At 53.3% G+C, this 140,236-nt stretch overlaps 3 protein-coding genes across 7 annotated transcripts; 1 reads left to right on the forward strand and 2 right to left on the reverse strand.

The window, feature by feature from the left end:
• Positions 1-11,086: 11,086 nt before the first annotated feature.
• On the forward strand, positions 11,087-22,817 carry GSS (glutathione synthetase). 2 transcript variants are annotated; one of them, XM_068419729.1, is made up of 13 exons: positions 11,087-11,105; positions 11,573-11,709; positions 13,019-13,164; positions 14,612-14,687; positions 15,243-15,382; positions 15,538-15,654; positions 15,987-16,067; positions 17,267-17,344; positions 18,678-18,744; positions 19,391-19,585; positions 19,781-19,862; positions 20,192-20,381; positions 21,094-22,817. In XM_068419729.1, exons 2-13 carry the CDS (start codon positions 11,581-11,583, stop codon positions 21,215-21,217), a joined length of 1,425 nt encoding a protein of 474 aa, XP_068275830.1. In that variant the 5' UTR covers positions 11,087-11,105; positions 11,573-11,580; the 3' UTR covers positions 21,218-22,817. The 2 variants fall into 2 exon arrangements, with proteins under 2 accessions (XP_068275830.1, XP_068275829.1); XM_068419728.1 differs by lacking the exon at positions 11,087-11,105 and adding an exon at positions 11,253-11,419.
• A 759-nt stretch (positions 22,818-23,576) lies between these two features.
• On the reverse strand, positions 23,577-57,248 carry ACSS2 (acyl-CoA synthetase short chain family member 2). Of its 2 annotated transcripts, none has more exons than XM_068419622.1 (19): positions 57,085-57,248; positions 56,574-56,769; positions 38,705-38,796; positions 38,057-38,157; positions 37,686-37,758; positions 36,800-36,875; positions 35,275-35,389; positions 33,653-33,691; positions 31,662-31,799; positions 31,237-31,407; positions 30,236-30,369; positions 29,571-29,703; positions 29,054-29,110; positions 28,674-28,754; positions 28,125-28,233; positions 27,913-27,981; positions 26,497-26,673; positions 25,627-25,701; positions 23,577-25,417 (listed from the first exon to the last, which is right to left on the reverse strand). In XM_068419622.1, the coding sequence occupies exons 1-19, from the start codon at positions 57,206-57,208 to the stop codon at positions 25,290-25,292; spliced, it is 2,088 nt and encodes a 695-aa protein (XP_068275723.1). In that variant the 5' UTR covers positions 57,209-57,248; the 3' UTR covers positions 23,577-25,289. The 2 variants fall into 2 exon arrangements, with proteins under 2 accessions (XP_068275723.1, XP_068275722.1); XM_068419621.1 differs by having other exon boundaries at positions 38,054-38,157.
• A 9,560-nt stretch (positions 57,249-66,808) lies between these two features.
• On the reverse strand, positions 66,809-93,454 carry MTCL2 (microtubule crosslinking factor 2). 3 transcript variants are annotated; one of them, XM_068419649.1, is made up of 15 exons: positions 93,122-93,454; positions 84,457-84,681; positions 82,693-82,851; positions 79,636-79,698; positions 75,912-77,144; positions 74,781-74,900; positions 74,470-74,595; positions 73,893-74,123; positions 73,608-73,715; positions 73,149-73,316; positions 71,873-72,124; positions 71,649-71,720; positions 71,191-71,261; positions 69,499-70,948; positions 66,809-69,403 (listed from the first exon to the last, which is right to left on the reverse strand). In XM_068419649.1, exons 1-15 carry the CDS (start codon positions 93,251-93,253, stop codon positions 69,254-69,256), a joined length of 4,560 nt encoding a protein of 1,519 aa, XP_068275750.1. In that variant the 5' UTR covers positions 93,254-93,454; the 3' UTR covers positions 66,809-69,253. The 3 variants fall into 3 exon arrangements, with proteins under 3 accessions (XP_068275750.1, XP_068275751.1, XP_068275752.1); XM_068419650.1 differs by having other exon boundaries at positions 74,781-74,897; positions 93,122-93,332; XM_068419651.1 differs by having other exon boundaries at positions 71,649-71,714; positions 93,122-93,332.
• Between the last annotated feature and the right edge of the window lie 46,782 nt (positions 93,455-140,236).

Raw genomic sequence — 140,236 nt, forward strand, 5'->3', positions numbered from 1 at the left:
AGAGCAATATTGCAGGAAGATAAAAGCAAGACTGGAGGTATTATCCCTGAGAAGACCCCTTCTAGAAGGCCGCCGTGACAGCTGCTCGGAAAAGCGCTTTTACGATGGTGCTGTCTAATATCCATCTAACGCGGTACCGCACAGCAGGGCTCTGGAACGCCGCAGCCATCACGAACGTTGCCGCTGCTGGTAGCCAGCAACTCGGCAAAGCGCGTGGACCTTCGCAAAAATGCTCTCGATCCAGGTCTGTCCCCCCTCCCCTGTCCCGCCAGAGTCAGCCCCCGTCCTCCGGGAACACCCACCCTGCAGAGGTGAAGCGGGTTAGTAGCAGAGGAGAAGCGTGCACACAGACATGCTCTTTCTTACTAACCTCGGTGATAGGGCTGAGTGGCTGTGTGCGTGCAGCAAAGCCCCTTTTTATTGTGTCTGTCAAGGTCAGAGTGGGAAAAGATATGTCAGAAATTCCCATGTGTCATGTCCACACAGCTCCATTGGTGCTGCTGTCCCACTGCCCGGAGAGACACAAAAGGCAAACTTCGCTTTTATCTCTCTGCAAATGCAGCCTGGTTATTTTTACTCCTGTATTGTCAGGCGAGTACAAAGGCAGAGCAAGAGCCTCCAGCTCCGGGAGCAGCGCAGCTCTCCGAGCCTGCCCGTGCTGCCTGCTCCAGGGGGAGCGGAGGAACGAGAGCTCCGCCGGTTCCTCCTGCACCTGAGCAATCAGCCTCCTGCTTCTTCCCCGCACCCCACCGGCAGAGCCGCTGCCTGGCAGGAGGTGTGTGGCCGCTGGCGTTCCGAGCTGGAGCATCCCAACCTCTCGCTCAGCTCTGCTTCAACCTCTTCCCAGCTGGACTGCCCGGGAGCAGGGGACCAGGGAAGGACCTCAGGACTTGGTCTCTGATACCCCCTTGTCTTCTCAAAGGGCTCGGCTTGTTTCTCAGGGCACACCAGCCGCTGCCCATTTAACACCAACCACCACAAACACCAGAATTTGCTTTTCTGGTTATATGCAAGTGAAACTCGATGGTTTTGTCCGAGGGGTCTGATGCTCCCTGGAGCCGTAGCAGCCCATGGGCAGTCCCCCAAGAGAGGCACGCTGCTGGGCAGGGGGGCTGAAGCCTCCTGCTCTGCCTGACTGCTGTGGATGGGCTCTGCCCATGGCAATCTCTGCCCAGCAGTAAAGGTCCTGCTCCCAGACCTTGCTCACCTTGGCTTGGGAGCTTGGTTCATGGCTAGACCAGATTAAAGGTCTCTCTACAGAGTGGCTATTGGGTTTCCTCCACACCGTTTTACCTGGGCAACAAAGACACCGTGTACAATGTGATGATCACAGCCCAGAGCACACCTCTGTCCCAGCAGCACCACCACGGGCTGCCTGAGGTGGGAACAGGACCCAGCGAGGGCCAGCCAGCCCCACACCCGTGCCACGGGGATTTCTGTGCCAGGCTCAAGGAAAAGCCATTTGAGTTGCTGGCATCTGAAGTGCAGTGAGGTTTCTGCCCTCTGAGCTGGCCATGTTGCTGCCTCCCCAAAAGACCCCCATGCCTGCTCACCAAGCACTCCGCTCCTCTCTTTGCCTTTGCTTTGGTGCATTTAAAAGGCAAAGCGGGGCTGGATCCTTTTTTTTTTACATCCCCTCTCCCTCCTGCCCACGCCAGGCCAGGATGTGCCGCTGTCAAGGGCAGGACCAGCACACACCTTCCCAGGGCAAAGGGCTCGTCAGAGCAGCCCAGCCGTCGCAGCCGGGACGCGCACGCCTCGCCAGGGCGGGCTGCCACCGCTCAGCCCCCGGGGAACGTGGACAGTCCTCTCTGGGTGCTGCTCTGCCCCTTCCCGGACACAAAGCCGCTCCGTGCCCGCCATGGAGCAGGGGCACTCGTGGGCTGCTTGGATTCAATGCAGGCTCGTGTGAAGCGAGCTGCAGCCGCCTCCAGAGCTGGAAATCAGCCTAACTAGAGCTGGCTGATTTGGGACCCACATGCACGTGCAGGGAGGGCCAGCATCTGCCCCCCCAAGATGGTCAAGATGGCTGCATCCCCCATCCTCGGCCGGGGAGTGCCTCAGTGCCTCTTGGCTCCCCAGTTGTGTGGTCATGTCCTGGGGACAGAGAAATTAGAAATAACCCCACCGAGGTGATGCTGGAGAACCGGGACCCACGGCTGCAGGGTTTGGCTATTCCCCATTCAGTGCCTATCACACCCCAAAGGGACTTGGGGTTGTTGTATCCTCCTGAGAGTAGGGGAAACTGAGTCACGGGGTGATTAAGGATCAGCTGCACAATGCTGTGCCCAGGCTGGATGTGGTGTGGCCTCCACCCCAGCCAGAATAGCAGCACCGGGAGCTGCTCAGGGCACCCGGCTTCAGCCTGGGCACACAGCCCAGCTTGCAGAGAGATTTTTGCAGCCCCAGGACCTGCCCTGAATCTAAGCCAGGCACTGGAGGGGATTTCTGCTGAAGCCCCGGGGATGGCCAGTCCTTCCATCCAGCACAAGGCGTGGTTTGCTGCTACACCCCACGAGTCTGGGTTCCCAGTGCCATCTCCCTCACAATCCCCTGACAGGTGAGTCCTCTGCCCTCCCACCCTGCTTTGGAGTGAAGTCTGGAAGATTTGTGGGATGGAGCAGGACTCCAAACCTGTCCCCTGTGATGTGAGCCTCAGCAGAGAGGACGGCTGGGCTCAGGGATAAGTTGAAGTTGCCTTCATTGGCTGTGCGGTATAATGTAAGGGCTTTGCATGCTGCCAGTCTTCCCCATGACCTAAAATGCTCCCACGGAGGGGAGCCTGTAGCATGAACAAGGTGACTTTGAGCACATCAGGATAAAATGGGGTGCAAGCCCCCATCTCCACATCCCATGTGGGCACCCTCGCACCAGGCTGGTGGTCAGAAGCTCAGGGATTTGGCAGCAGCTGCTGTGGAGCTGGACTCCATGGATGTGTCTACTACAGCTCCCCTGGGGAGGCCGTCGGGGGACAGCAGTGCTGAGACCCCTCTTCACCATGGTGTGACAGAAGTGCTCAACCTTGCCGAGATGGCAGAGCTTCTGTGTCCTGAAGAGCCACAGGCGCTGGTGGACCACAGGTCCCTCTGAGGTTACCCTGGGGTCTTCTGCCTCCCCGTCCGGGGCTCAGAGTCAGGTTTCCACCCACACCCTGGAGGGACCCGAGGACTTTGGTGGGTCCAGTGCCAAGTACCTTTGCCACGAGTGCCCCAGCAGTGGGACGAGCTCTATGCCCAGACCTACCAGCTGGTCCAGCCTCACACATTCTTCTCAGGGCACGTACCCACCCCGCACTTTGCTCACCCCCTCCCCTGCCTTATCTTTAAAGTGATTTTATTTTCGGCGATTCCTTCTGCAGTTCCTTCTGTTCACCCTAGTTTCTCTCCTCTTTGAAGAGGTTCCAGCAGGGTCCATCAAAGGCCAAGCAGATCTGTAGAAGGGGACATGTGGAATGGTCGCTCCAGCAGCTGCTGCAGTGCCTTCCGCTGGTTCGGGTGTTTTTGGCACTGGCATTTGTGATGTGGTTTTCAGGGTGGTAGGAAGCTCATCCTCATATTGCTGGCAAGGCCCGAGCTGTGCCCTGCTCAGGCAGGTGTGATGGGGCACCCTCAGTGGGGCAGTGGCCACAGGGGGCTCCAATGGGCTCCCACAAAACCCCACGGGCACAACAAGGAGCCCATGGCTTTAGCCTGAGCAGAGGGGAGTTTGCTTTAGGTGGCTATTGCCCAAAGCAAACAGTCTGCCCGAATGTCCCACCAGCCCTGCATGACCACCCTCAGCAGTGGGACCCTCTCCCCTGACCATTGAGGCACCCCTGTTCATCCCCCCATAGCTCTTGTGCTTGATGTCGGTGTCCTATGGTATGATGGAAGAGGATGGGGCTCCTCATCCATGCCCCCAAGGGCTGGACAAGCCTCTGCCCATGGGACAGGACACCACCAGCACCAGACTGCAGAGCTGCCCCTTCGATGAGCATTTTGTGGTCAGATCAGCTCCTACCCGGCCCCAGAGAGCCAGGAGGGTGCCAGGGCCTCAGCCATCCTCTCCAGAGAAATCCCCCGCTTCTCCCGGACCCGCAGGAGGAATGTTTCCCATTAGCAGGCTCTGATAAGTGGCAGGAAGGAGAATTACTCTACGTGTCGGGTAGTTTGCTAGAGGTTTCCACACTCAACATATCACTGCTATCAGCTCCCTGAAATGCACTGGAGGGGAGTGCGAAGGCGGCTGATTAGATAAAGACAATCTGCCGGGGGGCTATTTCAGGCATATTTCCATCAAGCAAGAATGTCTGCTTACAGCGAGACAGGCGGGGGTGACAGGCCAGCGCTGCCAGGCCGACAGCGTCCCTCTGGCTCAGCCTGGCCACGCAAGGCTCCCTCCAAAGCAAAGCCCTAACAGCCCTGTCCCACCAGGGTGAGAGAGACAGCAGCTACCATCCCAGCACAGCTTTCCACGCTCCCCTCGACATCAGCAGGAGATGGGTGCAGCAGCGATGCCACTGACCCCAAAGGGCAGATGCTCCTGTGGGGCGTGGGATGGGGTTAGCACCAGATCCTCTCGTCTCACAGCTCCCTGGGCACTTCCCAGCACGAGTACCCTACTGCCTGGATGTCCCACCCAGGGCACACTGCTGGTCCCCCCATCCTGGGCTGGCTGTCCTTCGGCCAGGGGGTGAGGTGCTGCCTCTAAAACCCTTCATGAACACGCAGGAAGCTGCTGCTGCCACGAGCGCCTCGGTGCAGTGGTACACACCTCGCCATGGCACGAGGCGCGGGCAGCGTAGGCACGCTGGTGGCTGAGCCTCCAGGCACCGTGCTTACACCGCACGCTGGAAGTCTCCAAAATGACTATCAGGATTGAGAATGTACCTGGAAGAGACGTGACATGAGAAATTAGCATCCAGAGTTAGCAAGCAAGGTGTGGGAAGGTCACACACAGGCATGGAGACAGTGAGGATCACCTGGAGACTGGGAAAACTGGAGAGGTTTTGTTTGTTCACTTTGAATTTACCAGCTTTGAGGCTCAAGGGGTTTTTTTCTGGGGATTGCCACCGTAAAGCAACGGTTTAGGAACAAAGGTTGTCCTGAACTCTGCAAAAATTACAGGAACGTGTGAGCCTTCAATGAAGATGCTTGAGGTTTTGGCAAGGCACTTCAAAACAATGAGAGAAAAAAGAATCTTGCCCTGTTCATTTGAATACTTAATAGCACCTTAATTGCAGCTGGCCTGCCAGGACAGACCCTGGCACAGAGCAGCTGTTGGAAATCACGGCCAAGAGCTGCCTTGGATGCTGCGAGGGAGGTGCAGAGCCAGAGCAGAACCAGAGCCGGGATGTGGTTCTGCCAGTCCCTGTGCAGGACCTGCCCCTGCAGTGTCCTGGCTGTCCTGGTTCTGCATCAGTTTTCACCTGCTTTGAGATCTGGAAGAATGAGGTTGGGTAGGGTCCTGCACACGCACCGAGCCCACACAACCAGCCACTCGCAGAGCATCGGTCCCCGGGACGATCCGACCATAGCCCCCTGCCTTCTCCACTCCTCATACACCTTTGCTCCATGGGAAACTAGACTAGGGCCGTGTTGAGGAGATGGAAGTGCTGATGGTAGTGGACATGCTGGGCTGGGACCTGCTGCTCGGCTTTAGCAGTTGTTTCCTTGGCCTGGTGAAGGCCATGGCTCTGCTCTCCTGGCCCATCAACCTAGCCCTCTGCTCACTGCAGGTTCAGACACTGCTTGGTTTGTCCTCACCCCTGCACTTGGTCATCAAGCCTCACACTAGATCGAGCTCAGTCTATCTCATGACCAGGGACAATTGTTCAAGATGGAGTGGCAACAGATGTGGGAGTTCTCCATGGGATCTGGACCTTTCTTAAGACAGGCTGTCACCTAGGAGGAAGCAATATTCCTGCATGTCCTCACATCACAACAGGAGATCTTCTCGCCTCACTATGGCCCATCAAACAAGATGGGCTTTTCTTTCTCCAAACTGCAGCAAACGTCTGATCCCAGGTTTCCAGTCTCTAGTCTGGATATGGCCTGGTGGGATGCCATTTTGCAGACAGCTGCTTTCCCCTACAAGGTGTCCCCTGTCCCTAAGCAAGGATCTGTCCCATGGCTTTGGGCTCAAGGGTTACCTTGAACATCCCAGCACAGCAGCTGAGCTGGACACACACACGCAGCCTGTGCTACCGCCTGTTTGTTGGCCAGTGGGTGAAATAAGCCCCCCTAAAAGCTTCCCCAGGAAGCAAGTCCTCATGTGGTGGGACTCTGGCCCTGAGGGACCAGCTGCTGGGTCTGTGCACAACCAGCGTGGTGGCTGCTGGGGCTGCAGGGACCTGTTGCCCCACGGCAGAAGGGGATCAGCATCCATGGCTGGTCCTCACCTGGGTGCTGCAGAAGCTTGGGCAGAGCTTGGGGGAGCGAAGGTGGAGCCAAAGGCAGGTTCAGCACAGCAGCTTCATTTTCCACCAGCCGGTCCCACTGCCTGTCTCGCAGCCTGGCTCGGTGTTATTTATACCTCGCTCCACGGCCACTTCACGGCGCAGAAAGGCCTGGTGGAAAAGCTAAGGAAGTGAAATGACTTTGGGGAAGAAATGACACTACCCGTTTATAAATAACCCGCGTTTCATTGATCTTTTAGATGCTCTCTTGGCAGAGAATCCAATGTCACCGCTCCAGCAATGCAGACAATACTTGGGCATTGTTTTATTCTCAGTTACAGGGAAAAGGACAGCACCAGCTGCCTCTCTATCTTTAGCCCATGAGAGCACCCTTCAATTGTTCTGCACTTCAAACAATAGGCACATGTGTGGGGGTTAAGTTTGCTGGCCTCACCAGAGGATTTCGCATCGAAACGCGGCCTTAGAGACAATAGATTTCTTTCATGCCCTGGCTGAAGCTGGTATTTATACGACAAGAGAAGCCAGGGTGCAAGAGCTCTGTCTTGTTTTTCGTGTGCATGCTGGGCCACTGAGAGGTTTGGCTCCCCGGGGAGCCCTCTGAACTCTCTTCCACGAAAATAGCCCTATTGTTCCGTCTTTATTTGGCTGGTGCCAAACATCACATCATCTCCTCCGCTCGCGGGGTCAAGTTAATGGCTCTGGTACTACTCTACTGCAAAAACGAGCTTCTGCGTTAACGCACAAATATCCCGAGATACAACAGAGTCAGCCAAAACCTCGGACTTGGCTAAGTTGGTTTCTCTGCAGCTGGAAGAGCAAAGGAGAATTGGGGGGGGTTATTTTTTTTACCCCCATTATAAGGTACCAGGGAAGAAAGATGTGCCCATGAGCGGCTGATGAGTTGAAGGCACGGACGGGCAGCCAGGCACCCAGCTCTGCGACCAGCCCGTCAGCTGCAGTGTATCAAATGCCCGTGCATAGCTCAGCAGCGTCGTGGGCAAACAATCTGCTCGTTTTCTGGTGGCTCTGCCAGTGCCCTCGGTGCCGGGGTGCCTCTGCCCCGCGTGGCCGGGGGGCCTGGGCTGTGCCATGGGTATCCCGGGTGCGGGTTGTGGCTGCGTGGGGACGTACCTGCCGCAAAGCTCCCAGTCACGTGGTAGGTTCTGATGGGTTAGAAAAGCAAGGTCTTGTCAGAACTATTTATTCCCCCCTCGTCTTGGCTGATGTTGAGTTTCAATTGTCTGAGCCTTGGGCAGCCTTTGAAACAGGACGCAACATCCCAAAGCCACAAAGCCCATCTTCGAAGGCTCTTTAACGGCCAGAGGAGAGGTTTACAAGTATAAAGTGCTTTTCTTTAAACTTTGCAGGACTCTATTTTTAGCAAATAAAGATAATGCCCCAGTTGCTGTTGTTCATCTTTTGTTGCACGTAACATGCCAAATACTTACCGTGTCTGCCATATTTTTTTATCATTTAACCTTCTCTGAGCTGCATTGCAGCCCTCTTATGCTGTAGCAGAGATTATGGGCTATCTGCACGTACAAATCCTTCCCGGGCTACTGGATCACTTTGAAAAGATCTCATTCTCCAGACTGAATTTGGAAAAGAGAAAAAAAAGGCAAGCCAGAGCTCTCTATAAAAAGAGTTTTCCCAGCCAGAGCAAGGCGCATTCGTTCTGGGAGCTCCGAGGACAGGGCAGCACCTTTTTCCAACTTACTTGCAATGAAACTGGACCATTTTTTGCAATGTTTTGCTTAGAAATTCAAGCTTTTTATGCCCTTTCTCAGACTCTCAGAGCAAATGGAGAGGAGAAGGGACTCAGGACCCTGCCAGGACCGAGGACTGAGAGGGGAAATGCTTCTGTTTGAGTAAACTCTGGCCTTCTGCATAGTCATTAAAACTCTTGGACTTTGTTCCTCGACCAACACGTGGGCAAAAAGCCCTTGCCCCATGGCGGGGGGTCTAAGCAGGCTCCCAGCACAGGGCAGTTTTCCAGCGAGACAAGACTCGATCTACCAGTTCACTTCCAAATTCACAGCCTGGATCTGTATTAATTAACGTGAATCCAGAGTTACCAATCAGAAGGACGGCAGAGAGGAAAGAGTAGGACTCCCGAGTCCAAAAAAGAGACAAGGTGGGTGCATTGGAGAGCTATAATCACAGAGCTTTATTTCAGAGAGAGATCTCTAAAAGCAGAGCTAAGAGGCTTGCAATGACCTGGACAACTCCTGGCGCTGGTAACAGGATTAAGAGCCGGTTGTCTCTCGGCTTGGCCTGGAGATGGGTGATGATCTGTCTATGGAGTGCGACCAAGTGTAACGACAGGCATTGCCCAGTGCTTGCTGGAATCCCTCCCCCATGGGCAGGCACGTCCTGGGGTGGGAGGCTGCCTTTGCACCCTCCTCTTAATGTGTCCCACGGTGGGGTCCCCCTGCCTGGGGCTTTCCCTTGCTGTCCCGGGGTGTAGGCTTGGGTGAGGGCATGAGCAGCACACGTGTGAGCACAGCACGCGTGTGTGAGCCTGGCTCCGGGGTGAAGGGCTTGCTGCAGGGCTTGGCACATGGCGCAGTTCCAGACTTGGTGCTGCTTTTGCTGCTGGATAACAGCAGCTCTTAGGGCAGATGGGAAACTGAGGCAAAGTCACTTGCAAAAAGTCCTCAAGTCAGTGGCCAAGCGAGGAAAGGATCTGTTCTTCCTCCCAGGCAGTCCATCTTACAGCCTGGGGACAGGTGTCCAGGGAGATGGGGAGGTCTCCAACCTGGGAGGTTTTCAAGGCTTGACTCAGTAAAGCCACAGCCACTCTGATCTCGTGCTAGGGACAGTCCCACTGTGAGCAGCAGGATGGGTTAGAGACTAGCCCCTTCCCTCTCCCATTCCCTGATGTGAGGAAATTTCCGAGCTAATCCCCAGTGGTAGAGCAGATAGAAAAAATCAATGTCCATGGGCAGTACACTGGAGTCAATGAAATAATTCACAATTCCACGGTTTTGTGATTGCAGGATCTGAGCATCATACGTGGATTTACTCGTTCTGCTCCCAAAGCTGCACTAGTGAAACACTAAATTCAAACAAAGATGCACATCTGAGGCTGGTGGTCAGCCGTTGTGCTGCTGGTTACGCACAAGCATCGCACAACCCTCTCTTCACCAGCAATCAACGATTTCAAACGTTCACAACACAGGTTGCAAACCACATCCAGCCCCACTGCTTTTATTGGAGCCTCACAGTTATATCATAAATGTGCTGTGAAAATGCTTAAGTAATTATATTGCACCAGTAGGTACACGACTGATTGCCTTGTGATGACAATAAATCTTTCTTCCAGTTACGCTGTTGTGTTGATGGTACCTCACCAACAAACATATAAGGGTTGTTTCATTTTATTACACGTATTGTAAGGGCAGAGTGAGTTAGGGCTGACAGTTCCTTTGTATATTTAAACAAAAAAAGTAGGAGGGATCTGGTTTGGATTTATTTACACATAAACACATTTTATCTGATCCTAATACAGACATGTTCCTGCAGAAATAACCCTCTTGATTTGTCACACTGCCATTTCAAGCCCTGTTGCTGGGAAATGAATGTCCTGCTACTATAGGAAACTGTTCTGAAAGCTGAGATTTACCAGATGTACTCGAGCGAGGAGGCACAGGACAGCTCCAGCCGTGGATCTGTCCGAAACCAGAGCAGAGAGCAACCCTATCGCCTGAGGAACCCAGAGCGAGTGAGTGTACACACACATCTAAAGTGCGAGAAAAATATCAGCTTGCAGCATGCTGCAGAGCATCCCAGAGACCGCCGAGGACTCGGGAGTGCCTCCCCACCACGGCACGGCCCACGGCCGGGGATGTCCCCCCGGGCGCGCTCAACAGCCTGTCTGGGAACAACGGGGGGACATCTGCGATGGGGGCTGGGCTGCAGCGAGGCACCCCCGGCCATCCCCTTTCCAGGTCCTGTGGGTGCAGTGCAGCGAAGGAACGTGGGCAATAAAGGTGTTGAAGAAACGGAAACCACGAAGATGTTCCCAGTATCGGCTCAGTTGGGTTCTTCGATTCCCAAAGCCAGGCCTGCAGCTCCTCTGTCCTCCCCATACACAGACCAGACACCATCTTGGCAAGCGCGGGCAATGGATCCATCCTGGAGAACACCCCCGGCGAGGCCCTGCCTGCTCCTCGGGCCGCGCGCACAGGCGAGGTTGGAGCCCGGCGCCCACCTCACCCCCTTGCTGGCCCTTCCCCAGGGGTCCCGGTGCCCACCACACACCGGGGCACCCTGGGCAGCCCCCCGAGCCTGTGCAGGGCCCTGGTGTTGTGTCCCCTCTGCGGGCGATGGCATCGTGACAGCTCTAACGACGCGGAGGGGCCAGCACGGAGCAGCACTGCCCCGGAAGCAGAGCGGGGTTTCACCAGCTGGAGCCGCCCCGCTGCGGGCCGGCGCCCCCCGCGCCCTCCAGCGTTGCTCCCGCCGGCCTGACGTCACGGCATGACGTCACTCCTCCCCGTGACGCACCACGCCCCCTCGCTCCAGGCACGCATGCGCGCTCCCAACCCCTCCCACCGCCGGTCAGCCGCTGGGGGCACGCGGCGGTGTCGCCCCCCCCACGCTGATAGGTCGGTTGCGCTGCCAATCCGTGTCTGGGGCGGGGAGAGGGGGAGAGCTGTCCAATGGCCTGGTGGTGGGCGGGGCGTGCCGGAACGGCGGGGAGCAGGTAGGGCCGGGGGCGGCGGGGGCTGGCGGGGCCGCTCCCCGCCGGGCAGGCCCGGGGCTGGGCCGGGCCCCGGCTGCCCCCGGGCGGCACTGCACAGACCCGTGCCCTGCGGCGCCGGGAGGGTCCCGCACGGGCCTTCCTGGGGCGAGCCGCGGCCTGGGGCCGTGGCAGCCCGCGGTGCCGGCTCCTGCGGCAGGGCTGGGCTCGGGTGCGCGGCCCTGCCCGGCCGGGGCAGGCCCCAGGCTCGGCGCGGGGTGTGGAGGTGCCTTTGCCCGGCGCGGGGCTCGTGTGCGGCCGCCACCGCGGGGCCTGAGGTGGGCAGCGAGGGCGGTGCTGAGCTCCGCGCGGCCCCGGCCCTCCCGGGCTGCCCGCCGCCATCCGCACCGGGCGGGCTGGGCCAGGCTGCCTGTGGGGAATGACGGTGGGGCTCTGGGGGGCAGGGGGTGACTTCTGCTGTGCCCCCGCAGCGCTGGCCATGGCTGCGCCGTGGGAAGACGTGCTGCGTGACGAGCCGGCCATCCGGGAGGCAGCCGCGGTGGCCGTGGACGCGGCGCTTCTGGAAGGTGTGCTGATGCGGACCGAAGGGCAGCCCAACGCCTCGGATGTAAGTGCCAGAGCGGAGTCATGGGACGTGTTCGATCCTGGCCAGGGTGTGAGTCAGCAGAGCGAGGGGAGCGTGGGGAGGAGCCCGCTGCCGTCCCTGCGTTTGCTGAGCCCTCGTCTATGCGTTGCTTTGCAGCGAGCACCCAGCTGCCTGGCTAAAGCACGACTGACCTGGGGGCTATAGCTCACACCCCACCCTGCTACTGAGTGCTTCTCCCTGTGAGACAGCCCTGCGGTACAGTGCCCCTTTTCCAAGGACAGGGATAGATCTGGAAAGGTTTGGAAAATTGCCGGGAGCCCTGCGTGTGTGTGGTGGTGGGAGTTCATCCATCTCCCACCCTCTCACCACCCCTATGATCCTTTGAACCAGGGGAGTGTCTCTCAGAGGGGCCCCTGTTTTTGATGTGCTCCCAGCTACAAGTCAGCCTTCGCCCCATGCCTGGGACGAGGCGGCGGGGACAGGGGTGGCTGATGTGTGGGATTACCTCTGGTGACTCTCTGACAGCTGGCTGGGGCAAGGGTGCTGATGAGGGGCACGGCCTGTTGGAGGGGGATGCCATGAGGGGCCTCAGAGGAGGAAGTACCCCTGTGCAAGAGGGGTGGGACATGGATGGGGACAGGTCCCCGAGGAGCGTGGGGGCAAGCAGGCAGCTGCACTGGGAGCTGGCAGAGGTACGAGGAGGGAGGTCTCCACCATGGGGCTGCTCCCTGATGTCAACCCTGTGGTCAGGTCAGGGCCCTGCGGGAACCTAGAAGGGTGAGAGGAAGAGGGAGCCTGGGAGGAGAAGCCAAACACACTGCCAGTGTCCCTTGTCTCGTGTAAAAATCAAGGTGAATGGGGAACTTCTCTTTGGTGTAATATTTTGGCTTTGAGAGTGGCCCTCTGCCTGAGCTGTGGGGTGAGCCGGGGGTCTGGTGTCACCCCCGGGACTCAGTGAGCACGGATCAAAGGAAGTGGCTCTGATGGCCAAAACCCAGGACTGGCAAATTCACCTTTTCTCTGAAACTGAGGTGTTTCAGAGACAGTGCTCTGCAGTTAAGGTGGAAACAGAGCATCCTTCAGAGGGAAGCACTCAGCCCAGCCTGAGCTCGGGAGCAGCTGCTCCTGCCTCCGCAGCGCCCCACAGACAGCTTGTAGAGCAAAGCCCGGCTCTCAGAAGTCAGGGGTCAGCAGGGTGGAGGCCATGTGTCTGTCCAGGGTGCACTGAGGAGGGCTGGGGGTAGCTTCAGCCTTCAGACAAGCAGAGGAGGCCCCTCTTTAGCCCCACTGCACAGACCTGACTGCTCTGCTGCTGCATCCTTGTTTGCAGGTGGTGAATTACGCTCCCTTCACGCTGCTCCCCTCCGCAGTACCAAGTGACCTTTTCGAGCAAGCGTATGCTGTTCAGCAAGATTTTAACCTGCTGGTGGATGCTATTAGTCAGAACAAAGAGTTCCTGGAGAGTACTCTGGCCAGGTAACTTTCTTGCATGTTGCATTTTAATGAAGTATTTTAAGTGCAAAGCATTTATCACCTTTCAGGCATTACTACTGTCCATCCATTCATGTCCTTCAAGCTGAGGTGGGCACTCCTGTCCTCTGCAGAAACTGTTTCCTTTGCTGCATTATTTGTCCTAAGATTCATTTCCATCAAGTCTCTGTTTGAGGCCTCCTTGGGCCTCAGAAGATGGGACATCTGGCCAGGAATTGACTCTCTGCAATGATCTTCAATTTTGCCAGTGATTCAAGCTTGTGAGTTCTTACTTGTGAGCTTGTTGGCCCTTGGGCCTTAAATTCAAATTGCTGGAGTCTTCTTTGAGCCCTGGATTTAGTTAGTCTTGTTTTGCATCTGCCTGTGGCTTTCCGATAACCACCAGCTCTGCTGCCTGCCCGCAGTTACGAAGAGAAGGTGTTTGTTCCTTCCTCCACACCTACCTCTGGTCAGTCACCCTGTGTCCCTTGGTTTCCCAGCCATGCTGGGAAGGTGACCCGCAAGCTCTGGGTGCTGGAGGACTGCTCAGCTCTGGCTCTTGAGCTCTGCTGGGTTTATCTGTGGCTGTTGCCCTGTGCTGGAGCGACTATCCCTGACTGTGGCCCCCCTAATCTGTAGGGCTGATGCTTCCACAAAACCCATTTCCCTTCCTGCTGCCCGTTCTGTGCTGCCTGTCTGCACAGGTGCTCGTGGCTCTCTGGCACCAGGACAGAGCAAAGACGACTCTTTTCCAGCATCCTTCTTGTTTTGCTAAAGCCTGACCCCTCAGAGCTGTTGTAATGCTTGCTCCTGTTCCAGAGCTGGCTGCAACCAGAGCTTGTGGGGGCATGCTTATACCTGTGGTTAAGGCACGCAGCGCCTGGGGCTTGTGTGCACTCGGTGCCTGCCCTGTGCTGCCTCCTGCACAGTGTCTCAGGGCAGCTCCTTAAAGGTGCTGCTCACAGTTGGCTCAGGGATTTGGGAGCCTGAAGAAAAGCCAGACCTGCTCTAGCAGGGCCATTGGAGCACTTGGCACCAAACTGCACGGGATTTGGGTGGGTTTGATGAAGCTTGTGAAGCTTCTTCTATGAACTGCATGTGCAGGCACAGAGGGACTTCGGATTTCTTTCCTGTAGCTGCAGAATTCTGCTGCATTTCTTTGCTTTTGCTTATCCCATCTCTCCACCCTGCAAATCAAAGTCTCCTCTGCACAGCGGTGCTTTTTGTAGAGCGGCTGTGCTGAGCGAACTGGATTTGTGTTACGCATTGTGGCCCTTGATGAAGAGTGCAGTCAGGGTGAGATGCTTAACGGTGCTGTAGGACTTGACTAGCCACAGCCCTGCTGTTTGTGCTGGAGAATGTCCCTGGTAAGGTTTTTTCCTGGAGAAGAATTAATTTTGTTGTTCCTCTGTGATGGTGTAAGGGGGCTGATCTGGTCTTTCTTTCTCTCTAGCACTATCAAGGCAGATGACTTCACAGCTCGACTGTTCAGAATCCACATGCAAGTTCTGGAGGAAGGCTTGGCTCAGGTACCTTGGCAGGAGACCCCAGCTGTCGAGAGGGTCTCCTCCTTTCGTGTTGTGGTGGGATTGCCTGGGCTCTGGCTGCAAGCTTGCTGCTGTGGGCTTTGAACTGTCCCATAGTCAGGCTGGTCTCTCCCTACTCTGCCATGTCTTGGTTACAGCCTGTGAGCTCAGGACCTTGCCCTGTTTGACAGTCACGCCCTTTGGTTAGCGCTGCTGGAAACAGTCAGGCCTTGACTGGGAGGGTTTAATGTGGTTTGTCTGTGTCCTCTGGGAGCCTTGGGAGAGTGCAAGGATGCGTGCTGTGTTGGGACCTGCGCCAAACAGGCTGTCCCCACAGAAGCTCCTTTACTCTCACAAGTGGTGCTGACTCCTCTGGAGTACTGAGGGTGCCTGTGGGCCCTGTGCAAGGGCCAAAGCACCCACGGACACGTCTTGCAGAGGTTTGTATCAAAGTGAAGGTGGCTGGATCTGCCCAAGGAGGATTTTGAAGCGAGGTCATCAAAGGGATTTGCAGTTAAAGGCAACAGGAGAACCCACTTCACCTCCCCTCTGTTTCAGTCTGTGTTTTTAGGCATAAACCGCTCTGATTACATGTTTGACTGTGGGGTGGATGGGACACCGGCTCTGAAGCAGATAGAAATAAACACCATTGCTGCCAGCTTCGGAGGCCTCACCTCCCGCACTGCGGCTGTCCACGGGTAAGGGAGCATCTCTGGCCCGTGCCGCCAGGCGCTGCAGCAGCTGTACTGCATGGCCTGCTGCGCTCTGTGTCTGCTGCGTGCCAGACTCCTGCTCCCTAGGTCCGCTTGGGGGCTGTTGTGGCATTTACAGCTTTTTTTTTGTTGTTCCACAGGCAGGTGTTGAAAGTGCTGGGAAAGTCTAAGGAGGCATCGCGCCTGCTGCCCAACAACCCGTCGAAAGGGCTTGCCTTGGGTATTGCCAAAGCCTGGGAGCTCTACGGCTCTCAAAGGTAAGGAGAGAGAAGGTGCTGGAGGCTGGGTTATCTTGTTGTCCCTGGGGATGCACGTGTTTGGTTTTGGAATTGGGGGAGGGACCCTAGAGGGGTTGTGTGGTTCAACACCCTGCACAGAGCTTGCTTTTCCTCCTGCCCTTGTGCTTATGCCCCACGCTGGTTTGGCGGTTACGCAGGATCAATACTGCTCTCTGTCTGCGTGCTGAGCCTTGGAAACCCTGGAGAAAACGAGCAGGAGCAGTGCAGGAAGCCTGAATCACAGAGATCGGTGATCCTGGGTGCATGTGGAGTGTTTCTGGGTTTAATGATGTCCTTGGTATCTCTTCCAGTGCTGTGGTGATGTTTCTGGTGGAGGAAGTCCAGAGGAACATTTTTGATCAGCGATGTGTAGAAAATGAGCTTTGGAACAGGTAAAGGTTGAATTTCCCTTGGATGGGAGAGGAAGGAGATGATAAAGTTTTGGAAAAGGGAAGCAGAGCAAACTGCTGCCAGATCATGGTGTTCCCCTCAAGGCAGCTTGTGGGGCGTCTCCATGCTCCAGCCCGCGTGGCGTGGCAGCGGGAGCATAGGAGCAGGCCAGGGAAAGATGGAGGTGTGCAGAGGCCATTTGCTTTTTCACTTTGTCACCTACTCGAGGATAAATTCAAAACACTTTGCAGTTTCTGGGACTGTGAGAGGACATGTCTTGGCATGTAACAGGGCAGCCTTCATCTTGGACTTAATCTCTGTGGCCTGTTAGGCAGTTCTCTTCAGCGTTCCTTCGGTGGCCTCCTGCCGAGCCTCAGCACCCACCTTTGTCTTCTCACTAACCTCCCAAAGCCTCTCACCACCTCTTTGCTGGAAACACCAGCAGCCATCAAAGCCTCTGGTTTCCAGGGCTGATTCCTTGCTGATTTTGTGGAGCTCAGAGCTGCACCAGTGGTAGCTTCGCTGCAGGCCAAGTCTCTTAGATGAGACAATAAGGAGCAGAGTGGGGTTAATGAGGGTCCTGCTTGATTGGGCACGGGGTATTTCATAAAAGCTTAATTAACAAAGCTTCAAACCTATTGTGAAAGATCTGGGCAAAGTAAGCAACAAGGCAGTGGAGCAAAGAACTGGGGAGGAGGAGGAGGTGTTTTGAGCAAGTCCAGCCCTGAGCCTGTGCTGGAGCAGCGAGAGGTGGAGCCGCTGTCTTCAGATCAGCAAGTGCACAGTGCCGCTGTGTGGAGGCCAGAGTGTGGGGTGTGGAGGAGGTAAAACATACAGGAAGCCACTCCTCTGGCTGCAGCCCTTGGCTTTGAAGCCAACAGTGAGTGAATCTGTCGTGTATGAATAAAAACCCCACAATATTCACTTCTCTTAGTAACACTTCAGGAGGTAAAAGGTGAGTATGGAGAAATCCAGGGTGTTTAGGCACGTGTTCTGCTTCCTACAGTATTTGGGCTGGAAACACAGGACAGGTGCTAAAAACAGGGACTGTCTGTGCCTGTAGGATTCCTCTGGCTCCCCAGTACAAAGGCTGAGGTTGTTTGTGAAGGAGCCTACAGATCCTCCTTGCTGGAGCCACCTGTGATGTCCAGCTCAAGTAACTGTGCCCAGCCTGGTGACTCTCCCACTCCTCTCTTAACAGGAACATCCGAGTCATCAGGAAGCGATTCAGAGATGTGTTTGAAAAAGGGTCTCTGGATGATGCCAAGAGGCTGTATGTGTGAGTATGAGCCAAGGTGCGCGTTCCTGGCTGTGCGTTGGGCACACAGGGCCGTAAAGGGGAATTTTCAGCCAAAGCTGGTGGTATGTTTTGAGTGTAAATAGTGACTTTCTGAGGAAGCAGTTCTCTTCCATGCTCCAAGCTGCTGCTGCTGCCCCTTAGAGATGAAATGATTTTGTTTTCACAGTGGTGAGGTTTTTGCATACACACATCAGTCCCTTACAGCTGGAAACATAATTTCCCTCCTTCAAGCTGCAACTTTCAGAGCTCTGCAGAGTCTTTACTTCCTCTACGTACATCTGCTATGAAAAGTCCTGGCTGTTTCAGAGGCTCCCACAAAGACATTTCCTGTTTACTGCTCCCGTGATGCTCTGCCAGTGGGAGCTGGGCTGGGTTCTTAGCACTAGTGGAGGAAGTGTTACAAGTCTTTATGCTATCTGTGGGGTTTGGATGCGCTCAGCATCTTGCCCGCTCCCTATGGAGGCCAGGACACGCGGGTCACGGGCTGCCAAGTGCTGGCAGTTGGTCCCAAGTGTGATGTTTGCCCTGTTTCCAGGGTAGTGTGCTTGGAGCTGTACAAGCCTAAAGGAAGATATGGCTTCGTGCCAAGGTTTTTTCTGTAGTTAGGCTAATTTTTCCATGGTTTGACCTTTGGTGCCTCTTCTGTGTTTAATTAACGAATGCATTTGTCATCACCAGACAGTTAAGGGGAAGGTGTATCCACTGTACTTCCTCCAGAGCATCCTCTCCTCTCACTGATGAATTTACAGTTACACTGCCTGGCTGCCAGCAGTCTCTCTGCTGCTTTCCCTGACCACGCACACCATTTGTGTGGCCAAAGCTTGGGTGTGTGGTGCTACAGGTATGACGGCCCTGCCCTGGCAGGATGTTTTGGTGCCTGGGCAGGTTGTTGAGTTGATGTCCTGCCTTGAATTGCTGCTGGAGAAGGACCCTGTTCCCTCCCAGCTTCAAGAATCTCCCAGACCTGGCTCCAGGTGGCAAAAGCTATTAAAAAATTAGGTTCTTAGCTCCCTGCTGGGCTGGGTGCCGGAGTTACTGAGACTTTGGTTAGTCAGGGTGCAGGCCGGGTGTCAGCTCCCTGTGTCTTGGGACAGGGCAAGTCAGCTGGGGCTCAGTGGGGAGGAGCCAGGGCTTGCAGCCCTCAGCTTTCTCCGGCAGAGCCAGCCAGGAGCAGAGCAGCCCGGGAGAGGGGGCAAAGGCTGTACCGGGCTGCCTGCCTGACCTCGTTACAGCCCCCTTGGTGCAGGGGGGTTCGGGCAGAGGCAGGCAGGCACTGGCCTGGTTCTGTGAATGCTTCTGGTTTCTGTTCCAGGGATGGCCAGGAGGTAGCAGTGGTGTACTACAGAGAGGGCTACGTGCCAAAGAACTACGACCAGCAGGTTGGTACTGACCGCTCTGCTCCAAGAAGCCACCCATGCCGTGGCCTTGCCCAGCGAGTTTGAAACACCCCGTGATCCCAGGGGCATCTGTCCTGTCCTGGGTGGGGCTAGTCCAGTCTGCTGTGGCTGGTAGCATTGGGAAGCTGTGAGTCCGCAGTGCACGTGGGTGTCCCTGGCACTCACACCGTAAGAAAAAAGAGGCTTCTCCAGTGACCACTCATGGTGACCTCATACCACAGCACTGCACTGCTTCTGTACAACATGGGTTAACACGGGTATTAGCACCTGCTTAAAGGGTTTAGACTCGATCTACAGATCACGCTCTGTCCTCTACTGGGACTATGAGGCTGCAGGTAATAATAATACAGAGCAGATCTTGCTGTTGTCTGGAGGTGGCAGCACTGGACAAGCTGGCGAGGGGGTGCAGGCAAAGGCAGTGGACTAACCTGGCTGTGCTGTTTCCAGAGGTGGGGAATCCACGTACGCATGTCTGCTTGTCTTCAGGCTGCTATTCTCACCCCTCATCCCTGCCAGGCAGGGAGGGAGGAGGCAAATCATATGTCAATAATGGAACAAAAAGGAGTGGAGAAAACTTTTTTTTTTTTTTCTTCCCCCCAACGGGATGGCTGCTCTCTTTCTGTCTCAGAACTGGGAGGCACGGCTGCTGCTGGAGAGATCGAGGGCAGTGAAGTGCCCCGACATTGCTACCCAACTCGCCGGCACCAAGAAGGTGCAGCAGGAGCTGAGCCGGCCAGGGACGCTGGAGAGGTTACTGCCCGGCCGCGCCGAGGCCGTCGCTCGAATAAGAGCAACGTTTGCTGGACTCTATTCCCTGGACATGGTGAGTGTGAGCGGGCTGGAGCAGGAGCAAACATGCAGGCACGTGCTTGGCCTGCGTGAGGTTTCTCTGTGGTTAAGAAGATGAGAGGGCTTTGTTGTGGTCCCTGGGGGACCCTGTTGATCCTGCTCGGAGGGGGTCTGTCGAGGAGCCCCTGCTCTTCCCTAACGCTTTGCTGTTGCCATCCTTTCCTGCCAGGGCGAAGAGGGTGACAAGATAGCTGCTACGGCCATCGCTGACCCCGACCGGTTTGTGCTGAAGCCGCAGCGAGAAGGTGGAGGTATGAGCTGGGCTGGGCCCGTGTGGGTTTTCGTTGGAGTTCATGCTGTATCAAGGAGAGGCAGTAGCTCTGTGACGGCTCCTGGTCGTGTGCTGAGGGATAAAAGGTGGGGTGGCTTGTAGCTTCCTGTAGCCATGGGGACTAGTCATGGCAGTAAGGTAGTGCTGCTCCTGGAGGAGCTCCCTAGCCCCCAGAGCTGGGGTATGGGGAGCTCAGGCAGCACGTGGGGAGACAAAGGCTGGGTCTGTTTGGGCTGCCGGGGCTGTGTAGCTGGGGCCAATGGCTTCTGCTGTGCTGGGAAGCGCTTGACTTGCTGGTTTTGTTGTCAGGGAACAACCTGTATGGAGAAGAGCTCAGGCAGGTTCTGGAGAAGATCAGAGACAGCCCTGAGAGAACCTCCTACATCTTGATGGATAAGATCAAACCACAGCCAGCAATGAATTACTTGCTGAGGGCTCACAGTCCCCTACAAGCATCCGAGTGCATCTCAGAGCTCGGTATTTTTGGTGTCTATGTCAGGTGAGAAATGCACTTGCGTTACGGGGTGGTTTCCTGCTCCAGGCAGCACTTGGGTTTGGAGCACTTGCCCCTGTGCTGTCGGAGCACAGCAGCAGGGCAGATGTCTCCGTGGAGGTGGAGGTACGTTCAGTCTCTGCCCCTGCCAGCAGCTCTTTGAGCACTGTGGTCACACTCTGGTACCTGCTGCCAAACGAGTAGTTGAGAAACTGCAGAGCTGGTGTAACAGCCATGTGGAACTGGTGTGTCTCATCCCCCATTTCTGGGAGCACTTCTCAGGTTCTGGATGCAGCCACGTGCTTTTCTGAAGCCCTGGCCATCCCAGAAGTATCCGAAGGCTTAATGTGGTGGTATTCAACCTGAAATAGCTGCTGCTTTTGTTTAAAACCCTCATAGGCCCACAGAAATGTTTCCACAGCTTATAAATTAAAGTCCTTAGACAATTTTAGAAACAACTGTCCTCTGGCAGGGTTCAGAACCTGACCCTGCCTGTGGGCAGAGCAATCAGACCCAAATGGCCCAGCTGAGAAAGGGCCCTGGCAGGCACAAAACGGGTGCAGTAGTGTTGTCTGGAGACACCTCTGCACTAGCCCCAGGGCTTTTACGTGCCAGTTACCTGCCCTGCACTGGGGCAGGGAACGTGGGTCAGATTGTCCAAGGTGAAATGCCGTAAGCTTTCTGCTCTGCAGGTGCTTAGTTGCCCTTTTGTTTGCAGACAGGGCAAGGAGATGGTGATGAACAAGGCCGCCGGCCACCTCCTGCGGACGAAGGCGATTGAGCACGCAGACGGCGGGGTGGCGGCTGGGGTGGCAGTGCTGGACACCCCTTACTTGGTGTGAGGAGGCGACAGCCCGTCCCTCCCACCTCGCTCTGCTGCCTGAAGAGCTGATCTGCCACAGCAGTGTTCTCCTGAGGGTGTGCTTACCGAGGTGGGACGTGTTGGGGACTGTGAGGAGGAACTGTGTGGACACAACTGCTCAGGCGTCCGTGTGCCAGCCCCAGCTTCCCTGTAATTCCCCTGCAGGAAGAAAGGACTCCCTTGCTCTGCCTGCTGAGGGGGCCCTGCCCTGGGCACATCCCAGCTACGCCCTCCCAGGACTGCCTTGGTCTGGGTGTTCCCTGGGGGGGTCTGGCCTGCGGGCAGGGGTAGGTACAGCAAAACTGAAGGGTGAACGTGCCACACCAGGCACGCGCTGTGTTCAGTTCGCGCTGTTCCCAGTTTCGTGCTCCTCAATGCTGCATTATTGCTGGAGACACAGAAACCCAAAGCCTGGGGAATGGGAGGAGAAAGGTGGATGTGCAAGGAACAGCCTCCAGCTGTGGGATTTGCAGCCTAGTGCCTTAGTGCTTTCCAGGTTAAAGAGGGGAGCCCAGCTCCATGTGCCCATGGCCCCTCCAACCCTCCTTCAGGTGCTGCTGCTGCCCTGATTTCTGCTTTGCCCTGGGCCTGAGGATCCTCAGACTTCCTGCACAAGGGACAGCTGCCCTGGTGTAATTTGCCCAAGGGCCTCTTGCTTTGCCTGTTTCCTGCTTTGCTGGTGTGGTTACTTAGCCCAGATAGTGCCTCTGTGCTACCCAAGGCAGGCAGCAGTGCAGAAGGCATCTGGTGTGCCAGGTGCTCCCCCTCGGAGGGCTGTACCTGCTCCTCTTGGCTCCTGCAGCCTTGTCCAACAGCTCCCCAGGGGCTGGCGTAAGAATCACTAATGATGAGGGCAGATCCCCGTGTGATGGTTAATTGGAGCCTTGTGGCACAGCCAGTGTGTCGCTAAACCCTTAATCCCCAAGGGCTTGTGCCAGTGCATCATCCTGCAAGTCATGCACCATCTCCCGTGGCACATACAGCCCAAGAATGGGGTCGGGGACCCCCCACCTCGGTAATGGTCCTGGGGAGTGGTGGGCTGAGACTGGGAGCTTTGTGGCGAGGAAGCAAAAGAAGTGCAGGAGAGGCTGAGTGGGCACAGCCCCAGCTGCCAAGGGCTCCACTCTGGGACCAGCACCAGCGGATGGTGAGACGTGTCTCCCTCCAAGTCATGAATTGGGGAACAGGGCAGCAGCAGAGGGGTGCAGGCTCTCCTTCCCCAGGTCTTTTGCCTCTTCCTCCTCAGCCAAGCAGTTGGGGAGACGAGACAATGCACGTTTCTGGCGGTGCCCTGGTAAAGCAGCCAGGCAGCCTCAGCTCTACCCTTAGTGACAGCAGAGAGATGCAGGGTAAGGCCAGGTTTCCTGAGGGATGACCATGCTGCTGGACAGCCCTGCACCCTGCCGGGCGCACCGCTGCTGGTGCTGTGCCGTGGTGCTGCGTGCTTCAATCACCTTTCACCTTGGGAAGGGTTCAGTTCTGTAAGTGTGACTGGTTCTGTGATTCCTGGGTGGTTGGTTTGTTGAGGGGGGTGTTGATTACCCCCAGTCAGAGATTAAAAAACCTATGTGCAATCTGAACGCTGTCCTTGTGCCAGTTTGTGCCACACAGCTTCTGCTCTGGTTGCTGTGAGGCTGTCCAGTGCCGTGTTGATGTGTCCTGGAGCGCGGCTCCACAGCACTGTCCCAGCACAGCCAGTGGATGGAGAGCTGCTGGGCTGAGGGGGGCCAGGGAAGATGGTCTCCAGGAGAAAACACCCTCAGCCTGGAGCTGTGGCTGTGCTTCTGCTGGAGCAGCGAGAGCGCAAGGTTCACTGCAGCAGGGAGGAGCAGGAGAGCACTGTAGCACAGCCCAGGAGTTGCTGGAGGGCAGATGCTGATCAGTTACGAGCTGAAGGTGACACTGGGGACCAGAGAGGGGAGAGGCAGAGGCTGCTGGTCCCCACCGCTGTGCCTGGGTGAGGACCAGGCCTGGTGGGGTGGTGAGGCAGCTGTCGACAGTCCCCAGCTTCCTTGGCTGCTCGCAGTGGATGCTTGACTCTCCCTGGTGCTGCTCCTGCATGCTGGGCTTGATGAGCTTCAGTGGACCAAGGGTGGCTGGAGACCAAGGAGAAACTGAGGCACAGGCTCCAGCCCTGCAATCAGCGCTTCTGCCCTTGCCCCACCACAGACTGAGGCACAGCCATTAACTCCCAGTCCATGAGAAAAGTATCGCACTGGCAGTAACCTCCCCCTCCCCAAAAGCCCACGCTGGTTAGAGCAATGTCTGGGCACCCCTACTCTCCCCCCGCCTCAACAGCAGACAAGCACCTGCAGCCCCTGCACACACGTTTAAGCCTGTTTCCATTTTTTTTCCTTGAATTTTATTCCATTTTGCATAAAATTCCAGCTGTTTCCAGCCAAAATTACATAGCAGATGAAGAGTAACAGAGGAGGGGAGATGAGGTGGGAATCCTTGGCAAGGAGGTGGCACATCCCGTGGTACGGAGCTGTGGCGGGGGCATGCGTGGGACAGTGGCACGCACGGAGGTTACAGATCACAGACAAGGGCTGTGCCGGTGAGAGCAGCAGGTAAGAAGTGAGACTTGGCCAACAGCCCCCCCAAGTCCCCACGACACTCACCCTGAGCAACCAGCCTCGGAGGCAGCTGCCTGGTCCTTTTCAGCCCAGCCTGCAGGGGAAGCCTGTACCGCGGCACTCACCGGAACAGCTGTCGCAGCAAGTTTTAAAGCCCATTTTTTCCTTTGGTTTAAGTGCAAAATCAAACAGCTCACATGCAAGTTCCACACAGACATTAGGAAGGAGGCATCTCGCCCAGCTCAACCCAGGGCTGGAGTTAAACTAACTCATTTGAAGAAGAATGGCTTTGGCAGTACCCTTGTGATGTTCAGGCTCTTGGGCTGGAGGTTTGGGGCTTTTTTCCTCTCATCATCATAAAGCCCTGTCAGATTTAAGCACAAGCTAACTTTAAACATCTCCCACTGCTTTTTTTCCTGATGAGAAAACATCACCTAGGACTAACGCAGCCCTGCCTGCCTCGGTTTCTTGCTGTAGCGATGGGTGTGTGGTGCACTCTAACCCCGCGCCGGGTTTGCCTGCAGTGGGAAAGGTGCCCCTGCACGGCTGTTTCCCCTCCACCCTTTGGTATCGGCAGCACCCACTCCTACCCCAGGCCTCGAAAGGAGCATCCAGCTGCGCAGCCTGAGTTCAGCCGTGAGCTGGTGGCAGCAGAGCGGGTGGAAGCGGTGCTCTGTGGAGCACGTCACACCAAGACCTTTCCTCCTGCACCAGACATGGGTCCTTATCGTGCCTAGGGCCAGTGAAGGACCCTGGATTGGGAAAAACGCGCCAGCTGACACTGTGCAGCGAGGAAGCAGCAGATCTTGGTACCAAATTGCTCTAAAAACCCCCTGTTTAAAGCACAGAGCTCCCTTGAGCCTTGCCCCCCCCTCCCTTTCAGGCTAGGGGACCTCTGCTAGCAACAGGCTTGGACAGCGGATGCAAGACTAAAGCTCAGCTCTACAGTTATGAGTGTTTTTAAGTTCTCCCCCAACCTGCAGCACTCCGAGTAGCAAAGGAAGCTTAGCTGGCGTGTGGGCAGTGGCAGATGCCCCTCCCTCCCCTGCCTGCATTGAGTAACTCCAGCACCACTTCCCCTCCAACCCCCAAAGTTCCTTCCCACTGTGCGTAAGGTGCCAGGGCCCCTCAATTACATAAAGTTAATTAACATCCCCCCCCATCAAAAAAAAAAAAAATTAAAAATGACGAACGAGGTGCTGAAAAGCGAGGAGAACAAGTCCCTCTGTGCACGAGGCTGAACCTCAGATGTACGATACCCAACTGGAACACGACGCACACAGTCCTCCGAGGCACGGACACACCAGCGAGACGCGGCCTCTCCAGAGCCAGCCGTGCCCCCGTCCGTAACGTTTGTACATTCAATTCAAGAGGTGAAGGTTTCCTTCCCAGGGCGGACAGCGGTTGTTCAAGGGACCTGGCTCATCAGGACACCGCTGCCGCTACAGTTCTGCTCAGCAGGGACAGGTCACGCTGCTACTGTTTAGTGTCACATCTGCTGTTGAAAAGGTGTTTTATGATGCCCGGGTTTGCCAAGGTGGAGATATCCCCCAGATCGTGGTCGTTTTTGGCAATCTTCCTTAATATCCGCCTGGTAATCTTCCCTGTAAGGACAGCCACGAAAGGAAAGCAGGAGTCAGGATCTCTTCAGCAGCCTTAGCAGGAGTGGGGAGTGCCCAGACCTGCAGCATCCTGCTTGCCCTGAGGTTGCTCCCCCCATGAATTTCAGTGGCCTTGGACAAGCAATTTAGGGCTGATTTCCTTCCACTGGCAGGAACCACTCAGTCCTCCCCAGCACGACCGGGCCCCTTACCTGAGCGGGTTTTGGGCAGGCTCGGGGCGTACTGGATGTAATCAGGCGTTGCGATCGGTCCAATTTTTTCTCTGACTAAAAAAAAAAAAAAAAAAAAAGATATTTTCATTGTAGGTACTGGGAGATACTACACCCACCCTTCAGGCAGGCTGACCACGTTAAGATGTGCAAAGCCCAGCTCCTGGGGAAGCTGGTAGGGCAGCGCCCAGCACTGCACCCAAGCCTCCAGGCTGTGGGAGGGGGCAGCAAGACCTGCAACGCCAATGGGGCTATCGGCACATCTTCCAAAGGCAAGAGCGCTCAGTTTTTCACTCTCTCCGTCTTCAAGAGACCTCTATAATGGCTACACCAATCACTGTTACCATTTTCATAGAGCAAGGACTGATTTGCTGTTGGGTTCCTACAGAGAAGAAACCGCCATGGGTCCATCTCATGCGTTAAATGCTGCAGTCCGTTGTGGCAATGAAAGAGCTCCCTTGAGACCACAGCACAAGCACCCACAGCACTACCCCAAAGCAGCCAAACGACCCTCACAGCAAGTCACAATCTGCCGTGGGAGCCGTGCCCACGCAGGAGAGTGCTGCTGCCAACGAAAGCCTGCGGGTACCCCAGTCCTTCACGGGGCTGCCAGCTCCCAAGAGGCAGAGGTGGCATCACATGAGCAGCCAAAGGCTGGGAGAACTAATTTTAGGTTTCACCAGCCGTGCTCTCTAATCCAAGGGGGCACCTTGTCGAAGTTGTCCACGCTGCATTCCCCACACTACACACCCCCTTGTTCAAGCACCCAAGCCCTTAACCCTTCCATCGCCTGCCCAGCACTGTCCTCCCTCTCCCTGCCACGTAACCTCTGAAATATTCGGTTGTTGCTACCTTGTTTTTTCAGCTCATCCATCAGGTTCTTGGTGAACTCGTGGCCATCTCTCAGGGTCACGAAGCAGTAGAGGCATTCGCCTTTCAGGGGGTGTGGGTGGCTGACCACCGCGGCCTCCGAGACAGCAGCGTGCTCGAGCAAGGCTGACTCCACCTCTGCGGTGCTCAGCAAGTGGCCTGGAAGCAAGGAGAGACGGTGCTTTACAGACCCACATGGGGGTCCTGCAGCCTCCCAGAAGCCAGGGGGAAGAGGTCTTGGGGTGTAAAAGGCCCTAAACTACAGGTTTGAGAGCATCGATTTCATTTGCTTGAGAAAAGACAACAGTTGGGGAGAGAAACTCGTTTCAGCAGTGCAGGGGCTGGGCTGCCTGCTCACCTGCAGAGCAAAGCCACCTCCCCTGGCTGTTCTCCCTCCCCCCTTTAGGCTTCTTTCTTTCTTTAACAGATCATGAACTGTTCACAGCCACGGGATTAACCAAAGCACAGGATGAGGAGGAGCTGGATTTGGGAAGTGCTGCCCCCACGGTCAGCTGGAAGGTGCAGAGGAGGAAGAGGCTGGATCTGCAGAGCCCAGGAACTGGCCCTGCCACGCACTGCTCCAGCTCATCGCCGTGGGGAGACGAAACAACGCTCCACATCTCAGGGCAGGGGCACAACTCGCTCCTGTACCTGCACCCTGACATCCCACCCTGGCACTGCTGTCACAGAAAGCCACGGGAAGGTGCTCAACTCCCAGAATGATCAGTTGGTGGTGGATCAAACACTGCTGGTCAGATGAAAGGATCTAGTTTGACCCAGGGACAAGTACAGCAGCATCTCCCAGCCAGCGGTAAGTACCTGTAGGCTACAGCCTCCAGGAAAGGAAGGAGGGAGCTGTTAAATGCAGTACATGGAAAATGATGGGCTGAATCTCAAAGCAGCCGAATCTCAAAGACTCAGTCAAGAGAGGTGGGAAGATCTCCCCTTCTGTAGATACAGCTCCAAGCAGCCTGATCCAGCTTCAAGAACAGCCCTACATGGAGCAGAAGGTTGGATGAAGGACCATATGGTCCTGCCCACCCTCTGTGATTCCCTAAATCCTTCAGCACAGAGGCACCTTGGCTGGTCAAGGACCTCCTCTAAGAGGTTACAGAAGGTTCCTTCCCTCCAGTGCATTATCTCCAGAGGAAACGATGCAGAAAGTCACCAAGTCACAGACTCACCTGTCTCAGAAATAACCCTGACCCAGCAATTAGATCCACTTTGAGGACAGGTTGCTGGGCAGAGTCACGGATGCAGAACCATCCCCCATAAAGCAAGGTGGCTTTTTTAACTGGTGTCAGAAACAGAGGCAGAAGTGTCCCCCATAAAGCAAGGTGTCTCAACTAGCATCAGAAAGCACATTGGGTCATGGCTGAAGACAAAACTCATTCTTACCAGAAACATTCAACATGTCATCAATTCGCCCTGTGATCCAGTAATATCCATCCTTATCTCTCCTGCAACCTAAAAATAGCCAGAAATGACAGCGTGAGGAAGCAGTGCCAGCCCTCAGAGCCACTGATAAGGGATTCTGAGGCCAGGACATGGCAAGACTTAAATTGCTGTCCCCAGGCCTCTGCAGCCACGCACTCCCCGGCCAACCTTACCGTCGCCTGTCACATAGTACCCAGGGAACTTCTTGAAGTACGTGGTTTCAAAATGCTGGTGGTTTCCATACAGCGTGCGCATTATTCCTGGCCAGGGCTGCTTAAATACCTGATGGTGAAAGAGGCAGACCTGAGTCAGTGAGAGCAAAGCTGATAACCCAGGCTTGGCACCGCGGCGAGGGAGGTGCAGGCAGTGACAGAGATGCCAGAGACACAGCCATGAGCGATGACGCTCAGACACCTGCTGCCCAGTGCTGATCTACTGGGAAAGTCTCACCAGGCTCGGCGGGGGGAAGGAGCTTGGCTGAAAAGTTGTTCCTGTCCTCCTGCCTTGCCTGGGTGTACAAGTGCATTTACTGATCAGTTGGAACAGTTTGTTTACAGCACAAAGCTCCTGGTGAGTTATGGCAGTGAAGGGAGTTCCTACCACCCAAGGGGGTCCCTTGTGTGGACCCTGAGTAAGCAGAGATGTGTGTATGCTACCAGGAAGGTCCCAGAGCTCACGGGGAACAGACAAAGGGAGGGTGGGGAAGATCAGCCCTTCCTTACCAGGTAGCCTTCAGCTTCTCCTTCCAGCTCTTCCCCCGACTCGTTCAAGATGGCAGGGACCACACCGAAGAAGGGGAACGTCTGCCATGGGGACCAGAGAGCAAGGAGACATGGAGATGAGCCCAAGCATTAAAACCCCATGAAGCAGGGGTGTGGGAGGCAGGGCAAGGGCAGCTTTGGGAGAGGCTGTGGCACATAGGGCCTGTCAGCACAGCTGCACAGGGCCAGGCCTGGGATTTTGGGTGGTGGCCACCTTCTTGCATGCACCACCATCTCACAACCACCCTGGCAGGCTGGTAACCACCAGGCCATGGTACAGACAGTGCCAGCTGCTGCTGCTGCAGTGCCTTGCCCCTGGGGAGGAGAACAGAAGTACTCACAGCAGAGCCTGGCTTCATGGGGGTGGCGGCAGGGAGGGGTGTCAGCATGTGGCCACCCTGCAAAGAGAGGCAAAAACGAGTGAGTTTGGGCCATGCCTGCCCATCCTACAGCTGTTTGCGTCAGCTCTGGTCACATCATGTCCCAGTCAGACACAGGCTGCTCGGGGCAGTTGTAGCAATGGGGCCTTGGGAAGGATACGGCTGGGGACAGGGAGCCTGTGTTGGGGCACAAAGCTTTGGAGCTGCTGGGGGAGAGAAAGAGAAGGAGGAGAGCAGTGCCCAGAGCAGACCTTAGCAGGGACCCTTTGGAGAGGGGGGTCTCCCCTTGGAGCCTGTTTGAGGTCCAGGAAAGAAAGAAGAGAAGGGGAACCAACACTTGCAGCCACATCGGAGTCTCCTGTGCAAGCAAAACAACTGGTCCACATAGAACCAAAGAAACTACAGCAAACCTGCAGAGACACCCTGCAGGGAGCACAAGGGAAAGAGAGGTCCCATGAACACCCAGGCGAGGACTCACTGTCTCTGTCTGCCAGAACGTGTCCACAATGGGACATCTTTCTTCTCCCACCACGCGGTAGTACCACAGCCAGGCTTCAGGGTTGATGGGCTCGCCGACAGTCCCCAGCACCTTCAGAGACTTCCTGCTGTGCCTGCAGAGAGGAGAGGGCTGGCAGGGGCTCAGCACGCCATGGAGAGCAGCAGCTGCTGCCCAGCAGGGCCTGCAGGAACCCCTGGGCTACCCAAAGTGTACTTGGGGCTCCTGGGTGTTGTTCAGACCCGTCTCAGCCCTGTTCCATGGGGGAGGAAAGGAGATCTCCATAATTTTGGTGTCTCCCACTGCAAGCTCCCACTTGGCTCTGCTCCATCCCTTCCTTGGGCCAAGGAGCAGCACACGTTGGGGAGCTCTGCCCAGCACTCCTCTGCGAGCTTTGGGTCAGGAGCAGGGAGAACCTGCAATCTCTGAGCTTAGCTGCAGCTTACAGTGAAAGAGACCTGCTCGGAAGTGCCATAATGAAGGTAGTGCTGGGAGTGCAGAAACAGGGCCTGCATATTGCTGTGTAGAAAGCAGATCCTGGTCTGTTCAGAAAATACGCTGGGGAAGCTGCTGCTCAGAGAGGAAGCTGGGGCCCCTGGTCCCCACCAGAGCCAGGGATCCCCATGCCACTGGGGACTGTCACTCACTTTTTCACTGGCTCCTCCCCGTGCTTCATGAGCAGCCGGACAGCTGTGGGTGCTGTGTAGAACTTGGTCACCTTGTACTTGTCAACGATGCTCCACATTCGCCCGACATCTGGGTAGGTGGGGACACCTTCAAACTGAGCAGGAGACAGGGCAGTGACACAGCTGTTCCTCACTGCTACCAACCTGCAGCACCTTCCCAAGCAGGAGGAGCTGAGAGCAACAGGGAGCAGCAGCTGGACCCTAGCACGTCCCTACGGGAATGCCAGGGGCACCATGCAGTGAAACCAGCCCAGTCCAGAGACCTCTCTTACTGCTTCCTTGGGATGGATTTGGCATCACCCCATCCCAGATGTCCTAGCAAATGTCTCCTAAAACACCCTAGCAGCACGGGCACTTGGGTGGCTACCACACTGACACAGTGCCAGCAGCCCAGATGACCCTGCCCACATGGTAAAGGGCAAGAGGTCCAAACACAGTGACAAAACCACAACCCAAAGTGCCAAGAACCCCAAAAAGCACTCCCTCAACATGACAGTGATTTTCCTGCTTGCATGTCCCCAGGGACTCGGGCACAGGCCTCTGGCTCCCTGATCTGTCTACACGTTACAGCCATACGCTGCCAAGGGAGATACAGGCGTTAAATGCAGGTTGTCAGATCAGCATCAGCAGCAAGAACATCACTCCCTGCTCCTGACCCAGCTCTCACATTACCCCACAGCAGCCCTAGCTCCCCTGGCACACAAGGCTTGTACTTCTCAGGGAAAGAAACAGGGGAGCATTTGAAAAAGCAACCACCCAAAAGCCACTCACAGACCAGCCCCGCCGTCTGCCACCGAGCAGTCACCCATGCCCTCCTTGGGGACCACCACCCTTCCTCGCAGAGCCCAGGGCACCGCACGCAGGTGAGAAGCACACATCACAGAGTGATGCAGGGATGCAGCTCAGCACCATGATCTCCACTTTCTTGGAGTAAAAGCACCCAGCCGCCATCCAGCACTTACTAACACACTAGTTGCCCCATTTGCCAAAGGTCCGTAGGTGAGGTAGGAATGGCCCGTTATCCATCCGATGTCGGCTGTGCACCAGTAGACATCCTCAGGTTGGTAATCAAACACGTATTTAAATGAGGTGGCAGCGTAAAGCATGTATCCACCCACCGTATGCAGGACACCCTGCAAGGAGAAGGCAGGCAGCTGTCAGGGCGAGCTCCCACCACGGCCCTCACCCTCCCAGGCCAAGCTGAGCATCACCGCTCTGCTGAGCTCCAACAGAAGCTGAGCACGAACGACCAGCACAGCCCCTTTCCCAAGACCTCTGTGGCTCCTCTTCTTACTGGGGCCTCCTAACGTGACCCTCACCAGTTCCCGGAGCTGAGGTGTCACTGTGGTTCAGCCCGGCCCCGTGGGCGGCGAGCTGGGACGCATACCTTGGGTTTCCCAGTTGAGCCGCTTGTGTAGAGGATGAAGAGCTCGTCCTCCGCGTCACACCACTCCGGCTCACACTCCGTGCTGGCACTGCTCATCAGCTCGTGCCACCACATGTCCATGGCTGGGTTCCAGGGGGTCTGAGGAAAGCAGATGATTAAAAACAAGCCTGCCCAAAAGCGAGGGGTGGGGGGACGAGGGGTGCAGCCCCAGCCTCGCCCCCCTCATGGACCATGCAGGCTGATGTTCACAGCACAGCTTCTGCCCCAGACCGCTTTCCTGCAAACCATGCACCAGAGCTGCAGCTCCCACTCCAGCAGCTCCTTCTCTCAGCCCACAGCCACGAGGAAAACCTTTAAACACGGTCTGGCTGCAAGACCTGAAGCTGGTTGTCCAAACCACTGGTAACGCTGGTGGATCACTCTCAGCAGCAGCAGCAGCCAGGAGAGGGCCTGCAGCAGCAGCAGCTGCTCTGCGCTCTCACAGCAAACAGGCTCCTCCTGGGCTGCCCGAGCTGCAGGGGAGCAGCGAAGCAGCAAGCCTCACGTAGCATGGCCACACACCCACCGGTCCCGCACACCTTGCAGGGAGCCCTGCGGCAGCACGGCCCCAGACAGGAACACGTTGGGCTCACACTGCTTGGCCCTGCAGCCCCGAAAAAATCTGTTATCAGGATTTTAAGGTAATTACCCTGATAAGAAGTGACTGCTCCAACATGGAACCACCCAGCACTGGCTGCCTGAAGGAGCTGCTTGAGGATGCCAGAGCTGTAACAGAGTCACCAGCACTCGTGGCTGACGGGCAGAGGTCACGCCGGGAGTTGTGCCGGCTGGCTGCCTCTCCAGGGTGGCACAGCTCAGGGCAAGACCTAACTCCACATGACCTTCTCGCCTTTCCTCAGAGGAGCTTGGGGGCAGCTGAGCAGCCAACACTCCCCAGCCTCAGCACAGACCTCCACTCCCCAAATCTCTGCGAGGGCAGGCACGCTGACCCAGAGCCTTGCAGCTCCCAGCTGGGCCACATCTCTCCTGGCAGAGCTAGCGCCCATTGCGCAGGCACAGCCCACGCAGAGTCCCCACAGCTCCCTCAGCTGGGGTGCTCCAAGGCACGGGGAGCAGCCACGGGGTCACAGGGGACCCTCTGCAGCCCTAAAGATGTTCATGTGCTGTTTGGAGGCACTGGGACCCCACAGCCCAGCATGCAGCTCCTGCACACGTGGTGCAGGAGACACTAGCTGGACAGCTCGGCATACTTGAGCCCCCTTGGAAAGCCCTCACAGACCCCCAGGGCTCCTGGCTTTACATGGGGAAGTGGTTTCCACAAGTCTGTCCCACCAGCGAGCTCCCAGCAAGGCACCACGTCAAACAAGCCCACAGTAGACTCACACAAGCCCATCCAATAGATGCTTTCTTGCATCCCTCCTTCAAGGATCCCTCCATTTTAGCACCCAAATTCCACTGCCCCACAGAGATCAGACCCACGGCATGGCACGCAGCCCCTGAGGCCAGGCCTGCCTCTGCCTGCCTGCTCGCGGGGTCCTGGGGCCACGGCTCCTTGGATGGGGCAGGCAGAATCCACATGTTGGGTCTGGAGCTCCAGGTTTGCTGCCTGTGGCGGATGATCCCTGCCAGCCTCCCCGCAAAGGGAAGCACGTTGCGAGAGCTGCTTCTAGAAGGCAGCGAGACGAACCATCACCCGGCCGCTGGCAGCGCATCCCAGTGCTCTGCACGTCCCCGCTCAGCACGCTGACGCGCACTCAGGGGGGTTTACGGATGCAGATTTGTTTCCAGCAGCACAGCTGGTGTCACCGCATTCACCCCGACACCGTGGGGAGCTCTGGCCAAGCGGCGAGTGGCATCTACCGCTAACATGCACCTGCTGGTGACCCGGTTAGGAGCACGTGTGGCCGTGCAGAGTCAGCGGTTAGGTGGAGTGCTGGAGGGGAAGCGGAGGGGAGGTGCCATGGGAGGAAGGCAGTGCTGTGTGTAAATACCTTCGGATGGAGTCTCTGTGAGCTCTCAGTCTTTTTTTCCTGTTAAAAATCCACAAAGAGGGTGTGAAAGACGAGAAGCGGAGGATCCACAGCGGGCTTTGCAGGCAGGGAGCTGGAAGCCCACAGGCCCGGATGCTGGGAAACCATCTGGGCAGGCTGGAGAGCGCTCGGGTCCGGGGCCAGGCCAGGAGATGCCCTCTGAGCAAAAGCCCACCCGTTTCCATCACCTCCCCTGGGTACCCGCTGCCCCCTGCACGCAGCCAGCTGGGTGCAGAAGCACAGAGCCAGCATCCAGCCCACGGACCGTCCCAGAGCGTCACACAAGCCAACGGCACGGTAAAAACGTGCTCACAAGGGAAAGCCATCTTTAATAAAGTGTCTGAAAACACGTAAAGCAGCAAAAGCCAAAGGGTAAGAAACCCCCTCCAGCCTCCTCTCTCCTCCTGGGACACCCTGCACAATAACCTCACCTCACCAACAGCGACCAGCGCAGGGACAGGCTTCTCTGCAACCACCCGACCAGGGAAACCTCCCCCAGAAAGGCTGCTCTGCTCCACTTGTCCCACCCCTTGGCAGCTACCCTGCCCTCGCAGGAGAAGGGGCAGAAGAGGCCAACGTAACACAGCCAGGCTGGCAAACACCGAGCAACACTCCAATAAAATTAACACGGCTGAATGAGGAAAATTAATGCAAAGGTCCAGAATCTGCCAGCCTCCTTGCTCCAGGGGTGCGCACAGACCATCCCTTCTGAGAGCAGGGCCCAAAGCTCAAGTGCGCTTCCCAAATACAACCCACTTCTGAGCAAGCAGCAGCCTGGGGATAACCCAATGCAAATAGTCACCAAACACACAGGGACAGAAGGCACCACTGCAGGACACGGAGCTGTCAGGTGGCTGAAAGCAGCCTGCCTTTGAAGCGGACGCAGGCAGCAGGTAGCCGCCGGGCCCAGCAGGACTGCGCACCAGCCTCAGGAGCTCAGCGGGCAGCCACGGCTCCACGACACCTTCTCCTCCTTCCACCCCCCTCTCGCCACATGCCTCTGGCCCACCACATCCTTTCATCTGGTTTCAGTTGCCAGGGAAAGCCCCAGCCCCGACAGCTGACACGGGGACTGTGCCAGCACACAGAGACTGCGCTATTCCCAGCGTACGATTGTTGTCGTGTCGGGGGCTGCGTTGAACCCACGCCACGAGCACAAATCTCCTCTGTTTGTCCTCTCCTGCTTCCACTGTCACAGCTACAGTGCAGGGCGGCATTGGTCTTTGCACAAAGGGGAGAAGATAGAGGGTTAGGAAGGACAAGTCCTTCACTAGGCAGAGGAAAACGGGCACCTTGTCCTAGTGGCTCTGGAAGATGTAACCCCAGTGTGCTCTCAGGGGTCCTGGGGGCTGATAGTGAGCCATGGTGTTAAGGGAAGCAGCGGGGAGAGGATCTTGGTAAGGCAAAGGAACCATTTTTCAGACTGCTCACAATGCAACAACAGCAAGGAGGGGAGAAAACAGGAGTGGGAGTCAGGGAACAGGAGCATCCAGGGAAGCACTGCAGTGGTTTTGCACTGATTGATTTGCTGGGCTCGGGCCCATAGCAATAAAATCCCCGCTCTCGTCCCCCCAGGAGCATACCTGTACATCCTGGCACAGCCTTTTGAGAGGGGGAGACTTGCTGCACGTCCCGTCCACCGCTATCTCTTCCCTCCCCAGGTGCTTCACCACGACGCACTTTTTCAAAGGGGAGCCCCTGTGAAAGGCAGGAGCTGTCAGACCAGGCTGCTCAGGCCAGGGCTAAGCCTGCCCTTCGTGGGCTTTAGAGGCGGCACTGGAGGCAGAGCAGGGGCCCTGAGCTCCTTTTGCTGAGCTAGAGCATGTGCTGCCACGCAAACTCCAGGCACACCATGCACTGCCAAGGGACACCAGCCATGGACACAGAGCTCGGAGAACAGGAGAGGTCTGTCCACAGCTTACTGGGGATTTATCGGGTGCAGGGATCCCACAAGCATCTCTCACAGGTCACTGCTGGGGAGATTGCTTACAAATCCCAAATTTGCCCATCTGTGACCACGAACAAGACCTCCCACCGCACCCAGGAGATAGTAGGTGGCTGCTCCCATCCCTCGGCGTGACTGACTGACTGATTCAGGAGGAGGAAAGGCTTCCAAAGCCAGATTATACATCGAGCAAATGAGTGGGCGTTTGTCCCCTCATGAGGGCCAACGCAGCCTACCTATAATGCAAACAAAATGATCTTATCTCCCTTCAGCCCTGTCAGGGTACCAACACACTGTCTCCATCAGTTAATTCCCAACTTCAGGATCACTTCTGTCCTCCCAGGCACCTACTTTTACAAACATATAAGCTTATGTTTTCAAGTTTTAGAGTGTTAAGTTCTTTTAAAGAGTTTGAGTTCGTAACATGCATACTGTCTGCCCCAAATTTTCATATTTGATCTAACTTACAGGACCACATTCAGTCTCATACAAGCTCTGCAGACACTGTGTCTGTAAGCTTGGCAAAGCCATTTCACCATGATTATTTCCTTTTCTGTGAAATCTGATGACAGATCTGTCTGTCTCTTTAGGGGTTACAGTGTCTCAGTGAAGATGCTTAAAAAAATAAAGCAGCTTCAACATACGCTTGTGTGCGGTCAGGCCCTGATCCTATGCACGTGTTGGTGCATGTCAGCTGGAGTGCCTGTTCCTGTTCACACAGCCATTTCCCAAACTTGAATCATTTCCGGTTTATTTCATTATTGTTCAATTAGTGGCTTCGGAGCAAGGCTTAAGCCTCCTCTTGATGTGCCCCATGGCACTGTGTCCAACTGTTCACAACTGCAGTATTTCCTCCCACTCCAAGAGCTGCTGCTGCAGAGCTGGGAGACCTGCCATGGGCCATAACGGTGGTGGATCAGTGTCTCCTGCAAATCCTCCCATCCAATATGCAGGCCTTCAGGTCAGAACGGACAAGAGGAAAGCTAAAATATTTTTAAGGCGAGGGAGTCGAAGCACATATTACTTCTGAAAGGCTCAGGAATGTAGCGCAGCTCGTGTCTGACCTGCTGCAGAGTCTGCCCACCTCTGAAAACTCCCATTTCCATTTGTGCAGGAATAGGTAGTGGCAGCAACACCCTTCTTACAAGGGAATCCAAACTTACTTGTCTTTACATTTCTGGACGGCTTCATCTGCAATCTGCTTCAAGTTGATCAGCTTATCCCCTCGATAAAAGGCGTCTGCAAAATGGTAAGGAAAACATTAGAGGGGCTTCACAGCCAAGGCAGCCTGGGACAGCTGGAAGCAACAAGCAGTTTCAGGAGGGCAGAGTAGAGCTCATGCACTGGAGTGAGGGAAAGCAGACAGGCAGCTGATGGGAAAGGTTTCCTAATACGCCCTTTTAGCCTAGAGAAACAGATGCCAAGAGAAATGGTGAAATTCCTTCCCTGGGAGAGGTTCCAATCTGACCCGACAAGTCTCTTGGGAATATGCTGTGGGAAACAATCCAACACAGCCAGAACACAGACTGCAGTTTAGTGGGTCCTTTCCATGCCATGGACCTATTAATAAAAACACTATTTTTTGCACTATTGCAAAAAAAACAGCTGGAGAAATGCAGTGGGCTTACATGCAAACGCCACCGCTTTATTGATCCCTTGCTTTAAAGGCTGAGAGCTGCAGCAGCAACGTCCTTGAAATTAGGAAGGGAGGGAATTCTCATTTTAGGACTGCCTCATAAACGATACATCTTGCAAACATCTGGCTGGTTTTGAAGAGGCACACGGACGAGAAGTGTTTGCAAACATGTTATTAGCAGTTGGTGACATCATGCTTTACAGGACAAAGTGGGCGGGCTGCTTAGATGCTTCACTGTACGTTCAAAGTGGAAAACACTACTCAAGCACAGCTACAAGCAGCGCATCCGCCTCGTGGCAGCTCAGCTGAAGCACTTGCCCCTTCCTCTTCCATTTCCAAGTGCATCTGGCTTTAAAAGAAAGACCTTCCAGACAGGCAACAGTACTGGCTCAGAACACAGATGCATGTTTTACCTGCCGTGATGAGGAGAGAACAACCGCAGTCAAGAATCCGCTCGCAAAGAGAGTCCGCTGAGAAACCTGCAAACTGACAGAGATCACACGACCATGTCAGCAATAACACATAAAACCCCCAACCCAAAAACCCAGCAGCAGCTGTGCAGTTCATCCATGGTGAATGACACCACCAGGCACTGATGGAGAGAGCTAAAGGAGCTCGTTCCACAGTTAACGCAGAAAAGGGCTAGTAAACAGTAGCACCTTAATTTAGTTTCCATCCATCTCATGGTCAGCACAGAACCTTCCAGCTCCTCTCCCAAAAACAAAAGCTGCTCCCCCCAAAGAGCTCAGCACAGAGAGCAACGCAAAGGGCTTGTTCCTACCACGATGCAGTGCAGAGCTCCAATCCTGGCGCAGGCGAGCATGGCTACAACCAGCTCCAGGATCATGGGCATGTAGATGGAAATGCGGTCTCCTTTTTTCACCCCTGTGGAGGGAAAATGAACGTGGCGTTTGTCAAAATGAACATGTCACATGTCAACAGAACAGGATACAGAAATAAACTGATGATTTTAAATCAACATTTGTATGCACACAATAAAGCTGCAGCTGGAGTTAGAGCTGAAGCAGCCTTGGGTTTTCAAGCCCTATGGCTCTTGTAAGATGACTGCAATGAACACTCCACATTCTCACTGGACACAGCCCTTGAAGGAGGCAGAAATGTAACCAGTGCCCACTGCTCGTTGGAAAACCCCAGAGCAGGAAGTTTTGAGCAGATTTCTTCCTTGTACAGCTGACATGACCAGCAGTGATTACTCTTCACAGACAGAGCCAGAGATCAATCTCCAAAACGGTGTTGCAGAGCAAATCTGTATCCACCCTGCTTTACAACTGGGGAAGCAGAGAGAGAAGTGAAGCATTTTGCACAGAATTACTCAATAGACTGGCAACCACACAACAAATGAATGCAATCTCCAAAACCCCGGCCCAATGCCTTCCCAGTATCCAACGCTCCTATTGCTTCAGCCGCCTACCTTGGCTGCGGAGGACATTGGCAAATTGACAGACTTTGTGCAGCAGCTCGCTGTATGTGATCTTCGCAGAATCCCCAGGTTCGTTCCCTTCCCTGGAAAAGAAAGGCAATATGGGTTACTGTACAAGCATTACAAGGTAGGAGTGACGCCGCAAATTCAGAGGCACTCACTGATTTGGACAACACGTATGTCCTCACGTGCCCTTCCGAGCACAGAGTAACCAAACCCCAGAAATCCAATCCTGGCCTAAAGTTCTCCAACAGTAGGAAAATTTAATCCAAACTCCCCATCCCTGTGTAGATCACTACACCTGAAAGCAACTGAATGCATGCAGTGAAAATACATGGTACTTTCAGAGAGGCAAGAAGGGTCCAAGAGAACCAAAGCTAAGAGCATACACGCTCAAGAGCAAGCCAGGATTTACGGCACAGAACCCTTGCTCACATGCACTTACATCTGCAGATATGTCTGCATGAAACATTGGCCAGTGTTGTCATGCAGCAACACTCAGCCCTTACATACCATCTGAAGGACCGGGATGGGATGCCAAGGGCTGTCTTATTTTCCAAGGTCATATATAAATATACCCGTGTATATTTTTTCAGTGCCGTGCCTGCTCTGCATTATTCTCTCTGTGGTCCTCCATGAACCAGCTCCGGGCTCCTGCAGCCCAGGTGCCAGTTCAGTGGGACCTTGCCATTAGACACACCGATGGGAAGAAGAGCCAAGAGCTGCACCCAGAGATGGAATAGGAGTGTCACATGCCCATGGAAATGGTTTACTACCAAAGTAAAAACCAGCTAATTTTAATGTGACACAACGCTTCAGCCATGCAAATGAGGTGGCACTCCCAACGGATCAGGAGATTAACGAGGAATTTGAAATGACTTCATGCTCGGCAGAGCAGCGGTCTCCCACACCCGGGAAGGAGGGAGATACTTTCCCAGGTCTCTCCCCAAGGCAGCCAGCACAGAAACATTAGTGATCCGTGAAAGAATAGGGGTATCACACTCAGCTGATAGTCCCCTTGGAAAAGTGTCCCCTCGAGTACGCGCAGCCAAATGAAAAACAACACCGGTGCTGGGGAGAAGCCAGGCAGCACCTCTGTGCCGTGTCCTCCCTTCGGACTGCAGCCAGGCTCCGTCTAACTTGGGAACAGAAACCTCACTTCTTTAACATCTCAAACAGTCCAGAGCATACAAAAAATATGTACTGAATTCTAGCTAAAGCTAACCACTGCCCCCCGTTCCGCTGGCAACACAAACAGGAGGAGGGCTGCTGTGATGCAGAAATGCATAAAGAAACACCCTCATTTCTCAGTAATTCTGTGCCATTACACGTCAGCACAACAGTGACCGTGTGCTCTGACAGCGGCCGCAGTCCTGGTGGAAACCGCTTAAGAGCTGGGAGAGCCCCACTGATACAAGCTCTGTGCCTCCTGCCCCGTGCAGGACAGGGGGTTCAGAACTGGTGGCTACACGTGGATCATCCCACTCCAAAGCTGCTCGTGGATCTGCTGCTTACAAACATGACACGTCCCTCTTGGTACCTAGTTATACTCCTGGCTTCCAAGGCACTCTGCAGCAATCGGGTCCGTCAATACCTGCCCCGACGTGCACAGGGCGGTGTATCTGCCCTCCAGTGGCTCCTGAAAGGGGATTCCCTGCTTCATCCTTTATGCAAGTTTGGCCCCTTGTAAGTACAAAGAGGAGAGAAACAAGGATGCCAAGAGAAAGAAAAGTGTGGGAATGAGAACCAGTGCCAGGGCAGGCGGCTCAGCCCTGGCGCCTGAGCAGCTTCCTCTCCTTTCCTCATAACCAAGAGCATCACTTTGAGCTAAATGCCACGTGAAACCACGAGATGGGGTCTCAGCTAGTAAAGAGAAACGAGGAAATCAGAGCGTTTCCTTTTTGATTCTATTACTTGAGGGTCAAAGATCCAAGAGCTGATTCCAGTGCTGGACTGCACAGCTGTAACTGATCTGGCTCCAAGAGCGAGCACCTGCTCCTGTCGCATCTGGCTGCACATTAAGTGCCTTCCCTCACTGAGCAGAGGTTTTCCTTGGTGCACCCACACCGCAGGTGTGGCAACATCTAGGCTAGCACTGTGCAAACCTGCTTGGGTCCAGATGTGCAGTATTGCTGTGTGTGCAGCTCTGCTCCTCAGCCATGAGCCTTGCTATGAAATAGCTCTTAAAGACAATCACAATGCTTCCAAATGCAAGCTGGAGCATCCCAGCCCACTAATCCCTCACCTGAAGATCTCTGCACTGGGGTCTGCTGGGCGCTGCAGGCAGGCCCTGAGCAACCCAGCCCAGCATAAATCTGCAGAACAGGGCAGGGAGGAGGGACCCCCCCTTTGCCTGTGCTCTGCTGCAGCGTAGGATCTAACTACAACCTTTACTAAGAGAGAAACACGCCAGGAGGAAAGGCTAGCACAGGCTGTCACGTCTGGAAGACTTCCCACGTAAGGCAGGCAGGCAGCCCGCGGCCATGTCTGCTATCGGGGGCTCGGCTGGGTGCTGTAGGACCTGCCCTGCCCCGAGCCACCGAGGCGCAAGGCACCGCTCAGACATCCCTGCTCTCCCTACACACAAGAAGCGCATCTCAGATACGCCAGGTCCTCCTCCTCGCTGGGCTTCGGGAGGGAAATTCAGACCAGGGAACACACCCAGGCTTGTCCTCGAAGCCAGCACGCACAGGGCACGGTGGGAGAAGCGCAGAGCAAAGTCAAAGAGAAGTTAAAACTTTTGCAAGGATTTTCAGAGGGCTTTCAAAGTCCTTTCCATTCATCCGCGTGACTGCAAAAGAGCTCCACTAGCATCAGCGGGGGAAACCTCAGGCTTCAGATTTTAAGACCATCTTGTGTTTAATGGGAAATGAGTCACAGCCACGTTTCTGCAGGACAAGACGCCTCCTTTTCCCCCATCTCCGGCAAAGGCCTCCAAGCAGTCTCTCAAGAGCAGGCAATTACTTTAAGTCTCCCCGCGTCTGAAAATAGTCTGGAGTGCCCACAGCTACGCTCAGCGGGCTACAGCAGCACTCGGAGATTGCTCTGTCCTCTTCTCTGGCACAAAAGCCCCGAGGATTATGCATTTTAGACAGGGCATTTAAAGGAATGCCCACTCGCATGCTACCATGTCCTCTGTGCGTCAAAAGTGAGCCTTTGAAATCCTGGCAGCAAAGTTCTGCGAGCAGCATCTTCCCTTCGGTGCCCATCGGATAAAAGCAAGAGCTGTCAGTCCTGAGGCTCCCACATGGACTCGCTTGTCCAAATCAAATTGAAAAAGGAATAAAAATAAAAATAAAATAAAAAACCTCACACTTACGAAAACATTACCGCAGTGCTCGCCTCCATGCCTACAGCGTGCAGCCCAAGCCGTGCAGAATCCAACATCCCCCAAATATAACCTCTTCTAAGAACTGGTGATGGAAATAGTTGGCAGCGGCACTGTTGCGATTGCTGGCGTGCCATCTTTGATCTAACAGCAAGCCCTCTCCTCAAAGGGAAGACCAATTTTCAGCTCCCCAAACTTCCCAGATACATCATTAGATGAAATACGTGATGAAACACAGTTTGAGCCTGATGTTTTTCTCATCTCCCTCAAACCGAGTCCTGCATTTAGCAACGACTAATCCAAAATTTCACAGTCTCATCTGGGTCACAGCAGGAACGCGTTTGAGTTTTTTTAGCACTTGAGAAGCCCGTGTTTTACATACTGCATCTTGCGTGTACGCTCGGCTGGAAAAATGCATTTTTTGGCCATATGGTCTCAGCTGAACCACCCATCGACTAAGTAAATGCAAGTCCTTTAAACTAAACACACAGATGCACAAGCAGGGACCTTCCGAGGCAGGCTTTCTCCTAGAAGTCGGTGCTTTGTTGAAAAAGTCAGGTTTCATGCAAAGGTGCTAGCTTTCTAGCTGCCTGCAGCCATCCACTGCCAGGACCACACAGCCCAAGGGCAGCAGGGACCATCCCCACAGCGGTGCGCAGGACAGCGGTGCCAAGGTCTGCACAAAATAGGTCCCTGTCAACGTACGAGAGGAAGCACAGGCTCCGCAGAGCACTTATCAAACTGCTCCCGTCTGCCAGCAGCTAAAATAATGGGCTCTCCGCTTCTGAACAGGCACCGTGATGCACACAAGCCCCGTGGCACATGGGTCTGGTGGCCTTACCAGCATCTCAGCAAGAAACGATCACATGGAGAGGTCACCCTGGGTTGGGGAGGAAGAAAACTTCAGGTGGCAAACTTGAACGCTTATCACCTCCGTGGCAAAACCAAGCTTAGAGAAGGATCACGGACTGCCTGCTCAGCTGGGGGTTTGATCTTGGAGATGTAGAGCTGCACACCCATTTGATCTGGTGCCCATGAAGGTTGAGCTTACCTGTACAACCGACCACATCGGCTAAGCAAAAGATTTAGTGTTGCACATAAAGTGTGCAGTAGGGAAAATGGTTTGTCGAAGCAGGCAAGGATTTCTCGAGAGCCACGTTCACTCGAGCGTTGACCCTGTGGAGCCATCAGGGATGTGGAGCAGCAGCGTGGCAGAGGGAAGCTGTGGCCAGATGCGCTTGTGGGTGTTTGCAGTAAAGCAGGTTAAGAAGTTCTTGTGCTCTGCCAAGCATCAGGGCTGACTACAGGGCTTTTCAAAGCACTGGCCTGCTTCAACCACCCATCACGTAAGCAAGCGTTACACTGCCCAGCCAGGCAAGCTGAGCGCGTCTCAGCTGTAGGATAACAAGCAGTAGGGAGGGGTGGTAACTTCTTAATCTGCTACAGCTCAGTGGCCAAGAGGATGTGCATTTCCCAGAGCACCCAAATGGACCAAGCAAAGCTGACCCGACAACAAATCAGCAATGCGGTTTGGTTTTCTCTTCCACCAGATTTCTAAGTAACAATTATTTGCATAATTTGTTCGAGTAACGGATGAAAACAGCTTCCCCGGGCAACGCTGCCTCAGCACTTGCACCGAGCAGCAGGAAGCACAGGTTGCATCAGTGGGAATTATAGTTTTCAAGGTAATTGCCGATGATAATTGTGGTTTGCAAGGGTTATAAACACCACTAAGAGAAGCTGGTGTACAGGAGAAAATGATGAAATGAAGCCGAGCAAGTGAAATGTTATGGGTTTTCAAGATCTGCCAGACCATCTGCAGAGCCACAGGCAGTCACAAACAGAAAAATCACAGACCAAAGCACCCTATGGCACAGCCAAAGCCTGTCCGACCCCTGTGAACACTCCCACTGAGGACCAAAGGGGCTGAAGGTCATTTAAGTTTCTCCTCTAAGCTCCTGTGACCATATCACCCTTAAATAAAAGCACTGACCCAAAGTTACCAAGCACAGCTGGGGTGTGGGGCACCTTAAGTTTTCAAAGCAAAGCAAACCACCTCAAAGCCACCAGGTTTCATTCCCTGAGCAGTAGAGAGGCAACGGCAGCCCACAGAGCAGTTTTGGCCAATGCAGGAAAGAGGCTCTGTGTTTTAGCTCATGGATAGCACCCTTAAGGAAACAGGGACTCCCAGTTTGAAAACAGTGGTGGGAGAGGGAAAGGACCCTTTCTCAGATGATGCAACGTCAGGGGGAGAACTTGCACAGTGGGGAACTGCAGAAAGCCTCCAGCAGAGCAGAGACGGGGACTGTGGGAATGTCCACCCTAAAACATCTCTGGTGCCATCTAAACAAAAACAGGCTCAAAGCCCAAAACCCCTCCTAAGCATGGGACCGAGCTGGTGCATGAGAGGCATGGGATGGAGACAGCAAGTTCTCCAGCTCCTGCTCCACCACCAACCTGCCCCCAGAGCATGGTACGAGGCGAAGGAAGGAGCTTTCCTCTACCGCAGGCTCCTTCATGGTGGCATGTCCTCATGTGCAAGGTCACCGGGGGCAGCCAGACAGGCTCACGGCTCCTGATCCGCCCCGCGTCCAGAATTAGAGCAGCCGAAATGCCAGGCAGCGCTTGGCAGGGATGAGCTCCTGTCATCTGGGGAACAGGCTCACGTGCACGCCGCATGGGCAGCGAGAGCTCCAGGCCTCCCCGACCACGCACGGGCTGCGTGCTCAGCTACGGCGGCCAGCAGCTGCTCACAAACCTCCTGCTGACATTTGGCCTTGGCTGTTCTCAGGAGACCCGGGAAACCTGCGGCCTGAAGAAGGGTCTGTCTGGAGCCAGCTTGGTGGTTTGGGAACAACAGCCGCCAAGACTGAAAAAATACGATTTCTCCCTCCACCCCCAGCCTTGCTTTTCCCATCTGACAAAGGAACGGTACTCAAGGAGAGAAAGCCCTTTAAACTCTGTCCTTGAGAAAACAGATTACACTGAAATGTGAAGTTTGGAGAGACCAGCTGTGCAAGATAATCAGAAAAAGACACCGTTTCATCGGAAAAAAATGCTTGTATTTGCATGGATTGTTGTCCTGGTTTCACTCACTGGGATTTGGTTTCAGTTTGTGGCCAACCATGGTGACCAAGGCCCTCAGCAGTTACATCCAGGGCAGCTGACCCAGGCTGGCCACAGGTGTGTTCTATGTCATTGACATCAAGTTCACCATAAAAGAGAGGGTTTGCTGGGAAGAGGGGGGGCTCTTCCTGCTCTCCTCACCTCTCCTCCCTTCTCCCTCTCCCTCATTTCCAACAATTGCGATCCCTGGAGCAACTTGCCGGTGCTCTATAGATAAGTATAATTTTGTTTCTTTTGCATTGTCATTTATATTGATTTCTTTATTTCATTAAATCTCTTTAACTTCAACCCACGAGTCTCCCTCCTTTTCCCAATTCCCTTCCTCACTTGGGGAAGGGACATTGGGTGATAGAAAAACTGTTTATTGTTTAGCCCTGGGTGCGGGCTAAACGAGGACAATTGTTCAATATGAAAACGCTCCTAGAGATACTGCCCAAAGCAGAAGGGTCTCCAGCAGGATCTGCACCACCAACTCCAGGAGGGAGCCAGGGGTGAGGGGTTGAAATGGGTTTGCAAAAAACCTTCATGAGACTATTTCATAATAGCCCTGCCCACACTTACCGTCACCTGTCTCCCACCACACTAATGCATGGCAGCAAATACCCAAAGGAGTTCAGGGAAGGCTGAGAGGCTTTCCTGGTAAAAGGTTTACCACAAAGCTCAGCCTCTACAGTCCCTGCAGTCATGCTCGAATCCTGTTGCATCATGACAAGGATCAAGAAAGAAGTTGTGTAACGACAGAGCATAGCCTGGGAGGGGCTGGTGAAAGGTTTTCCCAGTATGTTCATAAATATTTGGCAGCACTTCGAGAGAAGACTGTTGAGTAAGCCTGGCAACAGAAATCCCAGGGAAGAGAAAAAATTATCAATTTAACAGCATCACCTTCTAAAACCATACAGTCCACTCAGAGACCTGCATTAAAACCACCCTATGATTTTCCCCCCCGGTGCCCCTATACACGTAGGTTAAGGCCTCACAAAGCTCCACTGTCAAATCCATCTCTGAGCCAAACCACCTCAACTAAAAGTTGATCGTGATACGATGAAGGGGTTCCTATTGCTGTAGAGAAACCCAAAGCAGGCTGGCAAACGGTACCCGAGCGCTGTGCCGTGCCAAAACAGGAGCCCCACGCTCTGTGTCCAGCCCCTAACACCCATCCTCTCCAGCTCAACTGGCTCCACAACAGGCATTACTGTGCCTGTATTTTACAACCCAGCCTCAATAGAGTGTATTTCTAAAGGGACAGTGGGCCATCATCTGCTCTGGCATCAGGGAATCGGTCTGCTAATCACCTTTAAAAATAGCTGTATGGAAATGCAGCCTCCAATGAAAACACCCAACACCCTGCATGGTTGCTAGTGTCCCGTAGGAAAAACCACATCAGTCTTTGTGTCCTTCCTTCTGATTAAGTACATTCTCAGCTACTCTTTCTATTTGCAGCCTTTCAGAACCTGAACAACTACCAGAGGCATCTAAAGAAATAATATTTATCTTGTGCAGCCCAAACACTGTTCACTTCACCATACCCTGAGCGATCCCTACAGCGCAGAGCCCCGCCGGAGGTGGACGCCGCTCCAAAATCACTCATTTATTTATTGACCCTCCAGAATTCCCTCCAATTTTCCCACCCAGCTGCCAGGCTACACCCTTAAATCTGCCTCAAGCCCCTTCCTCTAGACTGTGGGATGCTCAGACATCTCTAAAGGAACTGACACCTCCTGGCTTACGCTGCTGGTGGTTCATCAGCCAACACAAACCAGTGAAGTTGTCGCGATGGCGTTTGTACAGCCTGCGCTCGCACCTGAGAGCCAGGACACTCACGGGTAACGTTCTCAGAGGAGGTAGGACTGACAGCAGTCATCAAGCCCCTCTTCATGGGAAAACTACTCTTTTGCCACAGTTGATAAAATAAGGCAGTTTACCAGCAATACAGACCACAGTAAATACCCCGGTGACGGCGTCAGCAGCCGTTCTGCGCTCGTGGGCATCTGCTCAGCAGCAAGGGGAATTCTGCTCCTCTGTGGCTTCGCATTTTTCCTCCTCACTTGATACTGAGTAACCATCAAGAGAGGACAGGCATTAACTCTAACTATGTTCTTACTTTCTTAAGTATTTTACAACACAGGAATACAGCCAGTGAAGAAAAACAATAGCTTTTTACCTATTTTATTTAGAGGAGCGTTAAAAAAATTTTTGTTTAAAAATCTTATTTTTTTTAAACAAAATGATTACGTAGCGTTGCAACAGAGCTCATACACGAGACTATGCAGTAGGTCACTGAGTTTGGCTGACCTCAACCAGCACTTCTTAACCCTGCGAGCCAAATCCACAGAACGCTGCGCAGGAAGAGTGAGAGAATCTGACACGAGAGGAAACATTTTAGATGTTTACCATAAGTAATATTTTCAGAGCAGCACGGACTATTTTTACCAGTCCAACGGGAGGAGAGCTTATTTCCAGCACAACACAGCTGATTCCTTGTTTAAACCATTTGCAGTTGGGCCACGAAACATGTCCTGGACAAAGCTTCTACAAGTAAAATAGTCAACAAGCTGCCTGCAGCTGGGAAACGTCCCATTTTGGGAAATACTGCATCTCTGGATGGAAAACATACTGCCAAATTTTCAAGACCTTCTAGAAACACTGAAAGCCAGGCAAGATGATTTCAATAGAGGCTCAAACAATATCCATCAAGGCCATGATAGAAAATTAAACTTTTAATCAGATTTTCAGAGGACATTTCAACTTCATACCTCAGAAACCTCTACAGGTGTTGGCCAGGTGTCACCTGCTGGACTGTCATCTTGTTCTACACAAGAAACATCTCTTAGAAGATGGTCAGTGGCAACAGAAATGCAGAACATGCTTCATTATCAGGTAGCCAGGTGCAAAAAAAAGTAACCAGGAAGGTCATCAATTGCCTTGAAGAATTCCCCTAAAGAAGGGAGGTGACGCCTGCTAAAATGACGGGCTTTGTATTTACGGAGAACTGCCAGGGCTCGCCATTTCACACCACGCCACATTTCAACATTTACGACACCAGATGCACAGAAATGCAAACAGAGAACTGAAACCCTGCTCCAGCCGTGCGCAAGAGCTCTGACGCAGGGCTGGGCGCAGGGGGAAAGGCAGGCTCCTCGCGCTGCTGGGAGCCAAGGGGTCTTGTCAAAGCACTGGCAATCAGTGCTACAGCCTAACAGCTCCGGGCACAGAAAGCCCACCAGGCATAACAAATGTAACTGCCCGTGAGAAAAATGCCATGCTTGGCACAAGCACCCACTCGCTTTTGGCAAAGCCTGATCACTTCATCCCCTGTAAACACCACAACTCGGGGCGAGTCTCACCCACGTCGAGCCTGAGTCCTTGTCCACTTCTACTCCATTCATACCAGGGTGCCAGGGGAGAACACACCAGCCATTCACACAGCTAAAATAAAATAATCAGGTTTTCTAGTCCGATGAGCAAACTGAAGGCTCTGATCTTCCATGTCCTGAACCCATACAGGAGTTCACCACCCTCTCTGTCCATGAACTCCATTTATCCACCCCAAGTTTCAGCTCTTCTGCCAATATTCACAACATGCCACCATTGCACAACCACGGTGCCCCTCCCGACAGCAAGCAAGCTATTCTTAAAACCTATCAAGGTCCCTGCAGTATCTGCCAGCGTTACAAGATACGAGTTTCATAGATCCGGGAGCTATTGTCTGTGCACATCCCCCCCTCTCTACTCCCCCAGTTCGTTATTGTGCAACCACACACGCAGAACCACACACAAAGGTGGCTTTGGACAGAGTATAAGCCAACATTTTAAGATAGGGGTGCATGAAGCAATTAATGAAAAATTATTAAATCCCTTGTGCTGGATCAACAGAACCAGACACTCTGTCAGAGCAATGAACAGCATAAGGAAAAATACTAAATAAGAGCACAAAAGCCACCACAGGTCTCATTTACATGGCAGCATGGCACTTCAGCACTGGGATGTTCACAGCAGCTCAGCAAAAAGCCTCTTAGACTAAACCAAAATACCACGCTGGGTCAGAACCAGGGTCTGGTGTTTTGTCTCCAGGAGCAGCAGCAGGAGATGCTGTTTATGGAGGGCACACGAGCCTGGCCACCATCAGCAGTCCAGTTTCAACACTGATCCCTGCTGCTGGTCCTGAAAAGTGACCATTAGAAACGAGGAAGCAAAGGGTAAAGCTAAACCAGCTCCACAGAACGACCTTTCTTCCACTCACAGTTAAATTCTTTCTAGAACAACCCTTTGTGGGAAACCTCACTAAGGTGGTCTGAAAACAGCCGTACCCGTGCGCCCAGTGCCTCGCACTTCGGCAGGACTTGACTTCACAGCAGCTCCATCACCTCTCCCAACAGACTGCACTGGTCCGTGCTCACAAGTGACCTGATTCCACTGTCCCACCAGGGATGTAAGTTGGATTTACCAGTTCCCAGGACCCCCTCTATTGCCCTCTCTAGATGGAGTGGGGCTGGCAACCTCCCAGCCCTTGGCAAGGCAGCCCTTTGCAATAGCACACAGCATACCCTGGCCAGCAGCTCTGCAATTTCATATTCAAGTTCCTGCAGTCCTCTCTGGGGCACATGCCATTTAAGCCTGGGCACTTATTGACATCCAACTTGTTTATCTGGTCAAATACTTCCCAGATACTCCCTTGTATTTATATAGACGGATGCTGTATCCCTGCCAGTAGCAGTTACCAAGGGTTTCAGAGCAAAAGGCTGGGAGGAAACAGCTCCAACACAACCCAAATGAAAGCCGCTCCCCTGATTCAAGGCTGCTGCCAGTGTGTGTTCCCAAGCATTACACAACCCCTTTCCTTACTGCTCAGCCACGGAGCAACCATACAAGTGCTGCCCGAGTGCTGCCTTTCTTCACAGGCTCAACTTAACAGAGGAGGAAAGTCCCATTTTGCCTACAGGAGCAGGATTACAGGTTACTTGAGCTCAGTAAAAGCTACTTCCAGTGAAAGTCTTCAACGCCCTCCCACAGAGGCCCAAGTCCAGGGGTGCTTCTGAATGGGCAAAACCACAGACACTGTGTAATCGAGTGGTCACCAGCCTTTAATACCTGTCCCCTTCCTTTGCTGCACTGCAGAGCAGAAAAACATGAGGCTAAGAGCAGTTGTCAGCTCCCTGCTCCTGCCCTGCACCCTATGATGGAAAAGGCTCTGCAGAGCAAGAACAGGGCTTGAAGTCTCTGAAACATCAAACCAACCATCCTTCCCGGCATCTCCCTGCAAACCAGCACATGTACCCAATGGGGATGAGTCAAGCTCTGCTTCCGAGCCAGCCCTCGGAAGGGAAAAACAATTTCAAGTGACTCTGTGCCTGCCAGCTGCCTGAGCAACGTGACGCTCAAAACCCATCCAGCAAAGCACACCCCACACACTGGAAGCCCCCAGCACAGCACCTGCCTGAAGAAGGTATTTTGCTGCTCTCACATATTTAGTTCATTTCTTTGGCACAACCGCTCACCTGGTAACTATCTCAGAGATTTCACTAGTAATAAAGAGGACATAGGATGCAGCACACAAGTGCAAGCCATTAACAGGAACACTTGGGAGAGAAGAACCTCGAGACATGACAGGAGAAAACTGGCAAATGCCAGGTCTCAGCACACACACATATAGCCTTTGGAAATAAGCTTCAGACCATGATCCCTGTGCTTTTCAGCCCCTCAGGCCAAACCAAGAATCCCCAAACCCTTAAGCAGGCATTACCATGATGCCCTGGGTCAGCACCGTCTTCATATCTCATCTGCAACCAAACCCACAGTAGGACAATCAGAGCGACCACATGAAATCGGTTAATTTTGAGTCCAGTCCAGCCTTGCTCTAAACAGCCCACAGCTGAAGATGGAGACTCCATCCACTGGTGGAGAAAAGCCAGGGAGCTACACCTGACGACAAGCTACAGGTCCCTCCTGTCCCAGTTTGCACTTATAGGTACAAGCATCCAAACACAGCGGCCATTTGCACTACTGCCAGAGCACTAACTGTACTGGCTGGTGACCGTCCCAGAACTGGGAGGAGAATTCCACCAAAGAAATCAGGAAAGCACATGACCTGGATGTGTCTGAGAAACAATAGCTACTCCCTTTACTCCTTGTTTTAATACCAGGTTTCTACTGATGCTCCCACCATTCCCACTCTTGCACTACCCACGCAGCTCAGGGTCAGAGAGGGCCCCACAAAGCAGAGATGTTCTTGTTTGGAGGTATAAGAAACACTGCTATAAGCATTCAGGCAGATGCAGCCAGTCTTGTAAACTCCCTCCCAGCCTGGAAGATTTCACAAAACCCACCAGAAGACAGCTACACTTTCTGTGATGGAAAGCTATGACTATCATTGCCCTTGAAGGAGGGTACAAGATCTATAGCTTAATAAAATATAAGTACATCAATGTACTTATTATTACTTCTTACAGGTTCAGGTTGGACATGAGGAAGCATTTCTTCTCAGAAAGGGTCATTAGCCATTGGAAGGGGCTGCCCAGGGAGGTGGTGGAGTCACCATCTCTGGATGTGTTTAAGAAAAGACTGGACATGGCACTTAGTGCCATGGTCTAGTTGACATGGTGGTGTCAGGGCAATGGTTGGACTCGATGATCCCAGAGGGCTCTTCCAGCCTGACTGATTCTTGTGATTACCTACTTCAGGTGCACCTCATCTGCCTGATTTCCAGAAGCAGAGCATTGGACTGTCCACCAATGCTTCCAAAATAATTAATATCTGGCAAGACCATTCTATCACTCTCAGCACACGCAATGGGGAGATGATATGGGTTGCTGAGGATGCACCCCAGAAAACCTCTCTCATTTTCAGGGCTGAGTGGGGCCACCCTCTTTCCCATGGAGAATCCCCATCAGGGAAAGGAGCTGTGCTGAGCCTGGTAGTGCTTTTCCATAATGCTTCTCACTGCTGTAGAGCTTACTCGGATTCCCCTACGGAAGCAATCCCTCCCCAGTAGTAACAGGGGAACACCAGCATCGGGTATGGCTGTTTGGTAGCACCTGCAATATATCTTTGACTGCTCTCAGCAGCCTGCAGGCACGGGCCTGCAAACGTGCACCAGTAAATGGAACCTTCCCAGCAGTGAATTTTTGTTCTTTAAACAAACTGTGTTATTCAGGGATATGCTTTCACTACCAGAACAGTGTTGAAAGAGGCTGCTTCACTGGAAGTATGACAAGTCATCCAGGAAGTTACCAAAGAAATTAAGAGTCAGTTTGGCACAGGATACTCCAAAGTCCTGAAGCCAGTGGGAGCAGCAGAGCTGAGTGCATCGTGGAGAAGCTGGCTACAATTAATCACTTCTGAAAGTCTTGATGTTAACAGCCAGCATCCTCAGTCACAGCATCTGTGCAGGTGACAGTAATGGAAGACTGACACCCACAAAGGCAAAGAGAAAAACAAAACACAGTGCTCCTCTGGATTATGGAGACCAAGCACTTTGTTCTCAGCAGTTTAAGGCAAGATTATTTCTGCAAACAGAAGAGGTTCAGACTTTTGCAGCAGAAGAACAACTGAAACAGCTTCATCCTGCTTCATTCTCGACTCTGGGGTGGCACAGATCGAGGTGCACCAGCAGCTCGCCAGGCCCCAGGAACCTGCAGGTGTGGTCTTGTCCCACTTGGCCCCAGCAGCACATTTAGACCAAACCAGTGTTTGACAATCAGCACCCTCTCTGGAAGGCTGCTGTCCAAAGAGTACTTCCAGTTCCCTAATAAAAACTTTCAGAAGTGCTCCGGAGTAGTGCTCTGCCTTTTTTTTTTTTTTTTTTAAAAAAAAAAAAAACAAACCACGCTCTATAGTTGTTCTTTTTTTCCTTACAGAAAGATTTATTGGAAGAAATCTCACAGCTACAAGCCCCTAAATCCTTTATTACATTTTTTTAAAAACAAACAAACACCTTCTCCATTTTATCTTTGCATGTCATGTTTGTTGTAGGCCCAGAATGGGAATGACAGGCACTTATTCCTTTGTTTAAATAAAGCTCCAGTAAGCTCTGGCAGCTTTTACTATCTTTGTTTCTCCTTTCTAGAAGTGTTATCTCCCATGCAAGCGTAAGAAAGCAGAAAATTGATAGGCTCTTCCACAAACAGCAGAAGCCAGCAGCACCCTGCTAAGCCCGTGCACCTAGGCTACAGGGAGGCTAAAAATCGCGTGCCCAGCTCTACCTCCTGCCCTGTGGTTCCACCAGGCACCACCAGTACTGCAGCTGGGCTCACTGGTTGGAGAAACAAAGTCAAGAATTTAGTGCTTCAGCTATGCACAGGTTACAATAGAGAAGAGGATTCATGCAAGTACCTTCACACCTCAGGGTCTAATTACAGGGAGTTTTGTAATAAGTGTTTTGCTTTTCGAATTCCCACCTGGTTATATTTTTACTTCCACAAGCTGCCCAGGCTGATGTTTACATGAGATTGTTAACAGGCACTTCAGCACAGAACTAAGGGTTTGTCCATATGACACAAGTACACCTACAGCACGGTGAAGGCATACTGTCTTCCTGCTCTAATTAACACCACCCACCCTAGACGAAGTCCTCAGCACTGCTCCAAGTCCCCTGCAAGTGCCCTCAGTGTCTCAGCTAGTTTGCCCAGTGCATTTTGCCTGCAAGGCCCACGAAAGCCAGTGTAGGTATCTACCTGCACAGTAACCACAGCGTCACTGACTTCAGCCTTTCCACGCAATTATGAAAGAGATTTCACTTTTGAGAGCAGCACTTCATCAGAAACATTTCCTGGAGCTTCTGTTCCTTTTTAGGCCACATCAGCACTACCAAACAGAGAAAGAGGAATCAAAAGCAACCGGGACAGAACTACTTGTAACGTTCACAAGCAGCAGAAGATACCATAGTGAAACAGGCAACAGGGCAAATTCAAGTGGTTCCTACCGACTCAGGATGGTCATTTTGAACTACATAGTCCTAACAGCACCCAGAGGACGATACTGCAACAGTAAATGTCACCCATGTACAAGTTCTGCAGCATGAAGCAATCCCATGTATTGCCCTTTGTGCTGAAAGAGCAATCCCACGTGGCTTGGCATTAGACCCTCTGCGCAGAGCAGATTTGGGCAGTCCTGGACCAGCAGCGATGCAGGAACCTTCAGAGCAGCTTGGCCGTAACAGGTCCGGATGAACCGCTTCAGTTCCTGCCGGCCCATGCAAAACTCAAGACAGCCACAGCCAGCAGCAGCTCTTGAGTTTTGTCAGGACCCATCTCTCCTCCGAGATACTCAGTAACACCTGGAAACATTATTCACATTTTCCCCAATTTCTCCCCTCTGAAAGCAAAGACCACAATCTTGTATCTTTTCAAAGCTCTCGGAGCCACGCAGTCACTTTGGTGCAATCTCAGCACCTTTTGCCATCTAGCAAACTATAGACATTCTTAGAAGCAAGCAACTGGCCAAGGTACATCCAAGTTCTTCCTAGGAATCCTCTTTGGCTTTCACAGGCACTCATTTCTTTTTTGACCTTTCACAGTGTGATGAGTCTCACACGTTTTAGGAAAGCAGGCTTGTTCAAGAGGATGTTAAACGCAAAATGTGAAAGGAGAAGACAACAATTAACATCTAGGTACTAAAAAAAAGCATGCATCCGGAGAGGCATGTGTATGCTCCTAGAACAGTGGCTTTATGAGTCACAACCCTTAGCCCCACTTCCTCGAGCCCTCGGTGCCACAAGCTCGCAGGTCAGTGCCACACACATCACGTTCAGCATGCCTCTTCCAGCCCTCCCACCCACATTCCCAGCTGACAGCTCCAGGTCACCTGTGACAGAACCACGCTGGAGAGTTTATCCCAAAATAGTCAGGGAAAACTGTCTGCTAAGGAGGAAGAGACACCTTCATTTTCAGCACTGTGAACACCACAACCGACAGACACCCACCATTTTAATATCCACCACGAGTTTTGATCAGCATCACAAATATCCCCACAAAGGCTGCTGGAATAACTAACAAGAAAAAAATCTTTATCAAGACTAAACTTAAGCTGCAGGCTGCTGCCTCTCACCTAAAGATTTACATGCAAAAAAATGACAGACCCACTCCCTCCCTAAATCCCAGCACAGCTGCCAGCCCTGGCCTGCCAAATGGCTTTGTTTGCTGGCACACCTTCACCTGAATGAGTTTAGAAAGGAGTTTTCATTCAGAAGCTGCAGTCATTTTACATCTGACAGAGTCAGAGAATGTACTTAACTAGCAGGGAAGTAAATACTTTCCACCATTTCACCTCTGTCTTATCAATACGATTATTTACTATGCAGTAAATGTGATTCTTTTACTGAAGCAGTAGATGTATAGATAGAAACTCCAGTATGAGCCCAATTTTACAGTTGCAGCCAGAACCACACTGGTGTTAATATGTTCCTTTCTGCAGCAAGGCAGCTCCTAGTCACCTTTACACCAGCCACACATGGAGGGGGAACTCTTCAGCTGCATAAAATCACTTAGAGCAGCACAGTTCATCGTTGGAGCACCTGGTATTTTTATTGCAATGACAGCAAGACTTCTCCAGCTGCTCCGCTGAAGGGACTCCCCATAACCCAACAAGTTATTGCATCCTAACAAGTGGTACATTTAATTTTGCTTCTGTACTGCCACATACAGTCACACCCATGCAACATAAATGCATGCTAGCTCAAGGGAACCAGCAAAAGGCACTGCTCTGTTTGGGGACACAGCTGAGGTGCCAGCTGAGCAAGTTCTGCAGGGGATCATTAGTTCTGCATCTCTGACATCACTGGTGAAACCTGTTTTGCATCAATATGAAAACTTCAAGTTTCACGTGGCTTTTAACATCAGTAACTCCTCCAGTTAAAAACCACAAACATACTCCAGATAGGGCTGGAAGTTAACTTTTCTTCCCAACAGTAGCACTGAGAAGCCAGCCTTTGAGAATGCCACTGCATTATCCACATTCGAGGGCAAGGAATCAATACTTAAGCTCAGGTTTTAGAAGAACCTTCCTGCCGTAAGAATAGAAACTTGCCAGACCCACAAAACACGAAAACAGGAGATCTGGTTCCCTGCCTACTTCACAAGGGAACCGTGGCACCTGCCTCAATATTGTCTGACTGCTCTTAGCTTTTAGCAAGTACAAGTGCAAAGGCAGAGCTCGAAGTCAAAAGCTCCTCACTGCTGCGCTGGGCCCCTTCCGTGCATCCCAGGACAGGCAGAGAAGCTCCACTGCACAGCTCAAACACATGGAAACAGATCTCAAACACATGGAAAGCAAACACCTGCTGTACCTACCTAAAGGTTAAAGCTTCTCAGGTTTTACCATGTTTTAATTCACCTCAGCAGAAATCAACACCATTTGTACATTTTGGCATGACATTTACACACCTTCTACACTATAATAAAACCAGAAATTTACCAGTAAAAAGCAATTTTGTCCCCAAGCTTCTTCTCATTGACATTTCTGTCCAGGAGGTTGTAGCAGATGTTGGTGGTCGCCCCTTTCATCCACTCAATGAAGATCTTCCCCTTCGTCACATCGAAGTTGTACTTCAGAAAGGGCCCCGCGTGCTGACTCTTCCAGTAAAACTCTTTAGCAATGTCACCCCAAAACTCTGCAAAGGCAACGGACACAGCTCGTGACCCCGCAACAGGCACGGAGAGGGAAGCCAGCGCTTGAAGGAACAAGAGGGGCAGCCCCACACCCTGCACCCCACATGTGGGGGCCTCACCGCAGCCCCCAGCGCCCCGCAGCCCCGCCATCCCCTCCCGCCCGCCCCGCACCCCCAGCCCCGCTCCCCCAGCCCCGCTCCCAGCCCCGGAGCAACCGGCGGCGCTTTGCGGGAACCGCCCGCCGCCCCCCCCCGCCCCGCCGCGGCCCTGCCCCGGGGGCAGCGGGCAGGGAGCGGGCCCTCGCCGGCGGTGCTCACCGTGCGGCTCCTCCACGGAGCGCTGGTAGAGGCGCTCGTAGTGGGGCAGCGAGGGGACGTGCGCCGCCGGCAGCAGCTCGGGCCGCGGCCGGTACAGCCGGGCCTGCTCCTCGGGCAGCACCATGGCGGGGCGCCGGCGGCTCTGGGCGGGCGGGCGGCCGCCGAGCCCGCTTCAAAGCGGCGCGGAGCCGGGGGCGGGGACGGCGGAGGCGGCGGAGGCGGCGGCCCGCCCTCACGGCGGCGGGAGCCGGGGGGGGCAGCGCCAGAGCCCGCCCGCCGCGGCGGGGCCCGCGCAGCCCCGCAGGCAGCCCCGGGCCGGAGCGGGCCCGGCCGGGCGGGGCTCGGCAGCACCCGGCTGCGGGGCGGCGGGCGGTGCGGGCCTGCCGGCGGTGCGGCCCTGTCAGCGGTGCGGGCCTGTCAGCCACGGCACCCTGTCAGCCGTGCTTCTCCCCACCCGCCATGTCCCCCTGTCAGCCGTGTCCCCTCAGTCAGTGGTGTCCCCCTGACAGCCATGTCACACCCATCACCCCTGTTAGTGGTGTCTCCCCCTGTCAGCCATGACCTCCTTGTCAGCCCTGTCCCCTCTGTCATTGCTGTCTCCTCCTGTCAGCCATGCCACCTCCATCAGTGGTGTCTCCCCCTGTCAGCCATGTCCCCCTGTCAGTCATGTGCCCCAATCAGCGGTGTCCCCCCTTGTCAGCCATGTCCCTCCATCAGTGGTGTCCCCCCCTGTCAGCCATGTCCCCCTGTCAGCCATGTCCCTCCATCAGTGGTGTCTCCCCCTGTCAGCCATGTCCCCCTGTCAGGCTGTGTCCCCCTGTCAGTGGTGTCCCTCCATCAGTGGTGTCTCCCCCTGTCAGGCCATGTTCCTCTGCCAGCCATGTCCCCTCATCATCAGCCACATTCCCCCATGCCAGCAGTGTTCCCCCATTAACAGTGCTGCCCCATCAGCCACATCTCCCTCATCAGCGGTGTCCCCCATGAGCCATGTCCCCTCAGGGCCAGTCCCTGCCACTTTGCCAGAGGAACAGCCCAGGGTGCCATTGATGAGATCCTCCTTCAGCAGCCCCAAAGCAGGCCCAGAGGCCATGGCCACACTTGGTGCCTGGCCTCCTGCAGAAAACAACCTTCATTTTGATTCAAGACACTCCACTTCCCCCCACTGACTGGCTGGGTGAGTACAGGGAACCACGTTAGTTCACAGAGCACCTTTCCCCCTGCAAAAAATTTCACAGATCTTGTGTAGTTAGTGAGACACATTTTTTTCACCAAGAAGGCAGTCAAATGCTGGAACAGGGGCCCCAAGTGGCGGTAGGGTCTCAGCCCTTGGAGACAGCCAAAACTCAATCAGACAAGCCCTGGAGAAACCACCCCTGTCAGAGCAGGAGGTTGGACCTAGGGTGTCCCAAGGGACCAACGTGATTCCATGACCCTCTGGTCCTAGATACAGGAGCTGCCCATGGTGGTACCTCCTCCAGCAGACCCTTTCTCAGCTCAAACTTTAACATTCCCCGTGTTGAGCTGGGCTGCCCTGACGGCATTGCCTAGGCAGGCTGCTGAAACCTTGAACGTCTCTTCTGCACTGGGGAATATCACCCCTCTGAGTGAAAGCTCCACTGTGCCCAGGGCGCCACTTGCTCTGGAGCTGTAGGCAATTTTTATGGTGGTTTGGGCTGGGGCCAAGGAGCACTTAAAAGATAAAAGTCCATGACCTTGAACTTGGCACAGTATTCCTCAGGCTGGAGAGCAGTAGCCTGGTGTGAGCGAGCAGGTACAGCCGATTCCAGGATCCTTGGTGTTTTCCACGGTTCAGCACACTCCCTGGGAGCACGGCCTTACTGCACGCTGCAGGAGCTGCAAACCTATGGATTGGTGAGCATCGTCTGCCACTCCAGACAATGTTCGCATCAGCAAAGACGCCCGAAACAGTTCTTCTATGGACAAAAGTGTCTGGCACTGGTGTGTATTTTGTGTTAAGCATACTCCCTAGTTTTGAAGGGCATGCCTATGCTGCAGCTCTGTGCTCTGGTGTTACGCTGCTGGCTGCCCACACTGCTTGAGGGCAAAGTCTCTTCTGTGACTCCATTTCGGAGGACATAGCTGGTTTCCTCCAAGATGAAACCCAGGAGTAGTTCAGATGATACCTCCCTTCATGGTCTGTATTCTGCGGGCAGCATCACTCCAGAGATGCTCTCTACACCTCTCCAACATGACTTCAGCAGGCTTTACACCCCAAATCAGTCAGCTGCCCTCACACCACACTGTGGCATGTGTAACAAAGCTTCCTTAGCCATATGCTATGAAATCACTGTCCTGGGAAGCTGCAGTGTGGCCTCATATTATTCGTTATTAACCAAAAAAAACACAGGAAGGAATAGTTAGAACTTAGGGTGCAGGGACTCAGTCTCTACTAGTAAATCACAGGGATGTAGGCGAAGTCTCCAACAGAAGTCCACATCCATTCAGATGCCCAATTATAGCACGTTCCCTGTTGGGAGTTTCAGCCTATGATCACCAGGCTCCGAGCCCAGGCTCGCTCCGTGGGCAGGTGCTGTCTGGATACAGCCAAACCCTGCAAGGTGTTTTCCCCCTCCAATTTCCCTATTACAAAAAGGTGTTTTTGAAGAAAAAGGCAATTTGACCCTGCAGCCTGGGCTCCCTGAAATGGGTAGTTTTTCAGGTCCCCAGGAGCTACGGGAGTTGCACTCCTCCAACACTTCCCTTGGGGTCATGGTCCAGGCACAGCCTCGTGATTTTTGGGGTACAGGTGGCACATGGTTTAACAACCCCAACTGGAAAGCACATTGCTCCTTTTCTGTGAAGGGAGACAAACCCAACACTTCTGAAGTCCTTCAGAAGCCACCTCACACTGAACATTTTCTATTCCGAGTTGCCGGCCTTTAGTTTTAGCAGTCTCCATCTCAAGGTTTTTGCATTTACAGGCAGGGCTTGGCAGCTCCCTAACAAACCTTCTGTCTCTCCACATGCTGGGCAAGGGCCTGTAGTGCACCCCACTGCTGGGAAAGGGCTTTGTCACTCTCCCTGTCACAGGACGGGTGCCCCTGAGCCAACAAAGAGGTGGTTTGCAGATCTGGGAGGCACCTTCTGATTTCCTTCTCATTGGCCTTTTGCTTTCAGTGATTTGTCCAGCTGAAATTCTCCACCAGGCTCAGTGACAGCATGATTTCTCTCCAGCAACTGTTGCCTGCTGTGGGCAGGACATACTGAGCTACGAGGCCAGGGCAGCACCATGTCCCACCAACCCGTCAGCTGTCGTCCATCCAGCACTGCCCAGTATGGGCTGCTGCACCCAGGGGACTTTGTTGTTGGGCTTCAGCTGCCCACAGCTGTGGCCCAGGAAGCTGCCTGATGGGGAGCCGTTGCACCATCTCTCACAATGCACCTGCAAAGAGGAAAACTCAGAATAGCCTCCTGGACATGTTTTCCCATGCTCTCTCCTCTTGCAGGAGTCCAATAACCCTCCAAGCACCTGTGTATAGGGCTGCAAACCGCGTAGTTGGTACCATCAGTCAGACCCCCTCATGGCACAAACACAGCCCTTCTCAAACACTCCTTTCAGGGGTCCACCACTGAAATATGGACATCTCCAGGCTTCCAGTCAGTGATTTTATAGGCTCTAGGGAAAGGGCTCCTGCTGTGTGACGGCCAGCAGAGAGCTTGAGGCTGGCGTGGGTGGTGCTGCAGGCTCAAACGTGCCTTCCAGGGACAGAAGGGTAGGCACCGTGCAGCACCACAACCACTCTTGGGCTATGCCGCTGGCATCCCCCTTCTCCCATGCGTGATGGTACCATGTGGACTCGAGCAGTGTAGATCCCCTGAGCAGCATCTTGGGCACAGCAAGGCCACAGTGAGCCAGAGGAGATGGGGTGGGAGGATGTGACCGGGCTGTGGATCTTCCTGTTGGGGTTTTCTGTGCTGATTTTCAGCACACGGCCAGGCTGGGCAGCCCTTCGCTTGTGCTGAATGAATCAGCACACAGTGGCAACGGGGTTAAACACCAGATCGAGGGTGTCTTCCTGCTGATGACACTCCTCCTCTGCCTTGGCTGCAGAGGAAATGTTAATCAGCACCATGATAAGAGCCTTTCAGTCCTGCTGGGAGTTATCAGCTCCTTTGTTTGTAAATGTAACTGCTCCATACCAATACGGCCCTGGGTTCCCCCACGTGCTGGCACAGCCCTGTGGCTCAGGCAGCCTCCTCCCCTCCAGCCCCCTGCTCCCAGCTATCAGGGTATCGGGGTGTTAAAACACAAGGATCAAGCACGAGCTGTTTTCTTCCTGCCTCTGCTGTCACTGGGAGAGATATCTCTGAATTTCAGGCTGTTTTTAAGCTTCAAAGAGTAGCTGATGAATATCAGAGCCTGGTAATTTAGCCCTCTGCAGAGTACAGACAATATATTCATAATCATTTTACATGTAGATGAGCTAGTAACGCAATCAGGGTTATAAATCAAACCCAGGAGACATATTAGTGATGTTTGCCTGAGCTTTTTGAGCGATCTAGCCACACGAAAATGTCTGTCTGTCTCCTAGGTGGGGCCAATTAACCTTATAAAGATGCACTCTCCTCTCACAGTGGCTCAGTTGTTTACTTGGGCTCTGCTGGCTGCTGGTATTTTCATTCTGGAAGAAGGGGCCAGGTCCATAAGAGGTTCGGTGGAGGCCTGGGCTGCAGAGGAAGGGAAACGGGGCTCGGGAGAGATGGTGCCTTCATCAGCGGCACGTTAGAGGAGGTTGGGGTTTAATAGCTGGCTTCCCCGCGTGGCTTCAGAGCTGTCCCCAGGCTTCAGAGAGTGTCCTTGCACACCCATTAACGTAGCTGCCTTCTTTTGTCGCGGTTTTATTGAGCAGTAAGAGCAAGCTGGAGCTCTGGGGCGCCCGGTGACCGTGGCCCGTGGAGCAGCCAGGTGCTGCCAGCTCTGCCAGCACAGCCTGGGCGGCTGCGGGCTGCCCTCTGCTGATGTGCTGGCAGTGGGCAGGGCTGCTGTGCCAGGGCCGCAGTGCCAGCCCTGCGGCATCCCCAGCGCCAGACATGCAGGGTCGCCAGTGCCAGCCATGCATGGTCCCCAGCACCAGCGATGCAGAGTTCTCAGTGCCAGCCATGCAGGGTCTGCAGTGGCAGCCACGAGGGTCTGCGATGCTGGCAATGAAGGACCCACAATGCCAGCAATGTAGGGCACACAGTGCCAGTGATGTGGGGTCTGAGGTGGCAGCAATGCAGGGTCTGTGGTGGCCGTGGTGCAGTGTGTGTGGTGGCAGCAATGCAGGCTGCAAAGTGCCAGTGATGCAGGATCCAGGCATGGATTCACTGCAGCCAGGTCTCATGGTGCAGCACATGGGCTGGCCATGCTGGGGCTCATCCCATCCATGCGGTGTGGGCACACGCGTCCCCACACTGTCCCCTGGCACCATCTGCATCTGCCCGGCCCAGAGCCTGGAGCAGACGGGGCTGAGCAGCACCGGGACGCTTCTCCAGTACCCAACAGCAAGAAAGCCACTCCCTACCTGCACAGGGGGGCCTGAAGCTGTTGCCCAGCCCCGCACCCTGCTACCTCGCTCAGACATGAAGCCCAGGCAAGGGTGAGGCCTTGTATGTGGGCACAGGAGCACATCCCAGTCAGGCAACTTGAGGGGTAGCAGGACTGCACCAGTGCTTGGTGGGACTGTGGGGTCTGATGACAGCACCCACAAAGTGGGTCTGCTTTGCTCTTGCTTTGCTTCCTTCTGGCTTGGCCACGTTGTGCCCCACAGCACGTGGGGATGTCTGTATGCTGGGGGCAGGATGGGGCCTGCTTCGAGTGAGCGGGATTTGGGGTGGTGCGAGGATGCGCTGGTGGCCAGGCAGACCTGGGAGCAAAGGGCCACGGCTGGAGCCGGGCCAGCACAGAGCTGAGGTCGGTGCTGACACCAGAGGGTGGTGTGGTCTCTGCATCCCCAGCACCAAACCCTCTGAGATGCTCAGGCCTTGGGGCCACTGTTTGGCCCAGGGATGGGCCATTTGCTGCGAAAACCTGTTGGACCTTGTAGCACCACAGGCCAGGGTGAACAGCAGTGGGTGACTTGTCTGGGAGGTGCCTCCAGATTTAGTGGGGACAGGCAGCAGCTTGTCCCACCCCAGCCGTATCTTCAGTATTCAGGACCCCAAAACTGGGCTCCACGCATTGCTCACCCGTGGCCTCAACTGTGCCCTGCGGTGGGGACACAACTTTTGGGGACAAAGCCCCATGCCGCCTCGCACTGGGGCTCAGGCTCTCCGCAGCCAGGCAGATGCTGCGAGATGGGGGCTTCATCATCCAGGGCATTGCAAAACCACAGGAGCTGCCTCTTCACCATAGCTGGTGTCCCCAGGGGCTGTGGCAGGCAGGAGACAGGCAGGGCTGGGAACAGGAAAGCCACCGCTGGAGACACATCACTGCTCTGACGCGTTGGTAAGAAGAGGACTTGGAGGCAGCTTTTATTTGGTTTTTTTTTCATAGAGATTTTTAATGTTCATTTTTTAACAGACTTGGTTTAAATTTTTGTTTTCTACAATAATTCAATGTAAAAATCCCAGTACAATATACAACAGTTTGACCATTTGGAATAAGAAATCCAGCTTCGGGGGACACGTAAGTTCAGCTAGTTTCTAACACAGGTAGCAAATTCCCTCCACCCTCGCCCAGATTTACCAGCCAGGAAGGCATGTGGACAGAAATGCTTTACAAATGTCATCCCCACTCCGTCAAGACACTGGCTGCCCTGTCCCTGCCCGTACTGCAGTGGGACGGTCCCTCAGACACATCAACTTGGAAAGGGCAGGGTCCCCTCCATGGGATGGCTGGGAGCCTCCAACATCGCAAGGCAAAGCCTGCAGTCACGCGAGGCTGGCTGGCCCTTGTGCGTGAGCGATGGGGGATGCTCTGAATAGGCCCTGCATGCTGGTCCCGCAGGGTATGGGGCTCCCTCGGGATGGAGAGGAGACCTGTCCTCCCCTTGGCAGCAGTGCCAGCAGCCTTGTGCCCTCGTGCAGCCTTAAGGTCATTGGAAAGGGATGGCCATGTCCCCGCATGGCCCAGACCGAGGGAAGGAAAACAAAGATGATGCAACGGTACCTGGCTCTATGGTCTGAGGGGTCATCTCAGGGATAGCTCACTGGCCTGGGATCTGGCAGTCTTTCAGGAAGCCACTTTGGATTGGCCCATGGCATTCAAGCAGCCTGGGATGGTCCTGCTTGAACAGCCTGGAGTGGTCCTGCTCAAGCTACATGGGGTAGTCCTGCTTGAGCAACATGGGAAGCTTCTGCTCAAGCTACATTGGATGATCCTGCTCAAGCAGCCTGTAGAAGTGTTGCTCGAGCAGCATGGGGTGTTGCTGCTCAAGCAGTGCGGGATAGTCCTGCTCAAGCAGCACAGGAAGGTTCTGCTGGAGCGGCCTGGAGTGGTCCTGCTTAAGCAACATGGTGTGGTCCTGCTTGAACAACATGGGAAGGTTCTGCTCAAGCTACATTGGATGATCCTGCTCAAGCAGCCTGGAGAGGTCCTGCTCGAGCAGCATGGGATGGTTCTGCTGGAGGAGCATTAGGGTGGTCCTGCTTAAGCAACATGGAATGGTTTTGCTTGAGTAGCATGGAATGGTCCTCCTTGAGCAGCATGGAGTGGTCCTGCTCAAACAGTGTGTGTGATGGTCCTGCTCAAGCAGGCTGATGTGATCCTGCTCAAGATGCATAGGGTGGCCTGCTTGAGCCGTGTGGGGTGGTCCTGCTCAGGCAGCATGGGATGGATATGCTTGAGCAGCATGGAGTGGTCTTGGTTGAGCACCATGCAGCAGCTGCAAGTGGCAGGGATAGTTCCTCATGTCCTGCAGCATCCCAAGCACTTAATTCAAAGCCATGTCTGGCCTTTCTTGCCCCTCTTGGAAATCCTCCACTGCTTGGAGAAGTCTCCCAAAGATGTGTGTGTTTGAAAGGATCCCAGGGGGCTCTGCTCAAGCTCCATGTTCCAAAATAGTTATTGCTAATGCTAAATCAGGGCATTGGTGACTTTATCTAGCTGAGTTGTGAAACCTTCCAAGGGCAGAGATCCTCCCACTTTCCCAGTGACCAGTTCCAGCTGCACCAGCCCTAGGGAGAAGTGTTTCTTGATGACCTACCTGCAAGCTGTGGCTGTTACCTCTACTGTGAAAGTACCTTGAGTAGTGGGGATGGGGTGGGAGGCTGGTTCTCCATCTAACCTAGCCCCACATCCCATCCCCAACAGTAAGGGCCCCTTCCTGCTTGCATCAGGGATGGCTGGGCTGGTGGTGGCTTTCCTGGGTTGGTAAGGGATGGGATACAAAGCAGGGGAAGGAGGAAGAGGAGAAAATAACAGCAGGAGTCAGATGTGCTGGGAGTAAAAGAGTGCAGGGAGGATGGAGGAGAGGATGAATGGGAGAGGTCAGAATGGAGTTGGGAGGTGAAGGAGAATGAAAGGACTGTGAGAGAGGGAAGTGTGAGGTAAGGGAGGATGGTTGGAGGTCAGGAAGGGAAATCTGTGAGGTAGGTGGGACACTTGGAGGATAACAAGGGATGGGGAAATGGGGAGAAGTATGAGGAGAAACAGGGAGACTGAGGGAGGCAAATGACAAGGGATGGTGAGATAGCCAGAGGTCAAGTATGAGGAGGGACAAGAAGGGACAGGACATGATGGAGGATGCAGGAGCACAGGAAGGAGGGAGAGGACATGGTGGCTGATGGAGAAGCACAGAAAGGAAGGATGGGACCAGGTAGGTGATGGAGGAGGATGGCAGGGAGGGATGGGACACAGTGGGTGACAGGAGCAGAGGAAGGAGGGATGGGATGGTTGGACAACAAAGCAGCAGTGGGAAGAGGGGTGGGACATGAAAGATGAAGGTACACAGGAAAAGGGATGAGATATGGTGGGTGATGGAGCTTGGGAAGGAGGAACGGGATGGATGGGTGATGGAGGGGCAAAGGAAGGAGGGCTGGGTTGGGTGAGGTGGGTGATGAAAGAGCAGAATAAAGAGGGATGGGACATGGTGGGCAATGGAAGAGCACATGAAGGAAGAAAGGGATGTGACTGATGATGGAGGATAACAAGAAGGAAGGATGGGACCTGGCGGATCAAAGAGCAGGGACGAAAGGGATGGGACATGGAGGATGATGGAAGAGCAAAAGAAGGATGGGTGGGTCATGGTGGATCATGGAGGACCTCAGAGGGACAGTTTAACTCAGTGAGCCTGGAGGAGGCTGGGACCTGCAGGTGATGACGGGCACAAGGGCAAGAAGCCACGGGCAGTGGTGGGAAAGGGGATGTGGGGTCCACATGCATGCTGGGGTGAGCCACTGGGCAGGACGGGACGGAACAGGGGAAGCATCACAAGAACAATGCAGAGCCGAGAGGAGCCTGGTGTGAGATGACGGCCCTGGCAGTGAGCCCATGGAGGGCCCTTGGGCGATGACAAGGAGCCCTGGTGGCGTGGCACAGTTGGGGTCAGCACATGGGGAGGGTGTCGGGGAGACGGGTGGGTGAGGAGAGAATAGGACACCATGTGTGGGCTGGGCATCTGGCAGGATGGCGGGGACAGAGGGACAAGATCTAGATGCATCTCCCCACCCACGGGTGCCCTAGCCACCCCACCGTCCCCTCCGCAGCAGCACCCACTCCCCAGACAGGACAGGCGTCACGGCCCCCCACCACAGCACGGGAAGGCAGCACCGAGGGTGTGGGTGAGGGGTTGCAGGGCCTTTATTCATCACACGACAAGCAGGTATGGGACAGGGGCGCAGGACGGGGCGGGCGGGGGGCCCGTCATCAGGGCAGGAGGTGCCCTTCATGCAACCTTGGCATGGGCTGGCGAGAGGCAGCGGGAGGACAGGGCAGGGGCAAGCGTGGCTTTGCCCAAAGCCCCTCGGGCTTTGCCCCGGGCCGGGCACTGGCGGGTGGGGAGGACAAGGGGCAGGGGCTGCGCGGTGGCCGGGGCTGACCAGCCACCTCCACGCTGGCCCCGGCTCAGCCCCCGGCCCCGCGGGAAATGCCCAGCACCGCTATTTACAGAGTAAGACACAACTGACCAATATTACAAATAATTAAAAGGCAGTTGTAAAAATGAGAAACCACATTCCAAAAGTAGAGAGTCTTTAAAAAAAAAAAAACCCAAACCAAAACCCCCGTTATCAATGAAAATGCTAAAAACCACCCCGAAAGGATCTATATACAACAGGAGGTTGCCTGCGGCAGCGCGGCGCCCGCCGGGCGCAGGGACCCGGCTCCTCCGTGGCAGGCAGAGATGGTGCCTGGCCCAGCTGCTGGTGAGGGTGGGCAGCGCCTGCCCCACGCGTCCCGCACCGGGTGACAAGGGTCCCCGTGGGGCCGGACAGGCACCGCAGGAGCAAAAGGCCATCGGTGCTGGGCCTGCTGGGCCCTGGCTGATGGTGGCGTGTCCGCAGACACAGGCAGTGAGCGGCCGTCGCAGAGATGCTGACGGAGGCTGCGACGTGGCAGTGCTGCAGCCTGGCTGCTGCGGGCAGCGGGACGGGAGGGGGCAGCAGCCTCGGCAGCGGGAGCGGATTTGGAGCGAAGCTGCAAGATGACGGCAACGCGCAGGGCCCCGGGAGGAGCAATGCACGGCCCCCGAGCAACGCACAGAGCCCTGGAGCAGCGTGCACAGCCCCTGGAGCAATGTACGGAGCCCCTGGAGCAATGTACGGAGCCCCAGAGCAATGCACAGAACCCCCGGAGCAATGTATAGAGCCCCTGGAGCAATGTATAGAGCCCCTAGAGCAGCGTAGAGAGCCCCAGAGCAATGTATAGAGCCCCTGGAGCAATGCACGGAGCCCCTGGAGCAGTGTACAGAGCTCCAGAGCAAGGTACAGAGCCCCTGAGCCATGCCCAGAGCCCCAGGAGGTGCAGGCACCCGCAGGCAGCTCCATCTGGGTGAATCCCTGCCCGCAGGCAGCTCGAAAACAGCTCAGGCAGCTGCCTCCAGAATGGCTGTTCTCTGCTGGGGCTTCACAGAGGCACCGACCCGGCTCTGCGTGGGGCTGGGACGCAGCCCCCCAGCCCTGGGAGCTCTGCACCGCCGCGGGGGCTGTGGCCGCTGCCCTCCTCCCTCCCCTGATAAGGCTTTTTCTGGTGGTGACCGAGGGACGCAGCCCGCGGGCCACGCTGCAGCCTCCCAACCCACAATCTCTTAATCCAATTGGCGCATCTCCAATGTAGCTCGTTTTGGTATTTTTAAAATGCACTTGGTGGTACATTGCAGGCTGTCCGGGCTGGGCAGAGCCAGAAGTGGAGGTGGGGGGGGAAGAAAAAAAAAGAAATATGTATATTCAGCACTTGGAGGAGCAAATAACAAGTGGCCCCAGGCAGGGAGGTGGATGCGATGCGGGGGGGGCCCCACGCTGCGCACCCAGTCACCCTGTCGCTGCAGCTGGAGGAGCCAGCGGGACCACCCGGACCCTTCCCAGCACTGACGGACCCCAGCAGCCCCCCCAGAGCAGAAGGGTGGCCAGGGAGGGCCCCCACACCCAGCCCAGCCTGGGTGACCGCAGGGACCCTCCCCGCCTCCTTCCCGCCCGGGGCAGCACTCGTGGCCCCGTGGCTGATGCAACCGCGCCGCAATGGGGGCTGGCACGGATGGGACCAGGCTGGCAGGGCCGCGCTGGGGCCAGGCAGGGTGGGCAGCGCTGGCGGCGGCTGCGGGGGCCGGAGCCAGCACCCTCCACCCGCAGGGACCAACATGGCATCGCGCCTCCATCCATCCCATCCATCAGGGCGTCCCTGCCACGCTCTGCCCCAGCCCTGCCCTACCTACCCGAGCAGCCTCCCCCGGCTGCTGTCCCCTTCTCGGGGCCCCGGCGAGCCCTTGGCACGGCGGGGTCTCAGCTGACATTCCCGGGGCGGTGGGCGCTGGCGAGGACCCCCCGGTGCCGGCAGCGGCTCCGAGGGAGCGGGTCTCCGCGCAGGCGGGAGGTGTAGCAGCCACCCCGGGCGGGACGTCCCCGCGCACCCCGGGGTTACCGGCAGCCTCCGGCTCCACATCTGCTTCGTAAGCGTCCCCGGGGGCGAGGGGACGGTTAGGAGACAGATGCGCCCACGCCACCTCCGAGAGGGACCCCCGCAGGGCGTCAGGAGAGTGGTAGCAGGCACGCTGCATCCCCCGGCCCCCCGGCCTCACTCACTCGAGACCCCCGGCTTCTCCTCGGCCCTGGGGGGGTCCGCGGGGTGCAGTTTGCACTTGGAGGGGGAATGGCGGACGGCGGAGCGGGACGGCCGGGCGAAGCAGGAGGTGAGGGACTGGGAGCTGCAGTCACACGCCATGTCCTGCAAAGATAGACAAGGCACAGGGGGGTTAGAGGGGTCGAGCGCTCCGTCCCCTGCCACGGCGGGACACCCCGGGGGCCACCCTGCCTCGTTACCTCGCTGGCTATGGCCGAGATGAGGTCGGGGTCCCGCAGGGCTGCGTCCTTACTCCCCTGGCCGGGGGACGAGGGCTTGGGGTCCTCGCAGCTGCTCTGCTTGAGGACTTTCTTGTTCAAGACGCGGGAGAAGTTTTCAGCTGGGTGGTGGGTGGCTGGGCTGGGGTGCTCAGCTCTCTTGCTGCCCTCCTCCCCGGTGGCCTCCTTCTTCTCTGGGGGGGCGGTGGGGCTCTGCGCTCGCCCGCAGACGTTCCTGAAGAACTCCTGCACGAGGCCGTACTTGGGGGCTTCGGGCTTGGCCCGGCTGCTCTCGGGGCAACCCGGCTTCCAGATGGACTCGGTGCTGCCCGCGTGCTCCACCACGCTGAACAAGCTGGACAAGCCGTCGTTGATGTTGCTGAGGACGGGGCTGTCGCGGGTGGTGGTGGAGCGGGCCCAGGCAGAGCCATTCTGCTTGCTCTGGTGCAGGTTCCAGAGGCTCCTGTCCTTGGAAGCATCCAGCTTGGAGGAAGACCTCCTCTGGAGCTTTGGAGAGCCATATTTTGGGGAGCAGCACGGCCGCTCGATCCTGGAGTGGACCTTATCCAGGGAGGAGGAGATCTGCTTGCTGCGCACGGACATGAGGGAGGAGCTGCGCGGGGACCAGCTCTTGCCGTGGACACCGGCGCCGCGCAGCAGGTCGGTCTGCAGGCCGACGCTCACCGTCTGGATGGTCTGCGTGCCCACGTGGGCCAGCCCCACCGTCTGGCTGGAGGTGCTTTTCACCTTCCTCTCCAGCGAGCTGGAGCGGATGGCCTGCCGCACGCAGTTGGTGATCTCCTTCATGTCGTCGCTCATGTTGCCCGAGATCTCCAGGTCGTGCAGCGATGGGGGGAAGCGGGGCACCGCCGGCACCGCGCTCTCCACCGCGCCGCCGTCCAGCAGCTCCCGCTGCTGCTTGGAGAAGTTGCACAGCCACTGGCTGTAGGTGCTCTCGGTGCTGGTCGACTCCTCTGGCTCCTTCGGCTTGGCCATGGTGAACAAGAAACCGGGTTCGATCATGATCTTCCCCTCCTTGTTGTGCACCAGAGGCGCCTCCAGCCGCCGCACCACCGGCGGGCTGTAGTAGATGCGGATCCCCGTCTTGTCGGGCGCCGTGTAGCTCCTCTGCATTTGCTTCTGGGCTGGATCGTGCCCGGAGAGGCTGCTTGCCCGTGAGTAGTCCCAGGAGCAGATGCCCAGCTTCTCCTTGGCCAGGCTGTCAGGGGCAGGTTGCTCAATATTCACATATGTACAGTTTGAGGGAGGAACGCTGGCGCTGTCCCGCATCCCGTTGGGCAGCAGCTGGGCGGCTGCAGATGCCTTTTTGCCTCGGGAATGGTCGCCCAGCCCCGGCGTGGGCTTCCCAGGGAGGTAGGGAGAACAGTCGAGCAAGCTTTCAAACTCTGACATGGAGGAAACAGACTTGGTCCTGTGGGAGAAGAGAGGATGGGGCTCACAAGGGGACAGGGCAGTGGGCTGGGGGGCAGCTGGAGGCACCCCAGTCCCACCCCAACGGGACTCTCCTGGGCACCCAGTCCTGCCCTTGGCCTCCAGGACAACCCTGGACCATGGCTGCACCTCTACCCCGGCTGCCAAGGCTGCCAAGTCCAGGGACAGCCCCGCGCAGCCTCCTCCATGCCCCAGGGACCATGCAGGCACCAGCATACTCACCTTTTGAGGTTGGTTCCCTTGGCTTCTGCTTCAGAGCTTGTCTCTTTGTCTGTGATTTTCTCATTGAGAGCCTAGGAGGACACAGAAGCAAGCTCTGCTGTCAGCAAGCACAGGTCCAAATTAGACAGACGGGCTAGAGCAGGGGCTGCACCCTGCTCCTCTCCAGCACTACCACCTTCCCCCATGCACCCAGGCCCCGCATCCCCTTCCCAGGGCTACGTGGGGCTCACGGTGCCCACATCTATTTTAACTCAACTTTTTATAAACCCACTGAAGCCCTTGGGGTTCAGCCACGCTCTCCACTCTCTCTTTCTCCCCAGTCCCTGGTGCTCCCCCTTGCAGCCTCACTTGCTGTTCAAGGGGGTGTTATTTGGGGTTCACACAACCTCCCACCTAACCCGTAGTATAGACCTGAGCCCAACGAGCACCCCGAGAGCCCTCCGCCTTCTCTTGCCCACCTCTTTCCAGTTGCTGCCATGCTTCTCCATTTCAGAGTGCTTCAATGCCCAAGGGCTGGCTCCTTTCTGCAACTGGAGAACATGCCGGTCACTCAACGTGTACAACACGTGCACCTCTGGGCAAGCAAAAGCATTTGCCGCTTGCCCCCCGAGAGCTTGGGGCACGCACCGGGGGACAAGCGTCAGAGGCTGGAGGATACATTCATGATGGGGGGACACCATACCTGGTTGATTTTGTTCTGCAGGTCCTTCGCTTGCTGCTCTGCCTGCTGCTGCTCCTCCTTGAAGCGGGCCAGCAGCTCCACTTTCTCCTGGTTCCAGTTCTTCTCGCTGATCTGCAGCTGCTTGGTGAGGTCCATGACGGCGCTGTAGGACTCGGCTAGGAGATGCTGGTGCTCCTCACGCTCCCTCTTCAAAGCCACCTTCCAGTCTGGCAGCACACGCTCCGTGATCCCTTTGCCTGCCTTCGACTCCAGCTGCGGGGGGGACACGGTGGTGGCTGTGGGGGACCCACGGTGCTGGACATCCCCAGCGATGGGGCAAGGCTGTGGGCACCCTGGTTCCCAGTGCAGGTCCCATGCTGCCCAGGGCAGGCAATAAGTGTGTCCCCAAGGCTGTGTTGCAGGGCCACGTGTCCCCAAGGCCGTGGGCACAGCGGAGCCGCAGCCGGCCCCGGCTTGCAGCCACGTCATGCCAGATGGCCCAGCAGATGGTCACCCAGTGGGATGTGGCCTGAATGTCCTGCCTGCTCGGCTGGGCTCTGCCTGCAGTCCTGCCTGCAGTCCTGCCTGCTGGACCCGGCTCCTGGAGAGGGGCGGCACCGCCCGCGGGGCTGGCAGAGCGGACCCCGAGGGTGCTGCGGCCGCTGGCGGCCAGGAAGGCACCTGAAACTGGGGTGCTGCCACTGCGGCAGCTCTGCTCTCCTTTGGGGAGCCAGAGAGGGGACTCGGGGACCACCGCTGAGCTCTGCCTGGAGAAATCCTACCTGGGAGGTGCTGGACCCGCTCTGGGGAGCGGAGCTGATGGACGGCCACGGGCCGCTGCCAGCAGAGCGCGAGGGAGCAGAAAACCCTTGTCGCTGCGCAGGCAGAGCTGGGGGACCGAGGGGACTGCGTCTCCCCTCTCCACCCCCTGCCCTCGCCACAGCCCCCACCCCTCCTGCAGCATCCGCGGAGTGGGCAGAGCCCCCACCTGTGCCCTGACCCGGGGGAGAGGAGGGCTCTGATGCTGCTCCCCGATGCCGGTCCTGGGGAGGGGTGCTGGGCAACAGGACCATCGCGCCCGCCCCAGACAAATCCAGCAGAGGAATAAAGAGCATCCTCTGCGGCTCCACCGTCACATTTTCGTGCCAGCCCCGTTGCCATAGAAACTCGCCTGCGGAGCGGCGGCTCGTGGAGGTTCCCCCAGTGCCACCCTGCCAGGCAGCCCCCCAGCCCCACATCCCCACCAGGCAAAGGGGGAGTCCCCCCCCAGCCCCCGTGGGGTGCCCGGGGCTCCCACCTGGGCGATGTGGCACTTGAGCTCGGCGCGCTCCATCTCCCAGGCAGCCTTGGCCTTGGTGAACTGCTGCTGCAGCTCCCCGGCGCCGCGCCGCTCCTCCCGCAGCTCCGTGCACAGCTCCTTCAGGGTCACCTTCATGTCCGCCAGCGTCTTGATGCACTCGTTGGGCTGCCGGGGCATCGGGGGTGAGCAGAGGGAGCCGGGGCCCCACGCCAGAGGGGACCCAAGGGGGTGGGACCCCTTGGGAGCTGTCCTCTCTGCACCCCATCACTGCAGGTTGCCCACCCCCGGGGTGAGGGATAGGGGGTGCCACCAGCACAGGGGATCATGGGGGTGACATGCCAGCGGAGAGGATCCCCTCCCAGCCACACACCCCAGGAGGAGCAGCCAGCCCATACCACACAGCTGCAGTGGGGGCTGATCCTGCCCACCCCTTGGACTCGTGGGGACCCCCCTCACCGTGTTGGGGGTCCAGGCGTCCCCAGCGCACATCTTGTTGTCTGCCTGCTGCTGCGGGGCGAGCTCCTCCTCCTCCAGCAGCAGGTACAGCTCCTTCATGCTGTTCACCTGCAGAAGACAGCATGGCCAGGGTGACAAGGGGACCCACAGCCCATGGCCAGGGATGGGGGACACCCAAGCAGCCCTGGGAGGGACACGTAGGCAGGAGGGACAATGCCAGGGATGCCCAAAAGCATGGTCCCCCCTCCACAGCAGCCAAGGTGGGAGCCCCTCAGCCCCTAGTACCTCCAAAAAGTCCTCGCCCTCTCTGTGCACCATCTTGCCCTGGCGCCAGCGCTTGAGGAACCACTTGAGCTTCATGAAGAGCAGGAGGAAGCTCTGCCTGAACTGCTGCGACTCCTGCACCAGCAGGTTCTTCTCCTGGCTCCAGAACTTCTGCTCCAGCCGCCTCTGCAGGTTCAGGCTCTGCAGCTCGAACTCCCGCCGCAGCAGTGCTTTCTGGTGGTCCTCCTTCAGCTGCAGAGAGACGCGCGGGCTGAGACACCCCGCGGGCTGCCCCCACCCCAGGGTCTGGTGTCAGACCCATATTTAACACCCGTGGGGAGCTGCAATGCCATGGCAGCATGCTGGGGACAGCGGGGCCATTGAGGCATCGCCATGGGTGGAAGCCCTGCATGGCTGCACGCCCATGTGCAAGGAGAAGCGTGCTCAGCCCCTGTGCCCCTTGAAGATGGGACATGCTGTGTGTGGTCCCAGGTGACACCTGGGTCCCCAAGTGGGTCATCAGCCTGGGGCTGGAAGTGGCCTGGCCATGGGCGCAGGGACACCCATCTCGCAGGGATTGGGGCTGCTGCCTACTCACCTGGCAGATCTTCTGCGAGAAGTTGTCCACCTCGTCCTTCCTCAGTTGCCTCTCCTGCGAGAGCTGCTCCTGCAGTCCCCGCAGGCTCTCGTTGGCCTCCGACAGCACCAGCTGCAGCTCCTTCATCTGCAACAGCCCAGGGAAGGGGATGGGGATGGCGGGCTGCGCCGGGCCGTGGCTCCCCGTGCCCCTCCCCGATGGGGCTCTGCAGCTTCCCTTGTCCCCAGCTCTCAAGAGGGACCACCCCGTCCCCGCCACCCTGTCCCCAACCCCGTGGGCTGAGGGGACACGGCTCCCTGCCTGCGTTGTACCTCGGTGGCGTAGGAGTCGTTCTCCTCAGGCCGGCAGGTTTTGTAGCTCCGGGGATGCGCGGGGTCCGTGTCCTTGGCGTGGGGGATGCGGTAAGGGTCGGCGTCCCTAAAATCAGGCTGCTGCATGCGTGGGCAAGTTAATGAGAACAAACCAAAAGAGTGGGAAGAAAAAAAAAAAGCCAGAAAACAAAACAATGGGTTTCCGAAACAGTAAAGAACTACAAGACAACAAAAAGGATGAGGAGGAGAAGGAGCTTCATCACCATGGCGGGAGACAATGTGGAAACCAAAAGGAAACACAGGATGAGGAGACACGTGGCCTGGATTGTTTGGGGAAAGGGGAAAAAAAAGAGAGAAAGAGGGAAAAAATGTGCAAACACCAGTTATGGTGCCATGCAGTGACTGGGGGAGACTGGGACCTGGGGCTGGTGGGACCACATGCAGAAAAATAGGACTCTGAACAAGCGAGTGTGCTCCAGAAAGGGGCTTGTGCCTGCGGCCCCAACCACCGCTGATGTCCCTGGCCCCCGGCACGAGCCGGGCTCCCCGGAGAGGAGAGGGGCAGCAGGGCACGAGCTGCTCTCCGGTGCTCCAGAGGTGCTCCCCGTCGAGTGCAGATCTGCCCTGGAGCCTTTGCTCTCCAAATCACCCTGCCCGGGTACCACCGCGGGCCGAGGCTGCTCACAACCGGGGTCCCCACAATTTGGGCTGCTTTCGGGAGGCTGCGGGCTGCTCTCCTCCCACCCAGCTCATCCCCAGTGCACAAAGAGCTCCCGAGCTGGGGATGTTGGGCTGAGCTGGGGGGAGAGCAGCCGAAACATCAGCCCCTGCTAAGGTGGGATCGCACCCGAGAGCCCCCGGCCGCGGGCAGGGCAGCTTTGGCACGGCCACCCCGTGCTGGGATGTGCCAGGGTGCCCCTCGCCTCCTGCCCTGGGCACACTCTGTTGGCGCAGAGTCCTACCTCGTCCCTGGTGCCACCGGCATGCAGCGAGGTGTTAGTTTGGGGTTTGCTCTGGAGAGGCAGGAGGGAGGTTACGTCGGGGATCAGGGTTTGCTCCGTTAAAGCGGGAGGAAACGGGGCGGCAAATAAAGCGGCGGTGGCTGCGGGGGATGTGGGGAGAAGCCCGTACCTGGAAGTTGGAGGTGTGCTCCTTCTGCAGCCCCTCTTTGGTGGCATCGTGGCTGCCGGGGCCAGAGAAGGGGAAAGAGTCCGTGTGCTCCTTGAGGCCGCCGGTGAGGTGGTCCACCTTCCTCGCGAAGCAGCCCAGGTCCTGCTGCAGCACGCCCAGCCGCATGAGGAGCACGTTCATGAGCTTGGCGTCGCTGGGGCTCTCGCCGCCGCTACCCACCGCCTCGCCCAGCAGCCCCACCGCGCACTCGTTGTCCAAGCACGCCTTCAGCCCGGAGGTGAAGCCGTTGGCATCCGAAATCAAGACGTCGATCGCTTTGCTGACGAGCACCGCCTGGTCCCGGACGCCCAGCAAGGTCTCCAGGTCCTTGGCCTTGAGCAGCTTGGTGGGACCATCGGGCACCTTCCCACCGCCGGGCACCCTGTCCTGCCCGTCGGCTTTGCTGCTGTCCACACTGTCCCTCCAGCCGGCGGTGGGGATGCACTGTGCCGAGTCGCCGGCCTCGGCGTCGGTCTCCAGCATGGGCCGGGTGGTCTGGCAGGAGGCCAGGTCGCAGCGCTGGAGGTTGGAGAGCAGCACGCGGTTCTCGTACTGCAGCTTCTTCACCTTGCCACTCAGCTCGCTGATCTGCACCTTGGCCGTGGCCAGCTCCTCCTGCGAGGGCTCGCTCACCACCGAGCAGCTGTCCTCCGACAGCGTGATGTCCAGATCATGGTCCGACTTGTACTTGGTCAGCTCGTTCAGGAGGAGCTTGTTCTGGTCCTCCAGCTCCAGCAGCGAGCGCCTCAGCAGCTCAGCCTCCTCCTCCACGAACTGCAGGTGCCGGCGCAGCTCCGCCACGGTGTCCCCCGCGTCCCCACAGCCCGAGATGCCTGCCAGGAACCGTGCATCCTGCCCCGGCAGCTCTCTGTCCCCCTGGCCCTTCATGTCGTCCATCTCCGCCCGCAGCCCACGGTTTTCCACCTCCAGCTCCACTATCCTCCGGCTGAGGATGTTGGCTTCCTCCTCCACCAGCTTGAGGTGGACCTTCAGCTCGGCCTCCCGGGAGTGAGGAGAGTCGGCCAGCTCCTCCACGGAGAGGGAGCTGTCGAGGTCCCCATACAGGGACCGGTACTTCAGCAGCTCCTCCTTCATGCCGTCGTTCTCCTTGGCCAGCTTGGTCAGCTTCTTGCACATCAGGGCCGACTCCTCCTTGGCGAAATGCAGCTGGCACTTCAGGTCCGCGCTGTCCTCCTGGGGACCGAGAGGGCACAGGCGTTAGAAACATGCTCCCAGGGACCGTGGTGGCCCTGAGCGAGCCCCAGGGACATGCTGCCCTCCCACCCCAGGGATCCCGGGGGAGTTGCAGCCCCCACTCATGGAGGGGAAAAATATTTGAGGCTTTCAAGGAGAGCCCAGAGACAGGGCAGGATGCCCAGGTGAGGAGACCCGTGGCTCCAGCCCCAGGAAGGACATTGAGCCACTGCCCGGGATTTGGGGACCGAGCCCAGCCCCGCTGCAGCCCCATCTGCCGCGGGGAGGAAAGGCAGGGAAAGCTCTGAGTCCGCAGAGGAAAATAAAAGCCACCAACAAGGCTTCCTCCTGAAAGCTGGCAAGCACTGAAATGGCTGGTGCTGCTGCACCCCCCTTGCCGGGGCTCTGCTCCCGCTGCTCAGCCCCAAACGCTCCATCACGGGGTGGAGAAGCAGCGATTTTGGCTGGAAACCTCCCACAGTCCCAGCCCTCGCCCATCCTTGCTGCCACCACCTTGCCAGGGGACAGAAAACCCAGGCGAACCTCCTGTATCATCCCACCAGTCCCCTCCTGAGCCCCTTTGCTTCTCGGGACTGTTCCCCACGTGTTTGTTTTTAAATTTAGCAGCGAGGAGCTCGGCTCTTTGCCCAGGGAGCCCGTTTCTCAGCTTCGGAAAGCTTTTTGGACGGAGGACGAGGATTTCCTGACATCCAGCTTGCGGCTTCCCGTGCCGCGGGGTCACGCGAGTGCTCCGAGCTCGGCGCGGTGATCGCCAGGAGGGGACGTGCCGGTCCGTGACCCTCACCCCGTGCACCCGCTGGAGCCCTGGGCGGGTGCTGGAGGTGGCCGGGTGGCCGCTGGCCCCGCGAGCCCTCTGCCCAGCTGAACTCGTCCCCTCTCTGCTTTCCTTGGCTGGCAGGAACAAGCTGTCCCCACCTTTGGGTGCTCCTGACCCCTCCCAGCCCCTCTCACCCCCAAGCCCCACAGCAGCTGTTGACTCTGCAGAGTTCCCAGGCTGCTTAGATCAAGGCCAGGGGCGATGGGGGCGTGTCCCGTGAGTTTGGGGTGGCCCATGAGTTTGGGGCGCCATTTCATTCCCCAAACGCCCCGCCGTGACCGCAGGGACCGGCCTGCTGCTCTTCCACGCCTGCGCGTGGAGACACAACCTCGCTAAGGCTCATTAAAGCTGTGCCCCCCCTAATTAGCTGCGGAGATTAGGGGAGGGCCGGCGCGGCCACGGCAGACATGACCTCAGTTCCTGTTTTTCCAGGGAAAAAAAAAAAAAATGAGCTCAGCGTGTCCCTCTGTCCCTCTGCCCCTTGGCATCGCTGGAGGGACACATAGGTCCCCAAGAGCACCTCGAGTGCTGCTGGGGTGCGGGGCAGACCTCAGCGCTGAGCCTGTATCCCCTCCAAGCTCCATTTTTGGTTCCTGCGCTGGGCAGGAAAGGGGCCCAGGAAGCCACCGCTGAGTCACGAGCATCTGTGCCCGCGGGGCCACCGGCCACGGCTGCGCCCGAGAGGGGCCACGTCCAGGGCATTTGCACCCGGGGAATTTCGGGGTTTGCTTTCCAGCATCGGCTCCTCCTGGAGCACCGGTCCCACTGCAGAGCAGGGGCCACATCCAGCCCCACGTCCCCGCACTGAGGGGACTCGGCTCTCGAGGATGGAGTTAAAGGGAGATGAGAAATAAAAGACCGAAGCAGAAAGTCTTTGAGGGCCTGGGGATCTCCGTCCCGTGGGTGGGTTCTGCCAGCAATGACACAGGTCACCCAGGACCCTCGGGGTCCCCACCACGCGATGCTCTCAGCAGCGCATGGCAGGGGCACCTTTATGGGTGTCTCCCTCCCTGCCCCGGCTTTGGGGGAGCAGATCGGCTCCCCAGAATAAACCTTTTGGGTCTTTTGCCTTTGAAAGAGGATTTTTCCAGTATTACACCACTTGTATTTCTATTCCCGCAACAGCAGCTCTGCCCCTCGGAGCCCCGGTGACAGCACCAGCGAGTCACCGCAGCTCAGCCCAACAGCAAGTGACAGCTGAAATCCCGCTGCCACCCGCAAATCCCCCCTCGCCCCAGCAGCCTGGCACGGGGCAGGGACAGCGCGGCCTCGAGCTGCTCCCCACGGGGACCCTCCGCTCCCCCAAACCTCCCGGGGCTCCCGGGCCACCCCAGGCAGGAGGGACCAGGGCTGCGGCAGCCGCGACCCAAGAGCAGAAGCAGCTTTGCAATGTAAAAGCCAAAATCCTTCAGCTCCTTCCTGCAGTCCCGACACACAGAAAGGGTTAAAGCCACCAGCCACTGGTGCTCCATTGATAAAGGAGACAAGGGAGCTGATGGGGACAATGGGGATGGCGCAGCACATCAATCCCTCCCTTGTTCGGGGTCTCTGAAAGGCAGGAAAGCCCTGCAAGGGGAGGCAAGGGGTAGTCTCCAGCTGGCACCACGACCTGGGTGCCACCGTGGCGTGCCCCGAACACCCCAGCGCTGATACCTGCACTGACGGCTTCTTCTCGGTCTTCCCGATGGAGCGAGACCCCCGTTTCTTCAGGGAATTCTGCGGAGAGAAGAGAGAGCTGTTACCCGCAGCAGCACCCCGGTGCAGACAGACAGACCCGGCATGGATGGACACCAATGCCAACTTCTCCAGCCCAGGAGAAAGGCCAGAGCCCCGGTGGGCTGAGGGCCCCTGCTTTGGGGGGCTGGCAAGCATCTGTCATGGGGTTTGGCTAGAAACTTCCCCTGCAGGCAAGCGAGCATCGAGCGAGCAGGAAAGGAGCCGTGGAGAGGCTGAATCATGGTCCTGTCCGGGCTGGATGGAGCGGGGAATCCAACCCCTGGGCCAAGGGAGCAGCAGATGATGATGTTCCCCATTGCCTCTTCCCCAAGCAAGGAACATGTCCTGGTCACTCAGCATCAGGGAGGGCTCCTCAGCAGGACGATGCTGAGGAGACCTTCTAGCACCTTCCAGTGCCTGAAGGGGCTACAGGAAAGCTGGAGAGGGGCTTTTTACAAGGGCATGGAGTGATAGGATGAGGGGGAATGGTTTTAAAACTGAAAGAGGGGAGATTGAGATTGGATATGAGGAAGAAATTCTTTCCTGTGAGGGTGGTGAGACCCTGGCCCAGGTTGCCCAGAGAAGCTGTGGCTGCCCCCTCCCTGGCAGTGTTCAAGGCCAGGTTGGATGGGGCTTGGAGCAACCTGGTCTGGTGGAAGGTGTCCCTGCCCGTGGCAGGGGGTTGGAACTATATGATCTTTAAGGTCCCTTCCAATCCAAACCAGTCTGTGGTTCTATGCTGACTCTGCCCCTGTGGTCTCTGGGGACAGAAGGGACCATCTCCAGGCTAGTGAGGACAGCTGGGAGATGGGGAGGCCAGACAGGGCAATAAGGGAGACTGGAAGTGGGGGAAAAAAGCGGATGCCCAGAGCAGGGCTGGTCATCTGGGGAGGGCAGCTGGGCAAAAACACTCAGGAGCATCCACACAGCCTCCCGTGAGCGCTGGCCCGGCCACACAGCCACCCTGGCCCTATTTCCAAGCTGGCGCTGAGGCCCAGCAGCCAAAGCAAGCAGCTGTGAAATGTAAGCTGCTGCCTGTGCCAAGGCGCCGGGCTCCAGGCTTTCCTATTAAGGCCAGGACCAACGCCGGAGCTGTTGCTGCTGCAGAGCCTCTCCTGGGCTGTGCCACGTTGGCATCCCTCGTCCCCACAGCGCTGGGGACCGGGGCTGGCAAAGGGCATCGCCTGGCCCCGAGCAGCCCCAGGCACAGCACCCCAGGTCAGACGGGGGCTGTCATCGCTCCGCCTTGGGTACATCCCTCGGGGTGGCCGTGCCTAAGAGCCCCATCACGGCTGAGCTCCATGGGCAGGCTCGGCACGGGGTACCTGGACCGGTCCCACTTTTCTCCCGCCCCCCAGGAGATGCTGAGACGGGGTAGAGCTGCAGGGGCAAACGCACGTGCCTTTGGGGATGATCTGCCCATGCTGATGATTATCCAATTACGGCAGAAACCTCTCGGAAGGGAGAAATAATCAGCCCGGAGGGGTGAGCCCAGCCCTGCGCAGCCTCTGCTCCACCTTGGCTTGGCTGCTGACAAGCTCTGCCATGCTCCGTGCCCTCCAGCAGCAGGGAGGAGGCGGAGGAGGGCTGTTAACTCACTCGTTTGTCTAATTAGCGCTCTGCAATCAGGGAGTAACCCCACTGCCCTTCCTAGCCTGGGGACACGCCATGCCCAGGCTCAGGGAGCCGTGCTGGGTCTGGTGCCAGGCAGCAGAGTCCCCTTTGGGGTCACGCAGCTGCAGAGAGGGGCCCTATCCTGTCCCAGGCTCTTTGGCCAGGGCAAGGCAGCAGCTGGCGCTGGGTCTCCCTGGGCGCTGCCCACACAACCATTTTCTCTGCCTGTTTTTCAAGCGCGAGAGCTCAGCTCCCGCTGCTGCCGTTTGTTATTCAGCCTGCGCTCGCTGGCTGCAGGGAAACCCATTTCACGCCTGTTAGTGGAGGCTGTGCAGCGGGGGGACGAGACACCCCAGCCGGGGTGACGCTGCTCCGTGCCACCCCACGGGAAGGTGGCTGTGGAGGGGATGGGTGCAACCGTGGCCGGGTCCTGCAGCTCGCCAGGAGCTGGCCCCGGCGCTAATGGGGGACGGCCGTGGAGATGCCCAGCCGGGTGCTGGCTCCCTGCCCTGCTGCGCAGAGGGGCACGGTCGGGGCCACAGAGAGCCCTCCCCGTGGCATGTCCCCGTCCTCAGCGTGAGTCGGGCCCGAGATCTGCTACAGCACGTCTCGTCCCATGCGCTGCCCTGATGGCTCAGCCAGCCACGTTCCCGAGGCTCCCCGGGGACCAAAGGCATCCCGGGCAGTAGGGAAGTGGGTTACCAGTGCTGCGACGGATCGCAAGCCTGCGCTGTCACCGGGATGCCTTTCCTGTCACCGAGGACGACATCGCTCCTGGCCAGGAGCTGGTCCCAAACCCAGCACAGCACGGAGCGCCCTGGACCTGGGCGTATGGGTACGTGTGTGGCACGTGGCTTCCCAGGGGACAGATGGGACTGTGCACCCACCCAGCTCCGCAGCACCGCCGGGACATCAAGGGGACACCGCTGGGACACTGCCGGGACATCGCTGCCATGCAGCCCCACGGCTCAGCCTGATTTGAACCAGCAGCGTGTGGTCAGGATACGGCCAGCACCGGGCACTGCACCAGGGACCCAGCGCACTCCACACACCGTTCAGAGCTTTGGCCGGTGGGAGTTGGGGCATGGCCCAGGTGGCCGAGCTGGGCAAGTGGCTGAGGACACATAAAGTGGCTGTAGTGCAGGGGGGAAGTCCCGTAGCACCCCCGGGACAGGGCAGAGCCACCCCGTGCGGGCAGGGTGGGGTGAAGCACGCCTCGCTGAGGGCAGGCACCGCTCGGGTTTCACCAGCATCTGCAGCACGGTTTGGGTTTCAGCGATGCGAGCAGGGGTGGGGGATCCCGCGGTGCAGGGCCAGGACACCTGCTACGGGCAGGGCCTTGGGGACGCCTCCCAGTCCCCCCTCCCGTGTCCCCCTCACCTCTCGGAGCTTGTCCATCTCATTCTGCACCACCTGCTTGGCCAGCTCCGTCTCGATGAGCCGCTGGCGCAGGTCCTCGTTCTCCTCTTCCAGCCTGATCCTCTTCTTCTCCACTGCCTCCAGTTCGTTGTGGAGCCGCACGGAGACATCCTTGGCCACCTGGGGACACAACGGGGCTGTCACCAGGCCGGGTGCAGGGTGCGGGGGGCTGGGACCACAGTGCCTGGGCACCTACAATCCTCACGCAGAGATCATCAGGCTGTTACTGAGACCCTTTGGAGCAGACACCATGCTGGGTGACACCCTGGCCCGCGTGTGTCCCCTCGATCGCGTGCTGTGACTGCTGTTCCCCCTTACCAGCTGCAAGGCTGCCCCGTGTCCCCATCCCCTGGCCAAACCCTGCCTTCCCCAGCCCTACCACGATGCTGTGGGATCCTCATTGCCTTTTTGTACTTTTTTCCCACACCACAAGGCTGGAGAAGCCCCCCCAAGGCTGGAGAAGCCGGCGGGCAGCCCCAGAGCAGTCAGCCCCTCAGCACAGGCAGCAGCTGGGCCGTCCCAGGAGAAAGACGAGCTCCTGCATCGCGTTACGGAAAAAATCAGCAGCTGCCCCGGGGGTGAAGGGTGCCTCCATCCATCCCGGCCACAACCCCGGTGCCTCCCTCTCCAGATCCCTGCGAGAGAGCAGCCCTCAGCATAAAGGGAGCTTAACAGCATGAAACGTTCCCTCCTGCATCAGCAGGAAGGACAAAACTGTCCCCAATCTGCCTGGTCCCCTGCCCAGCCCGGGGTACCAGCACTGCGGAGGCAGCAGAAAGCTCCGCTGCAGGGCTGGGGGGGCTCAGGCCATGGGGTCGGGCTCCCGACCTCCCGAGGATGAGCTGCGCTTTCTTTCCCAGACAGGGAGAAGCTGGCGGGGGGCGTCTTTGGCAGCAGCACCCCAAGCTGGGGGCTGCTGGGTGGCTTGGGGAGGGGATCGGGCCCCCAGCAGCGATGGGCAGCACAAGGTGGGTTCACAGCCCCACGCTCATGGCATGTCTCAGCTCTGGGACTGTCTGTTTTCTGCTTAAAAAAATAAGTTACTCCTCAAGCTGTTGCCTGTCCCCCCCCAGCCGTCTCTGGCTGCCACCGCACCCCGCTCCTGGCAGCGGCCGTGTCAGCAAGAGCCCTGAGCAAACACTCACCGGCACCGGCAGCTCCTCGAGGGCCAGCGGCTGGCAGGGGTGAGGCAACGTCACCCCGCAGAAATCCCCTTGTCCCTGCCCCAGCCCGCTGGCCGCAATGCCTGGGGCTCTGCAAGGTTTCCCGACGGCTGAGGGGAGCAGCTCCCAGGTGCCCAGGGCCTGGTCCCCTCTGGGGGTGGCCCCATCCCGTGCCCATCAGGGCAGGGTACGGGAGCTCGGCCCCGGGCACACGGCCGGGCTGGGCTCCAGCCTGCACAGGATGAACCTCGCACACAGCACTGCGAGACCCCCATGCTCGGGCAGCGCTGGCCCTCTCCATCCCCCGGACCCCCCCAAACGCCCCCGTGCTCAGATCATGAGCCGAAAGCACCGCTTCCCACTTCTTGTATCATCGCTGCTACTGGGGAACCGTGATGCTCCCATTAAGGGGCTGCACCCCATAAACGGCACAGCTCCCTGCGCCCCGACATCCCCTGCCACCCCCTCGTGCCTCCCCAGCCACCACCTCCACATCTCATCAAAAAAACACTTTGGGGGACCTGGGGACTGCCCGGATGGGGGTGTCACCCCCCAGCCTCACCTTGACGTCCTGCTCGAGGCTGTGGATGAGCTCGCCGTCCACCTGGCCCGTCTGCGCCACACGCAGGCTGCGGCGCTCGGCCTTGCGCAGCCGGTACTGCAGGATGCGGCAGGTCTTGCTGGCCTGGTCCAGCTGCTGCCGGAGCTCCTGCAGCTGGTAGACGTCCTCCTCCATGTAGACATCCCTCATCTCCAGCATCTCGGCGCGCAGCTCCTCGATCTCATCCTGCGGGGAGATGCACGTTAGAGGGGACGGACCCCGCAGCTTGCTCTCCCCTCTTTCCCCCCAGGACACCTCCCCACCATGGCTCCCCTGCCCTCCTCCATCCCACGAGCTGTTTCCACAGACCTTCAACCCTTCGGATCAAGCCCCATCCTTGCAGAAAAAGGGCTCAGAGCCAGCTGGGCACCCTCACCCCCAGCGAGGCACCCACCCGGGGGGGATGGCCGACATGGGCGCCTATAAATATTTGCGGTAAAAGAAAGAGGAAGGAGGGGGAGGGAGAGGAGCTGGAGGAGCAGCACAGGCGGCAGCCACGGCGAGAGAAATGTAGGTCATCTTTGGAAAAGCTGTGTCAGGGAGTCAGGCGAGGGAAGGAGGAGACGGCAGGCAAGCACAGGGGAAGCAACTCGGGTACACGAGCAAGATGCTGCCAGCACCGGGGACCAGAGGCTGCCCCTCGTTTTGCCACGAAGCAGCAATCGCCAGGCTGGGTCCCCGTTCCACCCCTTCCCGGTCCCATCAGCTCTCGCGGTGACAAAGCTCTCCCAGCCCAGCAGAGCTTCAGACGCAGGGCTGCAGTGTGGCTGGCCCAGCAGAGCCGGGGTGACATCCCACTGGCACCAGCGCCGGCCCAGAGCCTGCTCCGGGTCTGCAGCACACAACCGCAGCAGGAGCCCCTGCAAGAGCCACGGCCCCAGTGCCACCTCCCCGTCCAGCGCAGGGCTGTGGCCACCGGGGATGCTCAAGGACTGTCCCCTCCGGTCCCTGCGGACCCACACAGGCTGCACTGCCCAAAGCTCTTTTCATGTCCCCATGAGCACGACCTCAACCCAAATCTTCCACACAAACGCTCCAGCCGTTGCACTGGCTGCTCTCCTCCTCGACAAGACCCGGTGGACCCGGCACGCTCCTGGGACGGGACTGAGCATGTGTTTTCCTGCCAAAACCCCCCGTCACTAAACACCTCCCATCACTGCCAAATGCAACTGCCACTGGAGAGGTGAGGGGCTCATGCTGCCGCCCTGCACCGCGGCACAGCCCGGCGAGGGACAAGATGAGGACCCGGCACAGGCAGCGGGGATGCACATCCCCGAATCACCCCAGGCAGAGGGGGACAGGACCCCGCTGCTCCCGACACTGCCCGTGACAGTGACCTACAGCCTGAGCCAGCAGCACCGCGCCGGCTCTGCCAGGCGCTGGCACGCTCGCCACCGCGCTCGCCCGGCCCGGACAAAGCCCCAGCTGCAAGAATTCCCCCGAAAGGCAAAGCTGAGCCTGGGGGGTGGGGGGGTGGCAGCTGCGGGGACAAGTCACAGTCGCTCACTGTTGGCTTTAAACACTACGTGACAAATAAGGAACGTCAATTAGACAATCCCGGATTATCTCCCGGCCCAGGCTGCCGGGGCCCGGCGGCACCACAGCCACCAGCGTCCTGCCACCCTCCGCCACGCTGCTTCTTGCCGGGGGTTTGGAGCACAAAAGCGGGGCAGAAACAGCCCCAAGGCACTGAGACGGGCAGCGGGGTGTCCCAGGGACACCCAGCCGGGCTGCTCCAGGGACAGCCAGAGACTGTCCCGTGAAGGGGCATCACTGCAGGCACGTTTCAGAAGCACCCCCCGGCCAGCTCAGGCATGAAACCCCCCAGGGATAAACCATGTGAGCCAATGGCTGCGATGCACCCCGGGGCGACGAACCTGGTGGGAATCCACGCGGCAGTGCCACGGCCTGGGGGACACCAGCAAAACCCCCGTAAGCCAAACCAGTCCGGGCAGCTGGTTGATGGGATCTGTTCCTTGGGAGCTTTCATGGGAAACAATGCATTACGCATGGTGGCTGAGCAGGTGCTCTGCAACGGGGTGGTGGGAAACCACCTTTCACCACCGAAGTCAGGCAAATCGTGGCTTGAACACGACTGCAGAGGCCCTTGGGGCTGCCTGCGTCCCACTCCGGTGCTGACTGTACTGACTCCCGTTTGCCATGCGGCTTCCCCAGGCAGGGCAGGGAGCAGGGACCTTGGAAAGAACCCAACCAACCCTCACACTGGCTGGACGGAAGCCTGGGCTGGCCGTGCTCCTGCTTGTTTATACCTCGGGCTGTAGCAACCGTTTTTTAGGGGGAGGCCGGGTCCGGCGTGAGCCGCTGCCTGGGCAAAGCCCCGGGCACAGCCCTGAGCTGCTCCTTCACAGGGTGCTCCCCCGGGGAGTGGGGCTGGGGGGTTTGCAGCAGGGCTGGTACCAGGGGGGCTGGGAAAGCGGTGCTTCCCTTCGCTCCAGCTGCAGGAATTCGCCCGCACCCCGTAACGCCAATAAACCCTTCGAGCAGCCGCAGCCCGGCAGCCGCACGGCCCGCCCCGAGCTTGCCACTCGGAGGCAAGCCATGCCGCTAAGCCGTAGTAACTGGATTAGGATCGGAGAGTACAAAAATGCCAGCAAACTGGGAAAGAGCTCAGGACGGCCAAGCTGAGCCCCTCCACGGCCAGGCTGTGGTGGGCAGAAGAGCCCCGCGGTGTCAGGAGGCAGCACATGGGGTGCACAGGGGTCCCTGATGGCTTCGGGGGTCTGTGACGGCTGCTGAGCCTCACCCTTTGCCTCTGCACCTTTCCTGGAGCTGATGCCCATCTTTGCAAAATCCAAGCAAAAAAGATCCAGTCAGATAAAGGTGAGAGCAGAGCCGGGACCAGAGAGAAACACCCGAGAACCACCTCAAACCCAGGCTGGTGTTGCAAGCACGAAGCACTGTAAGTGATGCTAAATAACATGTGAAGCAGAGACGAGGTGGGCAACACTGAGGAGGAGATAAACAACTTCTTTCCAACATGACCACACCCGTTGGCTGCTCACCACCTCCATCCTCTGGGATTCTCTGTCCATCTGCTGCTGCACCCTCACTCACCTCATCCCTGCAGCAGCAAAGGTTTTATGGGGTATATTTTTAATGCCAGAAGTCACCTGTCTTGGAAAAGACAGTCCCAGGGAGACTATTTTCAATGCCCAAGGGACGACAGTGTGCAGAAGCAAACACCTCACTTGTGTTTGCAGGAGCCAGGCTACGCCTGATGCAGGAACCCAGGAGACAACAGACACCTTCAACCTTCTCCGAGCAAACCTCGGAGAGATTGTCTCTCCCTGGGGAGATTATTAAGGAAACTACGAAGCGGCAAGGTGGGATGCAAACTGCCTGGTTCCAGTTCAGAAAAAAAACCCCCGTGCATTGTCAGAGCAGGAGAAGGTAACAGCTACAGCCGGGTCCATGCACCTGCTTGCAGGACATCAGCTCCTCCAGGAAGGGCAAGACCTGCAATCACAGAATCACAGACTGGTTTGGGTTGGAAGGGACCTTAAAGACCATCTAGTTCCAACCCCCTGCCACGGGCAGGGACACCTTCCACTAGACCAGGTTGCTCCACGCCCCATCCAACCTGGCCTTGAACACTGCCAGGGAGGGGGCAGCCACAGCTTCTCTGGGCAACCTGGGCCAGGGTCTCACCACCCTCACAGGGAAGAATTTCTTCCTAAGATCTAATCTAAATCTCCCCTCTTTCAGTTTAAAACCGTTCCCCCTCGTCCTATCACTATATGTGCCCTTGTAAAGGGCCCTTGTAAAGAGCATGTAGGGATAGGGGGGCTGAGCTTTAGGGTGAGCTTTAGGGTGAAGGGGCTGAGCTTTAGGGTGAAGGCCCTGACCGGTGGCATGGCAGGAGGGGGACCCGTGGAGATGGCAGAGAACACCTCAAAATGCAGATCAGACCCATCACGGGTTGCGGCAGAAGAGTTAAACCCTCAGATCTCCTGCCCGAGGGGAGTTACACGCTCGCTCAGGCACCTGCAAGAAGGCACCAAGCTCAGACCAGACCAGGGGACTCGCGCTGTGCACCTCTCACAGCTCCCCAGCAGGATCCGCTATCTTTTAGAAGCGGAAAGCAGCAAGGGATACAAACAGGATCACGCAAGTACCGACATGGCTGGCTGTTGTGCTGCTGACAGCACACACACCCTCGGCTCTGGCAGCCCCGGGCTCTGGGACGCAGCCAAGCAGCAGCCGCCGGCCCGCGGGGGGACGGGCAGCCCTTCGGGGAGCACAGCCCTGCCTGCCTTCGCACCCCGAAACCTCAGCGCGAGCTGCAGAGGAGGAGGAAGGCTGGGAGCTGCCCGTGTGTTTTGCACCGACGCCTTTGTGCGAAGCTCGGGGCCGCGCAGGCAGCGGGTGCGCCCGCGGGAGCCTGCGATCCCCCGTGCAAAGATGGGGATTACCATCCAGGAGCAACACGCACCGCTTCCTCCGAGAGCTCAGGACAAAAGCAGCAGCTCTCAATTAACTCGGAGCCCCCATCAGACAGAAGAGGGAATGATGCTAGAAATTGCTAGGGGAAAAAAATAAAATCAGAGAGGATTTCTAAGGGAAATAGCCCGGGGTGCCCCTGCCAGTGTGGAGGTCCCAGCAAGCACAGCTCATCCCAAACCCACCCTGGGGTGCAACGGGATGAAGGGCGGGTAAGGGACACCCATCTGTCACACACAGGGGGTTCTTCAGGTGCATTAACAGCAGCTCCAGCCCAGCTCCGACAGTAAACACGGGCCATCCTTCCCTCCACGTCAGGCTGGAGCTCAGCACAGCAGCCTGCGTGCTGCACCCCGCTGTGCCCTGCCCCTGGCCGCACACCAGCTCCTCCTCGGCACAGAGCACTGCACGTCGGCAAAGGAAAAAAAAAACAACATTTCGCAGCTTTACACCTGCCCCCATAAATTACCAGGCAAACAGCTGGGGGTTCTCTGCAGCGCAACCCGCGTCGTGCAGCATCCCAAAGGCTGCAAAGCCCCTTCCAGGGCAGCTGCTGGTGGGGTGACCCATGGCAGAGCCCCGAGCCCCAGCTCTGTCTGTGGTTACCGGGACCCCCGGGCACAGCCCCTGCGGCTGGGCAGGACGGGAGCAGCAGCAGAGCCGGGACCCAGCGCCAACAGCGCTGCCTGAATGCAACCCCCGGGTCCCCCCCGCAGCCCCGCGTGCCCCTGCGGGGTGCTCTCAGGGACCCCTGGCTGGTGACACGCACCAGTCCCCGGCTGCCTCGGGGAAAACGAGGCACCAGCCCGATACTGCACCCACCTACCCTACGGGTTTCTCCATGGAGAAATAGGTTTCTCCACGGGAAATGCCTGCAAACCCTGAGGGACGCAGGGCAGGGAGCGGGATTGGGGCAGGCAGGGCTCCCGGCGTGACATGGCTCTCCCCTCAGCCCCTTCCCACAGAGAGGAGCGGGTCTGCAGGCGTCCCCTCCCCGTGCCCCAAACCCTCTCCCGTGCCCGCTCTTTGTCTGCCCATCCCTCCGCAGCTGCTGCCGTATCGCATCGCACATTTTCCAGCCCGCTGAGCAAGGGCCGGGAGCTGCTCCCCACCGCACGGCTCGGCAACAGCGAGACGGGGCAAGGACACCCGAGACGCCTCCTCCCTCGCTGGGCTGCCAACCTGAGCAGGAGAAACAGCCCTTTTTGGGGGAAAACGCTTGAAATAACCTGTTTACGGAGGGTCACAGCAGGTGCACGCACCCGAGAGCAGGGGCAAGAGAAGACACCAGCCCGCTGGGTTCAGAGCAGAAGGAGGAAGGTGGAGCCTTGCAAAAAAACAGGTTGCAAAGAGAAATGGGTGAAGTGTGCTTAAATATGTACATTTTATTATGGCAGCTGAGGAAAGATGCAACGTGAGCTGGCACTGCTACAGAGGGCTGCGATGTGCTCTGCTGGGAAGCTCCAAAACCCAGCGGGCATCACCCGGGCGTAGTAGCACCACGCGCGTCTGGCCCGTGCCAAAACGTCACCAAAACCCTCCCACCCCCCAAACAATCCTCGTTTCTCTTTAACAAACACACCAGGTTTTACCCAGCTCTGATGAATAAATAAAAAAATATTCATTTGCAGCTATTTGGGTGAGTCCTAGGAAATAAGTCACCTCTGATAAGTCTGATTCATCCATACCCGAGGGGAGGGGAGCTGCCGAGGCCAGCGGCCACCTCCACCGGGTCCCCTCCGCAGGGTCCCTTAACGCTGCTCCCGGACCTGGCCTGCATTGCTGATTGCTTGTGTTAGGGCTTTATTTTTGCTGTAAAGCCCCAAATCCTAAAATTTTTAGCAGAGATGGCACAAGCCAGCACCCTGCTGCAGCCCAGAACAGTTTTCCGCTCATTGCTGGAGAAACTGGGCAAAACTTCCATCTTTTTTGGAGCACAAGGGGTCACGCATCGGCTGCGGCTTCTGCCCGGCTGGAGCCAGGGGACCAGCCTGGCGGTCCCCTGCTCAAGTCTCAGGAGATGTGAGCTACAACACCGAAACATGGCTATAAGCAGGATGCACACGGCAGGGAGGTGTGAGCAGAGGGACCCACGCGCTGGCGTGAGAACGTGAAGGAAACGCCGCGGCGAAGAAGAGATGATGCCACCAGCATCCCCGTGGTGCTCCTTGGCGCACACCTCCAGCAGCTTTCTGCTTTCCCCGCTGCTCCTGGCCAGGGGATGTGAGCTGCCAGCCCTCGTGGCAGGTAAAACACCCGCACCCCGCACGCCTGCAGCTTGTGGGGAAGAAGATCACACGGAAAGGGAGGAAGGAACCGCGCGGTCCGCGGGAACAGCGGCGTTTGCACGTGTGTTCTTGGACACTGGAGGGGCCTCATCTGTATTTTTCCAGCTCTCAGTAAATCAAAGCCCTTAAGCTCTTGCTGCTAATTCTGGCAGGAGCTGGGACACCAGCTGTGAACCAGGGCTTTGCTAATGGACAAAGGGCCTGATTGAGCATCTTGGAGCACGTCACCCAACGCCCAGCTCCCACCTCGTAGCCATAATCCCGACGCATTTACAAACTTTGGCACCGGTGGTTCAGAGCTGGCCAGATTTCCAACCCGCAACATCCCAAGAGCAGCCAGCGAGACGCGGTACCAACCCCTGAACCCCCCAGCAGGAGACTGCCCAAGCATCGCATCCACAGCTCCACCCTGACGAAGAGCAGAGGGTGTGGTACCTGGTGGGCGTTCGTGCCAACCCCACAGCACGCGGCGTGTGCCAGGATGCGTCAGGTCCGTGTGTGCCCGGAGGCAGAACAGCTCTGTGCTCCTGTCCTCACGCAGCACGTCTGCCCAGGCTCCACCATGTGCCCATGCACCAGGCAGCCACGGAGAAACGCCGCAGGGAGCACGAGGACCAGCGGGAAGAAGCAAGGTGGGAAATCTGCCCAGGGCCTGGCAGCGCCAGCAGGCAGGGAGGGCAGCACAGAGCATCCCACCTCGTGCCAGGCCGAGCTGTGCCCAACCGCGTGGGGTCAGGTTGTGCCATGGTGTGCTCTGGGATGCCAAACCGGGCTGAGCCAAACTGTGCCATGCTCAGCCATGCCAGGCTGGGCTGAGCAGAGCCGTGCCATGCTGAGCTGTGCCTTGTTAAGCTGTGCCAGCCCAGGCTGTGCTGAGCCTAGCCATGCCAAGCTGGGGCCATGCTGTGCTGAGCCTAGCTGTGCCCATCTATGCCATGCCAGGGCAGTCCATGCCCAGATGGGTCATGACAGGCTAAGCTGGCCCATGTCATGCCAACGTGTGCCGTGTGCTATGCTGTGCTGAGCCAAGCAGTGCCCAGCCATGTTGCACCATGCTGGACCATGTTCAGCTGGGCCTTGCTGGGCTGAGACAGGCCAGGTCTCAGCCCAGCTGGGCCATGCTGTGCCAAGCTGAGCTTTGCCCTATGTCCAGTTGGGCCACGCCAGGCTTAGGCAAGCCATGCCCTACATCCAGCCATGCCACACTATGCTGAGCTGAGCCAAGCCCAGCCATAGCATACCAGGCCATCCCCAGCTGTGCCGTGCTGTGCTGAGCTAAGCCCAGCTCTACGGTGCCAGGCCATGTCCAGTGATGCCGTGCAGGGCTGAGCTGAGCCGAGCTGTGCCCTGTGCCCAGACATGCCCAGGGATGCCACACTGTGCTGCACTTTACCTGGGGATGTTGAGCTATGTCCAGGGATGCTGTGCCATGCTGAGCCATGCCATTCCCAGGGATGCTGAGCCATGCTTTGGGATGACGTGCCATGCCGTACCATGCCATTCCTAGGGATGCCATGCCATGCTTTGGGATGGACACCATGCCACGCCATGCCCTGGGATGCTGTGGTGTGCCCAGGGATTCCAAGACATGGTAACCCACGCCGTGGGATGCCATGCTGTGCCACCCTACTGCCCAGGGGTGCCGTGCCATGCTGAGCTGTGCTCTGGGATGCCACGCTGTGCCATGCTATTGCCCAGGGATGCTGTGCCGTGCTGAGCCATGCCCTGGGATGCTGAACAACGCTATGGCCAGGGATGCTAAGCCTTGCTGACCCGTGCCCTGGGATGCCAACCTGTGTCACCCTACTGCCAGGGGATGCCATGCCACACCATGCCCCGGGACGCCACGCTGTGCCCCTCTTCGCCGCCGTGCCCACCTTGAGATAGTCGTTCTCGGAGCGCAGGTCCTCCAGCTCCCGGAGCAGCCCGTCGGTGCCGGCGTCCAGCAGCTCCTCGGTGAGGTCGGAGAAGGCGAGCGAGGTGCTGAGCTGGAGGCGGCTGCTGGCCATGGAGGCGGCCGAGGGCTCCTCGGGCAGCGGCGAGGCCTCGCCGGCCGAGGGCGGCGGCGGCGGGGCGCTGCCCGGGGACTCGCCGTCGCTGCCGCTGAGCCCCAGCTCCAGCGAGAGCAGCTTCGCCTCCTCCGAGGCGCTGCAGTCCGACACCTCCGAGCTGCTGTCGGTCAGGCTGGCCCCCGCCACCGACCCCGCTCCCGGTCCGGGTCCCGGCCGCCGCGCCCCGGCCGCCGCCGCCGTCTCCGCCCCGCGGCACCGCCCCTTCGGCCGCACCGCGCCGCGCCCCGCCGGCCCCTTGCCGCCGGCCCGGGCCGCCGCCGCCGCCCGCTTCTCGGGGCGCCCGTCCTTGCCGCCGCCCGCCCGCCGCGGGTGCGGGTACGCGCCGCCCGCCGCCAGCCGCGGGGCCGCGCCCGGGTGCCCCCCGCCGCCGCGCCGGCTCTTGGCCAGCGACCAGCCGGGCACCTCCTTGGGGCGGGCGGGCGACGGCGCCCGCTGCGGCTTCTTCTTCTTCTCCGGGAGCGGTGGCGGCGGCGGCGGTGCGGGCGGGCCCGGCTCCGGCGGCGCGGCCTCCATGTCCCGCTCCGCTGCGCTGGGCTCGGCCCCGGCTGCGGCTGCGGCTGCGGCCCCGGCTCCGCCCGCCCCGCCGCCGGGCGGGGACGCGCGGGCGGCGAACAAAAGGCGGCGGAGGGGGGGGAGAGCGGGGGGGGGCGGCCGTGCGGGCGGCAACAGCGACCCCTCCGCCCGCCCAGCGCCGCGCCGCCCGCCAGCCCCCGTCCCCGGGGCATCCCGGAGGGATGAGTGGTCCCCCGGGGTAAGGGGTCCCCCGGGCATCTTCGGCAGCGCAGGTCCTTGGGGGGGCATTGGCAGTGCAGGGCCCCCGGCGCGGCCCTATGGGTGAGGGTCCCTGAGGCATCCGTGGGGACAGCGGTCCCCCCGTGTGTCCCCTGCGGAGCAGGTCGCGGGGGCACCCCTGCGGGGGAGGGTGACCCCGGGGCATCCCGGTGGGTGGGGGTCCCTGGGCCACCCCGGAGGGTGGGGGTCCCCCTGGGCAGGTCTGGGGAAGGGGGGTCCCCAGGGCCGCCTCAGAGTCTCCTGGGAGCCCCTGTAAGCGCAGGTCCCCTGGGGCAGCCTCGGAGGTGAGGGTCCCCCAGGGCACTGCTGTAAGTGCAGGGCGTCCTCAGAGGCAGAGGTCCCTCATGTACCCCGTGGGTGGGAGGTCCTCGGGGCCCTGTTGGTGAGGCTCCCCTGAGGCATCCCCATGGGTGGGGGTCCCCTGGGGCCCCCCGTCACGCTGCCCAGGGCCTGCCTGGGGTGTGCACAGCCCCGCACGGAGCCTCTCGGGGCGGGGGGAAAACAGCAGCAGCGTGTGCCGGGGCGAGCCTGCTCCCCCCCACCAGCCCGCGTCCCTCATCCGTTAACAGCCCGGCCCCAAACCCGCTGCCAGCATCCCAGGGCTGCGTTTGAAAAATGCTCCTCCGTGCCTGGCCCCGCTCAGCGCGGCCGCCGCGGCCCGGCAGCGGGGAGGGGGGCTTGGCCGCCCCGGACAGAGCCCCCGGACCCCACACAGCCCAGATTTGGCTTGTAGTGCTGGGCAGAGCGACCCATGGCAGCAGCTGCTTTTCTCCAGGGACAAACCTGAGCCTGGCCGAGGTACAGAGCGCACCGCACGCCTCGGTCGGCTTCTGCCTGACACAAACACACGTGGGCTTTAGCAGGGCATTGCTTGACACCCCTCCCCGCGCAGCACCCACCCCCTGCCCTCCCCGGGGAGCCTCCCCAAGTATCGGGCACCCTCTGGGACGTGGGGTGGGATTGCACCCCCCGCTCTGCCCTAACCCAGCGTGCATCCGGCATAGGAAAATCAGGATCACACAACAAACCCAGGCTTTTGTGGCAAAAATAGCTCTGTGCTGCGCGCTGCCTGAGCGAGTGCTATAAATTGGGTGGGTGCCTCTGGCCATGGCTGGTTGAGCCCCTCCTGCGGTTCTGCGGACCCCAGAGTGGTGGCTCCAGACGGTCAACAGCTGATGACCGTGACAATGGGGCTGTGGGTGGGATAAGGGACCCCAGGAAGGTGGGGGGGACTCCGTGCCCTGGCCCCCCGCTGCAGCACAGCCACTGCACTGGGACAAAGTCCCCGGGCACTCCCAGGCTGAATCGCACCCCCGGGTGCTGTTTTCCAGGCTCTGGCACACCGTCTGATTCCACACCTCGCAGGAAAGCAGGTTGGGCTGTCGTAGGTCCTGTCCCACAGCCCGGGGGGATGGACGGCGGGCAGCGTGGAGCTGCCTTTCTGTACATGCTGCAGAGCAAGCCGTGCCCGGAGCTAACGGGATGGCCGCTCTCCCCCCAGGCCTCACGGCATCATTACTGGAGTTATGATTCAACCCTGCTGCATGACTGCACATGCCCCTGCACAGGACGTCAGGCCCTGACCAACTAGTGCTGTGCTCATTAACGAAGATCGTTATTTTCCCTCCAAGCAGTGGTTAATTGCGTAATGCAAGGCACACCACAGGCTGCCCTCCTGGAGCCGCGCAGCAGCAGGGGAGTGAGGGATGGGGGCAGCCTGTCCCCAGCCTCATCCTTGGGGACAGCCCCCAGGATGACATAAGGATGGGGCACATGATGTGACCTCAAAACTGCTCAGGGCTGAGCACAGAGTCAAGTGGCTTCCCTGGAGCACAGCCTCCTTCAGGAAAGCCCTTCCCCCAGCATCTGGCTTGTCTCCTCACCCACCACTCGCTCACTGGAGCTGGGGACACATTCCTGAGCTCCCAGCCCGGCTCTGGCTTGTCCCCACTGCTGTGCAGGTGGCCTCGGGTTGTGCACCCAATGGTGGATGTGAATCTCACCACAGTGGGGTGTGCAGCCAGCGGTGCATGTGCGTCCTACGACGTGGATATTGCATCCCATGACGTGGATATTGCATCTCACCAGCTTTGCAGCACGGCGAGCGGGCAACAGGCTTTGGAGGCAGGTGAGGGCTGAGGTTCTGGGACCGCTGTATAGGGGACAACTGGTCAAAGGCAGGGACAGGTTTGGGGTGGAAGCGGGAGGGATATTAACAGACCTCCAAATGTCCCCTGGGGCTGGAGACGATGCAGGCAGCCACATTTAGAGCGGAGCCAACGTTGCCCCGGGCAGGCGCTCGGTCCTGCACATCCCCTTGGCACAGCCGCAGGGATGTGCTGGAGGACACAGAGCCCTCCATAGCCAGGGCTGTGCCAACTGATCTCATTGATGGTCTGGTGTAACGGCTGGACTTGAACTAGCTGCTCCCAGGAGAATTTTTCAATAAAAGTGAATTAAATGCGGGCGGGCAGCTTTCTGAAGCCTCTGAAAGAAAAGTGATGAGCTTAAGCAGCCCCCTGGGCCCTCGGGAGGTCTGGCCGGCAGCCAGCCGGAGCCAGGATCCGGCGCATCCCTGAGAAGCACAGAGGGAAAGGTCTGCTCGTCAGCAGCTCGTCAGCATCTGCACTGCTAGAGACAGGGCTTGGGCAAGGCAGGAGTCCCCCCAACCCTCCAGGGGCCACCAGGACCTCGGAGAGAGGACACAGGTGAGGTGGCCAGAGGGAACATCGTCCCACTGCACCGCACAGGGTCCCAGCTCCTGGCACAGGGACACCAACCCTGCTGATCCCAGCCACCACCTCACAGGGGCTGCACTGGAGCTGATCCCACCACGCTGGTGTGGACAAGGGCAGAAGCACCCCATGGGTTCAGGGGGACACATCCAAAAATATGTGTCCTGGGTGCAAAGGGCAGAGCCCAGGTGAGCACTGGGAAGCTGCAGCAGGCCTTCACACCTGAACACCTGCCTGGATCAGGCCCTGGGCTCTGCGCACTGTCTGCTCCTTCTCCTCTGGCTCTCAGTGGCAGCGCTGGCTTCACTCCAGACCTCTGACAAGGCTGTCAGGTGCATTTCGGGTTAAGATGCTAAAAACCTTGTAGCAAAGAGCAGTGAGCCCTGGAGAGTGGCAGGAGGCAGAGCCTGAGCCCTCAGCTACCCAGGGTGCAGCAGGACCCGGTGAACCTACGTGCTGGCCCAAACCGTATTGACCAAAGCCGAGAAAACCCCATAAATTGACAATCCTGTAATTTCTTAGGGAAAAAAAGATTTAGAAATGGTTATAATACTTGGCCAATATTCAGCATCACCCTTGTTCAAACACCATTTGAATCTGATATTAAGCCCTGTGTATATATACACACACTATTTGAACGACAACACAATCAGAATATTTTTTTTTAAACACCTGCATGCATTGCTTAGCGTAAGCACCACGCTTCCCCCTCCCCAGCCCTGCTTTCACTGATGGGGTTTTTGCTGCTGGGGAGGGTTCTGGAGAGGGACAAGGATGGGGACACGCAGCCCAGGGCATAGCCAGTACCCCAGGTGAGGCTATGGGAGCAGAGGGGACAGCGTGTGTGGCCTGTTGTGCCATGATCACACCTGGGGGAATCCAGCTGCAGCACTTCTGCTTGCAGAGCTGCTTGACATGATGTTGCATTGAGGATAGTCTGCGGCAACCATAGCAACGGGGCTGCCTTGGTTTTCTACCTTTCCCAGCAGAAATGATACCGATTTCTCCCAAATTTGCTGCTGCCTGAGCGATGCCAGCAAAAATCTCTGGCCAGGTGGAAAGAAGGGCTGATCTGCCCCAGGGGAGGTACCCAGGTTGGGGCTCTGCTGTCCCACAGCAGGTGAGGACTCTGGTGCTGGGCCCAGAGAGCAGCTCCACAGGCTCCAGGCACTCCCACCTCCACCAGCCCAAGCCTCCGCAGAGCCCTGAGCCACATCCCATCCAGCACCAGCAGGGTGGGAGGCACTACCTGCCTGCACCAACAGCTTGGATCCCACAAGAGGAAGGAGGAGGAGCGAGTAAGAGGCGAGCATCCAACCATCTCCAGGGTCAGCGGCAACCTGTAAGCGGACAGCAGCACCAGCACAGCATTGCACAATAGAGCATGATGGTGTTGCCCTCTGAAATGGCTACTGGGGTTTGAAGATGAGGGCCCTGGGTCCAGGAATGGTCACAGGGATTTAAGGTGTCAGAGCAGCCCTCCCAGCTGCTGAGGGCACCCTGGGATCAGAGCAGCACCCGGTTTCTACAGCACACCCCCAGCATCTCACCGACCTGCAGTAAGGCATTAAAAAAAACACAAGGATGAACAAAACACAAGAGCCACCCTGGACTCCCCTTCCCTGGTCCCCAGCTGCCCCCAGTCCCACACCCACCCGTGTCAGGGCTGCTGCAGCTGTGGCACACATTGGCCCCATGCTGGCTGAGCCTGGCCACAAGCCCACGGCCTCTCCCTGAGCCAATCCTACCTTCCAGCATTGTGGACTTCGCAGCTCACGCTCTCCTGTCATCACTGGTGATGGTGGTGGTTCCTCACCCTGCCCTCCGTGCAGGTCCCAGAGCTGCACGGAGCCCCCCCAGCCTGCCCTCCCCTTAAGGCATGGGCCAGCGAGACTCTGGGCTGTTTTGGGGCTGCTCAGTGCTCCCAGGAGCTGCCTTTTTGAGGGGTTCTCTTGTTCTTGGGGTACCAACCCAGCACACTCAGGTCTGGGCTGCACCCCCCTGCACTCCCACACGCTGAGCAATCTGGCTCTGCAACAGCAGCAGTGCAGGAGTGTCAGGTCAGGTCCTGGACCAGGTACAGGCAGCACACGGGGCTCCCCAGCCTGGCTGTCCCCAATGCTGGGGACACCACAGCTGGCTGCCAGCTGCCCTGCGTTGTGCACAGGCAGCGTGGCAGGATGGGGATGTTCGTGTGGAGCAACGGGGAGAAGTTTGCTCCAGAAACCCAACACAGCTCTCAATGCATCTCACCCATGTGTAACCCCACGGGCACCCTGCCTGGCTCCCCTGTAGCTCATCTTCACGGGAGCTGCTCTGTTTGAGACAGGGGACAAGGACATCACTGTGGGCCAGGTAGGTCCTCCCACCCATGAGCCTTCTGCTGGCCCCACACCCCGAGGCCCTTAGCAAGCAGAGCTCTGCAGTAACCCCCCAAACCGGTGGTTTCTGCCCCATTTCTCGCCGGGCCGGTGGAGCTGCGTTGCCATCTGCTGAGCGTGGGGAGCAGCACACTCGCCTCCCAGCTGCTCCTGGTAGTAGCACTTAACAGCTTTCTGACTGCAAACTGAGCTCCTTGAAAACAGGGTCCTGAAACGACACTTCTCAATACTCTGCTCCCTGCCGGTTTTATTTTTCTGTCTATTTAGGAAAAGGAAATGGGACAGGAGGATTTACACATCATTGTACATATAAATGTTATGATGTTTGTATTTATATAGAAATTTGATACAAAGTTGCTTCAGTCTTCATGCAGCTTTTTAATTTGTAGTTCACAGCCCCATGCCTAATTCCTTGCATGCTTTTGTGCCTTTCCCCTGGGAGCAGGGAGGGGCAGAGACCACAGCCCTGCTAAAGCACTGCCCGGAGCACCAGCACCCCAGTTTGGGCACTACCAGCAACATGTTAGCAAGGCAAAGTCTTCCTTTTGCTCCCATCTCACTGAGGGAGATGTGGTAGGGAAACTGTGACATCGCAAAAATTGGGCTGATATTTAAAGGATGCCAATTATTCATTTATTTATTTTTTCCTGGATTCCCAGCAGAATATTTCAGCAACATTATGAGTTTAAAACCCAGTCAGGGCAGCCCAAAGGCTGAGCTGAGAGCACTGGTGTGGGTTCTTCCAGAGCCACCAAAGACAAGTGAGGATGTTCAGCCATGGGGCCAAGCTGGGGAGGGAAAAAGGACAGCAACCCCATAGTTCAACCAAAGGATCAAAAATGCATAAGGAAAAGCCTAAACAGATTCTTCCTCTTTCTTAACTTGGCCACTAAGAAAGTATTCTTGCTATATGAAATTTTTCAGTGTTACACGGTTACATTGATGAGCTGACTACAAATTGGCTTTTCAGAGATCTCCGATACATGTATCTAGCTTAAAAAAAATAAACTACTAGAGATGAAAAAAAGAAACCTGGAAAACCCTGAAGCCATAGCAGCATTCAGAGCTTGAAGCTTTAACCCTAGTGCAAGGCCAGCTATCTTTGTACTCACCTTTTGGAGTGGACTTTATAGCCAGAAGCACAGGATAGGCGTTGAACAGTGAGATGGAAGAGGGTTGCAGAAGTCACCAATACTTTTCCTAGGCAAAGTCTCTCAAGAAAGGCTGAAACTGCATGTTGTAGCTTTATAAATAGACAATATCAGGCCAACATTTAGTAGCAGAATAGAGACAAAAATGAACATAAAGAAGAAAAAACACCTATATTTAACTTTCCCTTTTGTATCTTCCCACATAGCTTAGTTGATATTCTCTATCAGCTGGGCTAGAAGCAGCCCATCCCCTCAACTCATCCAAGCAATACCTCTGCTCAACCAGCCACTGCCAGGGTGCCCTGAGTGCACTAATAAGCCTGAACCCTGACGAGCCTCACCTGGGGCCCCACTCACACCCTCCACCTGTGGTCCTGGAGCTCCAGTTAAAGCTCAGCCCCAGACCCCTCTTAGCTCTTGACTATGGTACCTTCTGGGACAGTCTCTCTCTTCCACCTTCTCAAAGGTGGTGCTGTTGGGAGTTTTTGCTGCAGCCCTCATCTGCTTCTGCTGCCCTCCTAGAAGACAGTAAGTGTGACATCTGTTGTGATGGCTCTGTGATCTGGTAGCTGGCTGTGAACAGCCACCTTTGTATACAGAGAATATTTGTAGTTGTAAAGCATGGCTACTAGCCCTGAGGAGGTGCATGCCTGTGCTGTTAGGGGCAGCAAGCCCCAGAGAAGAGCAGCATTGCAAGAAACATTTTCCTTAGTAGAAGATACAGCCCTTGATGGGAACCTTTCAGTGGCTGCTGTGCTGCTGCTCCCCTGTTCCATGAGCCCCGTGATGTGCAGGGGTCTGTGCCCCACGGCTCTGGCTCGTGGCTGTGATGCACACCCTTGGGCAGCTCACCCTCCTTGCTTTGGTTCGGTGTTAGCTTGGGTCACCAAAGCCTTGCTCAGCATGAGCTTCCTTGGGGGATGTAAACTCCAAGGGTTTAGAAGCAGCAGCACACGGTTCCATGTGTTTTTCTGTGCCTGGGGCCTGTTGTGTTACTGTTGGTGGATTGCTCATGCCTTGCTGTGTGAAGCTGTTTGCTTGGGCAGCTGTTGCTGATCAGGCTCCATGAAGAAACTTTCTGTTCCCTTGTGGGAAGGGATAAGGGCTGGGGATGAACACTGGGGCAGCAGCTCCCTGTGAGGAAGAAGAGTGGGGGCGTCCACATATGAGGAAGACGCCTGACTATATGTGAGAAGTAACTCAATAATTTTAAATTAGTTTTACATTTTAAATACAGTGAGAAGGCCTCTTTGATCATGTGAGGGAGCCTCACACTACGCCATCCCCTGTGCCCTATATTTACCATTTCATCCTCATCTTTCATATCTGTTTCATGTGCTGTTTAAAGGCTACTTCTGATTAGCAGAGTGGAGCCCAGGCTGTGAAGTCCAGATGAGAGCCAGTGCAGAGACCAAACCCTCAAAGTTCAAGGGGATTTAGTGCAGCCAAAAGAGAATGACCCACTTCCAAACCCCCCTCAATTCAAGTTTTGAAGAGCCTCAGTGCCCCAAAGTGCTTGTACCCAGAGTATGAGGAAGGCCCCATCTTTAGCAATTTGAGTTGTGCCCCTTCTCCCTCTCCTCTGGGGTAGGCAGGTGCCGCAGCCCCATAGCAGTGGTGCTGGGAACGCTGTCCTCCCTGCGCTGCACCTCTTTGGCCCTTGCTCTCAGCTTCTCTCTCCCAAGCTTGGCAGCTTTGCGTCAGGTCGGTATTAAATAGGGCAGTCAGGACTTCTTTAGAGGAGTGCCTCTTCAGAAATAAAACTTACATGGGCATTGCTTTTTCTGAAGAGCTTGAGCAAAATGGGATTTTTTTGTAAAGATTTAGGCATTGCAAAGCCTTCAGAGCACACAATATCGGTATCATCAAACCAGCTTTTATGCAATAGGTGCTGTGAATAAGAATTGCATTGAATAAGAAGCAAATACTTAATATAAGGTAGATTCCCAGTTCACTTATAGCCTAAACCCTAGATTGCCTGTCTCGACTATGTTACTCTTTCCTGTTCACCTGGCACCCTTTCTGTGCAGCGTGGGAAATGTTAGGCTGATGCTGGTGACAGAGGATGGACGAGGTAAGGTGCCTTCAATGCTGTCTGCACTGAAAATGGCAAATAAAGCCCCTGTAATGAGTTGGCCAGTGCACAAGAACCCAGCTACCACCTTTGGATAGAATTGGAGTTGCTTGGCTCTGAGCAGCAGCCTTAATTACTGCTCATTAATGGAAAACCTATTTCAGTTTAATTGCTGAGAATTTGTGCTTCTGAAATAGAGGGTCTGTCTCTAATCTTGCCTCTGCTATAAAGCTCAAAGCAAGTCCTACAGTCCAGGTAGAAATTTTAGTCTCCCACCTGATCACAGCAGACTTTGAAATGTGATTGAAGCTTTTTCATGTTGGGCTTAAAATCCCAAAGGTCTGGATGCCGACAGCAAATCCTTTCCATCTTTGCTTCTTAGCCACTTCTCCCACAAAACAAAGCATGAGCCAGGCTTGATTACACTATGAGCTTGAGGGGTGGAAGCACTGGGAAGCTGATGGGCTGACAGTATGATAAGCAGGTTAATGAATGTTGGAGAAAGCCCATGAGAGTGGATCTTGGGATGTTTTGGGAAGTTTAAGCTTGCAGCTGACCCCTGTACAGGCAGGTCAGGCTTTCCTGGGTGGGAGAGAACACAAAATGCTCATGGCCGAGAAGAAAATCTGTGCAAAACAGGCTCCAGGATGTGAGATAATAGAACCTTACTGCAAGGGCTGGTCCATTAAAGGGAAGGACAAAACAGCAGGGTGAACCTCGGTTTCTGCCCTCCTGAGCTCCACAGGGCTGGACTTGCAGCGGCCGCGAGTCGCTGCAGTGCAAAGAGCGTCTGGTGAAGAAGGTGAGGATGGATAAAGCACCACCACAAACTCCCCTGTCTGCCGGCTCCCTCCTCAGAGAGATCTAAACGGGCAGGCAGATGTGTTTGCTCTGCTACCTGTGTCTGATACTGGCTGTGGGACCAGTGTCACAGTGCTTTCCCCATCACCAAGATCTCACTCGCTCTGCTTGGAAAAATAAATCAGCCTGGATGTTAGCTCAGCAGGACACCTGAAAGCTTAATGGATGCCTGACACACCACATTTCCAATGTGCTGGTCTAAATCGAGCACGTTAATAACCCTTTGGGGCTGGTATCTAAAGGAATTTGAAGCACTGATCTCCTACAGTTGCAAGCCGGAGGCTAAATTCTAGTTTTGGTTACGCTAGTGGGAGATACGGCCAAACATCTGGGTCTCCTGCCTTTGTGAGCAGACTGCTGCTCACCAAGCGAGATTCCCAGCATGTGGCCGAGGGCGATGTGCTGCTGAGTTGTGTAGGTATGAGGCATTAGGTACCGAGTTGTACAGCTAATTTGATATGCTTTATGTCAAACGTTTGTAGCAGGTAGCAGCTGTTTGGTACTCCTACTATTTTCTCACTGCGGTGCTGGCTGAGAAGGGTGATATTTTTATTAAAAAGGCAGCAGAAGATGTTTCTGTGGGGAGGAGAGCTGGTCTGGATGCCCATGAGGAAAAGTGGTGCCACTGAAATGGCCTCAGGTGATGCTTTTGTGGAAGGTAGAAAGCATCGAGTGTCTCAATGTCCCATGGCAGGACCCAGGTGGTGACCTGCAGCACCTGAGCCCAGGAGTGCAGTTTCCTCTGCTTTTCCCTGTATCTCAGTGAAGCAGCTGCAGGCAGGTGCCTAAGATAGGAGAAGTCATGCTTTTTGCCATAAACCCGGGCAGAAAATAAGTCAAACTTAATTACAAACTAAATTAAAAAACTAAAACTGAAAACTTATCTCTGAGAGGTGGTAATTCCACCTTTCAACATGCTCTCCAGGAAACCTTGGGAGGAAGGAAGGGCCCCAAGTCTGAGCCTGGCACAGCCTCTGGGCAGGAGCCTCGCCTGCATCCCCTGCGCCTGGTTCCCCTCTCCCTTGGCGTACAGCAGGCCTGTCGTGGGAGATCTTATAAATATGGAGGGAGTCACTCAAGCAGTAGCTGGTCCACTTTGATTGTGGCCTCCAAGCAACAAAACCACAAATGTAAACATTTTTTGGAGATGATGAAAAATTTCTCTAGTCCAGACTTCTTTTTTATCCTCAAGACATACGCTTTTGGGTCCACTGTAAGATCTCCCAGAGAGGTTTTGTGAAACTGCTTTGTCTGGGGACACTTTTCAGGGATGTTTCATTGGAGCTTGAGGAAGGGAGTTGCAGCTGAGGAGTTGGAGGCTTTGCCATCTGTTGGACACGACCGCATGAGATGGGGGCTTGCACGGGCTCTTCCTCCTATTGATTGTGTCCCGAGAGCTGAGCAGGCAGCAATTGAAGGTCTTCTGTGAAGGAGAGAGAATTGCAATAGGGCACTTTATAGACGTAATAAATAGTTGCTGCACTTCTGTGGCTGCTCCAAGCCTTGACCCTTCCCAGCACGTTAAAGGACATGGCTTTTGCAATGTGACGCAGGATGCTTTGCTTCCTTCTGGAAAAATAAACTCGCTGTGAGGCTGTGCCATGGTGGGGGACTCCCTGACACTCCTTGTCCTTTTAGTTGCACTCAGGAGGCAGTGTAAGCCCTGCAAAGCTGCAGCACTGTTCCTGATGTGCCACAGCAGCTTCTTGCAGGGATTTGAAGCTATGGGAAGAGCAATGGGACTCTTGGAGGTGAATTTAAAATCGGTGGTTTTGCTGGTGGGTTTTTGCAAGCTGCAGTCTCCCACGAGATGGTGCTGTGGGATAGGGGACACTGCCACCGAGACGTGACTACAGGGCCCTCGCTGCAGCTTTATGGCACTGGGTATAACAGAGAATGAATTTGTGGCTTCAGCAGAGGAACAGAGGATTTCTTGCAGTGTCTTTGCAAAGGTCTCTTCAGGGAACAGAGATGGGGAGTGAGCAACATCAGCTGCAACTGGGAGAGTCCCCTTCACAGGAAAATCCAGTTGGGAGGGAAAGTAGTCACCAAATGCCATTAAACAATACAGAAATGACAACTTGTGCTGAGCCTCTTTTCACTCAGAAATTAATGCTGCTGATGTTATGTTCAAAATCTTCTTTATACTCAAAAACGAAGCACACCTTATGTGTAAGTAAAGCCAAGAAAATATTGCTAGTGCATACAGTACCTTAGGAGTTTAAGCATTACTAGACAAGATTGGTTGTTACAGAAAAAGAAATAATGCAATTAAAATGTTTATACATGCACTTGATTTCTACTCCTTTTTGGGGAGTTATGCTCATCTCTGCCTTGCTTTCCTGGCTCTTAAGGTTGGTGGTTTTGTTCTGGTAGCAATGGGGGATGTTAAAGCAAGTCGTCAGTGTCTGAGTCCTTTGGTAAGAATAGGATGCTCTTGGCAGTGATTTTGGTTTGCTTGCTCTAGGGCCCTCTTGGGTCATTTCTTTATATTTGCTAACATGCCTTTACACCTTTGCTCTTTCTTCATTGAGCAAAGAAGCCTTTACACCGTTGCTTCTTTCTTCATGGCCTGCAGCTCTGTCCAAATTTATCATATACAGTGGTCTTTTCATATGTTAGATTCTGCTTCTGTGTTCTTTGTCACACCTAAGCCCAACTTTGCCCAGCTCCAGGTCTGCATTTCTTTAGCTGACCATCAGTGAGTTGTTTAGCGCTCTGGGGTCCCAGAGACAGCCTGTGCGCCAGCTCTTATCACCCATGTGTCCACCTCCTCGCAGGCCTGAGGTTTTGCAAGCTTGGTACCGAGCTTACGGCCTGCTACTGGTGATGGCAGTACTGTATTGGAGGGTACGTGGTTACCCTGACCATGTAGGCACTGGAGAGCAGGTGAGGAGCTTCTGTCCCACAGCCCTTTTGGTGCTGTTCCCCTCCAGTTACGATGCTTCAGGCACGGGAGGGCTCTTTGGGGCATTTTTGAAGCTCCTGATCTCTGAGAATCTTGTTAGGGGAAAAACGTTTTTTTTTTCTGAACATGTTCTCTCAAATGATCATCTTCATTAATAATGATACCTTTGATCAGTGTCATGGAAAAATGTGGGCAGTTCTTAGAAGATTTGGTATTTTACAAAGAAACTGAAAGAAAGTGAATGAATGAACAAATATCTGCCACAGGGATCCTTCTTTCTTTTCAAGCAAACACTTGGGTTATTCCAATTGAAAAAAAAGATATAGAAAGTACAAAAAGTTCCAGGAATCACATGTCAACCTGTGTTTTTATTTTTAATTTTGGATCCTCTGCATCTAGAAATAAGTGTTACTGAAGTTTGATCTGGAGTCCTCTGAAGTCAAAGGAAGATTTTTCCTCAAAGTGATTCAGTAACAGTTAATACTGGACTGAGAGAGGCTGAATAATTTACTTGGAAATTCCCACTGCTGTGTGTTTGCTCTCCAAACATGCTGCGAGCCAAAGGGTGCACTGAGATGTCCACGAATACAGAGATCTCCTCAATTTCCAGCAGCAGCTGAGCCACTGCCAGTTTGCCTGGGTCCCTAAAACCTTCATCTGTGGCAGCTGCTGGGTTCTGTCCATGTTCCCACCATGGTGGTGGGATGGGATTTGTCCCACCTGGGTGTAGATAGGTGATAAACAGAGGTGTGTGCTCTCACCCAGTGATGCTTGTGTCTCTGTACCCCAGGAGAGCTATGGGGGACTGCCAGAGGCAATGTGGTTTTGCTGGGTTGCATTGGTGCAATTAGTTAATTTAGTCAAACGTGTCTTTTTCTGTGTGTTTTTATTCTGAGGAACAGGTCAGCCAGGTAACAAGCATAACACAAGTTGCAATCTATTTCTGTAACATGCCAAAACAAAAATAATGCTGGTTTGGGTTTTTCCTGCTACCTGTTGTTCAGCAGCACCTTTTGTTACTGTCCAAACAAAGATTTTAAGCTCTCCTTCTACAGTAGTAAGAAAGATGATCAGGGTTTTTTTTCACTAAAGTTTGTTTTCTCTCATTAATTTTTCTAACCCAGTTGCTCAGGTTTAATCTTCCCCCAGAACTTTCTTTAATGAACTGTTCTGTGATATTATGCATGTCTGTTCTAAGACTACAGTGACTTGTTACTGTTCTTGGAGTGATGTGGTCGTGCCGGGCTCTCAGTCTTGGCTTGGGGTTATTTGGCAACAGCACGGCCCAGGGCCAAGGCTGCAATGCGGTATTGCCCGCTCTGGCTTTCTGCGATGATGGCACCCACCTCTGACTCACACGTTCTTCTCCTTAGGCCTTACCTGGGAACAATGTCTTCTGCAAAGAAACAGTTGGCTCCTGATTTTGTACAGATGACTCATATCTCTGCCTGATCACTCCAGTCCTGTCTCCTTCTGTCCATACAAAAATCTCAGCCTGTCTCTTGAATGTCCTCTGGAGGTGCAACCATCAGCTCAACCTCCACATCACTGAGAGAGCCCTCAGTTTCTTCCATCCGTCTTTTTCCTTGATCTGCTGCCAATACCATGATTATCATTCAGGTCAGCTCCCTGTTGTTGTCTTTGATTCAGATTTCCCTCTGGATCCTGATGTTGAAGCTATTTCTAAATTTTGCAGACTTTCTGCCTAAGATTTCTATAATTCAACCCTTCTGATCCATCTGTGCAGGTAGGGTGCCCGTGCCTGGAAGCTTATCTAGGGCTCATATGTTCTTTCTGGTGCTACCAGGCATTCACAGAGCAGGGGGAGGTATGAAAGACTTTTATAGCCACAGTGGGTCTGGAGCTTGACCAACTTATTGCAGGTTTGCTGGAGATTTTCTCTGAGTGTAGGCAGGTTTGTAGTTAACCCTTAAGCCAACCCCAATTGCTTCTCCAACTGGGCTTCCAGAGTGATAGAAAACCTGGAAAAGTGCTGTGAATTCTGTTTTCTTCCCCTCACCAAGACTTTTTTCATTCAGATGGGGGGAAAAAAAAACCCCACAAACCACAACCAGGTAAACCCAGACATGCCAGAAACTTGGGAATGTGACTTTGTCTCTGCTACTGCCCTACCCTTGCCTTGGGCCTCAGCAAATGTATTCCTGCCCCACTCTGCTCAGTTAAAACACTTCTCTGACAATCTTGTTTCTATCAGTTTGCTGTGACCGCCTCTCCTCTGCCTGCACCCTTGCTGCTCCCCTCCCTGTCACAGCACCTAAGTGCCAGCAAAGTTGTTGTCTTCACCCTTCAGCTGTGTGCCTTCCCTGATGCCAACCTACCGTCTTGACAAGCAGCTCTGCGGCTTCTCCTAAGCAGCCTCCAACAGCTGGGCAAACTGTCTGTAAAGACCTGCTAGGTTCCTCATGATGGTCCTTCACTTGCTTCCTTTAACATCTGTTTTGCACCTTCAAATCTTGACACCAGGCAGACCACTGACATGGGATTTTTTGCCCATGGGGCTGCTCAGCATCATCTTCCAGATTCCTTATTGATTCTCTCATCTTACTGACGGCAGCAGCAGATCATAGGGGGAATGAGTGATACGCAGGAGGTCACACTAGCTCCCTGCCCTCTGCCTCTTGCTGTTCCCAGCCCAGGAACTGGAGATCTGCTCCCAATTCCCTCTGCCATCCCATCAATTTTGAATGTGATACCTTTGTCATCCAAGGAAGAGACTTCTTTGCTCTGCGCATTGAGTGTCTAGAACAGCTGAGTCATAAGCCAGTTTTTACAGACATTAGTGCAAATAATTGCTAATTGCATCCCAGGGAAAAGTGGCTGTCTCTTATTTTTCTGCAGGCAAAAATCTCTCAGATCAGTATGCGGAGAGAAATAGGGTGTGCTGGACAGCGGGGGCAGTGGCCCAGATCTCTCTGGCGTGCTTTGTCTGTGCATCCAATAGTTAGTTATTAGTGCTAAGTCACGATGCCTTTGGTCACCACAAGTGCAAAGCAGAACAGTTCAGACTATGGAAACTGGGTCAAATGACTAAGGAGGAACACAAAAGGCTAGTGTGTGAGCCCGGGAGGATGGAACCAAAAGGCCAAGGCACAAAATGGTGAGGGAACTAGGAAGGATATAGAGGATGAGAAGAAGTATATTAGATGCAAGAGGATGATGGGGAAGTATTGGTCTGGTCCTCAGTGAAGAGGGAAGGTTGTGGAGGAGCAATGCCAGCACATTAGAGTGTTTCCTGTTAAGTTGCTTCAGCTTCAACTCAAATGTGCAGCTGCCACCAGGCAGCCAACACTGAAGAATGCAAGAAAAAATGTGGATTGTTCTCAAATCAGCTAGGTGCAGTGAAAAATCACCATTGGGTATGTTCACCACTATTTTTAAGACCTTATGAAGAATGGGTGATGTCTCCTGGCAAAGATAAAATAATTCTCTTTCCAGTGGGGGTAAGGAAGCTCCACATACAGACGAGCAGTTTAATTTTAGCTGCCAGGAAAATACTGGAACAAATAATGAAACTGTTAGCACATAATGAAGAGGTCAGCAGCATCCCATGGGCTTTGCCTAGAACAAATGGCCTTCAAAACATTTTGATTTTTTTTTCCCGTGACAGTATAATCCAGTTTTATGGTAAAAAGAAAAGTAGTGGATATCGTATAACTTGACATTAATAAAGCTTTGAATTTTATCCAATTATATTTTTATAATAAAGGTAGAGAAACCTCCTTAGAAGAAAATTTTCATTTGGTGGTTGTGAAACTCGTTGGAAAGCTGTGCTAGAAATTTGTTTCTTATCAGAACAGAAGACTTTGTGCAAAGTGGGGTTCTGCAAAGGTTTATTCCGAGTTTACTGTCAATCAGTATTTTCATCAATAATCTTGAGGATGAGATAGAGATTGTTCTTATTGAATTTGCAAATGAGGTCAAACAGAAGGTCTCAGCTGCAAATATGTCAGAGAAGGGTTAGGATTTAAAACTATTTTGAACAAAGAGGTGAGGAACAAAATGCTCTCCATGCCCACTATTCATGGGAGAAGAAGTCATGGTTTTAGGTTTCATCTGTTTAGACCATTGAGTGCAACCTTCCAACAGGAAGGATAATCTGGCACCACTTGCCTCAGGGTAGTGTGAAAGCTTCAGCACAAGCATGGTGACAGAAAAGGAAATTAAGATATGGTTTGTGTAAAGGTGATCCTTCCCCTGTGTAGAGGGCTGGCCTGTTGAAGTCTCCTCCATCCTTGTTTCTGGTCTGTAAGGCAGGAGAGGGCTGTTCAGTTGCTGTCTGTGATCACTACAAGCAGTCAGGAACCAGCCCTGGGTGCTGGAAGGCAATAACGTGTGTGTTCCCCTGCCACTGACTTGTGTTTTATAGAGCATCTTCTACTGACTTGCAGACCACCAGAATATTCAAAACGCTGCTTTTGCTGTTTCTCCACATTTCTTTGGCTGCGGGGGTGCATATGGGAATTCATAATATGTCTTATCAGCTACACAAGTTAATAATGTGCATCTTGTGTAATTTGGACCACTACCAAAGATGAATCAATGATGCATAGATCTCCTAAGTTCACTAAATTCCCAGAAGTAAAACTCCTCCAATATTTATCTGTATCTGGAATAGCATTGTCTTAGAATTTGCACTTGTGTTTCTATTTCTGGGCTGATACAACTCATAACATTTTTTTTTTATTTCCAGTTTTGAACTTGAAAAAGACACCAAAATGAAAAACTGAATTGGGTAAACGGGGATTTTCGTTTTGGTTTCTATAGAGAGAACAAAATTTGCTGTGCGTGGAAACTCTTGCTGGTCTGAAGTGGTTAATCTGCATTTGTCTTCAGGACATGTGACATCAGATTGCATCAAAGTGTGTTCTTAAGTAGAGATGGATCAAGACCTGACATCCCTAACTTTGGTTTCACTTGACAGCTGGGTTAGACTTCTGCAATAGGAACAACACTCCTTCCTAGAGCCAAGCAAGAGCCATGCGGCTTTTCCAAAACCTTGGGTTAAGTCAGTGTTTTCAACCTGGACCTGACCTGGATCCTTGTTTTCCATCTCAGATTTATTTTTTTTTTTTTTGGTAAGGAGAAAAATTCTGCGTAAAGGGAATCTATAGGCAAGGAACATATTGTGCTACATTGTAATAAGATTTGAGTTTCATCAATATTCAGTACTAGCACATGCTGGGCGGTGTTAGGGACTGAGCAGATATTGCTAGCACCAGCTGTTGCTTTATGGCAGTTTTTCATGCTTAACAGTAGGAGACTAAACTACAGCATCCTGCAAAATGGAAAGCTATCACGAGCTGCAAGCAGCACAGTAAAATTCATGCAAATCCCCCTTTGCTCATTAATGGGTGTTTGTGATTGTACCGAGGAAGGACAGCCTGGCACTCTGGGGCTGTCAGGAACACGGTTGTGGCCCTGCTCCGTCAGCGTTTCTGTGCAACCTCGGGCAAGTCTCTAAGGCATAATTATTTTAAGATATTGAGGTCCACAGAAGCCTTTACTTTCAGGTTGACTAATGCATTATAATGTCTTTTAAAACTCTGGCCCTTATGCTTCTTGAAGATGAGTCATCTGACTAAGAGCGTCTGTCCACATCCCCTCACACTATGGGAGGGTCTCTAGTTCTCTGGGCATTTAGCTGGTGGCACGTAGCTCCTCAGGGCCTCCTGACAGTATCTACCAGTGGCATCAAGGAAAAGTGTCCTCAGGGTAGGTGCAAGCAACCTGCCCAACTTGCCTTCCATACCTTTGCATGCATTCATTAATTTTCCTTAATTCTCAGTCCTCTCCTTTGCAAAATGATCTTGTAGGTCTTTTTGTCATTTTAGTGGGTACTTTGAAAAAAGATCTTGCAGGTCTCCTTGACTTACAAGACCCAAAAACCACATCAACAAAGGTCTTCAAGGATGAAAAGTACTGAAGGTGGAGGCTTTACTTTCTTCTGCAGTGAAGCCCAGCCAAAGACTTTGTGGTTGGCACACAGGCTGTCCTGGGGTCACCACCAGCACATCACAGTCAGCACCGGAAAAAGTAGGTCCAATGCCACCAGGATATTCCATAATTGTGTTGACAATTTCTTGAATCACCTTGGCCAAGCCATCCAGCTCCTCCAGGTCTCAGTATCTCTTTATGTGAAGTAACAGTTCCCAGTTTTCCACTCACTGTCTACCTTGAGTAGTCAAATCGAGATGTCCAGTCCTGGGATGTTCTTTACTTCTTTCTGTGATTGATCTATTACATGGGGAAACTCAAACCTTGGTGGGAGCCAGTGCAATTTTACAGCTACTGGGGACAAAGTGCAAGGGCTAATCTCTGGAGGAGAGGTTTGTTGGTCCTTTAAAATCCGAGCACAGGTGGTAATCCTCTTTCATATTTATATTTACAAAGCATATATGATCACCTTATGGAATGTTCTTTTGACTAAGAGTAGATGATACTCTGAGGTTAAAACCTGCTTTGGTTATATGTCTGTAGAGTGCAGTCAGAAATCTCATTCTTGAATGATTAAGATATGTTCCCTCAAACACCTTATTGTTGTTGTTAATGGCAGCTTCTTGACATGATACAGAACTTCAATTTATTCAAACATTTTTTTTTGAGAGCAGTTCTCCATGTTGAATGCCTTTGGGCTAATTGAACTGAAGCATCAAATTACAATTAAATCGGAGCTCAAAAACGGTTGTAATTAGGACTCTTTAAGGGTTGTTATTCCTGGCTTTTGTAAATCAAGATATAAGATTGTATTTCTAATATAATTAAGTTTTACTTTTTGTTGATTTTCCTTTACCAAAAGACTAACTTGAAAATCATTGGATTTTATTGCTGATCTGTGAGGATGAGGGAGGTGGCATCAAAACAGCAATTTATGTACTCTCTGGTCAAATGACAAGATGGTGCATCTGCAGGAACGGGAACATACTGGGTTATGTGCCATTTGCCAGGGCAGGAAGCAATTTTGTGTGGTGACTAAAGGCCTCCATTCCCCTACCAAGGTCAGCAGAAGCGTTCGCTGTCTTTGGCTACATTGTAATTGCACTAATAAAGACTGCGGCTCCCAGGGGCAAAGGCTGCAATTAGAAGCAGTATCAGAGGTTTCATCACTGTCTCTGCAGTGTTCCCCTGCAAGCAGATAGGCTCTGTCTGAATTTATTGATGCCGTTCCCTGCCTTTGAATAAGCAGCTCCCACTGCTTTCGCCACCTGGCAAATCTCTCTACAGTTGGAAACAGGCACTGGGAGTGCTAATGTGGAAATCAGATCTGCTCCCCACAGTCTCCAGCTGAGGGGAGATGGCAGGAGCTCCTCTAGTACAGCAATCGAAACCAAATGACTTGGAGGATCAACTGGTTCTTATTAGGAAGGGGTTGATCACTATCACTGTGTTTTGGTTGGTTGACTAAGTGGGGTGTCTTGGTGTAACTTCTGACTGCTCTGCCTCCCTCAGCTGCTCTTTCATGTTCAAGATAGAAAAATCACAATATCTGCACAGACTATACTGTAAGGGACATCTGTGCCTGCACTGCACCCACTTAGGTGACAATCACTTGGCAAACCTTAGCTGAGTTGGCTGCAAATGGCTTTTTGTTTTATTGCAAAATTGTTGAATGCAATGTTTGAAGACCCACGTTCCACAATATTGACTGAGATTTTACAAATATGTCTGGGTATACATGCACACGTACGGCTGCATACGCAATATGGAGAAAGAGGCAAAAGCCCAAATGAGCACTCACGCTGGGACTGTCAGTGACCTGACAGCTGCTCTACCAAGGCTCTCGCCATCCATCTAGCAGGTGAGCTCTCCAGGGGAGTTTCTGCCTGGCAGAGTGAGGCAGAGCTGCCGCTGAGCTTTTATCTTCTGAAAAGTCACTGCTGTGTGCTACTGCTTGCTTAGTAGCTTATTAATTTTCTCCAAAGGGTAGAGGTACTGGGAAGGTCTTAAATAGCTTCTTGGCCTCCTCATGGAACTTTGTAGAGTTGTCGTTCTTCAGCGTTTCGACTGAAGTAAAACTTCTTTTAAAGAATAAGGATAGGAGTAAAGTAGTGTGGTAGTTTACTCACTCCTTCCATGTGGAAAGTGTGGGTGGAGGTTTGAGTGGAGCACATGCAGAAGAACCAATGGACTCACAAGTTTGTTAGCAGTCTCCTTGTAGCCTCTGATGAGGAGGAGCACAGGGTGGACATGCAGGAGGCTTAGACTTGACGCACAGCTGGAGTAAACCAGCCAGGTCCCTTGTTGGCTTCAGTGGAATGGAAGATGGAAAAGCTTCTAACCAATAGCAGGAATACATATTCATGTCCATGACTATCAAACACTACGGTTAGTCTGTAATGCTGTTTCATTCTACGTCATACTCCACAAAGTTAGGAAAATGCTAGTTTCCACCCGACCTCCACATCACCACCCACCAACCTGCTGCAACGCACCATTCCTCTCCTTTTTCCCATTGCCAGTCTGAGGAACTTTAAATGAAAAAAAAAAAAAAAAAAAGAAATCATAAAACACCATCTGGTTCCCACAAACATGATCAGATCTTGGGCCATTTCCTCAACATAAGCTGGCATGGTTCCATCCTGCACAGCGGATCAACTTGTCTTGCTCTATCTTCAGGTTTGGCTCCATATGGTCAGTGCCCAAATTAATTATATTATTTATACTACTGTTGTGCCTCACGTCCAGGACCTTTTTGTGCTTGCTACTGTGCAGAATCAAACAAAACCAGTCCCTGCACTGGGGACTAATACATGTTAGTACAAATTATGCTCAGTACCTGGCTGTATATTTTAAGTAATGTCCCAGGACCTTCAGACACTTTCTCTAGTCAATCACTGTGGCTCATACCTTTTCTTCTGCAGCATTTGACCATTTTCTTTAAGGTGTATTCATGTGCTTATATGAAAATCACTGCTTTTAAAAAAGGAAACTGAAGTTTATATCAGCATAATTTTTCTTATGAAAACTTCACCTCCTAAAGACTCCAGCCTCAGTGGGTCCAGCAAACTGAATGGATTTCTTATAAGCTTAAGGTTAAGAAGACATCAACGTTGTCAGTCTCAGGCTGAGATGAGAATTGGGACTAATAATCACAGCTCTATTCCAAGAAGGTCTGGTAATTCATAATGGAGTTATACATAATTTTTAAACTGTCTGTTTTCTCATTTACCCAGTAATTGGAAAAAAAAAAAAAAAAGGAATTGGAAAAAAAAAAATATTTAATCAAATGAAATATCTGGAGCTTTCTTTCCTGCAATAGTCAATGAATAAGCAATTGGAAATGATTTCTCACTAACCCACTTGGGCACTCAGGCTGTGGTGCGTCTCTTCTTTCAAGAAGAGCAATAAAGTCATCTGGACCACTGAAAATGAAATGTGAAAGTTTCTACTCTTTTGATGGAAGCCTGGGACTTTCTGGGCAACTGCCACAACTCACGTTTGCCTCTCACAGGTCAATATCAGTGAACACAGAAAGCACCAGAGGAACAGTTTTACCTCTAGTAACCATGTTGGGAAAAGAATGATGTTTTCACTGTGCAGCTACTTTAGAAGAACCTTGCTAAACCATATCCAGAACTCACAGCCAGGGCTGTCTTCTGTGTTTGGAAGCTGGAAGATAGTAATGGATAGTACTCGTGATAATGAAGAAACTGAAACCAAACAGAAGCTGCTCTAGAGCTAAGCAAAGTCTCCACAGGCATTTGGGTATGGAAGAGTGAAGTCTGGAGTGAGGGGAAGAAGTGAGCGTTACTGGAAGAAAAGCTTCTCAAACGTTTTTTTCTTTTGGTGGAATCATTGAATTCAGTGGAGTCAAACTGAGAGTTTCCAGCCTCTGAAAGCAGCAAAACAGCTTCAAATCAAATAACCTTTGATTTTTAAACAAACACTAATAATAATGGATCAATGTTTGAAAGTCAATTACAGTTCAGTTAAGCCGTGACCTTTAAAACCTCCCAGAATTGCTCTGCTGTTTTCTGCAGTGACACATCAGAGCTCCCAGGTCTGCTCAGACAGAGTGGGAAGCTATCTTCACTTCCAAAAACTGCACTTATCTCTTTAAAGCCAGAAAAATACAGTCCTAAGTGAGTGTGTTTTTTTTTTTTCTTCTGAAAGAGGGAAGAATTCCTTAACATCTGCAGCATTGTCAAGGAAAGAAATAACGAAAAATACATATGCCCATCTGAAAATGCACATTTTGACGTGCTCACCTACCATTTCCCACAGTTAGTGACTTCTTAAGTGACAGCCACTTCTGCTTTCAGAGATGAAATGCAGTCACCTACAGTGTATGGAAGACAGTAATCCAGAAGGACTCTTAAAAGAAGAAAAGAAAATTAGTAAATTTATGACCATAGATCTGCTGTATAATCTCAGATTCTACTTTTTTACTCCCATTAGATTTCTTTAACTCCATGTTTCAAGCCATGTTTTGTAGGTTGTTATTGAAGCTTTTCATGAGGGTCACATTTTTCCTTCCTCGTGGAAGTCAGAAGTAGCTCCTAGGGAAGCTATCGAGTATGCAGAGTTCGAAGGGGCACCAAAAGGTTGATACGAGGATATCCCCAACAAACTCAGAAATCAGCAATGTGAAACAGTCCTTGTAGACCTTCAAGGCAATTATTTTCCTGTTTAAGTGTATTAGAAATCAGTCTTATAACACACATACCAAGGAGCCAAAATGGAAGGGGAGAACCTAGTGAAGCCCTCAAATTAAAAAGTGCTAATGGCTTTGTGGGAACCTTGAATTTACGTAGCACAGGCTGAAGTGTTTTAATGGTGCAATAGAAAGCACAAAGCTCACAATTTTTTTTTTGTGCTGTTAAAGTATTAGGTAACAATTTTTGTTGCATGAACCGCATGTAGGACAGCTTAGGGGGGTGGTGGGAGGAACGGGGCACCTGCAGCTGCCCCAGCACTCCTCGTGCCAGCCTGAAGTGCAGTGCTCACATCAACCTTGTCCTGGTGAACCATGAAACTCCTTTATTTATGAGTCTTGAGGAAGAATTTTGTGACTGTTTTAGAAGATACCAGGATTGGGGGATTGTGTACGTTGGGGACGACTGATGTGTATGGCACTGCTGTACAGAACTGCATTTACAATTACCATGAGCCAGCAAGTGCAATGATGTTTTCACTAATCGAGATGCTGAATTTTATGTACTACTTGGGGGTAGATACAGACATAGAAAAGTAGTAGCATGTTACAGTGGAATGACTTTATAGTTAGGCTCAGGAAACAATTATTTCTCAGCCTGTAAGTGTCCCAGGCTCGATCTGCTGGGAGTGATGAAGTCTTCCTCCCTGCAGACTGCATTAGGTAAAACGGAGGCATCATTTTATGTGTGGGTAGGGCTGCTCTTGGTGACCATCTCTGGTGCCTTTCATGATAAAGGGAGGAGAAGAAAGATCTGTCTCTAACTCAGAAAGAGTTAATCCATTAACATCCTTTTAATTATGCTGCTGCCAATCAGGATGTGAGTGAGCATGTCTGTGCACCTTGACCACACTGATGTACTAATGAACCTGAGATGCTTTTTATGTAGCAGAAAAAGAAGCTTCTGGAAAATGTGTCTACTGAGGCCTTCCAATTACTGCTGCCCTTTTTGTCCTTTGTTACTTTTGCATTAATTTAGATGATTTCAGAGGTAGCCAGGATGATAAATAAATTAACCTTTATTAATTAGACTATTTAGGACTGATTCATTTATTTGGTTTCAGTATTTGTGATTCACCAGTACTATTTTCTGCTCTGTCTCTCTGCCTCACAATCTGTTTGTCTTGAATTTCAGTTTATTGTTGCATCTGTTTGGGATCTTTTAGTAAGGGAGAGCGCTGTGATTTAAAGATTATAAACACATATAAACAATGCATGAATAAACCGAGAGACTTGGCATATTACCTTGGGCTCCATGCCATGCTAACATGACTATTAGGATTATGTGGTCTAGAGCTGTCTCATATCTCTAAGTAGAAACAAGAACGAGATTACCATTGCAGCTCTCACCTTGCCTTGCCCAGCCCTGGTGGCCAGTAGAAGCAAGACAAGGCTTTGGTAGTTGCATTTGCATTTCTCTCAACTCTAATTTTGCGTTCTTCTAATTTTTCCTCCTTGATGAGTCAGAAGAAGAGCAGAAGTTGATGTGTTTCTAGGATGGTGCTTGCCCGTGCCGTGAAATGCTTCATTTAGTTGTAGAAAAGCTACTCAGGAGAAGAATTTATGGAAGGAAAAAGAAGCAGTTCTGGGAAGTGCAGCTTGCTTTCTGCAGGGCAGTGGCATTTCCAGGGGTTTTTGCATACATCTTCCCTCTGAAATGAAGAGGTTCCTGCCTTACACAGGGACTCATTTATTCTCAGGAGTCTGACTTAACACTGGCCGTGCTCCTGAATACACCAAGGTTGAATCCTGCAGATGCTTGCTCTGATGTCCCTGGAGGCAGCGCCCATGTCACCCGAGTGAGGACGGCTCAGTGGGTGCACCTCTCCTGCATGCTGAAGTGGCCTGGAGATGCTGCGTGCAAGCAAGTCAGGTAAGGCATGGTGCTGGTGAACAAAGGGAAAATTTGTGCTGTAGGAGTCCATAGAAACTTAAAACCCCATCTGAGCTGCTGCTTTGAGAGCTGAAACTACCATGTCCCCTGCAGTGACTGCCTGATGAGGACACATCCAGCACAAACCGTCACCGACAGCGGCGTGCACCCAGGCAGGCTCTGCCGCCTATTTATCTTACCACTGGGGTTGAACCTGTCATTACACAGAGGTTCTTTATCACAGACAGGGAAGTGGTGTCTTCAGCATGGGATCAGGTTTATGCTTTGACAGGCCCTAATAAAGCCATTTTTCTTTCACAACCTTGACCAGGCAGGTCTGCTCTGGATGCTGATCAACAGTTTAGCTTTACTTGGATGACTTGGAGCAATCCTGACTCTTTCAAGGCTGAGTGGAAAAATGTTCTCAGCGTGTCTAGGGGAAGACTTCAAAGATGTGTCTACAGTTCTTGTGGCTGGTGCATCCCACTGTGCATTTGATTCCCACGTTTAAATTCTGAGCAGATAACAGTTATTCTTCACCAGAATACATTTTTGGAACCCCATCAGCATATCAGAGAGCAATATTAATGCTTTAAAGTTCAAGTCCCAGACACCCCAAGTCTGCTAGGAGCAAGCAGCAGGCTAAAGCATCCAGTGGTAAATAAGCTCAGCAGATCCTTTGTAAAAAGTAAGAAAAGAGCCACGTTGGAATAAAACAACAAAATGTTTGTGCATCCATTTTGCCTTTGTAAATCTGCTAGAAAGAGACATATGTGGTTTGCACGTAGCACTTTTTGTTTGTAGTTTCCATCTCTCTGGTTTTCTGGTTTCATATCAATGTTTGTTTGTCTAATAGAAGATGTATTATACCTCCCCTCCAAACTTGGGCCTCATTCTTTAGGCAGCAATGGGTGCCATCGTATCACCGCCACCCAAACAGACATTCAAACTTTGTGTGTCTTTTCTCTTTCTTAATGTCTGTCTTTAGACATTCATCTAAATAAACAGGAATAAAATATCAACAGCTACCTTTATGTAGGGAGCAACTGGGCATACAACACATTTAATAATGTGTTACTGGGATGGGCATACCTATTCCCTCTGAAAGTGGATGGAATTGATTCCTTTTCGGTAGCGATAGCTGCTGAGCTTAGCTCGAACAATGGCTCTATCTCAAGCTTTGAAGTGTCCATTTCTTATTAAAAAATATCATTAGGATACAGCTAGAGTGACCTTGGAAACAGATAGCTTTCTTTCCTGGAGAACACAATGAATTCACAGTTGCTTTCTTTTAAATGGATAATCTAAAAATAAATAAAAAACCCGCAATCTTGACGCTAAACAGTTTTTAAAATTACTTGTAGGATGCCAAGGTTGCCTATTGTCAAGACAGGCTGGTGAGCCATGAGCTTGTATCAGTCACATTTTGTAGTTTTGTGTGTTGAGTAGGTGAGAGGGTAAAAAATAGATAAATAGAGGTAGTTTTGGCAGATTAGTTAGTGGGACCAATAACTTCCCTCCACTCGCTCAGCCCCTCCCTTCACGCCCTTGCAGTCAGTAAAGCAAGAATTTTTCTCTTTCTGCCTGTCCTTACAACCTACCTTGAGCTGTGAAGCCATCTGGATTCATAAGACAACAAGCAAATCCTCATCAGAGCTCCTTTGCTTCTGTACATGTCATTTTTATGGGCAAATAATTAATGCCACGCAGGACTTGAAAACAAAGGTGATAGTTATAGAAATGTTTGCTGTCAGGTTTGCTTCATTTCCAGCAGCCTTTCCTTCATGCCACAGGACTCAAACAGCAGAGATTGCTCCTCTCCTGAAATACCACAGTGAAACATGCCTGAGGTGTTTTAGCAGCAATGTTGAGGAGGAATTGCTAATGTATTTTTGTCATCTTGACAGTGAGTGGCCTCTGTTGTGTATACCTCGCAATTAAAAGGGAAAGGAGAGGCCTTGTACCAAGTTTGCATCCTCAGACATAACGTCCCTGTTAAGCATGCTTCCGCTGCAGCTACTTAGGAATTCAAACAAAGTTTTCTGATGAAGAATTTCAACCAGCTGAACAGAGACACAAACATATGTTACAATGCAAAAGAGACCTCTCTCCTGCAGCTCCTTCCTCCCTCTCCAGAAATACGGGCTACTGAAAGAAAGAACAAGATTTTGATATGCTAATTTCTACTATCATTAAAATATAATGCTCGCTTGTCCTTTATCAACAAGCTTGTTCATCTCTGAGGTTCAGCTTGTCATGCCTAATCATGTGGTGTATCAGCTGTCCTCTGAGGCCACTGAATGAGGGTGAATATTAAGACCAGACGATGAGCGTTAGCTAACCACATTCACTTGGGTCTCTAATATCTCTGTCTGTGCCAGACAGGACGTTACTGCGGTGCTTTTGAGGCTAATGCTGGGGAGTAGCATCAGGGACACTGTGAAATGTCCTCCAGGGACACTTGCTGGTATTGCTGCTCTCTGACTTGCTAATCAGATTTCAGTGCATTGCTCCTGGCTTGGCTGGAGCTGCTCTGATTTTTATCTGTTAAAGTCAGATCAAACTCCAGCACCGCTTTTGCTTCCCTCATTTGATTTATCCACGCCAAAGTTTCAGAAGAACCAACTCTATTCTTGCAGACAGGCATAGATTAGTAATTGTAGAGAAATCTCAATCAGTGTAACTGGAGTTAGCGTTGGGAGAGGAGACCAGGATAGGTAATACTAGTCTCTGAGTTTGTAAAGATTCTGGAATTTTGAAGTTACTTGTCATCTGTAGGCACATGAGAGCAATGTGATAATGTTTTTATTTCTTATTTCATCCTTTTTTAAAGAGGTCACAATTTCCTTGTTCCTACCTCTATACTTCCCTGCTTGTCTAGTGCCGTTTGGAGTCAGGTCCACCCTGGCATTCAGGAGCTCATCCATCAATTTGCAAAACTGAAGTCAGTGTCAGCAGCACCAAGCGACCCCTGCGCTGGAGCTGCCGGGTGCTGCACCCCTTCCATCTCCAGCACTTGGCCGTGTAACCTCCATCCAGGTAGGATGAACATATATAATCTCTTCAGTATTGAGTACGTTTACAAGATTTCACCCATAGCAAAGGCCTGGAATTGCATGTCTGCTACAAACTGCTCTGAGTTCACTCCTGACCTGACCATCTCGAATCTCGTGGAGTTTCCTTAGCATGAATCTGGACTAAAACATTTCATGTGCATGTGGATATCTCACCATAAAATGAATCAGAGGCAAATGACCCAGAAAAATAAGACAAATAGTGATGTCTGTATTTGCCTAGCTTGGCATCCTATAAAAATGAGTGAAGAGTGGATGGAGCCCCAGCTCTTCTATATTTCAAAGTGGGTAGACCCCAGTTACTTCATCTCTGCCTGTACAGATGTCAGTGATTAAAAATATCAGATAACCACATTAATGCTACACCGAATCTCATAGATTTCTGACTGTGACATCTTGCAGAGGTATCTGTCGTCTAAGAAATTCCTTTAAAAAGTTTTTTTCAGCGTTGATCTCTTTCTCACCTGTAAGAGCTTCCAGTCTCCAACACCACATTCCTCAGGGAAGACTCAATTTCAGATTATTCTCCTACCGTAACCATTACTTATACTTTCTTCTGCTGAGATGCAGTGTCTGTATCACGTGATGGCATAGAAGTAATTTATTTTACTAAACTCATCCATTTGTGGCTACGCAAAGCAAATCAAAAGCTTAAACTTTTCAAACCACAGGCAGATGCGATTTGCAAAGCAACACATTCACCCGCCATCGGTGATCCAGAGAGGAAATGCAGAGAACACCACGTGGATGATGCTTGGCTGATTTTGTCTACCAGGCTGGATTATTGGAACAGTGAGATAAAGGGAAAGAAAGCGTTCAAAACATATTCACTGTCATATAGATATGCATTTTGGATTTGCAAAGAGTGTGTAGAAGTGGGATTATTTTACAGAATCACAGAATCAATTGGCTTGGAAGAGACCTCTGGGATCATTGAGTCCAACCGTTGTTTATATACAGCACGATTTCCAGCTTCACACTTCATATACTCAGCACTGATGTACTCAGCAGCGCTCATGTCCTCTCTCTCTACTATTTATCTCCATCTGGGCAAAAGGCCACCCAGGCTGTGGTGGGTTGGTGGCATCACTGTGCAAATGCCTGATGGGACACCAGGAGCTCCACGCAGCCCAGCAGCCATGAGCCAGGAAACAAAACCCATCTTGCTGGGCCCTGTCCTTCACTTCTTCACTGGCAGATGGGTCAAGCAGAAAGCCCTGGCTAGCAAAACAAATGCTTTCTGGGGAGCAGCACATTGTGCAGGTCTGGCTTGGTACAAAGTGATATTGATCCTGCGTTAAGGCATTTAAGAATGGCTGCAATACAAAGAAATAAATGTCACGCTCATAAATAAGAGTTGAACTAATTTAAATTGCCCCTGCAAGATAATTAGAAACTATTACAGCTCTGGATCCACGTGCTTCGTGCTTGAAACATATAATTTGGCAAGCAGATAGCCTCTTTCTGCTCTATTTGTATTCTTTTGCAACCTTTCAAGGGGTATAGCAGTAATATTGGATGGAAATGAGAAAGATGGTTGTAGCATGAATTGTGCTTTCCTACAATGCACCCAGATAAAGCTGTTTCCTCATTCCATATCAATGAAAAAAGCTAAAGATAGAGGGCAGAGAAACAGAGCCTTAAGCTTTTAGGAGCAATCCTTCTAAACTTGCTATCCAATACTGCTTTTTTAATTAAAAATTTATCCTCCAAAGTACTTCTGGTTTCCATCCGAATCTGGCTTTCATTTACTATTCAGATCTCTTGAACACTGGTATCTATTTTAACAAGTGGAGGAGCATAGAGAGGGGTCGGGGGGTCAGTTTTGCGATCGGCATGCATCTTCCCTGTTTACCTACAGCCTTTCATCTCACTCCTCTGCTGTGTATGCTTAGCATCTGGCTGCTAACCAAACACGTTTGACTACTGTCTACAAATAACAGGATTCCAAATATAAAATATTCTGTGACTCACGTTAATTACAATAAGAAAAAGAACAAAAAAAAAAGGGGGTTCTAATGAACTGGCAGTTTTCCTGGGAAGATGAAGCGATCTGTTTGATTGCCATGAGCCAACTAAAGAAAAAATAAATCCACAGAGGAAGAGAGAAGTCTCAATTATAGTATAAAAGACAGCGTGCTATGTATTTTAGATAATAGATTTAAAATTATACTGAGTCAGCCTCAGTGATGACGGCAAAACAGCTGGGGCCATGGCCTCAGCCACCACAGAGCTGTAATCAGAGGGGTTTAAGAAAGAGATATGAAGATGCTCTTCTGACAGCCGCGTGCTGCTGAGGCACCCTCAGCCCGCCCCGGTGCACGGAGGCGTCACAGCATCCCCGTTACGTTTGCTGCTGGCGATCGCTGAGCACCACTTCAAGGAGCCACAGTAGTCTCTGATCACATCCCACCCTGTGCCCTTTACCAAAGCTGAGAATAAGCTCAATTTATTTGCTGGCATTTGGCAATCTAGATATTAACCCATTTAAAATTTATTTTGTGCACCCATATTTCTTAGAGGTTGGGGTATCATGTCAAACTACTGCAGCTGCCCTTTCTTCTGCGCTCCCAGGTTAGAAATAGTGACTTTTTTCCAGCACCCAAAAACATGCCCTCTCCCAAGACTGGCTGTGCTGCTTGTTTTTGCAGGGAAGTCTGAAACCCCCGTAGAAAAGCTGCTCAGTGTTTGGCACACGGAGAAGGTCACACTTTATGAGACAGGAAATGTTATTTTCAAACTTATAGTCAAGTATTACAAATAATTACAAAATAGAGCTCTATATTTATGTAGCTTAGTGCTATTTTAACTTGCATTGATCAGTGCTTGCTTCCAATCTAATGCATGAAGAATTCTATCAAGGATAACGCTTATTCAGTACGAATCGCAGTTAGAAATAGATCCTCAGGTGATACATCCATGATGAGCCATTTTAAAGAGGGTATTATATGTCTCTCAAAGGCTTTCGGGAGAGAGGAGGAAAAAAGTACTTTGAGACAATAGCAAGCTGATTCAATAGCTGCACACGAGAAAGGCAGGCTCACGGCGCGACACGAGCCGAGCATCGCAGCGCTTGTATGAAATGCAAACGATTGAAATGAAATGAGAAGAGCTAAGAGAAACTAAGGACAGGCCCAGCAAAGGCCACCTAAACCAAGACGGATGCAAATCTTTGTGGGAATTTGGAAGGAGACTAGGACTGAACTGTTCCATCACTGCTGCTGCTTGCAGAGTTGTTTGTTCGCGGATTGACAGCTGGGACAGGTAGCTGGAGTGTCGATCTCTTCTAAAAAACCTCATGTTTTTGTGGTCTCTCTGGGACTGTTTAACAGACCTACAAGGCTGGATGAAGCAGAGACAAGTCTTTCAAATCAGGTACTTGATTGTTCTTCCTCTACAAACACTGGCAGTCCTCAGTTAGCTGTTTTTAGCCGAGAAGGTAACATCTGAAAGGTGTTTTTCACCCTTCTCTTAAAAACTATGGTCAAAAGACAGCACGGGTAAGTGGTTTGCTTTAAAAGGTCACGGTAGTTTGTCTCATCTGTATCACAGTACATGAACCTCCCTGCTTGAGCTAGGGGCTCCTTTTGCAAGTGAAAGCAACAAAAAGTGCATCCAAACGCTACACTGCCCAAAAGATCACCCGCGAATGACAGTGCTGCAGGGAGCTGTGACACAGCTGATGTGCAAAGAACACAAAGACGTTTGGGGGTCTCAGTCCAGCTGCTGGGTCTCTACCTTCAACCCTGCCCAGCATCTGCCCTGGACACTGCAAATGTACCCCCAGAACAAACAAGGCGTGGAAAACCTCCTGTTGGGTTAGTTGTCACTGAATGAAACCATTTTTTTCCTGAGTGCCCTTTGCTATTAAAGCAGTTCACAACTAGGAGGGGGTCCAATAATTAGAAGCGCATTCATCACTCCTGCTAGTAATTGTTTTCTAAGAACACATAAAAAGAGAAAGGATTGCTTTCTGAACTGCCCCATTGCGCTGCAGGTACCAGTCACAAATCACGTGAAGCTGGTGAGCCCAGACCGGTCCCTGGAGGTGCTCATCTCCACTACAGACCCCACCGCTCTGTGTCCACAGGGGCTGTGGGAGCAATGGCAGGAAAAATGAGAGCCCATCGAGAGGGATTTATGGGGCTGCGAGGAAAATGCCTGCGGGCGCAGCCTGGCCCCAACACTTACAGCCGCTCTCTGAACTGCTGAAACTCGGGACATTTGCAAAGTGGAAGAGAAAAGGAAAAGAACAGAAAAATGAAGCAAATTAGTTTCTTCATGTTTGGGATTCGGCCTCCACCTTCTCTGCAGCAGCGTGCATCAAAACAAATTTATTTTAGATAACTGTGACTGTAAATGATGCATTTCTTGATCTGGCAGGGAAGGGTTTGAAAGTCTGCCTGCAAAAATGAGGCCAGTTGATCTGTGCCTTGGCTGTTTATTACAGAAAATCAAAGTGGGTATAAAACACTACTGGATCAAAATGGCACCACTCCCTACCAGCTGCGGTGCCTCTTGTCGGTGTCCAGTTCTCATGCCTGTGCTGAAGTCTATCTTCTAGGTGACCCAAAATGAGGTGCAGCTGTCGTCTAATGATGACTGAGAAAGGATTAAGTTCTTCCTTTGATTTGCTCCTGTTCCTGCAGCTCCAGCAGACACTCCCAGCTGGGGCTGTTACAGGTTTGCTGTTCTGTCCTCTTCCAGGTCAATAATAAAGATATTAAATGGAGCAGGATGGGCCCATCCATCCCCCATCCATCCTCTACTATGTGATGGGATCCCACCGGCACTCACCTGCACGCTGGCTGCAAAAACCCTTATGAGCCACCAAAAATAATTAAGGATTTAAGGACAAATCCTTAATTTAAGGACAAAATCTGAATTTAAGGACAAAAAACCCCACTTCTATAAACAAATAAATAAAAAAATAGCATCCTGCCCCCCCAGGCAAACCAGAGCAAAAATCAAACCAGGATGAACAACTAAACCAACACCACCTTCTCAAAAAAGTACTTGGAATCCCCTGCCCTGCAAAGACCCTGCCTATGTCAGACATTAAAGACCCACAAAGAAACTATCAAAAAAGTGAAAGGATTGGCAAAAGTAATCAAAAGTCACCGCTCAGATGTTTCAAGGCAAGGGGAGGTTTTGCTCCCAGAGGAGGGGGGGGTGCACACTGCCAGGTTTTGCTCTGACTGTGCTTGCTGTCATTTTGTTCCCACACAGCACCCTGGGTGTGGGTGCTGGTGGGGGACAGGGGAACCTGCTTGGTGTGGGTGGCTGTGGTGGCTGGCTGGGGGGATGAACAGCCATCCTGATGACCATCAGCCTGTACACCCCTGCCCGTCTGACCAGAAACGTGGACACCAATCTTATAACTTGTTCTTGCCTTCATCCTGCTCCCGTGCTCCAGAGAAAGGTTGGGTTTTCTGGGAAATTGGGGTATCTGTGGAAAAGCGCCTGCGGAGGAGCAGCTACGACAATCAAGTGCTTCTGCTCACAGGCTGAGGGCAGGTTGCTCTGCACAGGTGGTGATGACAGACTCAGCCCTCGGGCCGTGCCATTCATAAGCTATTTTTATAAAAGTTCTTTTGTACGAGGCTGACGTAGTACAGGATAACATGTTCCTTCTGCTGTTGTTCAAACATGTTATTTCCATCAAAAAATGCAAGCCAGTGTTTTGTTTTATGATCCTTTTAATCTGCTGCACAGTCCATAATGCATACTATCGTACCCTGGAAATTAACTTTATTGTGATATTCTGCCACGTGCAATTAGGAGGGGCTCGCTGTAAATGCTGAGTTTTGCATGTGGTGTAAGTATGGAATAGAAAAATCCATTCCTCCGTGAGGTTTCCTTATTAGTAAACTCTAATAAGCTATTGAACAACGTTCAGTGCAACAGCCGAGAAACCTGACTGTAATAACAGCCCCTTTATTGAACCCCAGACATGTCAATAACAGATAAACCTGCGACGCACAACAGTAGATGGTGCTCTTGGTTTGCATTAGCTGCCTGCAGCCACAGCACGAGGAGATGGTCCACTCTGGAGCCTGTCGCTGGTGAGACAGTCGTTCAGAAAGCAAAGCTAGAGATGCCTGAGCATTTAACTATCCTCACTAAGTCTCCTGATGGCCACAGCCCCCAAATCCCCATGTGTTCAGTCCACCGACATGTCCTTCAAGAAGGTGCCGAGGCTAAGTATGCATATAGGCAACAAGTCAGCTTTTCCACGGCTCCTTGCAACCCCAGAAAGCCCTGTCTCCTGGAGAGGTCCCTCTGCAAAAGAAAGTTGAAGCCTCAAGGAAACCCACCCAGTGCTTGACTGTTCCCCGGGGCCTGGTGTTGCAGCCCATTGTGGGAGAAGTCATGCTCTGCAGGAGCACCAGCTCCTCCAGTCGGCCAGCATAGCCTTTACAGCCCTGCAAAACCCTTCTCAGCTCGAGCCAGTTCATACTCTTGACAGTAGGAATAAAGCAACATTTACGTTTTATAGTGTCCTCCTCGTAGGAAGTGGCAAGCCAGCTGAGTGTGAGATGGGGCTGGGGAAGTTTGATTTGGTGGTGGACATGCATCCACCACTGGCAGCTGGTGCAGGGACGGGGCTCGTGTCCATGGGCTCTCCCATCGGTTCTGGGTGAGGTGGCTGCTTCACCGCCTTGCTTTGTCCAGCTACACATTTTAAATCATAGCAATTTTCATGTCCATGGTTAGGTTTCACTTCCATGAGGGGCTGTGTGGGAGCTGATGACACTTTGTACCTGAGAGGATATATCAGCAGGTATCACAGAATCATAGAACGGTTTGGGTTGGAAGGGACCTTAAAGACCGTCTAGTTCCAACCCCCCTGCCATGGGCAGGGACACCTTTCCCTAGACCTGGTTGCTCCAAGCCCCATCCAACCTGGTCTTGAACACTGCCAGGGAGGGGGCAGCCACAGCTTCTCTGGGCAACCTGGGCCACCCTCACAGGAAAGAATTTCTTCCTGATATCTAATCTAAATCTCCCCTCTTTCAGTTTAAAACCGTTCCCCCTCGTCTTATCACTCCATGCCCTTGTAAAAAGCCCCTCTCCAGCTTTCCTGTAGCCCCTTCAGGTACTGGAAGGTGCTAGAAGGTCTCCCCGGAGCCTTCTCTTCTCCAGGCTGAACAGCCCCAGCTCTCTCAGCCTGTCTCCAGAGCAGAGGGGCTCCAGCCCTCTGAGCATCTTCATGGCCTCCTCTGGACTCGCTCCAACAGCTCCATGTCCTTCTTCTGATGGAGGCCCCAGAGCTGGACGCAGTAGACAAGGTAAAGCCTCAAAAACGCTTTCTGAAAGGATAAACACCCATGTGAAGTCCTCTATGGGGACTGTTACAATTCAGGGTGAGAATTCAAGAAGGCTTTAAAAAGCAAGGCATGCTATAGAAGGCTCGGGTGCCCAGCGCTCATATAAACAACTCCTTTTCAGTCCAGACATGTACTTCAAAACAAAATGTGCTCTGCAAGAGTTATTGATTCATATAAACTATATGTACACACTATAGCCCATGGCTGAGCACCACCAGTTTAAGATTATACATAATCTATAAAAATATTTCTACTTAAGCAAGTGGTGCTCCATCGTCAAATGGAACAGCTGTGCGTGGATATAAAGGAGAGTGACAACAACGATTATGCACACACAGATGTATGTGCCTATATGTGCCTGCATGCTTGTGCACAGGCACAACTGGCATCTTTTAAATACGCCCCGTCGCCTGGACATTAAAAGGCTTGAAAAAAGAAAGAAAGAAAAAATGAATGCTTCTGCAGCTTTCTCTGCACTAATTGAATTTCTGTCCATAACATTTACAGACTTTAAGAAGAGCCTGCATAATTACCTTTTCTCTTGATTTTTTTTCCTCCTCTCCATTTAAAACTCATTGTATTGTGTCATTTTATAGGCGCCAGGAATAAATCTTTTGTCAACTCTATTGCATTATTATGCAAAGTACACAAAAAGTATAAGAATAAACCAGCCCGAGAGAAGCCGAATGCTGTTCCTTTCAGTCCTCCCATTCTGCCCCAGCAGCAAGCCTCCAAGTTTGCTAACACAATCTTTTTCTCAGAGAAACTTCCTCACCCTTGGCCATTGATTGCAAAGGGTTCACTTGACCATGCTAATGCTGGCTACGAGGAAGTGTATTTACTGAGAGAAGAAAGACTTGATGAAGGAGCCATCAATTATCTCTGCTGAATTGATCCTGGGGGGGTGAAGGAGCTGCTGGGCACCAGGAGGATTTCTTGGCAGAAGGAGAGAGGTTAACTGCAACAAACTCCCTTCTGCCCCAGGGATGGAGATGTGTCCCAAGAAGAACCATTCTAGGAAAAACTAAAATCATTGAAGTTCAAAAACATTCTGAAGGGCAAAGCTCAGGAGGTACGTGGGAACTTGTCAGCTCCTTCAGGTGGTCTCGGCAGGCCGTGATTAATCTGAGGAGCTCAGAGTGAGAGCTGAGGTGTGGGAAGAAGGACCGTAACTGAGGCTGACCCTGCCCCGTCCGGCCTTCACCAAGAGTACAAGCCAGGCGTCTTCTAGCCGATTGTAAAGCCCAGAGTAAGAACCCATTTAAACACATTAGTGGGTGTTTTAACTTCTAACCCAGGCTCGTTAACATTGTTGGAACAGAGCTTTGCTCCCACAATGTATCCACAAAATGGAATTAAGCAACTTAATTAGGCTGGGTAAAACACAAAGAGGGATTTAAGAGCGGGGGGACTTGGCGCTCTCTGCAAGGTGATGTCAGGGGCCGCTGGAAAAGCTCATGCACCCAGCTCCGACCCTGGAAATTTCCTCCGCTGAAAGAGTGGTGGAGTAGGATGTTTGCTCATGACTTATTTGTTTTGTTTTGGGTTTTTTCTCTCCTACCATAAAACACTGCAGAGAGCTGGACTCACGGTATGAGAAAAGCCTGGCCCTCCTGCCACCCATTTCTCTTCCTCTTCTTGTTTCACCTTATATAAATAATGGCCCTTTGCTTAGGAGAGGAAAAGCATGGCGACTGTGCTGGTGAAGAAAAGAAAAATTAAGGGAGAAAAGAGTTGGAACGGAGTCAATAGTAAACTTGTACTTTTTTGGAGGTAAATGATTAATGTATGGTCACTTGGGGAGCTGGTTCCAGGGCGTTACCCAAATTTATCCACTCGCATCTAGCTACTGTTGTCAATTTTTTTCAGTTGACAACACGGAGATTGCAATCTGGTGAGAGAAACCCTTAGCCCCATGTCAAACTGAAAAGTCTAAAATATTTTATTCTTTGTTGTGACTTACTGTAGTCCGTCTTTAGACAAAAGGTTGAGTGCTCTGCACATGCCTCCTGGAGCCACTCACTGGCACAGGCCAGTGTGAGGCAACTTTTTTGTGGCCCACACGCACCACCGTTAGAAGATCCTGCTTTGTGCCTGGAGGCTGGATCTGAGCAGCTGGGTGTGAGATCCTGGGAGCCTGGAGCAGCTGGTGTTGTTCTGGTTGGCTATGCAATGATTGTATCTGCTTCAGAGGCACCAAAGCACTGTGGGAAAGGTGGAAGAGTTGCCAGGAGAAATGCCTGGCTCTATTTCTTGGACAAATTTAATGCTTCTGGAAATTCAGATGGAGACATGCATCCCTGGGAAATGTTTACCATCGTTGCTGGCATTAATCTCCCAGAGATGTTGTGTTGGAGAGTGTGATGGTTGGGTTGACTCACTGTCCTGGTTTCACTGGGATTTGGTTTCAGTTTGTGGGCAGCCATGGTGATCAAGGCCCTCAGCAGTTAAATCCAGGGCAGCTGACCCTGGCTGGCCCACAGGTGTATTCTATGTCATTGACATCAAGTTCACTATAAAAGAGAGGGTTTCCTAGGAAGAGGTGGGGCTTTTCTTGCTGTCTTTGCCTCTAATCCTTTCTTGTTGTTGTGATTCCTGGAGCAACTTGCCGGTGATCTGTGGATAAGTATACTTTTGTCTGTTTATGTTGTCATTTATATTGATTTCTTCATTTCATTAAATCTGGTTAACTTCATCCTACAAACCTCCCTCTCCTTTTCCCAATTTCCTTCCTCATTTGGGGAAGGGACATTGGGTGAGAGAAAAACTGCTATTGTTTAGCCCCAGGTGCAGGCTAAAATAAGACACTCACCCTTCCTTGGCACGAGCTAGCCACTTCTCCTGGTCCGACAGGGACCCTTGCCATGAGCCCATCTTGCTCCTACCCTGCCCCACACACTGGGGAGCCACAACTGTCCATGGGTCCAACTTGCTCCTCTCCTCCTGCAAAGCCTCCTTCCCCAAGGAGCTGTTTTATGCGCTCTCTCATTAAATACCATAATGCTTCAATGGATACTTTTTCTGCCTCTGTGGCTTAACTGAAGATTTTTCATTATTTCCTTTCATCATCTCAAGCTACTTTTTTGCCTTCAGTCAAGCCCCTTATAAATAATGTCATCCTCACGGCACCTTTGGCTCAGGTATCCTGGGATCCTAGATTGTACTAATAAAACACACATCTCATCTGCAGATCTGAAAAAAGAAAAAAAAAACCCAAACTTTTAAGAAAGCTGATGAATTTAGCCTCATAATGTTACCTTAAGTTGTGTGACTTTAAGAGACAGATCACTACATTGCAAGTCCTGAGCCCTCACACAAGGCTGAACTCTATATCATATGAAATACTAACGAGATCGAACTAATCACACTTCTTTGTGACTGGAAGATATTTCTGTGCCTTATCTTGCCCCTTTCAGTACAGCTGGCTGCAACTATTTGCTCTGCTTTCAGGCTGCTGTTTGCGAATAGTGACGGAGAAGGGGATGTGAGCATCGTTGCACAAACAGCTTTCTGTTTGCGTAGCTGTTTGAGAACGGCTGTGCCGCGCACGAACGCCAGGATGAGCAGGAACAAGTATTTATGAATTATTTACATTTCTTTAGTTGCTCTTCATCATTTGTTATTTTTCTGTTTAAACAATTTGTCCTCTGTTCCAGGAGCAGAAGGAAAGCCAAAATGACTTCAGTGACAACTCAAATATCCCACAGAATGACTAGTAAGTAGTCAAAGTAAACAACTTATGATGAAAACACAGCCTGGAAAATTATTCATCCCATCCACACAACAAATTTGTCAGAAAAAGGAATTTCTGTTCTACAGAATACCTTCAAATTAAAAATCAAAGAGAAGAAAAATTGTTTACCTTTTCCATAGAATAAGAATGTTAGAAAAAATAGAATAAAATTTGTGATATTTTTGTGGGTTTTTTTGTTTCTAAAATGTGGAAACATCAGAATCACACAGAAAAGTAAAGAATTGAAATGAGTCAGCTACGGAGATGATGTGATGTTTTTTCCTTATCAAAACGAGAGAGAAGAGCTTTATTTTGACTTTTCCCCATCAAAAATGTTGTGGAAATCAGCGGTTTCCTGTGCAACATTTTGATGGAGATGAAAACTACATTTGCTAACGAAACACCACTCCAGCGACAGCTCTAGTGACTGCTGCCAAGTTATGGGCCTGATTCTGATACCAATTTCCCCTCAGCAGAAGTCTGTTGAGTCAACTGGAGCTACTCTTGATCTACACAAGGTTCCATCAGCTCAGAGATACCTCATAGAGGCTTCCTGAACTGGGAAGTGGCTGTGCTCATCGCTAATTTATCCCCCCTGAATAATTCAACCTCTTCTTGCCATTGCTTTGCCACATGTGTTTCTATCATACGCCGCATTTGGTTTTATCATTGAAACTTCGAAACTGGAGATGGAAAGAGTGTAACATGGGTTCCCATCCCACCAGCCAGAAATATTCCCCGTGCTGTGTCGGTGCGGTGTGCAGCACTGCCGGGGGTGGAAATGAGCCTGGCCTCACCGGCAGCGCTACAGCAACCTCAGGGCTTACATCTGCAGTATATCCCCTGAAACCAAGAAGGCAAACATGGGTCAGGGAGAGCTATAACATTATTGGGTTTGAATATTTGTGTTTTAGTTGAGGAGTTTACTGCAAAATAATAATGTTTTTCTAAGCATAGGCGCGGTACAGATACACATAAAATTGCATTTTTATGTAAATAAAAAATGCAGAGAAAAATCTGTTCTTCCTCTGCCCAGCTTAAATATGAGAACATACTGTAGGGTTTATTTTCCAGGTGAATTGTTGAAGCTTTAACTCTCTAAATAAGCCTAGCTCCATTGATGTCAATGGCACGAAGCTGATTGACACCTACTGAGGATACATGCATAAGTATTTTTCATAATGAGCTCCTCCTGAGCCCACAATTGCCAACTGATGTGGCAATTACATATTAATATGTGTGACTGTGCACAATCAAACTGGGCTAGAAGGGATGCAACCTTTTGTTTTTTAAAATTAATATTTATTGCAATCAGCTCATATCTCCCCATTTGTTGCCAATTAACTAAAGTGTTTAGTGTGCAGCTGATTGAGGCTGCAGCCACAGGGCTGCACTAGGGGAACAAATTGGAGGCTTCTTGCACTGAATTCCTCTCTGTTTCATTCTCTCCAGGTAGGAGCAGAACAGCAGGAGCTGGGAAATGGTAAGCACTTTCTTCTCCAGGGAAAGACATCTCAAGTCACTGAGAGGAGACGAAGCTAGCGGACAGCTAGAACACCCCACAGATTAAAATTCAAAAGTGCACCAGGCTAAACTTCTGTTGATGAGACTTTGGCCAATAAGTTGAAGCGGACTTTTAAAATATGTTTATTTTTTTTCCAGGAATATTGATTAAATAGGGAGAAGGTAAAGAGTGTTGCAATGCAGAATGACACCAAGTTTTGAAATATGTTTGCCATGGAAATGCAAATCTTATTTTTTAGCTGGTCTGGTATACGGTGTATTTTAATCCAATATTAGGAGATCCCAGTATTATGGGTCCTCAAGGCATGACAGAATATATACATATTTATACAGTGGCCAAGAAAGGACAGGGAAAGTACCAGAGATGATGTCTTTGACTAGTAGAGAGCCTTCCCAGCTGCTGTAGGCTACGCTAATGCAGCTGGAAAGATGACTTAGCTGCTTGGCTGGCAAGTGCAGGCTTTAGTGGTGATGTAGCAGCTCCTCTGGAAGTCAGTGCCACCAGAATTGCCCTGAATAGGAACCTTTAATGACCATCGACCCCTGTCTGATGCTTTGCTCCTGGTCTTTTCTGAGTGTGCCTTTCTCCAGGGCGTTAGCAGGAAGAGCATGGCTGATGTCCCTGTGTCCAAGCCGAAAAAGACCCCCAAAAGGCCAAAGCCCAAGTTCTTCCAATACTTGAATTCTTACTTGTGTCTCACAGAAGTTGATTATTTATATTACATTCACAGCCTTAACACCTTGATGACTCCTTTTCAGAGCATTTTCTCCCTACTTGTTTATTTTTATTTTAAACTAATGAGCTATTCCTGCATTCCTTCCTCCGTGTCAGGATTTGTTAGAACTCCAGCAAGTTCTGGAAATGAGCTTATAAAATCTTTACTTGGGATGTTTCAGACAAGCACATGCCTGCCAGAGGAAGAGCCAGGTTCTGTGCCGAGAGAAAGAGCAGCCCCTGTGTTTTTTAATGGTTTTTATTCAGCTTGTTCGAAGTCTATAATGAGGGACTGTCTCTTCATCAAATCTGTCTAATGGGATCTTTGATCTCCATTAGGAACTGGAGCTCAGCGAGGAGAGAATCAGCATCAGTAACGCATTTCATCTGAACCTCCTCGCTCTGATACAAAAATGGTGATTCATTCCCCAACTAGGCCATTTTTTTCAATGAGCTTGCCATTCATGGAAATTAGGCCTAGTCCGTGCTGCTGTAGCTCCCATAATTACTAATAAACTGATGTCTGCATCTAAAGTAAAATCAAATCTCATCTTATTTTCTAAGAATGGCTGGGCAGAGCAAAGCTGACTTTGTTCTAGCTAAGGGATGAGAAGAGCAACCAAGCGCCAGCAGTGTGAGCGTTCAACATGGGCTCACACAAGCAGAGTATGAGGGGATACGGGACGTGGGAGGTGTCAGCACTGTCACAACTTCTCTGCTTGCACCCTTCTTGGAGCTGGACTGCGCTGCATTGAACTGAGCTGGACTCACCTTTTGTAACATTCTCCATGGTCATGGCGTCTTCTTGGAGCTACACAAGTGTTTATTATGAACATGGAAAGAGGGGTGATGGCTAGAGAAGTGGAAGAGAACAGAGAACGATGCCTGTAAATCTCCCCTCTTTTTCTTACAGTGATCCAATTTCATCAGCCCTGTCATGAAGCCTCTCTCTTTTTATGGGATATTGGCACCACATCATCTCTGTACAGAAAACTATCGCCAACAGCCATGAGTACCCCCTTAGCACAGGCCCAAGATCTTTTTATGTGATTCAGGCTAAGGTGAAGCTGAGCAGTTTCAGCCCTATCCCTCAACGATTATGTCAGTCTTCCTGCTGCAGGCGTTGGAGCCTGGACCACCGCCCATGGCATGCCTGGAGAGTTCACCAACCCGGAGTCTGGCAGGCTCTAAATCCATGCACCCAGCCCCGCTCTCCCTGGAAATGGGCAAGGATTGGATTTGTGACAGCAAAATTTATTGCAGCGTGAACAGCAGAGCAGAGCGGAGAACGAACCTCGGGAAAGAAACCTCTAGCTGGATATCTTGATCTGCTTCTTCCTATTATTTCATTGCGGTGTGTATACTGCTGAGGCAAACAATTCTTGCAGAAAAATGAGGGGAAAAAAAGAGTATTTCCATCATTTCACAACTGTTGGACATTTCAAGGAGTAAACAAAATCCTGCCCTAGTGCGAGCATCCTTTTAATAAAGTCACTGCTGAAGTTTTGACTGATTACTGGTTCAGAGCCAAGGAGCTTCATTACCAGGTATGGATGACTATGCGGCACCGACTGCTAGGGAAACCATCCCTCTGGAGCTGTAAATGGGGCAGATATGATAAAAGACAGCTACCATGGAATTCCTTGGTGCCATTTTTTACAAAGTCGCATTTCACTGCAGAAATGTATTTCCTGTGATCTCTACGGTTTGAAGAGCTATGCTGCTTGCGTGATAGCTCTGCCAGTAAACGCACTGAGAAAAGCAATACGAGTATTTAATGTTCTGCAAACTATCACCAGGTGTATGCTTTTACAGCCCATTGCAATTGAAAATACAAGAGTGTTTTTTTTTTTTTTTACCTAGGGGTAAAAATAAGTAAATCTGGCACAAACTATAGTGTAAGAGAAGGAGCTCATGGTTTCTTTAAGGAAAGAAAGAGATAGCACGTAAAAATAAACAGTCACTTGCAAACATGATATTGAAGCAGATCCTTGTTGCTTTGCACCATCAGGGTGCAACCTATTGTGTACTTTCCACTGCAACATTATTTTTGATGAATTATTGAGATAGGGAAGATATTTTACCCTCCCAACCAGCTCAGGTGAATCATTAAGTGCATCAAACCCTCTACTATTTTATCGAACCTGAAAACATTTTTTAAAATGAGAGAGGCAGGTCTGCTTTTAACACAGATTTTATCCTTTTTACATTCTTCCCAAAGCCCTCTCAGGACTTGGGGAATTTACTCCATTGTACATGGGGCTTTGGGTTGGGTGTTTTTTTTTAAGACAATGTTGAATTATTGAAAAACAGTAAAATATTTATTATCTGATCAATAATACATTGGATGCTCTGCTACTTATTTTTATTATTGACAGAAGCAACTTGGCCACCTGAGATGAGAATACACTAAGATGAGGCAGATGTTGCTGTAATCAAGGAGAGAGGGAATGGGATATGAGGTGGCCACGGGCTGGGCTGTGGACATCCTTCCGCACTGGTGAATATTCAATCTCTCTGGAAAGAGGTGGATCATCTCCTGTGGAGGAAAGTGTTGCAACGTGGGGTATGTACCTCTTAGCATCAGACTATATGTTACAGCTAAACCAGTCTCTTGTGAGGCAGTAAGAGGCTATTACGGAGTGACATTCCCGATACAAATCTTTCTGAGAGCGGTGTTTTGAGATGGAGACATCCTGGCCAGCTCGGCGGAGTGGATCTCGCAGGTGGCACAGCTCAAGGGACATCCCTTTTGCTGAAAAAAACCCCTGTGCCTGCATTTCAATGAGCACCTCTGTGCAAGTACACGGGTTTGCACAGGGATACACGGTAGAATATATGATGTATACATCTGTGTAGTGGATCCACATTCAGTTTAGAGCTGGTTTTAAATATAAGTGAAAAGAGAGAGAGAAATAAAAAAGAAAAAGAGATAAAGCAAATTAAGGAAATCCTTGGGAAATTTGAAATGCACAGAGACCAACTAAGAGAAGTGATGTGAATCCCAGGATGATGAAGGAACTACCAGACGGAGTTACTTGTTTTGACTTATTTCTGAGAAACTATAGGGAGATATCTGAGGAGCACCAGAAGAAGGGAGAAATGCAAATATTGTCCTACCCATCTGAAAATCGGAGAAAAAATGACACAGTCAGTTACCATACACTGAATTTCTAAATCTGAAACAAATATTAGGAGATAAATATTTCTTTAAGGGTGGGTTTGTACAGAAAAAATAATAATCTTGCAGACAAATTCAATATCTTATTAAAATGGAATTACAGTTACTAGCTGAAGGGAATGTGGTGGGTGTAGTCTATTTGAATTTTAGAAAAGCATCTGATGCACTCTCTCATAAAATTTTAATCTCGAAATAAATTAAAACTGGCTTTGATATAAGCACAGCTACATGGATCCATAACTGGCTAAAGAATCATAAAAGTAAGAATGAAAAGTGGCATTTACATTGCACTGGAGGAAGTAGTCTTTCTTACTACAACTCCGATAAGAATAATTGGCCTTATTTATTATCTCCCTAGCAATAGAGAATAGAACGCGTAACGGCATGTTGCCAGACTAAACAGGAAGGCATATAATGGACATGAACATTGGGAAAGAAGTAATATAGTGTTTTTCCGCCCATGGTGGACAGTTACAGCAGGCAGATAAGGTGCTTTAAATTCATGGCTTTGCTTACTCAGAGGTTCCGTGGGCAGGCAGAGACTAGCGTTGCAGTCAGCTCTCCTGTTTTAAACCAGCAGGCATGCAGAGAAGTTAAATGCTTGTCTTTCATGAGCAGTGTCCTGGTTTCATGGGGATAAAATTTATAGAATCACTTTTCTGTTATATTTTTTTTCAGTTTGTGGCCAGCCATGGGATGGTGATCAAGGCCATCAGCAGAGAGAGCCAGGGCAGCTGCCCCAGGCTGGCCACAGGTGTGTTCTGTAACATTAATGTCAGGTTCACTATAAATGGGAAAGCTGCTGGGGATGGGGTGTGTGTGTTTCTTTTATCTGGTCTTTTCTTCTCTTCCCTCAATGGTCACCATCCCTGGAGAGTTTTACCACTACTCTTTTGCTCTGCTCTCTTCTCCCTCTTTCTCCCCTCTTCTCAACAGTTGTGATCCCTGGAGGGACTTGCCATTGCTCTATGGGTTGAGTATAACTTTGTGTCTTTTGTATTAGTATTGATATTGGTTTTCTTATTTTATTAAATCTGTTTAAATTTCAACCCCCAAGTCTCCCTCCTTTTCCCAATTCCCTTTCTCGGTTGGGGAGGGGACACAGTGTGATAAAACAACTGGTTATTGTTTAGCCCTGGGTGTGGGCTAAAGGGATACAAGCAGTAATGTAGTGTATGTGATATTCATGATGTTAACATGATTATTGGTGTTTTCCCTTAATTTGATATAGCCTGCAAGAAGAAACCTGCTATGACTCATTAGGAGATCTTGGGAGACGGGTGTCCTGTGCCTCAGGGCACCAATACCTGAAAAGGTGAGTTATTTTATAATGACTGGGTTTTAAAAATTATTTATTAATTTTATAGTAATTAATTTTATAATAATTAATTTTATAATAATTGATGAGTTATTGTATAATGCAGTACTGCGATTCTGGGATTTGGGACTTGTTTTAAACCTCTTTGCTGTAATTAATCTATATGCACAACAGAGAGATCCCTTGCTAGTTTGCCTGGGGAAAAAAAAAAGAACAAGAAACTTCAGAAATTTCTGGGGAGAGCAAAAATTGAGCTGGAGAGTCCAGATGAGACAGGACTAGGTATCATCTCTGCACAGTGGTAATTGACTTTGAAGACACTATTCATCTGAATTACTCAGTTTGCAAGGATTTCTATCCTTTCCATCTTCACAGAGGAATTCAATATAATCGAGAGTAAAGATGTGCAAAGAAATGATTTTTTTGTCTGTTGCACAACCTGAATAAGGAAATGTAGAAAGAAATAATTCCACATCAACCTAAAGCAATTTATAAAATTAATTTAGTGAAATTAAAGTAAAAAAAAAATCTTTCTCATGAAACCAAAGACTTTCATTATCCATATTTTAATTCTTTTAAAATAAAATAGATGTCTTC

This window comes from Nyctibius grandis, chromosome 28, assembly GCF_013368605.1.
Source record: "Nyctibius grandis isolate bNycGra1 chromosome 28, bNycGra1.pri, whole genome shotgun sequence".
Lineage (NCBI taxonomy): Eukaryota > Metazoa > Chordata > Aves > Nyctibiiformes > Nyctibiidae > Nyctibius > Nyctibius grandis.

Excerpts from the sequence above, each read along its gene's own strand:
- GSS (XM_068419729.1), top strand. The coding sequence starts at position 11,581 with ATGGCTGCGCCGTGGGAAGACGTGCTGCGTGACGAGCCGGCCATCCGG. Across the intron at positions 13,165-14,611 it reads CTGGAGAGTACTCTGGCCAG|CACTATCAAGGCAGATGACT; the intron begins GTAACTTTCTTG and ends CTTTCTCTCTAG. Across the intron at positions 19,586-19,780 it reads GACTCTATTCCCTGGACATG|GGCGAAGAGGGTGACAAGAT; the intron begins GTGAGTGTGAGC and ends CTTTCCTGCCAG.
- ACSS2 (XM_068419621.1), bottom strand. The coding sequence starts at position 57,208 with ATGGTGCTGCCCGAGGAGCAGGCCCGGCTGTACCGGCCGCGGCCCGAG. Across the intron at positions 38,158-38,704 it reads CAATGTCCTCCGCAGCCAAG|GGGTGAAAAAAGGAGACCGC; the intron begins GTAGGCGGCTGA and ends TTCCCTCCACAG. Across the intron at positions 37,759-38,053 it reads GAGCTCTGCACTGCATCGTG|TTTGCAGGTTTCTCAGCGGA; the intron begins GTAGGAACAAGC and ends GATCTCTGTCAG.
- MTCL2 (XM_068419649.1), bottom strand. The coding sequence starts at position 93,253 with ATGGCCAGCAGCCGCCTCCAGCTCAGCACCTCGCTCGCCTTCTCCGAC. Across the intron at positions 74,901-75,911 it reads AGCACACCTCCAACTTCCAG|CAGCCTGATTTTAGGGACGC; the intron begins GTACGGGCTTCT and ends CCACGCATGCAG. Across the intron at positions 74,596-74,780 it reads ACGACTCCTACGCCACCGAG|ATGAAGGAGCTGCAGCTGGT; the intron begins GTACAACGCAGG and ends GGGCTGTTGCAG.